At 39.7% G+C, this 144179-nt stretch overlaps 1 long non-coding RNA gene across 1 annotated transcript; it reads left to right on the forward strand.

Moving 5' to 3' along the window:
* Positions 1-5077: 5077 nt before the first annotated feature.
* Positions 5078-100053, forward strand: LOC124166036. Its single transcript, XR_006866385.1, has 6 exons — positions 5078-5373; positions 33502-33578; positions 68401-68498; positions 91494-91619; positions 96136-96286; positions 98983-100053. It is a non-coding gene; the product is annotated as an uncharacterized LOC124166036 (long non-coding RNA).
* Positions 100054-144179: the final 44126 nt, after the last annotated feature.

Raw genomic sequence — 144179 nt, forward strand, 5'->3', positions numbered from 1 at the left:
TGCTGTTCGCTTAAGCCTCTATCACACGATTATTCATGGGCATACCCAGCGGGGGTGGGGGAAAGGGTGGGAGGATAGGAGGGGGCAGCTGCAGCCTTGATGCGAAGGTAAATGTAGATAAAAATGAAGTAAAAAAAATTCTTTAAACCCAAGAAGAGTGATATTAGTATAAAACATGCAATTAATATATAAATATATTTTCCGAGCGAACAAATTTAAAAACTGATAAAGCGCTGTTATAATTTTCTTGAAATTTTAGATTCTTTAACCTTTTCTGTGTTGCAACTTGAACGACCATGGCTTTCCCCCCTTTAGTCTTGACACTGGGTTCGCCCTTGCGATTATTGCTGGAGCTGGTAATTGTATTTAGGGTAAAATGACTGCACGCAGCGTTCGACCTCATGGCAGTACGATGAAGTTGACGTTTAGTAGGTTGCTAACTCCTCCGCTCAATAAAGTTAACTATTTTCTCATACATGTATATATTTCAGAACTAAACGTAATATATCGATGGCCAAGTTCTAACAACCTGTATATCAAAAATAGCAAATTTTCAGGAGAGCAACACTTATTTTTTTTACTTGTGCACTGAAACTAAAAACCAAAAGTTCATAAAACTGAAAAAGAAGCATTCATTTGCAAACAAAGAGATGTTTTTTGCTTGTATTTTATTTTTTTATGTTATTACACTTTGCTTAAGATACCTGTCTCAAACCGGTCGAATTTGAGATACCTGTTGTTAGAACTTACCCATCGATATCCACCTTTGAGAAGCCAAAAACACTGATTAACCTTAACACCAATTGAACGAACTTTTTAATGGATAACTCTCCGAACGTTAGCACCATTGTGAATACAACCGTTTTTTTAAATAATAATAATAATATATAATTTATTCCATTTACAATCAAATATTACATTTTAGAACATACTTAAATATTTTGGAATATATAGGTACCCCTTTTAGTAGTTTTGGGGCTACCATCATAAACTTTTTACATAGGTCTGGTGCTAGCACACATGAGAAGTAAAATTTCTTTGTATTCAGTTATTTGTTCTATTGCCGATTGCATTCATTATTACAAAACGTATTTCAAATATTTGGACAAGGATAACTATTTTTCTTATTTTTCTTATATAAACGCATAATTACATACATAGAATATACAATATACCTTTTATTGTAAACTTTTTAACCCACCTTTCTTAGTAGAAACTCTACTTCCTCACACATCATAAGCCATTTTTTAACGGCGGATTTAAATCCCCATCTTTTTTCCGAGTTTGCTACATTACTCGGCAACATGCTAAACAATTTAGGCCCTAAGTAATTGTATGACTGTCGATAAATTTCGGTCGTCGGCCTAGGTATATGGAAGTTTCTCCAAGCTCTAATGTCATAGTTTTGTGGTCGGGCCTTTTCACCACTACGGTTATAGAATATTCTAAGGACTTTTACGTGATAAGGATTGCTATCTAGATATTATTCAGGTTAATTGGTATATACTATTATCTATTGTCGTCTATGCCGTTCATATTACGTGCTGAAAGTTAAATTCATCCTTGAAGTATCTATACATCATCATCAGTGGTCAAAAATCTTGAGATTGATTTGACGCAGCTCCCCACTCAGTTCTCCTGACAGCTTATCTTTTCAAACCTACATATTACTTCTCTTTCACATCCTCCTTTATCTGTTCCATATATTGCACCCGAGGTCTTCCTTTTCTATTTCTGCCGTTTATTTTTCCTCGGCCATTGTCGTCACCAGGCCATCGTGTCTCAAGACAGGCAGAGAAATATTTTTACATCCTCCGGTATTTGCGAATGCATTCTTAAATTTCGTCTTACGATAGCTCTCTTACGATTATGAAATTGAAAAATGTCCAGTTATAAAGAAATGATCATCATCTTGATCTCTTGATTTTGCTTTCCAAAGGGGAACATTTCTTTAATATCGCATGATACTTGAGAAGAAATTGAAATACAAAATAAATTCTTGTTAGCAAACAGATACCTACACGCAAATCGTAAGCATCTCTTAAAAATATCTATCTCATAAAACAAAAATGAGTACATTCACAACAATAATGTTACCAATACCGATACATGCGTCAGATATGTGGATACTAAAGCAGATAGAGGAGAAATCATTCATAGTTTCGAAAATAAGATTTTGCGTAAGATATATGGACCCACTTGTGAACAAAGGAGGTGGAGAAGAAAATTTAGTAAGGAGAAGAGACATCTCTACAAGGGTGGTGATATTACCTATTGGTGTAGTTGGGGGCAGAAGAATAAGATGGTTTGGCCATGTGCGGAGAAAAGAAGGCGGAAGTAAGATGAAGGAGGTTGTAAAAGCAAACCCTGACGGACGAACACCGCGAGGAAGACCAAGAAAGAGATGGTGGCACCAACTAAAGGCTGATTTGGAGAAGGTCGGAGCTTCAGAACAGAAAGCAACGGACAGAAAGAGATGGGGGTAAAGTTTTTGTACGGCTATATTTCAATTAGATAATTAGATTTTCTTTTTCCTCTTATCTTTACCCCATTAAATTAATGATAAAATAATTCCTGGAATTAGGAAGGTGAAACGATGACATTTGACCGACAAAGAATGAGACCAACGAAAGAAATCTCATTTGACGAATGAAAAAGTATACCATTTGCCGCATCGAGAAAGGAAAACATCGATGGATCTGAGTTCTTGGAGACCAGAAATGGAGGTTGGTTGCGAGGGCCGTTGGTTCGATCCCCCTTGGTCCATTGTTTACCAAAGTGATATCATTATATATGGAATTAATTGTTTCGCACTATGTAATTAAGTTACACTTTTGGAATTTTACAAAAGTGCGATGAATATTTTTCACTTTGGGAAAGGATTCCTGTTACCCACTCATTTGGGGTTTCAATCACAAGTGATACATACGTGTATCTTCGCAGAAATATTAGGGCTAACAACTTTTTTTCATTTTATGTATTACCTATACTCCAGGAATTATTTTAACATTATGTCAATTAGGATACAAGTGGCCCTGTGGGTGAGTGAGGAGTGTAAATGCAGATGAATGGCAAGTTAAAAGTCCAACCTCAATTCAGGGCCGGATATACCGTAAGGCAAAATAGTTACGTGCATAGGAGTGTCGCGTCTTCAAGGGCGGCAGTTCATTCAGTTACAGCAGGACGTAATGTTTTTATTTTTGAATTTACCATCCTTTTTTGTTGTATGAATTAAGGCTAGACATTATATATGGAAAGGGTATTCATAAAGTGTTTTAGTTGCGTAAAAGATAAACTGTTTCATGCAGTTTTACTCCAAGCTGTTTTCTTTAATTGAATTGATTATGTTTTCCCTGCGTACAAATTCAAGCATAAACTTATGCTGTCAGCCATATATCTGTTTGTTCCTTTTTACCGAACCTTACCTTATGCGAGTGGCTATGCCTTATCAGTAAAATTAAGGGGGGGTTCAAGTGAGGAGGGGCGCTCAATGGAGAGGTGCCTATAGCGTAACTTTGGGTAAATCCGGCCCTGCCTCCATTTCTCTTCTTCAACAACTCTGATCCACGGATATTTTTTCCATCCTAGATTTATACCCAAAAGTGATTATAGTAATAATTCGTCTTTATTGGGCGAGATTGGGACTATTAAGCCCCATCTTCCCGCTTAAAAAAAATTGGGACCACGGGGGATCGAACCAACGGCCCTCGTAACCAACCTCCATTTCTGGTCTCCAAGAACTCAGATCCATCGATGTTTTCCTTTCTCGATATATACCCAAATGTAAAAGTAACTATAATTTGTCTTCATTGGACGAGATTGGGACTAGAAGGACCCATCTACCATCTTGAAGCTAAAAACAATATGACTCATGGGGGGATCGAACCCACGACCTTCAGGTAATTAAGCAAGGCGTTCTAACCAACTGAGCTAATGGTTGCAATGGGCCTGCATAATATTCTTGTATGATACCCTGATACTTCTTTGGGCAGGGGCAACGTGAAAAGAGCAGAAGGGATTATCGGGTTTTCCACCAGCTAATTGGATCCATGTCGCCCGACGTTTCGAAGAACGACTCTTTGCTCATCATCCTCAGGGGCAGAAGATCCCCCGAGGATGAAGAGCAAGTCGTTCTACGAAACGTCTGGCAACATGGAGCCAATTACCCGGAGGAAAACCCGAGAATCCTTTCTGCACTTGAGAACCGGGAAAATTTAAGATATTACAGCGTTCCAGGAGGTTTTGCCTTGTTCAGATTATGATTGTTCCGGCAATCGTTCTAACTATCGAGCATTCACACAACGATGGTTAAAACCTGTGCTGCCCTCTAGTGCTGACATCTAAAGTGAACGAGGAATTGACTGTTAGCAAAGCTGTTGAGGTATGCAGGGTCAAGATATTACTCTTTTCAACGTGTATTTAAAGATTAATTTTTCTTCCACCCATATTATTCCTTGTTTGGACAAATCCGTGAAAAAAAGAGAGCGAAGAGAGTTTCACAAACTTTTCGTCTTTCTTGTCTCTTCCTCTTCCGGTCTCCCAGCGCCTAACCATCGCAAAGTGACAACGTTCGGAACTACGTGAACTATTGTCAGGACATGTATTCACACTGTTAGTTCGGCCAACTATCGTTTGGACGATCGCTCGGACAATCGTAATCTGAACGAGGCATTACAGAGGTTTCCATCATCGGTATCGCCGTTAGTATCGTCGCGCATATATCGCTGTTCGCTAGTATCGCTGTAACGGGGAAGTGTGCAACGCCAGACTCCTCTCATTCCCCCCCTCCACGCACACACAGAATGGGAATGGGGGGAGGCGTGAGGGGGGTTTGGCCCGTTAGTCGCCTTCCCCTACTTTCCCCTCCTCCTCCCGCCCTTCGGCGGCGGCAGCTCTCTCGGAGCGTGAGAAGAAGCGAGGATTGGAACGCGGTGGGGTGAGGTGCTGGCAGGAGCGGTTGAAGGGGGAAGGGGGGGTTTAAAAGGACTCTGGAATGGAGGGGAGGGATGGGGGTGGTGGGAGGGGTTTATTAGAACGTCCGCTCCGCATTCTGACGGCGCTGCCGTCGTCTAAGCGGCATTCGGTGAGTCGCACGGTCCCCGAGCAAACTTCTTTGTTAGTCAGTAGTCGACGACGCTGTTGCCGCATCCAGGCTGTCGGGTGCGGTCAGGGTCCACGCCGCATTAGGATAGTGTCTCTCGGTGCTCTTTTTTTATGGGTGCACCACGCGCGGTGCTCTGGTGCCTTCCTGATTCCTCAACATCATTGTGGTGACCGTGTTGGTGACTTCTGCCGTGGAGGATTCGATCCGCGTCGGAAGAAATGGACGCACCCATTCTGAAGTGTGCAGTATGTCTGGGACGTGCCGTGGAGGTGAGATTATTGGAGATGGCCGCGCACTTGTTGCGCAACAATGGCTTCCTTATTGTTGGACACCCCTCCCCCTTAACTCGGAGTGTCCCCCTCTGCAACCGGCGTGGTCTATAACCACATCTCCCCCTTCTTCTCCGCACTATTCCAGAGGGCCTATGCTAGTTCGTATCAGAGCTTGTGAAGATACGATGTTACCCACTACCAGAGAGCATCACACAGCTTTTACAGGGATCAGTATGGGAACCAACACATAATCTGATTCTACATACAAGGCTTAGAGTGTTTGAACAATTAAGAACAGATATTTCAGAGCGGCTAAGATAGCATCATATTAGAGCATCTCTATTCTTCTAGTTTGACGCTAACGATAAAATACGAGAGATTTTTCGAAATGGATGGGTGTAGTAGCAATTGCCCCGTACAAATAGCTTTTAGATGACTGATAAGTGGGACTCATGAGGTCAAGTTACCCCAAAGTGCAGATTCTTTTCATTTTACGTGAACTGCTGACATTCAAATACCACATATACCGTCACACCCCTATTGAAGCGGCTTGCGGAGTGGTTTGTAGAAAATCTGGGAAGCTTGAAGGCAAAGAACGTATGAAGGAAGGTTGAGGAAGATGAAATTGGTAGCTAACCCGTTTCGAAAGCAAGGCCTCCTTCGTCATGCTAAGAAGGCTGAGGTCCTGATTGTTTATTTGTGGCTGTTCTCATTAGAATGCTCACAAAGTTTCATTAGAAGTCGCTAGAAACTGATACTTCCTTTGGATACGACTTCAGCTTCAGCTCGAGGCAAATTAGGGTCTAGTATGGATCGTATTACAACCTCGGTAATCTCTACCGACTCGTTACTAAGGTTTCGTTTCGCGGTTACCGTCGTTACAATGTTAACAAAGATAAAGTATGGGTCCTAAGTAACTGGAGACTTTCCCCACATAACAAGCTAGTTTCAGAACCAGAGTCAACCAATACGAAGGTAGCTACTATATTTGGCTTAAACCGTGTTTTAAACATGCCACAACGTTGTTTGCGTTTAGATTGTATCCACAATTTGCAGACCTGAGAATCATTGAGTTTATTATTATTCTGAAAACGCGGCAGCACAAATTAGATTTGCTGCTGTGCTCTGATTGGCAGCAAGGATTGTTACCTACGAGCCAATGATGGAAAATACGAAGGTTTCACTTGTCCTTAAAGTGACAGAAATAAGCTAGGATGTCCACGTAAATGGTGCTTTTCCCATGGACTTCATCGTGATAAACGATCATGTGGTTTCGGCCCATTGGAAGTCTCTATAATCTTGTGACTTACGTCACTAAATGTGAACATTCAAACGAGAATATCAACGAAAAGAAACCTCAGTTACGTTGCTAGGGGAGATAGCTGGGGGATAGTATTTGAATTTGCGAGAAATTTCCAAATTCCAAGTATTTATTTGCAGTAGGTGTTATGTGGTTTACAAAGATCTTCATGAAAACGTCCAGATTTATTTTAGCTTAGGTAATTGTTTTTTAAAATTTAAAATTGTATTAGTTTCGCATCAATATCATTGCTGCGTGAACGCCCAACCATTGGTTCTTCGCATAGTGACGTCATCTTGCACACAAACGACAAGTGGAGATACTGCACTTACGTTGAAATGATCTTCACGGCAGCACCAATGCGATATGGAAATGGCTTCGTCTTATAACCCTTCGACAGGCAATCATCCACTTTCTTCTCAATGTAGATTTGATTGGCACGCTTTCGAAATCTTTTCCGAGTAAGAAATACTCGTACTATAACTGCGCGGAAGAAAATAGTACTCTTTCCTTGTATTCTGGCGTGGAATTTCCTTAAATGAAGTACTTTCCTCCAACATAAATAAATTTTTTCATATCGATGGCTAAATTCTAACATGTATCTCAAAATTTGGCTAATGGTGTTAATAAAAAATTAACTTCAAGCAAAAAACAACTCTTTGTTTGCATATGTATGCTTCTTCTTCAGTTTGATGTATTTTTGGTTTTTAATTTCAATTAAAATTATATACAATTTAAAAAATAAATCTTCATTTTTGCTCCCCTGAAAAGCTGCTATTTTTGATATATGTGTTGTTAGAACATAGCCTTTGATATATTCATTTACTCCCAGATGGTTTAAGCGAATAGTCTAAATGAGGAGTTATTTGAGAATTCCAGAAATAAGTTAGAATCTCCTGTTGCCATGCTTCAAAAATGAACAAACAAATGCCAAAGAGCACAACACCGTGTTGTGTGCAAGCTGACGTCACGTATCGAAAAAATGGAATTTGCAGCACATTTGCATTTCGTAGATTTAAATGGTTAATAATAAATTGATGATAGGTTTGGGATTCGGAAGTATTGGCTGGTACCAATATTTTAGGCAGATTCCCAAAAGTGAGTTAGTATACATCTTTTGACGCCCATTATTGCTTGTCTCCAACTAGCACTCGCAATGTGGACATGCATTGTTGAAGGCTAACCTTGTCTCCGACTCAGGGTTTGGAACTCGGATTGTCGTCGATGTTCAGGAAATCGTGTCGATCTCAATCGTCTGGGATTAACTGGGGTTAGTCCTGATGAAGGTGAACGACTAGTACTCCGAAGCGTCGGAGATATGGAAGTTACCACCGCGTGATTGACGTGAATGGCGTTCAACAGTGCAATACGCCTGAGGACCATGGGATTACCCAGAATCAAAACTATTGGGGGGCACAACTAGCCGTGGTCGTTCAGTTGCAACTTTTTTGCACAGAAAAGGCTAACGAAACCAAAATTTTAGGGAAATAGGGTAGTTTCCTTCATCAAAGAAAACGAAAGGCATTGATTGCGATTCGTTACCCACCATTAGTGTATTCATAATACACAAATTATTTGGTTTTTGAATAGACGAATGGCAAGGGTCAAATTTTATCCTCATTTGAAAAAGGCCAGATTGGCGCCCATGCGATTCCACTCCGCATGACGTCACAGGGACCTAGTTTCTACACGAGAGGATAGGAGTTATACATCGTCTGAGGTTACCAATGCATGCATGAGGCACAGAGCTCAGGGAAACATGTCTTAATAATCACCTATTAAAACTGGCTAAGTTCGGAAAGTTTTCTTCGTTTGATAAGGTATTAATAAACCTTTTTTAAGCCAAGCGCTACCATTCAGCAAGGTACTCAGCTATCCGCTAGCATCCTGCGACGTATCAGCGCTAAGCCTCGCCTCAAGGTCACCTCACCGGGCGGGAGGGGGAACCAGAAATACGACGTACGGAGATATTTCCCGGCATTCATACTTAAGCGTCGCGTTTTCGCGCGCTTGAAAGTTTTCACTTTTCATTTAATCGCGAAAAATAGATGTTGTCATTTAAAAATCTAAAAGCGTGAAATACGTACTCCAGGAGTAATAATCTTTCGATTAAAGCAATAAAAAAATAACAGGAAACCACCCTATTATGATAGCAATTTATTAGTTTTTATAATTATTTGCTTGAAAATATAATGATTTTGATTTTAGTTCCATGTCTTATGCTAATATCATTTTTCTTCAAAAGGAAAAATTGTTCATAACTTTTGTTTTGAACTAAATTTATTTTCGCTTGTAGGGGGGGGGGTCGTTACTCCACCCCTGCTCTCCGCTGGGTACGCCCATGCTGAGGACATGATGCTTCATGTACCGCAATGGCATTCACGCGAGGTATTGTGTTCGAATATTATCGCAGCGCGTAATGTCTTTTTTAATAGGAGCATTTTGAGCGTCTAGCCTCTCTTAGCCCACTCTCACCGTAAATCCAAGCCCCGAGAAGGATATTTTTCCCAGTCTTTATTCGAACCATCTACCTACGGTTAGCGTTGGAGATCAGGATACGTTCACACAAAATTAATTATTTCTGGATTGGTTATGCGTAACTTTTCCGAACGGTTAATTATAATATTTTGGTTTTCAGTACTTCAATTTTATTGATCACCCAGTTTTCAGAATTACCCAACAATGAATGATATTATAGTTACTCGGGTTGCCCCGAGTTAAAAAATTGAATTTTTTTTACTGGGCTAATACTGTTCGCTTAAACTACAATCACACGATCATTTTTTTCTCATCCCTTCCGAGGGACAACTCCAGCGATCGCTCCAATGATGGCGAAAAAATGACCGTTTCACGCGATCATTTTCAGCGATGGCTCCAGGGATCGAAATCCCATCCCTTTTTCCATCACTCGGGAGTTCCCTATTTCCATCGCTGGCACCGTCCCTCAGCCAATCAGAACGTACGGCCGCTAACAGCGATTGTCACGCCACGCTTGGCTTTTAACTGAACGACTGATGTAAATACGGAAAGCGACGGAATAAGCGATGGGAAGAGGGACGGTAGGAATGACCGTTTGTTAAAGAAAATGATGGATCGAGCGATCACTCTTATGATCCCTAAAAACCTACCGTTTGAGCTATCATTCTGAGGGACGGAAAAAATGATCTTGTGACTCAGGCTTCAGGGTTAGCCACGACAACTATGCTTAGAAAATTCTTTTCGAGTATTTATTTCACCAACATCTCTAGCCTTGGTATTGGAGGAGGCATACGTTACATCAAATACACATGGGAATGTGGTGGCCTCGTGCGTAGATCTATTGGCTGTTGATCGAGAGATCCCGGGTGTAGCCTACGGACCAGTGGCGTAACTAGGAACATGTTTTTTTTATAGATATTTATTCATGCCCTGGGTAAACCCTTGGAGCGAAAACAATAATTGGCTCATCAAAGCACAAAGTTCATGAAAATATCAAGTAATAACTATAAAGTTGTTTGATACACATATAACAAAGAAATTACACGTAAACAAGGATTGAAATTTGACAACACACGGAATGTGTAGGCTGTATTTTTCGGAGGAATTTATTTTCGCTCTCCATTGAGGCTAGGACCCCCTAGGCAGACGGGAAAATTTTTGAAAAATGACACGCCTAGAAATACATTTTACATGATTTTGGCACAAAATTTAACTTTAAACAGATGCAGTTATTTTATGTCAAAAACAGACAATGGTGTTAAATAATTTTTTTATTTCTCAGAAACTTTAGGGGGGTGTTGGATCTATCCCCCTTAGTTACGCCACTGCTACGGACAAACACTGACGGATCATTAGCGAGATCATATAGTTACAATCGGATAGCAAAAAGGTTCAGTTCAATAAGTCAAAAGGATATCACCGCGATTTCATTTATTTAATTTCAGGGAAATATACAATGTTACCATTTTTATCACATCGAAATATTCCTATAGTGTCACCAGGAGTTTAATCTGTAAGATATTCCTTGAAAACTCATAAATGCCGATTCATAAAACGTTTTTTCATGTTTGCTGCCCTGTATCTAGGCAACGACAATTTTTCATGAGAGTTGAAATCCATTTCGTTAATTGCCACCCACAAATGAATATTTTTGTAAAGTTTATGCTTCGTACCTCGAAAAACGTCATTTCATAATTTGGTTCACTTTTTTCAATTTCAGCCTACCGTGAGTCACGTGCTTCTCGAGCTATACCCTGAGGAAAATCGGAATTTAATATCGATAAAAACTATGGCGTCACAGACTCATGCCGAGCGGGTCACCGCTTCTCAGCTACTCCTTGGTCTATTTCATGGGCCTTCCGTTGCTAATTTTTATTCATATTCTTGTGGGAGATTCCTTACCTTAATTCCTTCCCTTAGTTTTTTTCTGAGCGAATTAATGAGCCGAAATACTGATGAAGGCCTGATTTCATGCAGGTGCTGTTCGCTTATTATTAAAGTATTGATTCGTAATAAAAAAGTAATCATTGCGATTCAATCAAAGTGCGTTTCCATTTAGTATTTGCAAAAAAATCTTACAGTATCCCTTCTCTTCAATTCACTGGACTTCCATCTCCAATTCACAAAGAGGCCTGCTCCCTTTCATTCTATCTAAATATTACACATTCCCTTTCTTCCTCTCCCTCGTATACCCAACATTTTTTCCTTTAAAACTATTTTTGCCATCCCTTCCCCGCTAAGTACAGACTCCAACGTTCAGTCTCCCCACTAACTCATCTAGAAGCTTCCTTTCCTCCCCCACCAAGTCCAGCACTTCGTCGTTTCTTCTCCTCTCCTTCTCTTCACTTTCTCCATTCTTCTCCAGACACAAATCTTGAATGCCTCCTATTTTCTCTCGTCTCTCTTAATAATTGTCCATGTTGCCGCCCCGTAAAGCGCTGAACTCCACTTCAGACCCTCGGGTAGCCTTTTCTTTAAACGCTTTTATAACGATCATCTCATGCGGTCTTTCCTGTTCTTTAACGCCTCCTTTCATAACGTAATTCTCTTACTGTTATACTTACTGCCGTAGCCGTTTTCCCCTGATGTGCTGCCCAAACAGTGAAATTACTTTACCTGCTCAGTGCTCACCTACTACGAGGAGTCGGCAATAGTCTCTCTCATTTGTTAATCAACGCCTGATCATCCGCGAACCTCCGAATCTCATCTCGAAGCCTCTTCTCCTCACCCACCATGTCCAGCACTTCGTCGTTCCTCTTCACCTTCTCATTGGTCGCTTAATCAGTTATTACGTTATTTCATGACTAGATAATACGAATAAATTCAAATGCTCCTCTCCTGTAAAAGGCGAAGAATATAATTGAAAACAAAAGTGGTTATGAATAGAAGAGTCGGATACCAACATGAAACTAGGAAACCAAAACTTGAGTAGGAATAGGTAGGGGTTAAAAAAGTTCCGATGCATGGGTAGCAGAGTGATCAGCTATGGATCATGGTAGAAGGAAATAGTAGAATTGCTCAATAGTAAGGGCGTTCCTCAAAAAGAGCAGTCTTCTTACAGCTGAAAATACAAGCGTTGGAGCTAGGAAACAATTCATTAGAACTCTCATTTGGATCATGCTTCTGTATGGAAGTGAGAATGGACGATGGAAGCAGAGGAAAAATCAAGGTAGGAACCTTTCGATCAGTGGCGTAGTCAGGGAGAGGGGGGGTTAGGGGGGTCCGGACCCTCCCTCCCCTCCTGAAATATAAAACACAATTATTTACCTCCGTAAAAAATATCAAAAAACATGAATTTACAAAACGTTTCTTTAACAAATTAAGTTTTTTCGATTATGAAAAGCGTTAAAATTAGTTTAAAACCCTCTACTTAGTACCTTATTTTTCAAAAAATTACCCCCCTGGTTTTGGACCTCCACCGAACAAAATTCCAGGCAACGCCACTGCTTTCGGTGCGTGGTAATGTAAACGAATGATATAGACCAAACTAATAGATCGTGTAGATAGTTAACTAATTGACAATGCTGAAGTTGTTAGAAAAGTAGGAGAGAAGTATTTTGACAAACTTTGGTAGGGGACGGGAAAATTTAATCGGAATCAATATGATAATACAATAGAATAATGAAAATTATCGTTGAAGGACAGGTGCAAGAGCGGAAAGGCAAGGGTGAACCGTGGATGAGATGCGTAGAGCTTGTGCTGAAGAATGTAAAGTAGAAGACCACACGTTTATAGGATGGTTTCCTATTATTTTTTTTTACTAATTCGAAAGATTATTACTCCTGGAGTACGCATTTCACGCTTTTAGATTTTTAAATGACGATATCTATTTTCCGCGATTGAATGAAAAGCAAAAATTTAAAACGCGCGAAAACCAGACCTATAAGTATGAATGCTGGGAAAAGCCCGTGTGACGTCATTCTGGTTCCCGCTGCCGCCATATGAGGCCACCTTGGGGCGAGGCTCTGAGCGCCGATACAATGCAGGCTGCTTCCAGGCAGCAGTACCCTGCTATCAGGTGGCGCTTGGCTTAAATAAGGACTATTAATACCCTATCAAACGAAGGAAACTTTCCGACCATAGGCAATTTTAATAGTTGATTATTAAGAAATATTTCCCTGAGCTCTGTGCCACATGCATGCATTGGTAATCTCAGACGATGTAAAACTCCTGACTACTCGTATAGCATCTAGGTCCCTGTGACGTCACGTGGAGTGGCATCGCATGGCCGCCAATCTGGCCCTTTGAAATGAGGTTAAAATTGACCATTAACATTCGTCTAAACTGGGATTTCTAAAACAAAATAATTTTTATATTATGAATACACTAATGGAGGTTAACGAATCGCAATCAATGCCTTTCGTTTTCTTTGATGAACGAGACTACCCTATTGCAGCGCCGCAGGCGCGATGAAGCTGTCCCGGTGAACCATGTTCACCCTAACCAGCCAGTTGACAATTGAATTTATATTGTGCGCGAGTGTTTGTGTAATGTGGGTAGCGTTATGTTTTTGTGAGCAGAAACTTAAAGCTAATAATTTAGTTGAACTTTGCAAAAGCAATTTTTTATCAACATATATATTTACCTTTTTATCTACTTTTTTTTATCATAATTTTTTTTGTTTTGTTGTTATTTTTTCCTATTAGCCTTTTTTTCTTTTCTTTTTCAAATGCGGATATTTTGGTGAAATTAAACAACAAACACCTTATGATTGTGCTTGCTTATTCTACAAGAAGGAGAGAGTCTTAGGCGAGTAACTTTTTAAGGCAGCTTGTGTGTAGTTGGAATTGCAGGGTATAGCCTGGACTTAACGAGGTGTATTTTTACTCAACTTGAAGGAGCAGTATGTGTTCGACCAGGAAAGTTTTTCTTTCCGCGGTGTTGTGAAGAGAGGAAAGGTGAGAGCTATTATCTGTGAACCACGTTAAGAGATCACTGATTTCAGATTTGGGATTTGCAGATGAATTGATTGATGTGAGCATTTAAATACTAGTCGATCGGAGAATTAATTTGAAGACTCCGTCAAACATATCCTAGGGCTGATGACCATCGATGATGATTATGATGAGCATGGAAAAGTTGTTAATTGTATGGCTTATATCTTGCCGAACATAAATCAGCTAAATTGCTAAAATACCGTTTATTTACCCGTGAAATTCGGATCGCTCTCCGGATATGACGAATCTGCAGATAGGAATCTCTGCGGAATTCGGATTTGCATCTCAATACACGCATCGCTGCGCCACGGACGTTTTTGAAGACCGATTAAAATGGCGACGATAATGAAGCCTTGTGTAACAAGGCACTGGAATTAAAATCGAAGAAGAGATTGGTGAAATGCTATATGTGGATTGTGTTTATGTATGGATGTGAGACTTGGACGATGGAGAAGAGAGACTGGGACAGGATTGGGGAATTTGAAATGTGGGTTTGGAAGAAGATGGAGGGAATACGGTGGACGGATCGAGTTAGGAATGAGCAAGTGTTAAATAGGATAGACGAGAAAAGAGCGTCGATGGACAAAATAAATGAAAGGAAGGGTAACAGACTGGTACATTTGATGAGTGGGAATGGAATTTTGAAGGTAGCCTTTGGAGGGAACGGTGGAAGGGATCGGAAGACGGGGTAGGAGAAGGCTGAAGTTTATCGTCAACGTAAAAATTGGAAGATATGGAGACTTCAAGGAGATGGTCGGAGACAGGAGGAATGGTGACAACTAGGGATGGACGGATCCAGGATTTTCATCGGATACGGATTCGGATCGGATCCTTGATTTTCGGAGCCGGATCTTTCGGATCGGATATTTTCGGATCCAAATGCATTTTCAAATTCCTGTCGCTGAGATTCCCCCGATGATTGTTCAATCTCTTGGGAAGAATCACACCATGTGCCAGTCGTGTTTTGCCTTTTTTATTTTCCACGGCTGAAATTCTCCTACGTAACCTCTGCGAGAGCTTTCAAACAAAACGATTCATGAGTAGGACAAGAATCGCATGCGACGTCGCATTCGAAGATAGAATCGGAACTCTTTCCGCACTGGGGCGTTGCGTTCACTGAAGCTATTATTCAAAATTTCGGATCCAGATCCGATGTCTTCCGCGACTTTGGATCCGATGTATCCGATGAAGGGCAATATCCGCGGATATTCGGATCCGAGGATTCGGATCCAACCATCCCTAGTGACAACATTGGCGCGGGGGACCTGCCGACGGGCAGAATACTACAAGATGACGCCTCATATATGTAGTGTCCCTGTGTTACCTTCTGTCTTCGAAGGCGGACATCCGAGGTGGCATCAGTCTTATTCCGTGGTGGCGGCATCGGTCTCATCGGTTCCCCCACATGATCCCGCAATGGTCTTCCCGCTTTCCTCCCCCTCTGCCCCTCAATATAATCCCCACCACTCCAGTCAGGATACAGGATGCGTAACGCCTCCCCCCAACCAATCGGAGGCACACTGAATTCCCCGCATCCGGCCATGCCGTATTAGTGCCTCACTTCTATGCGGCATTAGTGATGGGTCGGTCATGAACGATCGAATCATGTGACCAGGGTCATCTCCGAGATTGATCGGTGAACGGGATCATTCAGATGACCGAGAGGGTCATTTCCTCCCGTCGGTCGTTCGTGACCGTGGACGTTCTCCATCAGTCGCGATCGTCGGTCATTCATCATTGTTCTAGACGCAGGTCATTCGTGATCGTGGTCGTTCTCCGTCAATCGCCAGCCATTAGGTCATTCGTGATTGTTCATTGCATAGGTCATTCCCAAACACAGTCCAATCGCTATCATTCTTCGAAGATGTCGCGGTTGATGATCGTCACTCGCGACCTGAATTGACCGTTTTTGACTGCTCTTTCACTCGTGGTGATGAATGGCATGGTATTGCAATCACTTTTAGGGGCAATGTTCGTAATAATTGTAAAGTTTTCGATAATCGACATTTTAGGGTACCTATGGCCTTCGTATCTCAGGTGATGGGTATGCCGAAAATCTTGAGAGAGCCCAGTTTTCTCTCATGCCTTTCAATCAGTTCCATTATTTATATTGACTTTCCATAATAAAATATTGATCACTAACACTATGCCCCACGAATGATTGGAAATTATCGTTGATTCTGTATCTTGAAAAACAATAAAAGGAGTGTAATAAACAACATTTAAGGCACATTCTGTATTTGTAAATGTTTTGGAAGTAATTAAGATAAAAATTAACTAGTTTCTGGTTTTAATAAATGAAAAAACTGTATAGATTAATAATAATCACAACTCACCTCTCGTTTAACAAGCTACATAGATATTGTCCTTAAGAAGAAAGCGATAAGCGGGTCATGAGTGACCACAGGGTAGTGACTGCCCCCTCGGTCGTGATTGTCTACGCGGTCGTGATTGCCTACTCGGTCGTGATTGCCGTCCACTTTCCACAATCATGACCCATTCAATCATGACCTCCCGTTCATGACAGAGTCACTCAAATGAATGGTCACCGTGATTGGGATCACGAGAATGACCGACTAAGTCCATCACTATGCGGCATAGATGAATGCCCTGCCCTGAGCTATAGTAGTACTCATCTGCGTAGGTTAAAGTACATTCTTGTGTGGGCGTTTTCCTGCAGTGGGTTTTTTCGCTGAAGGATATTACACCCTTATCCTTATGTTTTTTCCCACAAACTTAAATCTTTTTTACACAAAAATTTCACGTATAGTTGTTTATATTTTTTGACATTTGACAAACAGTGTATATTGTATATTCTTGGTACTGTAAACGTTTGTCTAATATTTTATGATATACTTGCATTGACGTTATCGAGGGGTTAGGTGGAAGAGGGGACTTTCCAGTCTCAACCTCGCCCGAATAAAGGCATTTTATTATTATTATTATTATTATTTAAAATATTGTACTACCCTGCAAACCGCCTAAATATTATCGACGGATTCGGGCGCGATAGAGTGGAATGTGTCCACAATAGATACACTTTATCACTTTCCTACTTTTGTATTTAAAAGATGCTACATTGGTTTCAGCTCACAGAGCCATCTTAAAGTGTAAGACCAAGGTTTAAAAAAATAAAAAAGTGGTAAAGTACTAAAGTGCTTCTATAATAATGGTAATATTCATTGAAACATTACATTTACTTATCAAGTAGCCTGTATCTTTTTATAAATAGGTGTCAAGTCACATTTAGTAAAAAAAAGCATTCATGCAACAATCATTTACAGTTTAATAATGCTAACTAATTCAATTAAAGCATACATACAAGTGGCGTAGCGAAGGGGTCTTCGGGGGGTCCGAACTCCCCTGAAATATAAAAGCACACTTACTTTGCATCACAAAAGAATACAAAATATCGAAAAATAATGAATTTACTAAAGATGTCGCTGAAAAATGAAGTTTGTTCGATTATGAAAAGTGTTAAAATTAGAAAAATTAAATTAGAAAAAAATTAAAAAAACCCTCTACTTAGTACCCTGTTTTTTAAATCCCCCCCTGGTTTTGAACCCCCCTTACGAACAAAATTCCTGACTACGCCGCTGATACATTAAACAATTTTAATTTTAAAAATAAGCGTCTTCATAAAAATCATTTTTAGTATCCTACCACTTATGAATTAATATTTTCTTTCCTTGTCGAGATAGCTATTGTGTTGATTGCTTCTACTCTCTAACACTTCAACATCCCTTCCCCGTTCGGTACTCATCGCTCCAACCATACCTTCTGCCTCCTCCGTAACTCATCTAAATAGAACTCCATAATCAGGCACTGAATCCTATAGCTGGAAATACCAAGGTTGTTCAAGCAGTTCGCATTCGAAGAAGAATTCCATGCGCTAGCTTCCGTTTTTGAATGTAACTGACTGCTAACCATCTCTCGTCCATGAACGTACCACACTGACTTCGGTCACGAACGACGGGACCTGATATCGGTCGAGATACCCGTTCATCCCATCATCCCGTTCATTAAACGTTCACACCAAAGATTTCAATCGCTCACTTCGGTCGCTAACGACCGACTCATCAATACGCATCCAATTGGCCATCGTGTGTAACAGGTGCGGCCGAAAAAGTACGAGTAACGCATCTTTTTCACTGTTTCATCTCATAACCAATGCGTTGGAATATAATGATATAGTGCAGCGAAGACAAAGAGAAATAATGCTCTTTCACTAAATTGTTTGTATTGCCGATTGTTATAGAGATTGAAAAATAAAGGGAGACATATTTAGCCATTTTTAATCCGTTGTAACGTCAGTCGTTTGTTTTGCTCCGAATCCTTTTTATTTTCTTAGAGATACCTTCTTTATTCTTTTTTCCTCACTACTTCGAGCAACTTTTCGCTTTTTTCTCTTCAACAATCCCTCCTCCCCTCCCATCAATAACTCCCTAACAACATCAACAACTAAATATCGTAAGTTTCACCGTCTTCTACGTCTCGAGTTAAATTTCCCCGGAATTCTAGAATCGAACTATGGACTTCTCGCTTTCCAGACCTCCACGTAGAGCACTACGTTATCTTTGGCGAGGTTGAAGATGCTAGTTGGTTGCCGTGGTTTAATCCCGACTGAGGGGAATTTTTCGCAGGGGGGGGGTGAATTACGAATTTAACCCTAATACGGGCGACACATTTTTCTGACGTAATCGGGCAAGGTGAGTCCAATGGACTCTTTTAACTTATGCCTTTTAATGTAAACTATTAAACAGTGAAAAATATTACTTTTCACATCAATTGGTACATATTGTGCACTATAGAATCAATTAACATAAAATTGATTATTTTCTGTTTAACAAAGTTTTACATTACTTATTAATTTCATACATAGTCAAACAGCGAGAACAGTGGACTCTTTTGACTGGTTCTTTCTGTTTTCACTGCATAAAACACCAAATATTTATCGTTACATGTACATAGTGATAATTTTACATGATTTTGACAATTCAAACCAAATATTTGTAAAATGCACATTACTTTTTACATTTCGTGCAAACAGACTAACCTTGCCCGAATTTGTAGGAATTCAGGGAAAAAAAATATTTTTTAAGTTACTTTAATTCCGAAAGAAGTTTGAATTTATCTAATTTATAGGAAATATACAATTAGAAAGAGTAAAAAATTTACAACATGCTGACATTTCAATAACATAATAAAATTCTCAAAAATGTGATGCGATGAGTCCTAGAGACTCACCTTGCCCGTATTAGGGTTAAACGCTCTTCACGCGGTAAGATAAAAAGTGTGTCTCAGTGTCCACCGATTTTAGTTTAATGTCTTTAGTGAAAAAGTTCTATTATTATTAAAGTATTTTTCCATTTTTCAATCCGTCGCCTACTTATCGTGCTATTCATGGCGAAAAATCAACGGCGAGATACGTTGAAGATGTCATAAATTCATGCCGAGCAGTTCACCGCTTCTGAGCTACTCAATTTTGCCTGGCTCTCTCGTGGTTGATTGTTTACACACTTGTGACCGATTAATTCCTTCAGCGAAAACTTTTGACTATTACTTTTCGTCTGAAGACTTTCACAGCTTCTTTTATCTATGTTGCTGGTGGTTTTCGGGTATTGCTGTGTAGAAAACATTTTAACTCGACGTTTCACTCCTCCTACTGGGAGCGTTATCAAGAGAATGGAAGGAATTTATACTCGTCCCGAGCTTATATATGCTTTTCGCTACCCATTGTTGTGCCGGATTTGAATTTTAGCCGATAGCCGTGGGCCATTATAATGTGCTAGGAACCCTCTCCATATACGGCTGAGGTTATACCCATCCTCCCTATTAAAGTTATTAGGTCTTTTCGCAATCTCGATGGATTCACGTATAAGACGCGGATGGTATTCTTCCGTCTTCGCTAACACCCGTGTAGCGTCAAACATTATTCTATGCCCAGGGCTGGAGGCAAAATGTTCAGCAACAGCTGATGCGTCCCACTGATGTAATTTTAACGCCCTTTCGTGCTCCTTAAGCCTTTTGACTATTACATTAACCAGGACTCAAAAGACGTCACCAACTCACGAAAAGTGGGCGGTACTTTCGAAATTTTTATTTCGTAACTTACGAATGAGGAGGATTTTTTTTCTCGTCGTATCTTATCTTTTTTTCTATCTATCATATTCTTGTGAACGATTTGCTATTTCGGGTCGGATACCATTTAGAAATTGCTAGAAAAATCTAAAGTTACTTTTCTAGACGACCGCATTGTTCGAAAGATGTTCTGTTAATTTTTTGGTTCTGGGACAAAAGGGCAAATTTCTGTATTCATATTTTACAAATCACTTATTTTTATTTTGTTTAAAATTTTCTGATAATGTTAGCATCTATGTTTATACTTGTATATTTATATACAACAGCGAAACACGTCCTACTTTACAGTAATGTAGCGGAAACAATTTTAATGTCTGATTAAGCATTTGAAATTCCCTCCATACCGTGACGCAAACCATATGTGATGTTATACATTTTCAGTTTGAGAATTTTACTTCCCATAGTTTTTGTATTGATCTTACAACCTTGAGTCCTTTTAGCTCCGCGTATTTCATGGGACAAAGAAAAACATGGAAGTAGCCAAGACTTTGACTTCGGGCTCTGTAATGTCTTGCTAGTTTATTTTTCATTTTTTAAATTCAAAATATGGTTAGAAATAAAATTTGTTGTATAGCTCCTCCTTAGCGACAGGCACTCTATTGTTATAAATGTATGAATATGTAAGGATGATATAATATAATTTTACGTAATATATTATGATATGGCGTGATATCTCGCGGCTCAAGCGAGGCTTGGACGTTGACAGCAGCAGGGAAGTCAAGAGTGGAAGCATTCGAAATGTGGTGCTATCGAAGAATGATGAAGATAAAATGGATTGACCGTGTGAGTAACGATGAAGTGCTAAGAAGAGTGGGAGGAAAGAGAAGTCTTCTCAAAACCTTTAGCAGAAGACGGGATAGCTTAGTTGGGTACATTTTGAGGCATGATGGCCTGATGAAGACAGTCGTCGAAGGACAGGTGGAAGGGAAGAAGGGCAAGGGACAGCCCCGAATGAGTTACATAGGACAGGTTATTCATCATCATCATCATCATCATCATCATCATCATCATCACTGGTCAGCAATCCTAGGATTGGTTTGACGCAGCTCTCCACTCAGTTCTCTTATCAGCTAATCTTTTCACACCTACGTATTTCTTCTCTTTCACATCTCTCTTTACTTGTTCCATATATTTTGTTCAGGGTCTTCCTTTTCCATTCTTGCCTTCCACTTGTCCTTCGACGATTGTCTTCATCAGGCCATCATGTCTCAAGATGTGGCCTATAAGGTTGTTCCATCTTCTTGTTAAGGTTTTCATGAGGCTTCTCCTCTCTCCTACCCTTCTTAGCACTTCCTCGTTACTAACTCGGTCGATCCATTTGATTTTCATCATTCTTCTGTAGCACCACATTTCAAAGGCCTCTATCCTTGCTTTCTCCGCTGCGGTCATTGTCCATGCCTCACTACCGTATAGGAGCATACTCCAGATGTAGGTTCTTATAAATTGTTTCTTTAGACAGGTTATTAAGGATGTGAAAGAGAAGAAATGCGTAGCTATGAAAAGTTTAGCGGATAGGAGAGAGGAATGGAGAGCTGCGTCAAACCAATCTTAGGATTGTTGATTAATGATGATGATGGAGTAATATAATGTAATTTAAATGATATGATATTGTATGATACAATATGATATATTATAAAGCGCAGTATGGCTACATACTGCGGCTATGCTTCCACGTACAGTTTCTTATTTTCCTCATTTCCTCGGACCACCCCTTGCATGCGTCCCTGACTCCCTTGTGTGAAGGATCCCTATTTTAGGTAGATGAATGCTAATTCCCGAGTCCGCCCGCATATACGAAGTTCCATTCCTCTTAACCTTGTCTGCGGGCTTCCGTTTAGAAAACTTCTTCCCTTATTGACTCGAAAGGGACGAACGACAGCTAGCCCCAGAGTGGCAATGAATAGGCGCGTGCCAAGATGGCCACCGCCCGCATCATACCCGCATGGCTGACTCTCTCCCCCAGCCATTTGCACGGATATAGAAATATTGGCTATTCTGTGTATCTCCAGCGCCAGTCGAAGTTCTGCGAGTGACTGCGGCCAAAAATTCCGTCTCTTATAATACGATGGCACCTCAGTTGTACGAGGTTCCAGATCAGAAGGGAAAACGTCGTATTAGTGAGAAAATCGTGCAATCGTTATCTTGCTTTACCAAGCCTTCTTAACATGAATTCAAGATAAACTCATATGACAGACGATATTGTTCCATTTTAAGATGCCAAGGATTTAGAAATTAAACTGCAGAATAGGAGTTCATTGAAAAACATTTACTGAATTTAACAATACCACCTATTTTGCAGTTTTGAACGATCCTGTTGACATTTTTTTGTAAGAACACAAATATAACAAAAATGAGCATATTTTGCGATTTTTTTTTGCATACCTAAATGCAGTTAATAATTACGCCGGCCTCGGTGGCGGCGGGGTAACCTCCTCGCCTGCCAAACAAGAGGTCGCGGGTCCCAGTCCCGCCTGGGTAGGTTTCTCCTGTCCAGGGCATGGTTTTTCGTGTACGTTCACTTGTTAAATTTGTAGACAACCCCGATGTTAAATGGCCAATACGAGCTGTATTCGGTGGTTTAAGGATAAAATAAATATATAAAAAAGTAAATCTAATAATGCGCTTTTTGTAATTTCATCCTAAATATAAACCGTGATGTGGCGACATAAAATGGTGCCGTCATCTTTTATGTCGTTGCCAAGGAGGCCTTGCTGATTTGTTTATGTTTAAGTATCTAAGTCACAGTTACAGATTGTTGGGGACATTACATGAAAATCTCTAGTAAATTGATTTGATTAACATGTAGATCTTCTCACTACCAATCTCCAAAATGATTATATAGAATATTAATTTAATTAATTTTTATATCATGTTTATTCTTATTTTTTATTGTTAATGAACTTGATTAAAACGTAAGGGTGGGGCATAAGCCGCTTTAAATAATCATTGATTGCAAACTGTTGCATTGAAACCATACTTCATCTACATCTGCAGACTACCCCGCAAACCGCCTAGAAGGCGTGTGGCAGGGGGTGTTAGGAAACTTGTGACAGTTCACCGTAGTCCTACATTGGGTACACACGTCATTTTTGTCATGAGATTAGCGGCGTCGTACAGAACAACTCTAATTGATATATGTGGTAATAAATTAACGTGGTTAGGCTCTTTGAGTCGTACAAAAGGAAAAGTCGTGCTATTGAATGTGGTAGAGCTTAAGGTAACTTCCCATATAAATGCCTTTACGCTGGGCAAAGCAAGTTTCTTCGTACAACCGAGAGTCTTACACCTGAAGGTCGTTCAATAGAGGTTCTGCTGTTATATGCTCATCTCTCCAAGGTTTTTCCGGCCACTATAGGCTAATTCGCCAATTTTATTTTAATTTCGATTTTATTGGGTTTAGAAATGAAGATAACCATACTTAAAGATTTTCGAAGTAGGTAACCATCCATCGCTGGCTGTTTGTAACGGATAATCGAGGGCCTTGACCCTTTCAAAGTTAAGTTGATGTCGTCATGAGCTTGTTTCGTGCGGGTCACCGCTTCTCCTTTACTCCTTAGCCTTGTGCCTCGCGTTGTTCTTCATTGATTACTATCTTGTGAGCAATTCCTTCCTTTAATGAAAAGTATATCCACATCATGCGAATTCGCCAAAACTCATATGACGTCACTAACTCATGGAATTAGGCGGCGACTTTAGCGCTTCTTTTTTTATTAATTACTAGAGTATGGCTCATCATTTTCAGACAATCAAAGCATTTTGATTTCGGGGCTTGGTGAACGACCCCATTTGTGAAAGCTTGAAAAAAAAGAAACAAATTTTAAGTAATGCCTTTCATAGATTCAACACCTACATTGAATTCTATTGAAAAGTAACTTATTGAGGTAAAAATATTAAATTATACGTTTCACTCATTCATTAATGCATATTGTTTTAATCTTAGGATTTGTTAACTCTATCTATAATTTTCCCCCTCTTCCTTTACTAATATTAGTTTACTGATGTTTATCGTGGTTGTGTCCTTCCTTATCTGCCCCATGTTTTTATTTCCTCGTCTTTTCTCGAGGTCTTTTCCCTCGATTTTTCTCTTCATCATATTTCTCACGCTCTTACCGAGTGTTGTGACATTGCCTATTGACCGGGTCCTTCTCTGCCATACGGCTCCCTACCATACCATTTCTTCTCTCCTTATCCTCGTGTATCTCCGACTATGTTCAAAGGTTAAACTTTACATCTCATTATTAATAATTACTAAGTTATGGAGGTAACATATATTCGTAGTTGTCTCAATTTCTCAAGGAGGTTGGATCATTTAAAACAAGAGACTTTAACAGTTAAGGTAACGTTTCAGAATAATTACGAACAATTTCAGAGATATAAGGGATATCGGATAACTTCTGAGATAAAAGGGATATCAGATATCTTCTGAAATATAAGGGATATCGGATATCTTCTGAGATATCATATTTCTTTTCTCATTCTATCCCTCCATGCAACCTTCGGCAACCTTCTACTGCAGTATGTCTTCTATCCTTTTTGAAATATTTTTTTTACATTTATCCATGTTTCTTGTTCAAGTTGAATGCTAATACCACGCTACTTTTGATTTACATTGACGAACCGAACTCAAGCCGCCTTAATAGGGATATGGCAGGGAGTTTTAACACACCAACCATTTTCATAAAGTAACCCTAAATTGCTCGCTTTCTTAGATGATTTAAAAAAATAAAATAACGTCGTTAGAAATCAGAGTTTTTTATAGTCTTATTATTTCTTATAATTCTACCTGAGTAAAGTTGGATTTTCAAAGTATTGCTTAGTTTCGCTGCTACCGATGTTTTGACCCGTCGCGACCGTGGGCGTATCAGATTTTTTCTGTCTTTAACCCGATTCTTTATTCTGTTTTAGTCATATATATAAGTCGGTTTTATATATCAGTCTGATTTCTTCAAATGTTGTGAAGCTCAATATATTTCCCTTTTTTTTATAAAATTCATGTTTCTATGCATAAGTTCTCTGCATAAATATTGATACCGTTTTCTATTCAGCGGCTAGAGTTTATCTAATGTTTATTGTATATCTAACAGCAAGTTTAACAATAAAAATATATGAAACTTATTCGATAAACTTACTTAGGGAGTAGCAGTAAAATGACACCAATGTATTTACAAAAATATTTATACACTCAAATCGGATCACAAAGACCCAACGCGACCAGTTACGTAGGTTTTGAGGTGCGTCCATTTATGGGTTAAAATAAGTTCAGCGTGAATTATGTTTGACTACCGAATCGTTTTGCCTTCGCGACGGCACTATCTTCAGCATCGCGTCTAGATACGTGTTGAAGTTAATGAATTAATCGATTGATAAATTAAATTAATAGAAAAAAAGCAAAAGGGTTGTCAAGGGTTAACAGTTGTTTATAAGTTACGGATAAAAATCGTCAGTCAAACAGACAACAACAACGAGTATAATGAAGGAATAATAACATCATTATTTATGTTAATACTGTGTCTAATAGTTATTTATGGAGCAAGAGAAGAACTAAATCCTAAAGGTTATGGGCCCAGCACGCTTCCACCGATATCTTCGATTGAAGATATTGAGCTCTAAAATGGGTCTTTTCTAAATGAATGAATCCAAGAGTTGTATTGTTGATTAATTAAGAAAGGAAAGAGTCTGAGTAATTGTTTGATCGACATGTTTTTTTAATCAACAAAGGAAAGTGTTGAAGTTCATGAATTAATGGATTGCTAATTTAAATTAATAGCAATAAGCAAATGGGTTGCCACGGGTTAACAGTTGTTGATTAGTTACCGGATAAAAACCATAAGTCAAAGAGGCAACAACGACGTGCATCATTAAAGATTAATTAGATCATTATTTACGTTAATACTGCGTCTATTAGTTATTTATGGAGCAAGAGAAGAACTAAAACCCTATAACGCGTCGCTAGGAGGCGTCTAGCTTTTGGTTGTGGGCAGCATCCTCCAATGGTCTCCTTCCTATGATGGCACCCTGGGGGGTTCTCTCTCCCAATACTCCACCCCTCCCCTCTGCTTCCTCCGCAGCTATTCTTAGTTGGCGCGGTTATGTGAATGCCTCCCTCCAATCCTCGCACCCATCTGCTCCTCTGGCCCATTCCTCCTCTGCGAATGAGCTGTGCCGTTCGTGAGTGAGCCGTTAATTACGAACGATTCCCTGTCGTGGACCGAATGAGTGGAATCGCCGTTTTCGTTTCAAATGGCTCTTTGTGCATTAAATTGGTCACGTGAATCATTTCGGACCTGTGGCTCCAGTCCAGTGGCGTAACTACGGGGGGGGGGGGGGAATGAGGGGAATGAGGGGATTAATTCTCCCCCCCCAAAACCTCAGAGCCAATCAAAAAATAAAAAAATATTTAAAAATAGTGTCTGGTCTGGATTTGTTGTATAATAACTGCATCTGCGTAAAGTTAAATTATAAGTGCAAAAACGATGTAAAATGCATTTCCATGCATGTTATTTTTCAAAAATTTTCCTATACTCCCCGTTTCTTGGGGGGGGGGGTTGCCCCCACTAATCCCCCTCACCCCGCCCAAAGCCCCCTCATCACCCTATGTCATACTTCTAGTTATGCCACTGCCCTCCTAAAGCCTCAGAGAAATCATAAAATTATTTAAAAATCTTGTCTGGATTTGATAGATAATAACTGCTTAAAGTTAAATTATATGTGCCAAAACTGATGTAAAATGCATTTTCAGGTATGTTATTTTCCAAAATTTTTCCTGTACTCCCCAGTTTTCAGGGGGGTTAGCCCCTTCTAACCTCCCTCGTCCCCCCTCGTCCCCCCTTCATCCCCTCCCAAAGCAAATTACTAGTTACGCAACTGTTCCAGTCTATGAATTGGTTCATGTCTATCCCTTGCTACTTACCGATAATTTGATTCAAGTCGACCATTGGTTCCAACGGTATATTCACGAACATCTTCAGAGTAAAAACGGGAAAAGCGATGTGTAATTGCTAGAAAATTTATATTTCCTGAAACTGCATGGAATGCACTAAAAAGTAGAAAAATAAGGTTTTCATCTCTTGGAAAATATATATCTTGAGTGAGAATTACGTTTATAAGAAATGAGCGAAGAAGATCCCTGATAGGAGAGCAAAGATCGACATGCAATATTAATATCAAAACCAAAATAAGCATCCACGCCTTATTTTCCGAGTGCTTAAAAGCTTATTTAGTAATTTTTAGGCAATGTACACTACTTTTAGAAAAAGCGTGTTTTTTCTTTTCTTTTTTAAGCTTATGTTTATTCTCTACTTTTTGGTGATTAATCATGTAATCTATGGAACCAGAGATATTAAAGACATTTCTACCCAAAAACTTTATAGCTAAACCCAGCTATTGAGAGAATTTAAAACCATTTTACCATATGGATTACCATTAATTAAAGTACAATAGAAACAAATGTCTGATTGTTGGATATTGTATTGTCATCAGAAGAAAGCGACTGTGCATAATTTCAAGCATATGCGACAATGGGAAGATGGTCGAAAATCAATTACAACACTATATCAATAATAGAGACGAAATGAGTCGAGAAAAGGTCGGGAAAAAAGAATATCGAATACCAATATATCCTATGGTACCAAATTATCAACGCACTGACCGCTAGATGTCTCTTTCATCGGGGTTGGTTTGTCGATTGTCATTGGAGATCGTTGTCCCACGTCATCAAGTGAACTCGGAATCTAGTAAACTTAATTATGGGCGCTATAAAGCACGAATGTAGTGTGAATAATACATAAATGAATATGCTAAAGGTTCTTAGTGCTTGTGAATTGAGAAACTCGAGACAAGCTTCCATATCATCATTTCTAAATCTTTTTCTTATATATTTTGCGAAATATTCCCATTACTTTTATTAAATTCCATTTTTCTCCAGATCAACGCTATTTCTCGTTTAAAGTCTAGTTATGTTTCGAGTTGACGTTGTTGTTGTTAGTGATGGGCAAAGTCGATCATTTTAGTGATTCAATCATTTTGACTCGAGTCACATAAGTGATTCAATCAATTGATTCAATCTCTATGATCGAAAAGACTCAAATGAATCAAGATCGAAAAGACTCAAAGGAGTCATGATTGAAAAGACTCAAAAGGAATCATGATCGAAAAGACTCAAAAGGAATCAAGATCGAAAAGACTCAATCAATGGATGTAATAAATCACTTTGAATAATCGAATAAATACTGCCTCATCTGCGAAGGGCATTGGTAACGCTGATTGCTATCCATATTATCATTTCATATACTATTTTTATTGTGAATTCCTAGATGAGTAAATTAGATTTCAAAAATGAAGGAAGTAGTGTCATGAAAATATTTGGGAAGGCAAAACTGCCAGTTTCTTAACACTAATAAAATAATTTCTAACTACATATCTCAATATATAACACAAAATACACCACACACTATGCATGAATCTGATCTGCAGGATAGTTTTATGAACGGCACAATAAAATGTAACCAACTTTAACTTCTACTTCTTAACGTTCTCCTACAGGAGTCATCTTAATATTTTCCTTTTACGTGTATTGGTGTTATTCATACTGATAACTGCTGGAAAACGTTTAAGAAAAAGATTACACAAGTATTCAGTTCTTGATAACATAGTATTTAATTTTCTCACAACTATTTCTGCCCTGAGGAAAAGAGATCAAGCATCTATCGTTCCAAATTTTGAAACAAACCGGAAACCGAGATGATTGATATGAAACCGGAAGTCGGAGTGATTGATGATTGATGATCGACTTGTTTAACGAAATGAATCATGAGTCATTTGATTCACCTAGTGATTCAATCTTTTTGATCGAATCGTTCATGATCGACCCATCACTAGTTGTTGTTCTTCGAAATGCGCTATTATATCAGTATTCTAACTGTAAAATCAAGAAATTTTTTTATATCTGTTAAGATTTTAGGACCTTGTGGATCCACGACAATAAACGTTTATTATTATCATTATTATTCTATATAATTATTATTAATATTATTTATTTTCCCTCTTGCAATCTTGCAAGGTGTCTGCAGTGAACGGAACAAGTTAAGTTTCACTGTGTTTTTTCCAGTTTTCCACAGATAGGAACCGTCGGACAATATGACAGGTGTCCACTGTCCAGGATGACTGATTTTTTTATTTTTCCTAAAATGCCTTCCATGTTTAGTTTTTTAATTGATGAAGCACTTCACACGGTGTAATTCCAGTTGTTGTTATGGCAATTGGGCATACATCCACCGATTGCATTTTCCATATGGCTTTAATCTCTGCAGCAAGTTCGGTATATTTATTGATTTTGGAGGAATGTGCTTTCTGTACATTGTGGTTTAACGGGAATCTTACGTCTATGAGTTATTATAATCATTTCATTTTATATTCATTAATGTAGCTAATGATAAAAAAATGATAAATTTTTGCTCATTGATTTAATATAAAGATTAGCGACCAATCACGGCTATTTCTTTTCGAAATTCACTCTTTTCGCCGATATAGGGTGGTATCCTATAATTTTTTTATTGTCTAAATAGAAATTTTATTACTCCTGGAGTACGCAATTCACGCTTATAGATTTTTACTTGACGATATCTATTTTTCACTATTAAATGAAAAGGGAAAATTTACATGCGCACGAAAACGCGACGGCTAAGTATGAATGCTGGGAAAAGCCCGTGTGACGTCATTCTGGTTCCCGATGCCGCCGTTTGAGGTGACTTTGGGGCGAGGATATCACGCCGATGCGATGCAGGCTGCTAGCAGAAAGCAGAGTACCCTACCAGCAGGTAGCGCTTGCCTTAAATAAGGATTATTATTACCTTATCAAACGAAGGAAACTTTCCGACCTTAGGACAGTTTTAATAGGTGATTATTAAGAGATGTTTCCCTGAGCTCAGTGCCTCATGCGTGCATTGTTAATCTCAAACGATGTAAAACTCCTATCTACTCGTATAGAAACTAGGTCCCTGTGACGTCACGTGGAGTGGCATCGCATGGCCGCCAATCTGGCCTTTTTCAAATGAGGTTAAAATTGACCATTAACATTCGTCTGAACTGGGATTTCTAAAACCAAATAATTTGTACATTTTGAATGCACTAATGGTGGGTAACGAATCGCAATCAATGCCTTTCGTTTTCTTTGATGAAGAAAACTACCCTATTGTGAGCCCACCAGGAAGGTCGAATTAAGTTTGAGAACGATAAGGAAGCAATAACGTGTGCGGGAATGTGATGACGACGTCGCCATTCATACTCCCATAGACTTATTCGCTCGTAGGAGATGAATTGCGGACGCTTGTTCCAGTTTTGCAACACGAGTCAGCGATAGCGATTACGATTGGGCAGCGCAGTGACTCTCCCCTCTCCTATTCGGGGTCAGAGCCGCGCAGCCGAGCAACAATCCAAGATCGTCCGGAGGGCTCTGATTGGCCGATGAGACGGAGGCGAAAGTGCGTCACACAGTTGGAGAGATTAAAGAATGAACGCAAGGAAGATGTGCGTCGCCATTATTGGAGAAAAGGGAGAATGGAGTGGTTTTTGCGTCTCGTATGATGAAGAGGCGCTCTATCGCGACTGTATTCGACACTGAAATCACCGGTGGCAGCGCTGAAGGCGCAGACGTCAGTTTCCAACATGGCCGACGCATCGAGGATAGGGTTGTTATGAAAACAATGGTGTAATGGGATTAATCGTCGGGTTACTGAGAAAAATAAAGAAGAAATTGTCCAGAAAGATTTTTCTTGGTTTAGTTGAGGTATTTTGATAGCTAGGGACAATGGCAAATAGCACTAAAGACTCAGGGTGTAATAAATTTTAGCACAAATATTCGCTACATCTTCATGGAGATTACTCAAGGGGTTCCTAATGACCATAAATGCCAGACTCTGATAAAAAACTCTGTTTTAGCAGTAGAAAAGAAAAAGTGTGACTCGTTGGTTAGCTTAAAATCCGCAAACGTACAGAGCACCGTCACAGTAATGTAGCAATTGTAGCAATGAATGGCTACTAAAGGGCACTATAAATAAATATGATTACATAAAATTTATTACTTACGACGGTATGATAGCTCAATACCAAAAAGATAGCAATATAAAAAAATAAATTCCCAACAATGCCAATGATTTGTCAACGTGGTATGTTTCCTACAGTTGGTATTCTCGGTACTTTGTATCCTTGGACCTTCACCTCCGAATTCGGCCGATAGTTGGCGTCTCATCTATTTGGAATTTCGAATAGAGTTGGAAATATTGCTTCACGACATTGACGACTCCTTCGCCGTCTGCGGAAACGTCAGTAATGAAAATCACTTGATTTCAATTTTACTTGTTCACGAGGGAGAACGATCTCCTATGACAATTAACGAACTACCGTAACGGAAGAGACATCTAACGGCCATTGCCGCGTTAATGACCTCGGTTCTATTGGAAATTCGATGCTCATATTTTAAAACTCGGATGGTGATCTATCTACATCTATACACTACCCAGCAAGCCGCCTAAAAGGCGTGTGGCAGGGGGTTTTAGGACGCCAGCTTTTTACACATACAAGGAAATGCCCTTAGGAAATTACGAATAGCGTTTATAAAAGTCCTTTATTGTTCGGGAGAAAAACGAATTCCCATATTTTTATCCGTTCGGAAAAATATCTCTCTTAATTTATCGCTTCTGTCGCACATGGAAATATAAATAAATATGATAATGACGGTAGTAGAAAAATTGTCTGCCGAGTAGGCATACCTCTTAACATTCTCGATGAGAATGCGTATAAATACTACGTGATCATGAAATCCAAATTCCAAGTTTTTTACTTCTCTGTGTACTATCCTTCCCGCCGGTAGGTCTGCTAATATTCGTGATTGTTATATTCGTGCGTGGATGAATGAGCTGTTGAGGGAGTGACCGGGACGGGCGAGCCACGACGGATAGAGGGAGCAAAGAAAGAATGGAAACAAAGGAAGACGGCTGTGCGGCGTTTGTAGAAGCGAGATGGAAATAGACGATGGAGGAGGATCGGTTTGAGAATGGGCGCAGGTGTTAACTTTGGGGCCAGCCAGCCTGCGTCTATTTCGGGCCACTACCCGACACCCTCACATGTACACGCCACACCAATATACATACAGAGAGAGAGTTACAGTTGGGTGTAAGTGGCCATAGAAATTGATTGCAATGAGTAGCGTTAGTAACACTATGACATATTCATGGATGAGTAAACATCAGTGCACTGTCAGTTAACTATTAAGGCCGGTTCAGAGAAAATAAAATAAATAGATAAAAAAACACGTTTTTTCCAAAAACAGTGTAAAATGCCCCAAAAAGTAAAAAAATAAGCTTTTTGTCAATCGGAGAAATTTAGGGCGTATGCGGAAGTGCCAAAAATCAAGTTTACTAGATTTGTTTTTCTTGATGACGTAGGAATACCTATCACAAATTGTCATCTACCTTAAATGGAGGAGGTATCTAGTTCGCCGAGTTAAAATAAAATAAAAAAATGGTAAAAATGAAATGCTTTTTCCGAAATCGATTTTGAATTCACTAAAAAGTAAAAAAAGTAAGCTTTTCATCTCTTGAAGAATAAAGTGTTGATGTTAATTATGTTTATTAGAAATTAGTATTGAAGAATCTGGTATGTTATTAAGGATTGGCAATCAATATTAATATCTAAACTACAAAGAATGCTGCTTAATTAAGCAGCGTTTTTTAAAAAAGGTTTGTTTCAAGTTGAAGAATTTTATTTGTATTGAATGACTGTCGTAGGATAGGCCTAACGTTTTCTGAGTGTAGCGGCCGGCGGTAGGTTAGGTACGTCTGGTGAATGTGAGTAGAAAAATATAATGATTTTGGTTGAGAAATCCTGGGAGATCTAATTAAATCACTCAGAAAAGTGTACTTGAAATGGGTGCATTAATTATAGATTAACATTTTAAATTAGACTCGTGTGTGCTTGGCTTACTTACCTGTTCAATGTTTTTAATGTGCGATTCTTTGATGCTATCAATGCTATTAAGAGGAAGCGTATTTGGCGGTCTATCGACATTTGTGGTGAAGGATTAATCGCTCAAAACTTAAGATATCATCTTGAAATTTTCACTCTACATAAAGAAGACTCTGATCAACAATTGCTGGTATCTCAAATTTATTATTGGAGAGAGGGCATTGCATCCTATTAATAAAGCATTTTATGAGAATTAGAGTTCTTTGCTCATAAGATGTTTCTAAATGTTTTTTTTTTCTTTTAAACTAGGTGGTGTTCGAAGATTGCATGCCCTGGAAGGACCTAGTCGTCAGTGCCTTCTTTCTACTAGAAGCTAAATCAAAAAGGTTAGAAATATATTGCTTTTATTAGTTACTAAGCAGGTGCTATTAACACAAGTTATAAATGTAGAGTTAATTGGATAAAATGAAAAGCGTTGTTACGTGCGACTGCATATGGCTTTTCGCATTGATATTCCCAAGGGTTTACATGCATGTAGCCTTTTAGGGCATTTCAGTTTGTCGCCCTTCGGTGTTTGTATATAATACTATCGCGAACCCTGGGTGGTACTACTTTGCTATGATATGAAACGATGGGTCGATAATAGCATGGGAACTAATATAAATGCAAGGTTTGAAAACTCATTGAAAATAAGGATATCCCATCGTTATTAATTTGTTAACATATGAGGATATAAATGCATACGTTGGGTCGTTATTTTTTATCGCGTGTATCAGTATTTAGTTGCGCAAGGTGCCTAATGTTTCATTTAGAGAGAGCTGAGCAATGGCCGCTGTACGAGGCAGACGTTTATGGGTGAAGTCGTTCTTTACAAAAAAAAGTCTGTCTTGCCGTTCATTTATCACTCCTCTCAAAACAGAAGGTGAGAAGACAAGGGGTGCAACTGATATTTTTCTCAACAGAGTCAGGTAAAGTTAATTGTTAGAAGGAATGCACAAAAACTTGGTTGCCAAGGGATACGAGTGAGTCTCTGTTCTCTGCTGGCATCCAGTGGAAAATCAAATGCACTACTAAATATCTAGTTCAATTCGTTTGTTTTCTATACTCAATTTGTTTACCTAACACTGCATGGGAAAAAGAAATCACTTGTACCCCTTGGCTTCTCAGCCACTCATATATGACGGAGTATCACCCCATTTTATTTTGTATTTAAATATATTTGAACAATAAAATTTTAGATGACGAAGTGTCACTGTATTCCGCGGACGTGTCATCGCACAGGGTTTGTCGTAGTAATCAGGACTAAATCATTTTGTGTAAAGGAAAAAAAGAAATATTACGGGTTTCTTCGTTTTTTAAAGTAAATCACAATCGACGGTAACAAAAATTCGATGGATTAGCCCATCCATGTCGACCTCACCTCCGTGGATGACCCAACATCAATGTATTGCAATCTCAATATTGGTACTCGTTTACGCTCGATGGGTGGAGGGGGGCTCTGTCCCCAGATCTTTCGCGAAAGGCGGCCTTTTCTGGTCTCTCTGCCAGTTCTTAAAATTTTTGTTTGCCGTTCGTACCATAAGGATCGTTTTTTTGTGATATCTAACGTACTTAAATTGATTTATGAGAATAACAAAACATTTTTGGTTTCCAGAATTTCTGACTGTTGCAATACGTGGGCTAATGACTGCCACAACGATATTGGTACCATTTACAAGCTTCCCTGCGATTTTCAAATTCATCATTACCATGGATTTTTTTGACACCCAAATGCCCCCAAAAGTAGAGGAATAGGGGCAGTTGGCAACAATGTAGTAGATAGAAACTTTAGTGTTTAGAGTGTTTTTCCTAAGGTTTTAGACGACTAGGGGGTCGATTCTATGACTTTTTTTGCTCTATCTCGTCTCGTTCACCCCAAACATTTCTATGAATGACTCATTCAGTGGTCGGAAGTGTATTTTATAGTATAGTGATTTTGCTGCACTCAATGTTATCCCTATTCAATGCTAGTCCTTTTACCTCGCTTAGGCTTTTATTCTCCATATCCGTCTTGATTTTTCCAAGATAATTGTCCCTCGGTCTTCCTCTGGGGATTTTAAATCAGTTTTTCCTTCCATTATATATTTAATTTATTTTTCACACACAGCCGTGTCGCCAATTTACAGTGAATTTTTTTAAACAATAACGTCAATTAGACACAATACAATAACAATATAAAAACTAGCAATTAATTAACCAGTAGGGAAATTAAAACATTCAATTGGCTGATAGATGGGACATAGCTTGAGCGGTGAATTTCTTGCATGACAGATAATAAGAATCGGTGGAAGTAGGGAGCGAATTTAGAAGGGAGGAGAGGCGATATAAAGGTGAGAATTGTTATGTTATATTATGTTTCCTACGTAACTGCTGTCTTATTACGCGGTCAATACACATACGCGGTTTTTTGGTGTACAGTGACCCATAATGGCCTTTCTTCTCCTACCTCTTCTATATCCCTCCTCGTTTCCCACCCTATTTGTTCATTTTATCTTCATCAACCTCCTCCAGCAACATATCACGAAGGCCTCTACTCTTTTATGATCATTTTCTCAATGATCTACGTCTACATAATACCCTGCGAGCCACCTCTAGGGTGTATGGCAGGGGGTGACCAATCACCAACATGCAGCATGGAGGACCGCCTTATGCACACCGCACGGTCATAGAAATATTACGCATGCTAGCAAAATTTACATGCATATTCATAAAAAAAACTTGCAAATAGTTTGCAATTCCTAGAGCAAATACATGAAAGGTTAGAACTATGGATAAAAACATGTAATGAGTCATCCTAGCGAGTGACGCCATTAATCCTATTAATTGAGACACCATTCCTATCCTTAATAGTACGAGGGAATAATGACATTTTAAATCCCTCTGTTTTGCTGTATATTTCTTTTATTTTCTTCTCATGATCACGTCTACCATAGCACGACGGTAAACGAAGGATATGATTCACGTCGTCTGAGAAAATATCTTCTTCGAATTTACTAAGTAAATAAAGCCTATACTTCGATCTACGCTCCTGTAAAGATTCCCATCCTAACTCATGTAACTTACTGGAAACGCTGCACTTTTTGTCGTAGCAACTCATCACAAGTCTGGCCGCCTTTCGCTGTATTCGATTAATTTCAGCTATCAGTCCTACTTCATAAGGGTCCAACACGCTAGCAGCACATTCGAAGTGAAGCCTCACTGGAGGCAGGTAGCTTAAGCATGTTCCAAGCTTCTAAACTATGGAGTGTCACTTCCCTCACGAATGTTTTCACGTACTGTGACCTGTATCGTTCGTTATACCTCACCACCGGACAGTCAGATTCAATAAATCATTCATTGTTACTGCATGCCGCGAATGGAACAACATTGACCTACCACTACGTAAATCATCATCACTCGCCTCCTTCAAAAAGGCACTACACGTAAAACTTCTTCGAGAACAACAGCAAGACATGTAACATCACGGGAACAGTACGAAAGATTCATCAATTATCTCATCCGGCTTCATCTAATTTTCCTTTTCTTTACAGGTACTGGGTGAAATTTTCCATGTAATTCATTGTATTTGTATACTCAGGTTTACATTAGCTTTCTCAGTAGGTTTTCGCAGGTTTTTCACGCCCCCCTTCTTGTGTGGGCGTTTTCCTGCAGTGGGTTTTTTCCAATAAGGACGACAGTCAATATCCTTAGGTTTTTCCCACGTTCACTAACATCTTTTTACACTTGGTCAATAGTAACTTTGTTAAATTATAATGCTAATTGTTGATTGAAAATGGAACTTCTACTTATTTTTATGTAATTTCTCTGCATTTAATTTCATGAGCAACTAGACAATGTATTTAACTGCATATATTTAATGTTTGACGAGGGGTTAGATGGAAGATGGGACTTTCTAGTCCCAATCTCGCCCAATAAAGACGTATTATTATTATTATTATTATCCAGTATTATGATCTTCGAGCATATTAACAGCCTCTTTGCCACTTATTCCATCTAGCATGGACTATTCGACTGTCGATGTCTGCCGTGCTTCTTCCAGCCAGGAAGATGCAGCCTTGAGTCAACAGCGAAAGTTATTGTTCTCGCGTTCCGTATTGGTTTCCGATTGAAATGTGGTGTCGTGGACAGAGAATGCATGAATGGAAGTGGTTGTATGTAGTAGAGAGAGGGAGATAGCTGCTTATATCCCGACGATTCGATAAGGAAGGATCGAAGTCCGTAACGGTCCCATAGTCGTCGCCATGGCTCATCATCAGCGCGATCGTCCTTTGTTTGTTTACGCCGATGGTGTGATGCAAAGGTGGTGGAGGATTGGTCAACGTCCAGTGGGACAATGTAATCAAAGAAGTACGAAACAATATACAACGTTTAGAATTTAATTATTTTAGCCTTATCTAGCATCTGTTTTTTCATATTTCACCTCTAAAGATTTTTAGGGATTGAAATCTTTGGCCAAACCTTCGGTAGCTTCGCAAAAGATATGGTAATAATTTGTTTAAAAAATTCCAGTGAGCATCAGTTTATGTATGTCGTTTTGGTATTAGAATTTATCTTCCATATAAATTGCAATGTGAAATATTTGTAGGCGACGTTAGGAATATTTCGAGAATTTCTACGTACGTTGATCGGACGACGAAAGCAAAATCTGGGCAATAGATTAGAGAACGGAGAAATGCAAAAATTCATCCTTCCCAATAACGGTAAATACCGTGAAACAGTGCACCGCTGCATAAAAGAAATTGTTCTACCGATTATGGCGTGATATAGTGGGAGTTCGACACATTGAAATGAAAGGTAGTAGCTTTTTTCCACAATCATTTAATGCGCGCTATGCGTTTCGGCCCAGAGAGCCATCATTTGGTACAAGACATTGTACCAGAGAGCATGACATTTATACCTTTGAGGAAGGGGTGCGGTAGGCATGCTCTTCGCGATGATGACACTACCCAACATGGAAAGGTTTTCTGGATCCAAAACAGTTTTTCCGAAGTAGTTTGTCTTGCTAAGCATGTAAGTCTCTATCAAATGCTGGTGTTAGCTCATTTTGCAAGATACGGAACATAATATTCTACGGGTGTTCCAGGCCCGGCGCTGAAACAACGTGTGGGGAATTTATTTGGAGAATCGTTACGGAAGTATTGGCACAGAGGTTTTTATAACAGCTGCAATTCCCGTCGGCTCTACTCTCTTCTTAAGGTCGCTATATACGGTGAATGATCATGCGCATGATCATGCTGATTGATCATGCGAATGAAATCATGCGCCGTGTACAACGGAAAAATTCGCGAATGATCCGTCATGCGAACGATTATTCAGTGAAACCTAGAACATGTTCTATTTTGCTCGCATGATCCTGTATTTAATCACGTGATAATTGAGCATGATCACTCACCGTGTGTAGCGGCCTTTAGAATATTTGCGGCGTTTTTATTCCCCGATATTGTATTCTCTTACGTTAATAATTATGAATATTATCGCCCTTATATGGTATTATCTAAGTGAAGAGCGATTTATCACCCTGGAGAGACAGAGAGGCCCTGGTGGACGATGTTTCAGGGAAGGCAGACTCGCCCTGGGAGGAGGGGAAGGGGGCGGTGGTGTTCCCGAATGGGAAATGACGTCACCCGACCGGAAGTCCCCGATATTACCCCCCTCTTCCTTCCTCCCCTCCATCTCGTCCATTTAAACGGAGGGGGGCAGTGGCCCCTCGCGGCTGCCTGTCAGGGTGCCCGACTGCGTCGCCCATGGGAGGAACCGGGACTAATTCAGCCCTGCATGCACACGCGAGATCATCTCCCAGTTTCTACTGCTCCTGCCTAGATACGAGGTCTGTTCAGAAGATAGCGGGAATTTTAGTTTTTTGAATGATGTGAAAGCGGTTCGCTCAGAATAGGAGGGAGTTGAAGAAAGTGGCTGGCGGACCCCGACGCCTGATAGTAAAAGGGGATTAGAGAAAGAAGAAGAAGAAAAAAATATTTGTTCATCTACATTAATGCTGTCGTCTTCAATGTCTTCGATACTATGCACTGGTGTGAGCGATTCTTCCAATCGTCGAAACACTTCTAGGACTCGATCTTTGGGGTAGCCTTTAGCTCTGTCAGGGACATTGCTAAAATTATCGTCTGAAGATTTTCACAGCTTCTTTTATCTATGTTGGTGGTGGTTTTCGGGTATTGCTGTGTAGAAAACATTTTTACTCAAATGTTTTCTACACAGCAATACCCGAAAACCACCACCAACATTGCTAAAATTAGTCTATGCTTGTAAAACGACGGCCCTTTGAGGTTCACATTATTCTAAAAAAATTGGGAAAAGCCACAGGCAGGGACGGATCCAGTATTTCTTTCTGGGTGGGGGGGCACAAGCAAGGCCGTATCCAGGATTTTGTCCTGAGGGGGCACAAGGATACGTCGTAGTACAAAACGAACGCGATGATAATGGGACCGTATTATAAATCTTGCATATTTTTTAAGGGTCTGGGGGGGGGGGGGGCACGAGCTCTCGTGCCCCCCCTAGATCCGCCTTTGGTCACAGGTTGTCATGTCTGACCAATAAGTAGGCTGGGGCATCGTTATCACTTTTGACTACGTGTCTAGGTAAACGAGGTGTGTTGAGATAATAAAGGGATTTTTAGCTTTTTGATAAAAATATTTAATTCGTTTGCATTAATGTCGTCGCCTTCAAAATAGTCCTCATTAGGTATTATGTACTTGCGACATCGCTTCTTCCAATCGTCGGAACACTTCTAGGACTCGATATAAATAGGCTAGCCTTTAGTTCTGTCAGGGATATTTGATAAAACTAATCTATGCTTGTCAAACGACGGCCGTTTGAGGTTCACGTTATTCTAAAAAAAAGAGAGAAAACTCACTGGAAGTCATGTCTGATCAATAAGTAGGCTGGGACATCGTTATCGGTTTTGACTACGTATCTGGCTAAACAAGGTGTGATCAGAAAATAAAGGGATTTAGCTTTTTGATAAAATATTTAATTCGTCTAAATTAATGTTATCGCCTTCAAAATGTTTAGGTATCAGGCACTTGTCACAGAGCTTCTTCCAATCCTTGAAACACTCCTCAAATTCAATACTTGGAATAGCCTTTAGCACTGTCTACGATTTCTTTGATGCCATTCAGGCATTTTCTCAATTAAAATGGACATGACTTTCAGGGGATTTAAATCTCCCAATGTGCATACTTTTCCGTAATTATGGACATAAACCAAAACATTAGGCACGCAAAAAGTAGCCCCTGTTTTTGGCGAAGTAGTCATGACACCATAATTAAGGTTAAATGGCGCAAAATACTAATTTTCACAAACATGGAGAAAAAAATATCTGACTGCAAAGTCACAAGGAGTCATTATTGGCGAATATGGAGTTTGGGGCATCGTTATTGCATTGTTTTTGGCCAAAAATTAACGAAAAAGCAATGAAGTGTGAGCGCAAATCGCCGAGCTCGTAAAAAACCTCTATCCTTAGCGGCTGCTCAAGGCGAAGTAAACATTGAAGATAGCTGAAAACGGCATGTGTTACAACGTTGTATTAAAAAAATTGAGTATCGGACTCTTAAAATACGTAATTACGAAATTGCCGTTAATTTCTGAACTCTCTACGGCTCTAGCAGTATGACGAGGTGTTTTTCGCCGATGAGTGTACCCGATTACGTCTATCGGTAACATATGGTACCATCTGGTTGTGAATTCTCAGGTTTTTATCATCATCGTACATTTAGATGTTTCTCGCGGCTTCCGCGACTTTATGGTATTGGAATGCGTGCTATGGAAAAGTATTCCTTCTGAAAGCTTCGTTTAATGCGTGTGCAAGCCCTTTGAGAATTTTTCAATTTTTTTTAACGATTTTAATTCTATCTCGATTGTTACTCGGAATTTAAAATTAAATACCACAATAATACAACCAAAATACGATGGAGTTGATGCAATCATTTAAAGGAAGGAGAATGTTTGAAAACAATAACAATAAATTTGTTTGCATCAACGTTTATAAAAACTTGTCGCGCAAAAAACGTTGTGTTTTTATATATTTAAGCTCTCATCACAATTGACAGTTAATTACAATTTATGAAAGAACCCTTTCCTTACGTATGGTAGATATGCAATTGTTCTTCAGTTAGAATTGCCGGAGAAGCCGTCTGCGCAGTATAGCAGCGGTTGGAAGACATGTGTGACCGGGGCTAGGTGATGACCCATTTTTCTAGATTCTGAGGAATTAAAATAATCGAATCAAATAAAAAACTATTTTTGTGGTTCATAAAGGCTGTTTTGGACCAGACGAAATTCTTGGGAACGTGAATATTATCAGGTCGTTCGTAAAAGTGGTCAAAATTTGTCGGTGCCTTCACAGGTGCCGCTAGCTGTTAGCGGAAAATAAGCGCGTTATATCGTGACTGGTTCCCTTTTCCAGAGAAAAAAGGACGCAGAACAGACGGGAGTGGCCATACGTTGCATCTTGGTTCAGGGATACTTTCAGACAAAGTGGCGTGATAAAACAAAACTTAAATTATGTATTTTTCACTCTGTGGAATACCAAACTGTGCTAGTGTCGACACACTCGTTGCATTTTCAAGGGTTCTCTGACATTAACTCTCGTTAATATACATGAAAGCGTGGAAGGCATCATATTAACTTGTGCCATTGAGTTCAGTGAATCATGCCAACCAGCCAGTTGATAAAGGATTTGAAATTATTTTGCGCAATTACCTGTGTTGTAGTTGTTTTGAATTTTTTTTGTGAAATAGGAAAGTTAAATGTTAATATTTTCAAAGAAATTGCATTGGTAAGCAGATAATTTATTTTTTCTCTCTATTGTTGTTATTATTATGTATCGCTATTATTTTTATTAAGGAATACTTTTTTGGTTGAGTCTTTTTCTGTATCTGAATATCTCTTAACTTATTCTAATTTCTGAGTTCGTAACGTCATCAACTTAATCTGTGCAAGGGTTAAGGCCCTCAAACTATTCGTATTGAATGGCTCGAGATGTAGGTGACAGCTTAAAAATCAGATAAATACGGATCTCTCTATTCTTCACACTCGATCTCATGCGGTAAAATACAATCGTTTAAAATTTTAATTTATACTAATATAGGAGACTCCTCTCAATAAATTACGGACATCGGTGGCCAAGGATTCTTTACCATATGGTTGTTTGAGTGTGAAGTTTCATGGGGGAGAATAGTTCCACATCCCGCCATTAGAGGCTCTCCGAGGAAGAAGAAGAACGCATCCCGCGTTTCTGTTGTTGCATTGTCATGCAAAGCTCCTTCTCCTACGCTTTCGACGTGGAATGAATCCCGCTCTAGCGAACAATAGGCCGGATATGCAGATCTGGAATCTACTTCGTTTGCAGAACTTAAAGAGTGATGGGAAATTTTATCATTAGGAGATTTTTTAATGCATTCCAGGAATCGTCGTAAACTAACGGAAATTTCGATTGATCTAAAGAATTCTTAAGCACGATGTGTTTTTGCGTGTTGCGGAATTGGATTTTATTTATAGGATGTAACCCTACCTCTTGTCCTGTCGTATTTTGTCCTTTTTGGTGACGAATTACTCGTTAAATTAAAACGCTACCATTACGCTACCATTTTGACATTTTAAAACTACATGATGCTAATACTTCCCGAAATTTGCCTGTTTCTGCGTTAAGAAAATGCACCTTAGAAAATACTGAGTCAAACGCTTCGAATGGATTTAGGAAAATGTTGATGAGGCTGAAATTTGAAAAGCCTGAAAATATCCTGGCGATTTCATAAATGCTTAGCGAGTTATACATCACAGAAATAAACGGGGAAATAAGCTATTTTTTGGGTTTTTAATGGAAATTTAGAGTAATTCGCTATGCATGGAGTTACGCTCGTAGCGAAAACGCATCACTGTTATAAATTTCCTACTTACCTAAATTGAATCCCAGGAATACCAGAAAGTTCTTGGACTCCAGACTTTCTGACTGTTACAAGGTTTGGACTAATGGCTGCCACAATGTTTTCGGTGCCATTATCAAGCTTCTCCGCAACGTTCAAATTCCTCATTATCATCGATGTTTTGACTCCCAAATGCCTCCAAAAACTAGAGGCAGTTGGAAACACAGTCATGGATTATTTATTTATCATAGTATTCTACCGATTAAGATAGGTTTCCATGGAGTGTTCAAGAAGTGATCTGGGAGCCTCCCTTTCCTTCCAGCACTGCCTTCTTTAATTCACTGTAAGGCCTAATCCCTTTCAATCTATCTAAAAATCCTATTCTTTTCCTTCCCCTCCCTCGTTTCCCTAACATTCTACCCTCTAACACCCTTTTCAGCATCCCCTCCCCGCTAAGCACTAACTCCATCCATACCTTCTGTCTCCTCCGTATCTCATCTAAAAGCAGCCTCTCCTCACCCGCCATGTCCAGCACTTCGTCGTTCCTTTTCTCCTCCGTCCATTTCACCCTCTCCATTCTTCTCCATACCCACATCGCGAATGCCTCCAATCTTCTCTCGTCTTCGTCTCCAGTCTTCTTTCCTCAGTGTCCACGTTTCCGCACCGTAGAGAGCCACACTCCAAGGAGACAGTCATGGATGGACCACAGAAAATTTAGTTTTTCGACAGTTTTTCCCAGGGTTTCAGATTATTTTAGGGGGGTCGCTTCAATGACTCTTTGTCGTATCTCGTCTCGTTCACCCCAAACATTTTTATGGATAAGTCAGTCAGTCTGTGGTCGGAAGTGGGTTTTACAGTGTATAGATGCTTATAAAATCGTTTCAGGCTTAATTTTATGGAATAATGCTATATCCATGATTAAAACACAAATGGTAATTTCCACACTATTTTATTTAACACTTAACGACCGACCATGTTATCGACACTTAGTGTCATTTTCTAGTTGCCTTGAATATGACACTAAGTGTCGAAACCATGGTCGGTGGTTAAGTGTTCAATAAAATAGTGTGGAAATTACCATTTTTTTTAATCATGGATACAGATACTTGCCTTTTCACAGAATATTTCGATATTGAGATAAATGCAACGTGAAATTAATGAGCCGCCTCTCAGAGCACGAAGAAAACTTGAAAAACAACCGTTATGGCAAAGCAATTAAGCAAGCTAACGGCCAATTACATGGAATCAAGCGACTGCTTCTCCGCCGCGCCAGTTCGATAGTTGCACAGAACAAACGGCAGGTGTGTGAGCGAATGGAAGAAGGCCGGCATATTGCATGGGAGGGGGAGGTCAGTTCACCTCATTCGATCCCAGACGAGGGAAAGGAAGTTGGAACGAATATTGGGAGCAAGGGTTTGGCTCCCAGACAAAATTCCAGGGAAATACAAATTATATCCCCCTGCCAAACACCACAGTAGGTGGCTTGCAGGGTAATATGTAGATATGTTGATATCCATGGCAATTATACATAGGAGGCCGCAGTCTGATCCGCTGAAGCTTGATGTCTATCGTCAATAAAGGCGGTTTCACACTGTCAAATACCGTTCAAGACTCGTTGAACAAGTTCTCTCGAATGCAAATGACGTCATGTAAATCGTCATGACTGCGGGCATGCGGGCAAAATTATGATTATAATTGTCTCGCTCACGCTTTACTGCATTTCTATTTCGACCATATTGAAAATCGTTATTCAAGTCAATAGAAGCTTTCTACAACAATTTCAAAGACCGTACAACTCGATTTTAAGGTATGTTGAACATTTTTTTCTTGAAAGACCGTCTCGACATGGTGTTGAATCTCATCGAATCTCAATTTAGCGATTACGATGACTTCTTCCACGTTACTTGTTGAAGAATTCTCGAGTTTTGTGGAAGATTCTAAGGGATAATTTTGATCGGTTTTCAAAAATGTCCGTATTGTGACAATAAGGGGCGAGCGATTCATATAATCTCAATTTTGGCGACATAAATCTGCAGTCCCCTCGAAAATTGGCTTCAATATTGAGGACGCGGCGAAAGAGTGAACTGTTGGCAGACATTTGCTTTCACCCTGGAAGACAGCTAAAGGCTGGAAAAGAAATACGGTATGCCTATAGTTTTTGGAGGCATTTGGGGGTCAAAGCATCGATGATAATGAGGAATTTGGACTGCGCGGAGAAGCTTGTTGTTGGAACCGAAGTCATTGCGGCAGCCATTAGTCCACACCACGTAACAGAAAGCCTGGAAGCCAATAATTACATGCAACTATTTTCGTGATTTAAATGGAACGCAATTCTCGATGTCTTATTCAAGATGGCCGGATGCGCAATTTCTTGTCTGCACGTGGGTAGGCGTTATGAATATTCCATTGTTTAAAGAAAGATTATTACAACAGAAGATTATACAGTCATCCTCTGGTTTTGTTGTCACCAATCACGCATTTTAAATGGAATCACAAGAATCACAACCCGCGTTGCCGACGATGGAGCGATACGAATTTCAGTGGAAAATGTATTATTATTTCATCTGTTTACAGAAATTTGTGTTCGAGGTTTCTATCGAATCTATCGAATTTATAATACTCTAATGCTAATGCCATACCAGTGCTAACATCCTTTGCATACATTAGGAATAAATGAAGAGCTCTATTTCACGATGCAGAAAATGGAGAAGCGATTGAAAAGCGCTTTTAGGGGAAAAACTTGGGTCTTCTCAATGTCCCCTTGTCACAAAATCCCCTTGGAACAGAGATCGGTGCTTTTATGGACGCTATTTCTGGTTGCATCACTATGGATTCCTCTTTCTCCTCGGCACCTTTAAATTTTAATTGTCTTTCTTACTTCGCGTCGTCACCTTAAGGCCATTATAAATGCCTCTCTACTTCTGGTATGTCGGTACTTATGTAATGACTCCTAGGAAGTAGTGTACATCTATAGGTTTTTAAAATTGGGCTCGTTCAGCGGCGTTTTTAAAAATGCCGAATGTAATGAAATTAAAAAATTAATAGATCCTTATTTTCCCTTTTTTCGATTAGCTGATGGCTGTATTGTAATGCTCTCAGACCCCTTGCTCACACACCGATTTTGGACGGCCGCTATTTTACCGGTGAAGCGCTCCTTGCACACACGCCGGACTTTTATTTATTTATTTATTTAGTCCAAAAACAGCACGAGGCCAATTACAGAGGACTACAATAACAGGAGAAATAATTACATAACATTAAGCAACGTAACCAACAAAAACAAAAAAAAAATTCAACAGTAATTACAAATAATAACAAAGAATAGTCATCAGGTGGTGCGAGGAATAGGGGGAAAATTACGATAGTGATGGTGCAAGTTGGGTGTGGGATGAAAAAAAGGATCAAAATTTGGAACACATTTGGCATATGAGTTAATGGAAGAAGGAAGTCTGAATAGAAAAGAACGTTTAGAAACAGAAAGGCGGGGGGGGAAACAATGAAATAGGTCACTCGACCTCGTCGTGCGCGAAGGAACACGAAGCGGAAAAAAGGAAAGAAGGTCTGATGACCTGTATTTGCCATTAATGATATTTAAAAAGAGTCTCCGGTCATTGAGGATACGGCGATCAGCTAAAGTAGAAATGCCAAGAGAGGATCTAATCTCTTGGCATTTCTACTTTAGCTGATCGCCGTATCCTCAATGACCGGAGACTCTTTTTAAATATCATTAATGGCAAATACACCGGTCAAACGATCATCTGCTTGGTTGATGTGTCGGCGCAGGTGATCCACAGTGGCAATGGCTGGCAGCTAACTGGCATTTTGCCGGTTCCGGCGCGTGATCGGTGTATGTGCAAGCTCCCGAGCAGGCCGATATTTTACCGGCCATCCAAAACCTGTGTGTGTTGCCTTAAGGCAAGCGACCGTTAACTGAATCTACCCGTTATAGACGAGAAAATTTGATGCGAAAAATCCACAGAGGAAAAATCATTCGCCTTGACCGGGATTCGAACCCGGATCCCTCGATTTCCGGCCGAGTGCTTTAGCCAGTTAAGCTACCGAGGCGTCATTCTCCCCTGTGGAAATTTCCGGATCCGGGTTCGAATCCCGGTCAAGGCGAATGATTTTTCCTCTGTGGATTTTTCGCACTATTTGTTTATTGCGGGTGACTCCGTAAAAAGTTATCACCGTGGCTAGTCCCGGTATACTTTCATGAGAAAACTTGAATAAATACCGGAAATACTTTCGTAATGTTGGGAAAAGAATTGAAAATTAAATCGGGCTCAATTATTATTACGATGTTAATTTTTTTAATTGACTACAATTAGACAATACTCTATGAAAAACTAATCAGGAGGATTACAATTACTATTAATTTTGCTCCTAAACATGACAATGTCGTTATATTCTCAAACAGGGGGTAGTAAAATTCATGCCAAAATTTTAATTTTTTTGATCCACACTATTGAACAATGATAAGTAAAATATTTTATTCAGGCACTTTAGTGAACAATAAGTCCGTTCCACAATAATTTTATAACTGTGGAAAAGGTTAAATATGGCTAGAAATTCCAGCGTGTGTAATAAAATTTTCACTTATGCTGAAAAAAGTGTAACGATTACTCAAATGTAACGATTGCTCACACGAGCTTAAGTGTTGATTACAAGTAATTAATTGATATTTTAAAAATGTATCGCTTTTTAGTAAAAGTTGCCATAGATGTAATCTTTAATTGTAATTCGTATACGTTTATTTTGTTACGTCACATCACTAGTCTTTCATTATGCATTACCACTGTCGGTTGATTTCGTACTAAATATTAGCTAATATATTACTCAGCAGTACTGACAGCATTATATGTATTTTCCACCTTTTTATGCATGTACTTATTTGCGGGACATATGTAGCTCTGACTTATACTGCAGTTATATCGGAAGAAATGGTGCGTGTTTGGTGAGAGCTAATTCATAGATGTTCCGCCTACTGGCATTGCTGTTTGGTCCTTGCCCTCCTTCCTCTTCCCTCAATGCTAAGTTCTCCCTAAACGATTAAATGTACCGGAACTGCAATGACGTCAACAACTCATTTAGTGTAAACTCATCACAGCTTATCTTTCCCTTATCTTAGGAATTATATTAACAATTTGCGATGCCTTGTCTTGAGCAAGCGACTCCATTCCATCGGAGCGAAGTCTAGCTTTACGGGCCGTCCCATCCCTTGCTATTTATTTCTTCCAGGAGATATATGCAGCCACATTCCATATTCTTACCTTCTTATCTACTTGTTTGCTCCGTGTCTACGCCGTTGCACCTATCTGACGAGTCATTCCTAAGGGTGGGATGGACAACCTCGAAAGCTACCTACGTCAACGTCTCCTTGTGTAAAAAATATGGACTATTACTACACATGGACAACATAAAGGACTACCGCTGCTACATTTCAGTTTAAATGTCATCCCTGGTTATCCTTAGCGCTGCTTTAATTGTTAATATAAACCAGGAGTAGTTAAAATAATCGAAATACAGTATAATCGGCGTCAAACTTTATCCTTCCCATCCGAGAATATGCAGTCATGAAAATACATAACTTTGCATCGCCCTGTTCACTAACACTTCAAAAGTACAAAAACTAGTTACGAGGTTGGTGTGAAGACGTACGCGGTGAATGTGAATGGCTGCATCTTCTGGAGTTTTCAACCTTATTCGTTGTTTTTCATGACAATAGTTTCGCCAGCGTCTTCAGGTCTTCACTTCGACATTGTAAAAGCAGTTTTACAAGGTCGAAGTGAATTCCGGGGCACGGAATTGCGCAGGTTGGAACTGCATTAATTTCTAAAATGGCGTGGAATTGCGCGAATGCATGAACTGAATTAGAGCAGGGGCTATGTTGCCCACTCACGTCCACGCATTCTCGCATGTGTTCTAGCAATTCACCGCTTTACACGACGCAATTTTGACTGCGCCTGCGTCCATACGTCAGATTGTGCAAGTACGTGCCCCGTGTAAAACGGCCATAAGAAGTTACGAGATTTCTTTTAAAAATGTATTTATTGTTAGGTATAGTAATAATCCAGTGGTGATATATATTTTGAGCGGTATTAAACACATAGCACTGTTAATGAATACCGTAGCTATTTCAATCTATTGTGTAGTTACCATTTAGGGTCGTCCATCACTCCAAATTCTAATTTCCGTCTGACAAAAGGCTCCACCCGCACTCAGCCGCCGAGTTACGTCACGTTGACGTCACCCTTATTGGGGGGGGGGGGGGAGGGTTGTCGTTTCCTCTCTCCACCGCCTCATGGCGCCGCGTGGAGTTGCGTGCCATTGTTGGCGCCGTGCACTCATTGTTGCGTCACGCGAGCGGCAGTCGCCTCGCGAGCAATATGGCAACGGATGGCTTCATACGACTGTCGTCAAGGACATTTCGAGAGACCCTACGTACCACGATTGCTTGAACAATGATAGCAAAATGAAGAACATTGCTTCGAAAATCGGAGAGCAAGCATACAGGCTGTTTCAGGAGGAACCTGCAATAATTCAGGAGGTGGTAGGGGAGACAATTTTACGCATTTTTTGTCCATGGAAAAGGGGTCGCAACTCCTTAGTTACTGAGCTATAGAACGCAAACATTTTTTCGGATGCAGTTTTCAGTTACCATGAAAATGGTTTTTGTTGGGTATTCAGTCTTTTCGGCATTTTATTTAGTGCACTTTATTATTAAGGGTATTAAATAACTAAGGTTGAACGGAAATGTGCGATTATAATTGTCTGAAATAATTAATATCAAAATGGGTGGGATTGCGCAATAATGTTGTTTATATACTATCAAAGCGCTTGTTCAATTAAGCTCAAGAATTACAATTTTATCCATTAGAATCATTCTGTATGTTTCGACAACAGTTATATTAAATGAACGATGTGTGGAAAATTACTACTAAGAGTAAGTACTACCATTAACGTTCGCTTATGACGCTTTTAGCGAAAAAAATGAAGATTTTGGCATAATCAGAGTTTTTCAAAAATTTGCTAAAATTAAGGAGAGAACACCTACAAGTTGTGGAATTGAAAATTTGGGGTTGACTAAAATTAATAAATATTTGCTTTGTTATCCTGTTATCATAATATAATTGGCCAAAAGTACTTTAAGTCATACGTATACACAAAAACAACGTATTTTGGCCCAGGTACTTCATAAATTCCTTTTTTATGTCACTTGCTCATAACGGTCGGTCTTGGGAAACTAGCAAATACTCCCATAAACGTTCATTCCTGATGTCTCTAGCTAAAATATTATATGTATTGGCATATTTTCAGTTTTTCTGCTATGTTTATAGTTTTGTAAGCCAAAGTGAAGTTACCTACAACGTAAGGAATAACCAGATTGAAAACATGAGGTTGACATCAATTAACCATTTAATTTGCTATCCTGTTTTCATAATATTATTGACCTAAATACTTAAAATCGTACGCTTTGACAAAAACAACCCACTTAGGCTCATGTAATTAGAAAATACATACTCAGCTTCTGTTCAAACCGCGTATATAAATTATTATGCAAATTAAATTATTATTATTATATATTATAAATTATACATGAAAATCATTTTTACCCACAAGATACATATATCATATTCGATAGTGTCATGAAATCTCAGTAAAAATGGTTCATATTAATTCAGCTCTGTTCAAACCGTGTATATAAATTATTATAAAAATGACATTATTATATATTATAAATTATATCTGGAAATCATTTTTACCCACAAGATACGTACATCGTGCTCGATAGTGTCATGAAATATAAGTAAAAATATGGTTCATATTATTGCTTTTGTTTCTTGAATGTAACGAAGGCTTTCACATTTTCAGCATAGGTTTCTCTCTTGTAACGGTCGGTCTGGGGAAGCCACCGGCGACTGACGCTACACTATAGTAACAGAACGCGCTCGTGCGCAGTCATCTGTTTTCTCCTCCTCTCCCCGCTTGCAATTAGAGGCGAGACCCACTTTCATTCGTCTGAGTGGGAGGAGAGGAGTATTTTGGAGGGCGGAAGTAGGAGGTGTAATCTTTAATTAGCAAATAAAACTGAAAACTCCGCCATTAAGGAGGAAGAAGGTGGGGGGTGGGCCGCCACTTAGCGTTGCTTATCCCCGTCTGGATCTCACTCCGTCTGACCCTTCTTTCATTCATTCTTATATTGTGTGTGAGTGTGTACGTAGTTTCCTCCTACTCCTCCTTAATCTTTTCTTCCCATCCTCTCCTCTTTAGGCTCCCCAACCCCTCTTCCGCTTCGCCACGTCTAGTAGAATGGAGTCAATTCGGAGAGCAACCACCAGGAGCCTTCATATTCGAGTACTCGTTACCACGAATATTACAAAATAGGATCCTCAAGTCGGTCTCCAAAAGTGTTGTCGCCCACCGCGCATTTAAATGGGTTTACAAAAGTCGCCACTCGCGGCGCTGATGGGCAAAGTGATCCGAGTTTCACGGGAAAACACATTTTGATGTTGTCTATCAAATTCATTACTTTTCAATGCTATTCCTCGCAATTGTAAGCATTATAATGTATAATATTGAAAAAAAAAGTGGATCGCACTTCACTCATCACCGAACCGCGGACATTTTTGAAAACCGATTTCTATGACAACCGAAGTGGCAACAGAAATCAGCCTTGCGTACTCGCGTCGCTTATGTACAAAGTGATCCGAGTTTAACGGGGAAATAAGATATAGTTAGGGGTATTAACCGTAATTCAAACAAATTTTGACGTTATCTATCAAATTCATTGATTTTCAATGCTATTCCTTGCAATTACAAACATTATACTGCAGAATATTGGAAAAAAAGAGGATCGAGTTGCGCTCATCTCCGTGCCGCGGATATTTTTGAAAACTGATTGAAATGCGACCGAAGTCGCTACAGAAATCGGCCTTCCATGGGATGGAACTGGACCTCCTTCGTGCATTTCCCTGGGTATCTACCATTTATATTACTATGATGGAAAACTCTCCAGTCTGTTCCACCCTAAACTTGGAGTGGTTACATATTGAACTCCTTACGTCGAACTGAACGTCCCGTGTGTTCTCATAATTTTTGTTGCCTCTTTTGCGCACCACCCTTCTGTCTAGCATCGAGTTACAGAGTAGCACAGATAGGATCGTTTCTTTTTATGGTGTTTGCTGCATAAATAGACGAGAAGACTATATTTTCATCCTTTTAATTTCTGATAATAATTAAAAGCAGATCTGTATCCGGTTTGAAAGTAAAAGCTTCTGTTTAATTGAACCGTAAGTATGCAGAAAATGTTAGTCCTTTAAAATTTGTTTTTATAGGTAAGCCAGTGATATTTACATAGCTGCCAACCGAAATTTTTTGTATATTACCTTAATGAGAATTCGCGAAGTTCAACGGGGCACGAAATTAAAGTTTTTACGATTAAAGTGAAGTTTTTCACGCATTTAAGATAAACCCTAACATTATTTGTATCTTCCAGAAACAAATTTTGTGTTCGATAGTGTCATAAACGTTGCTTCGTCGGCTGTCTCGGAGCAGACGAAATTCTTGGAAGCGTCAATATTTTCAGGTCGTTCCTAATAGTGGCCAAAATGGTGCCTTCACCTGTGCCGCTAGCTGTTAGCGGAATATAAGCGCTTTATATCGCGACGAGTTCCCTTTTCCAGAGAAAAAAGGACGCAGAATTGACGGGAGTGGCCATGAATTACATCTTGGTTTGGCGATACTTTCAGACAGAGTGGCGTGATAAAATAATACTTAAATAATTAGGGGTGTGTGAGCAGTAATTTTTTGATCTCAAGTCTAGTATCGACTCGAGTTGAAAACTACTCGTGAGCATCGAGTCGAGTTTGCTGAATTCCTGGACCAGGCAATACAACGATGCATTATCAAAATTATTCTCATTTTTCCAATCCCCTTGTGAATTTTATGTTCTGAATTTTTATTTTAAGGTGATGTGAAAAGAAAAAGATAATGGGGAACGTTGATAGTAATTGTTGTTGAGTCGAAAATGCTTACATTTTATTTTCAGGTGTTCGTAAGGAAGTTCTCTGTCAGAAAATAATATTGTTTAATTTCTTGAACGCAACGAAGGCTTTCGTATTCACTAATTCAATAAAACTTAGAATTTTCAACTTTTTCTGCTCGAGTTTCTTTTGTGTTTCCCGTATCCTTGCCGTTGGCTTCTTTTTCCCGGTTTTTGTGTGTGTGGCCACCCTGCTTTATATATTCGGAAATGCGTCTGCGCCTGTTATAATGCGCTCATCCTCACCCCTCTCTCCCCTCCTCTATTTCCCCCTCATTCCGTCACGCGTCCTCGGCACCGCAGCGACCATGCAGCCACGACGGCCGTGGGAGAAACTAATGAGGCCCCTCGGATGCATTATTGCGATACCAACTAAAGTAACGGTGCTCTGTCGGTGCCTCAAGTGAGCGATGCGAGGCGCTGGGTTTTCTTCTCGAGACGAGATACAGAGAGGCAATGGAGTTAACGTGAAAGTTTCAAAATGTGCGCAACATAATCAATCGTCTTACCTGTTTAGCCTATGTATAAAAGAAGCAATACCTGGAATGAAAATAAAGAGATGAGGAATTGAAATTTATGATTAATAAATATTGCATATCACAGTAGGAACTAAGCCGAATATTCATAAATGATATTTTGTTAAAACAAAAAAATAAAATGAATACCAATAAGTCAAAAATCATGGTCGTAGAAGTAATGGGAAGAGGAAGAAAACGAATGTAGGTATAGGTGGAGTGAGACTAGAGGAGGTAACCAAGCTTGAGTGGGCGTATTAGAAAAACATAGCAACTGCTTCACTGAGGTTAAAACTGCTACGCAGTCCCACGCACCGGTTAAAAGTTGAAAAACGAAAAACAAACGCATTTTCTGGAGTTTGATTGCTCAACATCCGCTTTTCAGTAAACAGGGAGGGTTTATCGTTTTTGAGCTACGGCTACACCAATTAATTTCAACATGTGAACCAGGATTAAGCCACGAAAATGGATAGTGGCGTAATTTTCTCCAAAAACGCTATTCTAACTAGCGGACACTTGACTCGGCTATCGAAACTTCGTGAGTCAGAATAGCCTACATTAAAATAGATAACGATCAGTGACAGTTAGCTACGGTTACACCAGTCAGTTTCAACTTGTAAGCCAGGATTAAGCCACAAAAATGGATAGTGGCGTAATTTTTTCCAAAAACGCTATTCTAACTAGCGGACACTTGACTCGGCTATCGAAGCTCTGTGAGCCAGAATAGCTTACATCACAATAGGTAACGATCTGTGATGTGATGTAGGGAAAGTAATCGATTTACTGACTGGCTACGATTACATCTTTGGTAATTTTTATTTCTAATCGTAAAATAATAAAAATTGTTTTTCCTGGCAAATTACTCCCATTCTCACGCGGGTAGTCGACACATTTTAGTAATTAAAAGTGAAAACTTCAAATACACGCGCGCCATTCGGAAAGCAGTTCTAGCTAAATTAACATTATCCGCAGGAGTAAGTGTTTGCTAGAACATATATACGCCTAAAGTGCCTAAATAAAAAAACATGTTGATTATTAATTATGCAATGGCTTGAAATAGTAAAACAAATGTTGGTCTGGACGTTTTGAGGAAATATTTACAGCCTTTGTATAGTGCACAGGAGCAAAATTAAAAGTAATTGCAGTCGTTATTATAAAATTAAAAAAATTACTCCGTAATTGTTATTAATACCCGTTGTATTGTTTAAATATTTTCCCATCAATCGTAAAAAATTATATTAAAAAATTCAAAAATGTCTTCATGGAATTCTAGCATTTCTAGCTTCTGTTTTATCTCCATCCCAATCATTAGATAATACCTAATAATACTTAGCCAAAAAGATCCTGCGAATATCACCTCCCGTACATGATACTTCATATCGCAACCGTGGCGAGTATGGAATTTATCGATCTGCTCCTCTAAAGTTTATTTCCATGTCGTTCCCTCGTGAGATATTTTTAGCGCACTTTAAATAATGAAATAGTAATTAACTCGCTTTCCGTGTTCTTTGGGCGATTAAACTCTAGTGATGGAAGGAAAAAATTCAATTGGGTCATTTTTTAGGCGTGAAATGTCCGGTGAAAGCATTTTTGATATATTAATTATTTCTGGAGAATTTACACGATTCATATTTCTAATTTTTTGCATAGTTTATGCTCAAGGTAAGGAATGCGATAAGAATCGGTACAGTAATGCGGATATTCAAATGATATTCAGGACATTGAAGGGCGAAATCATTCTTTGAATGACTGAATCTGTCATCGGTCGTCCAGACGAAAGATCCGAACCTTTGAAGTCGTTCACAAATATTTTCAGGTTAAAATAAAATTAAGCATCAATAGTTATAATAGACGTAAAGATTACTTGTTTTACTTAAAAAAAAGACATTTTTCAAAGTCATGTCAATGAAAATAGATACTCTTAAAAATAATTGAGGCAAAAAGTGGTAAACCAGCTTCAAAAGAAAATTTAATTGCAATAAATATTGAAGTCAGATTTTGACTATTAATTGGTGTTTATTTCTTTCCTGGATCGGAAAAAATGTGACGTGGAAGTCCCCGTTTAAACGCTTTATTGCATGTGGTCTTCAGTATAGATTAGCGTATTTGTAGAACTTTATGGAAAGGACTCATGTGCTCCGTTTCTCAGAATACCCACATTAGCATAATTACAACAAGGAAGAAGATGACGACACAGCGACCCAACACGCCAACAATCCTCCTTATTATTCTCTCTAGACGACGATGAGTCACCACTGGTGGTGCGAGGGTGGGAAGGCAGGGCGTGGCGTCCGACTGAGCCACCTGTGGCGCCTCCAACGGCAACAGGTGTCCCCACGGGAAGTGGTTGGGAGGTACACAGGCGAAGGGGTGTAGTGGGTAGTAAGGGTGTAGTAGGGAAAGGGGTGGAGTACGATGGAGGGACGGTGTGCTCAGAAAATAGGGTAGTTTCCTTCATCAAAGAAAACGAAAGGCACTGATTGCGATTCGTTTCCAACCATTAGTGTATTCATAATATACAAAATATTTGGTTTTAGAAATCCCAGTTTATACGAATGGCAATGGTCAATTTTAACCGCAATTGAAAAAGGCCAGATTGGCGCCCATGCGATGCCGCTCCACGTGACTTCACAGGGACCTGGATGCTATACGAGTTGTCAGGAGTTTTACATCGTCTGAGATTACCAACGCATGTATGAGGCAAAGAGCTCAGGGAAACATGTCTTAATATTCACCTATTACAACTATCTAAGGTCGGAAAGTTTCCTTCGTTTGATAAGGTATTAATAATCCATATTTAAGCCAAGCTACGGATCTTTGAAGTCGTTCAGAAATATTTTCAGGTTAAATTTCAGGTGCCTGCTAGCAGGGAACCCTGCAACCTGAAAGCAGCCTGCATCGTATCGGCGCTCATAGCCTCGCACCAAGGTGACCTCACACGGCACGCCGCGGCGGCAGATGGAACCAGAATGACGTCACACGGGCATTTCCCAGCATTCATACTTAGCCGTCGCGTTTTCGCGCGCTTGAAAATTTTCACTTTTCATTTAATCGCGAAAAATAGATATCATCATTTAAAAATCTAATAGCATGAAATGTGTACTCCAGGAGTAATAATCTTTCGATTTAGGCAATAAAAAAATAATTGGAACCCACCCTATTCATTTTACCATGTACTGGTATGTCTTTTTTCCACGATCAATAAGAAGTTATAACGACAGCGTTAGAACTCACAAATGGATTAGAGGACTTTGTAGTGTAGCCTAATAACTTATGTATACTCTATTGCATGTTTCCGAATTTTATTATTATTTCTAACAGCATGTGGTAGTATAATTTTTAAGCATGCGTAACGTTTTTTGTAACGTGTGGTGTGCATGTGGGAGTCCTATTGCATGCTGCATGCTGGTAATTGATCACCCTTTGCCTAACACCCTAGAGGAGGCTCGCTGGGTATTATGTAGATGTAGGGAAAGTACATAATCAATGTATAAAATAGGATTTTTAATTGTGTAATTTTGTCTGTTTGTCTGTCCGCTACGCGTTTCCGCATGGATCAACATATTTATTTCCATACCACGGAAAACAGCTCCACACGGACTTTTACATCGGGGTGATTAACATGTTGACAATTTAACGTACACAAACAACCATGCCCTGGATTGGGGTAACTCACCCAGGCGGGACTCGAACCCGCTACCCAGGCGGCAAGAGTCACTGGACCAGCGCACTAGACCGATCCACCGGCTCATATGTTGACGGATCAAAACCGAAGATAGTATATAGGTGCATCTCATGCTCGCAAACCCCGTAGTGCTACTAGTATTTAAGATTTACTCTGGGATTTAATGATGGTACCCATAGGACAGCAGCTAGCGGCTAAGTCGCTTGGCGGGCCGCTAGACTGCGACGCTCCACACGGTTGCTGGGGTCGTATAATTTGAGCTATCGCGCTATAAATCCTGCTTTGTCGATACGATACGATATAGCTACATCCATGAAAAAAACCATCAGTGACTACTTACATCAAGGGTACTAAACGTAGAAATAACAAGAAACTAGTGTAGAAATGTATCCTGAAAGATATGTAAAGTTTACACACTTCTTTGCAAAGCGCATTGCATAGCGCTCCAGGGTAATATTTTTTGCCTTTTTTTTTTTTTGAAAGATACTATTCTAGTTATGCATTTGTCAACAAATAATTTATGGATAGAGATATAGGATAATTTTGGCTAATCAATTCGGTCTGTCCTCATTAACACATTGAATTTGCTTCTTCAACTGCGCCTTAGACTTGTTATTCTTCATTTAACTCATGCACTCTTTTCCTCCCTTATTCAACAAAAGGATAGGTACTATGTAAGGGCGAAGGTTTCTGCGGTGGTTTTATACCTTGCTTTTTTCTCGGGTTTTCTTCCGTGTCAATTGGCTTGTGGACTACAGTTTCGTTGGCTATCCTACCAGCGACTTCAGGCCGAAGAAGGTGGCTATTGTGTCGGCGTTAGGTTTCTGCCTCGCTTATGTGTGATAGGCATATTCCCTGATTTGCCTACGGAAGTATCGGCACTCCTTTGTTTAAAGTTTCGTCTCCTCAAATTTATTATTAATAAAAAAGACAAATTAATCCGGACATGGCATTGAACCTTTTGCTGTCGTAGAAGATATTCATTCAGGTTAAACATGAAAATAATATGCAGAAAATATGGCATATTGAATCCGTAGATTTTTAAGTTAACACCTTTTCCAGCTATTAGTGCCAAACGAAACGCCATGGTAAAACTTAAAATGAAAGAACTTATTAGCTCATCATCATCATCATCACTTGTCAACACCCCTGAGATTGGATCTACGCAGCTCTCCATTTAATTCTCCTACCAGCTAATCATCTCACACCTACGCATTTCTTTTCCTTCAAATCCTTCTTTACTTGTTCCATTTATTTTATTCGAAGTCTTTCTTTTCCATTCTTACCATTCACTTGACCACCGGCGATTTTATTCATCACTTATTTGCTAATAAGTATAAATGTACTTCTGTTATAGCGAACACCATTACAGTTTGTTGTCGAACCGATGAAAGTTTCGTCGGCATACCGGTAGTACTTTATTCTCATTCATATTATTCGCCAGGAGATTGTAATAGTATATGTAATCCAAGTTTAATTTGCTAATAAGTAAAAATATTGATGTTAAAGCAGAAATCAAATCGTTTTTTATCGTACTAGTAAAATTATCGTTGTCAACCGGTAGTTTTATATCCTCATACGTATCATTTTGTAAGATTTTGTATTATTATAAGCTAGCAAAGTTTAATTATCTAATGCGTAAAAAAGTATTTCTGTTAAAAAGAACTTCATACTGAACGAACTTCAACTGTTTTTTGTCGGGACACCAGTGGTATTTTATCCTTATATATGTTATTCGCCAGGAGTTTGAGCAAAGTCTGATTAGCAACTAAGCAAAAAAAGTATTTATATTAAAACGAACTCCATATTGAACGAACTTCACCTGTTTACTTGCCGTACCGGTGTAATTTTCGTCGTCTAAACAGTTGTTTATCCTCATGCATATTAATCGCTAGGATTGGGTGAAATTACATTTAAGCCAAGCTTTTCTGGCAGTCAAGAGATGGAGAGAGTAGTGCGTGCGTGCGTGATGATCTTCAGAATTTGCACAAGCCTGCTTGATGCTTAAAGAGGATGGAATGGGACGCAGAAGATGGGAGGATGGCGGAGAGAGGCAGGCATAGACGTCTGTTTCTCCTCTGGTGATGATGATGATGTCTTCCGCGTCCAGTGGGGTGGCCAGTGGCCCCCAGGGGGGTTGGTGGGGGGCATCGGCCACCCACATACTACAGGGCCCACGCCGCCTCCCCCGAACACCACGTGACCATTTCCCCTCCGTCGCCTCTCACGAGGGAGAGAGCGCCAATATTCCTCTCCCTCACCCCCAATTTCCCCTCTTCTGCTATTCGCGGATGCCGCCACATGGAGTGATCTCCGATGATTTCTTCTCGGACCAACTTCTCCTCATAGTCCAGTCAGCGAACATTTTCTAGAGGAAAAAAACGAGTATAGGTAGGTACAGTAGAGCCTCGTTTATCCGTTTAAGACCGGACATGATTCGGATGGACCGGAAGCAATAAAAATATCAATGTATATAATAAGTATTGTGCTATAATAGGAAAACATACCATTAGGTAGCATGATATCTACCATGAGAACAACTCACTGCACAAAAAAACAACATACAAATGTGATATGTATATAGTTTTAGTTTAAAAGTAAATCGTCTAACTTCCTTTGTTTTAATTTTTTGCGAGGTTTAATCGCTGCTCGATCGTGTAATCGCTTGGTTACCAAATTATTCCAACTACGATTGTTGTTTATTTTTACAGTGAAAAGTGATACCTTCAGTTACCTTACCTACAGTTCTTTTCATGTAACATTGACTTTGACCTGGATAAACCGGAGAGCCGGATCATTGAGATCCGGGTAAACGAGGTTCTACTGTACTCTGCGACCTATGGATATCTACGTTCCGGAGTCTAGGTCACATTTGTATTTGTATTAAGTTGGAAATAACATGAAAAATCGTATCGAAAAATAGCTCTCATTTTCATGGACGCAAACGTTTTACAAAAATCATATAAATTAAATCGATTGAATAAGTCAAATCAAATTCTTTGAAAAAACCCTAATGAGGGTGTAAATATATACCGAGATATTGGCAAAAAAATTAGCATTCTATTCTGAAAGAATTATTCTCCACGACTCTAATCAACGTTAAATATTGAGGTCAAGAGAAAGAAAAAAGAACTACACTCTTCAATTAAATTAACGACATCCATGGCGAAAGAACGAACTTTTTTTCTAATGAAATTAAGCGGAAAGTATGAGTTTTGAATCGGGCAACCGAGACCTTACCGTCTCTGATGAATACGAAGTCAATGGACCAGAATGTGCGTGGGTCGTGGGATAGTGCCTGTGTGACTGTGTTTGTGTCCGAGGGGAAAAAAAAGAAGACCGTCGCCCGACGTGAGAACCTCAGTCTGAACCCTTTCCCTCCCCCTCCCCTTTCCGGCCATACTCTAACTTCCCCTTCTCATCTTATCAGTTTCCCCCCCTCTCGCGCCGGCAAACAGCGCAACACAAGGTGGCCACCGTTATCACCATATATATATACTCGACTGTACACAACACTTTCGGGATGCATGGAGGACATGAGAGCCGGCACATGTGGTGGAAAAGAGGTGGGAAAGACGAGTGTGGAACCGGAAGTTGCGCAGGGATAGATGCGCAGAGTGGGGGAACCACTGAAGAAGTACGGCGATACCTCGTCATACCAGTTTAATTCGTTCCGTAACCTTGCCATTATGTCAAAGCGATTTTCCCCATTGAAATCAATTGAAATGCCGTTAATCCGTTCCGGCCCCAAAATTGTTACCCCAATGGTTCTATTACGTTAATTTTTAGTATGAAAAATATATTTATAAATGACAAATGTTTTCTTTAAACATCATAAATAGAATGTAAAACAAAAGAAAACTGGTTTCGTAAAGTGTATATGTATTTCGGTCACCTAAAGGCAAATTAAACACAACTTAAATGCTAAAGTAAATGTGTTAATATAATACCTCGAGATACGAGTTTAATTCGTTCGGTAACCTTGTTCGTATCTCAAAGAAATTTCCCCATAGAAATCAATTGAAATTCCATTAATCCGTTCCTGCCCCAAAATTGTTACCGCAATTGTTTTGTTAGGTTTTTTTTAATAAGAAAATTTTATTTGTAAATGGAAAATATTGTATATAAACATAATAAAAGAGATTATAATGAAAAAAGAAAACTGGTTTCATAAAGAGTATATCGATGGCTAAGTTCTTACAACACGTATCTCAAAATTTGGCCGCTTTGAGACAGGTGTCTAAAAGTGTAATGACATTAAAAAAATTAAATTCAAGCAAAATTAACTCTTGGTTTGCAAATGTATGTTTCTTTTCCAGTTTTAAGAATTTTTGGTTTTTAATTTCAGTGTACAATTAAAAATATAAATCTTTTCTTTCGTTCTCCTGAAAATGTGCTATTTTTGAGATACGTGTTGTAAGAACATAGCCATCGATATGTATTTTGGTCACTCAAAGGAAAATTACACACAACTTAAACGCTACTGTATTCTTAATTTTAGTCACTGCTACTCAAATTTTGCTCGTATTTCAAAGCGAAACTTCGCTTGCTCGACGGCTCGCATCTCTAATATCTCGTATGTTAGGGCACTCGTATCTTGAAGTACCACTGCATATAAACAGTAGCACACACAGGCTTCTGCGCAGTGGACCAAATTAAAACGGCAGAAAACATATCACGGGATTGAAATTGATAATAATAGTTCAAAGATATAATTAATGATAGCTTCCCATTATGGAAACATATTACACTTTTTTAGGTTTTGTCGTTCTATCAAAACCTAAAAAAGGTGTAATATGTTTCCGTTATGGAAAGCTATCACAAATTATCTTTTTTGAAAAAAATTGTTTTTTCGCCGTAGACAAAGTATGTCTTTAAGTTATAATTCTCTAACCTGAAAAAAGAGTAGTATACTTGTTATAGTTTTAACGTGTATAAAAGTATAATTAGTTACCATAATGGAGAGCTAATACAAATTATATCTTTAAGTTGTTATTATCTTATCTAAAAATGTAATATACAATTTTTTTAGGTTGAAAGTGCATAAAAGTGTAATATGTTTCCTAAGTTCTTCGTAAATGTAAATACAACGTCCAATCGAAGTAAAGAAATATGATAACAGACGATATTTTCGTAGTCAGTCAATCGGACTCATCACCTGTGGATGTAACGATGTCGCCAAACTCGGGTTATGTCTATTAAACATATTTGTCATGAACCTAAATTTAATACCGTGTATGAAAGCGCCAATTATGAAGTTAATCGATTTCAAGTTCACTTTCTTACGTAGATCAACGCTCTTTTCTGACGATTTACGAACAACTTTAAACGGAGGAGACATTTAGCGGTTGTCGCCGAGAAAAAATGAGGATCGAGGTTCAAATAATACCCGTCAAGATAAAAAACAAGTCCACTGGATGACGCAAGGACATCGTATTTAAATGAACGAATTACCTCGATCGGAATAGATATTTATCGGTCATCGCAGCGTGCAGGATTTCGGTTTTACGGTACTCGGTACTTCGCCCTGGATAGGAATAACTTACCCAGGAGAGGCTCGAATCCGCGGCCTTCGGTTTAGGAGGCAGGAACTCTACCCCGCCGCCACCGAAGCTGAAATTATAGTACTATTCGTACCATTCGTTTTCCCAGCCATACTCATTGGACAAAATTGAAGCGCTGCTCTGTTTATGGTTACACGCTATGACCTCAAGTTTGCATTTGTATTCGCGGAGGAATTTGACGCGTCGCGGATTTGTTTTCGCGAGGCAGTGCCATTGTGAATTCTCTAGTACCCTCCGCGCCCAGGAGATAGCGACTCTGTCGTCGCCTTGTGGCGCGAAATTCAAGATTCTTTGTACCTTCTTTTCTTCACGAATGTCCAACAAGGAGACTACATGGACTAGGCTCCAGTCTGTGCCGTTGAATCTTTGTTTAGGTTTCCTATTTGATCGAACTGTTAGCGGCTTCCGAAAATGTTTGTAGCGTAGCGATGAACGTAAAGAAATATTACTATTAACACTACATTTTTATTAATTTTAACTACCTACAACTTCCTATCTCAAAATCCGATATTTTGGCCTGCAGCACTTAGAGGATTAAATAACTCGCGTAATAAATACGTGATTATTAGTTCTTAATTACTGTACGTCATTTGAATTTATTTTTAATATTCTAAACTTTAATTTACTATCGATTATTAACAATTTCTTTTGCTTTATATATATCACAGAAAAGAAAATCATAAACATACAATATCAGTTCATAGAAGAGGAAAATAAGGAATGGGAACAAATAAAAAACGGAGGAAGACTGAACTGCCCCATTCACTGTGATGGGAGCCTAGCGAAGGGGATTTCTGTTCCATAAACCCCCGCCGAAATCTGGATGAATCCAAGCATCCTGGTAGGACAACTGATAGTGAATTCGCCCGGCTAGCGAAAGGCTCTGGATTGGCGTCCCAGTCAGGCCACATTTTTATGATCTTCCATCCTCCACAGCACCGTTTTCTTTGTCCGTTTAACGTTATGTGTGAATTTATATCGTACTAGCAGGCCACCCGGCGTTGCTCGGCAAGGATAGTAGCCATAGAAGTGGTAAACTTGGAACTTTGTCACATTGCAGGATTTTTATGCTTCCTGTTTGAGCTTGTCAAGTGGTGTGCATACCCGTCAGGATGTCAAACGCAGAAGTTGTTTGACATGGCGTAACAAACGGTAAAAGAAAGAAGGGAAAAGGACTCGTCGGACTCAACCAAAAGTAGCACTACGGGGTTTGACAGCATGAGATGCACTTATTTAATAATTTTGGTCGACATCCGTGCAGCCGTATGTAAACGCATAGCGGACATACAAACAGACATCCTCTTTTATATATAGATGAATGATGATGACGCTTATGGCGTTGTGTGAATGGATGAAATAGAACATATACGCATATACTATGCGCGAGCCAATCCCCAGTGTCCCAGAACACATATCTCAACTCAGTCCATAGAGAACTATTTCTCTTGAATGAAGCGTTATCTCGTTCGACCCAGGAAGCCCTTATCTGCGAGTCGGGGGCACTAACAGTCCACTTGTGGACCTTTTAACCCTCCTTTTCCCCCTACTACTGTGACGTCACGCCCATGACTCGCCGTAGTCACGAATAAACAGTCGACAGTCGACGCGACGAAGACAACCAAAGGGACTGCATGGAGGAGGCCCAATTCTATCCCATAGAAGGCTGATTTCTGTTGCCTCTTAGATCGCATTTTAATCAACTTTCAAAAATGTCCGCGGCGCGGTGATGAGTGCAATGCGATCCACTTTTTTTCCAATACTTTGCCTTATAATGCTTGCAATTGCGAGGTATCGAATTGAAAAGTTATGAATTTCATAGATTACACATGTGCATAAATTTCGGTCAACTTCCCTAATTATACCTTATTTTTCCGTGAAACTCGGATCACTATATCCGTCGGCGCCGCGAGTGGCGACTTTTGTAAATCCATTTAAATGTGCGGTGGGTGACAACACATTTAGAGGCCGACTTGAGGATGCCATTTCATAACATTCGCGAAGACAACCCACGGGCATCACCTCATATCGATGCCGATATGCAAAACGAGTTCCTTACTCAAAGTACGTTCAAAATAGCTATCCAAGAGAACTATATAGGAGGGGATCCAGTCTGTGCCGTTGAAGCTTAATCAATGTAGTCACATACGACAAATTTTAATCGATTTTCAAATGTATTCGAATAGTCTATTTATTATCAATATTTGAAATAGAGAACTTGAATTTGCGAGAAATAACAATGTATTTTAAACGGGAGGAAGGAATGATAATTCGACACCGATGAGTATAATGTAGGAGATATTTCATTTTGCCAGCAAAAACTAGTGCGAATACTTGAAAAATGTTCTCAGTGACCCCAACAAAATTAGCTCTATCTTCAGGCTGGGGCGCATTATGCGAGGGGGTGAGGAAGGAGTTTGTTTCAGGAAGTTCACCCCGAAAATTTTGGCAGAATCAGTTTTTTGTGTGTACCCTCGGTAACAGTAACCCTCCGGAATTTTTTTTCTAGCCACAGCGTTGCCTTCAGGGGTTCCCCAGAGATATCACCAGCGACGAGAGAAAGACGGCGTAAACTTACACAGACTTCGACGAAAACCTCAATCACCCATTTATTTAATCACTGATTCCATATTTATGTATATAATGAAATGTGTTTGTATTACATGTTTATATACTCGCGTTGTTGTTTGTCATCTTGTCAGGGTAAATCCTTGAAATTCAATTTTAACCCACTTTGCGGTTATCTATCAAGCTGAGATGTTCAGGAAAATTCAGAACCAGATGGCAATGCGATATTCTAACACTTTTATTGTGATTTTGCCTTTATTTCGATTTTATTCATACTTTAAAATTAAATATGGAGACATTTCCAGTAAAACCTGGTGCCAGCGATAATTTAAAGGAACGTGAATGATAGAGAGTGGTAACGATAAATTTGCTAACGTCAACGATCATTGAAAAAGGGATTGAGCAAAAAATTAATTGGAACGCGTGCTCAGCGTTATTCGTTGCATACGAAGCAATAGGGTAGTTTCCTTCATCAAAGAAAACGAAAGGCATTGATTGCGATTCGTTACCCACCATTGGTGTATTCATGATATACAAATTATTTGGTTTTATAAATACCGGTTTTGACAAATGGCAAGGGTCAAATTTTATCCTCATTTGAAAAAGGCCAGATTAGCGCCCATGTGATTCCACTCCACGTGACGTCACAGGGACCTAGTTTCTACACGAGAGGATAGGAGTTATACATCGTCTGAGGTTACCAATGCATGCATGAGGCACATAGCTCAGGGAAACATGTCTTAATAATCACCTATTAAAACTGGCTTAGGTCGGAAAGTTTTCTTCGTTTGATAAGGTATTAATAAACCTTTTTTAAGCCAAGCGCTACCAGCCAGCAAGGTACTCAGCTACCCGCAAGCATCCTGCGTCCTATCAGCGCTCAGAGCCTCGATCAAGGTCACCTCACAAGGCGGGAGGGGAAACCATAAATGCGTCGCTCGGACTTTTTCCCATCATTCCTACTTACGCGTCGCGTTTTCGCGCGCTTGAAAATGTTCACTTTTTATTTAATCGCGGAAAATAGATATCGTCATTTAAAAATCTAAAAGCGTGAAATACGTACTCCAGGAGTAATAATCTTTCAATTTAGGCAATAAAAAAATAATAGGAAACCACCCTATTTAATTAGAGACTCTCCCAGGCTCATAGAAAAATTTAGTTTTCTTTTTGGTTCCCGATAAAAAAAGTTTTTTTAAATAAAATACTATTGTTATTTTTATCAATTCTATCGTAAATCTTTTCTCACTTTTCGTGTTAATGTTTCAATAAATGTGTTACTATTGTTTACTTATTTTGAAAATTCTTCAGATTATATGCACATTACTCCGGACCTGTAGCCTCCATTACTTTGAAAATGTTTTGGTCGGAACGTAGAGTGGAAAAATATCAATATTCCTCATGAAAATGGGATAAAAATTTGGTCGGAGAAAGGAGTGTCTTAACACTTTGAAACGAGGCAAATGAACTGAGCAAAAAGTGTAAGGAACTGAAATGTGGTGAAGACAACGTAACGCGCAAATCAAATAAATTACATGGAAAAAAGCAGCACACATTTAAAGAGTGTTAAGTCATTCCGTCGCTTTCTGCGAGAAATGATGCTTCCTTGAGCTTGTATGGAATACCAGGCCAAAGTTAATGTCGAAACTTTATAGAAAGTGTATTTTTAACTTTAGCCCGTTACAAGTAAATTCTGTTTATCACCCCCCCAGACAAAACAAATTCACCACAAATACAAAATTCTCAAGGACTTTGGCACGTAAAGAACTTTTGCTTTTCGCCAGCAGTGACACAGCATTAATAATAGCTGTACGCTTCTGAACGTTGTCACTGAAAATGGGGATCTTTAATTTGTTTTGGATCAAGCAGTTAAGAGATAACTCCTATAAGTGTGATAAATAAAACGCCAGGGGTCAAAGTAAATCGAGGAAATAAACGGAGGAGAATGATCATAAAATAAAGCAAGTCTTCAAAACAAGATATTATTTAAGACGTACTAAGAATGTTATTAACGACCGATAAGATGAATTCTCAGAAGGCCTAGATAAGCGTGTGTTGAAGGAGGAAGATTTTAAGAGTGGGGATACGGAAACGTGGGAATGAGACAGAAATCAATGAATACTGATTGATGAAATGAATGAAAATTGATGATGGGGGGATGGATCCATTTGCTAATACGGGGTTGTAACAGGATTGCCAAAAAAAAATTGCCTGACTTTTCCCTGACTTATTCCTCATAGAAATCTTCACACTCCCTGACTTTTTTTGCATTCTCCTTTCAATCTTAAGGTAAGGTTATAGTAGTATAACGGTCAACAAACCATGAACCATAATATTCTTCTTAATATATTCTTGAAAATGTACTCGTTTACAGTGAATTATTCTTCGGTTGGCCTATCGGCCCGCTGTGTACTCCGTAACTTTGCCTAGGTCGACATTCCCCAGGAATTTACTAATAAAAGTCTCTAAAGCTAATTATGATCCGTGATTTAATAATTTTAAAATTAAATGTTGTCGCTTATGGATCAAAGATGAAATATAATCGGTTGAATACATCTTAAAAGACTTAAAAGAAATCACTGTTTTTAGTGGTAAATCGTAGGAGTGATTGAAGCATAAAGATATTTCCTTGTTGATAGTATCCTTTGTATACTAAAATTAAACAACTTGCACGTTAGTTAATTGCGCGTTCACCCTCTCCATTTCTTATTAAGAAGATCTGCGATTACAAGTGGGGAAGCTTCACCGTTGGGGTTATTTTATGTTTCGTGTTTGAAAGTATCTACTATTATTTTTTAGATCAGATGAATTGTATTATTAGTAATATTTTCATCGTTAATTTTTTGAATTGCCAAATCTAAGTATGAAGTGTTTGCGTGTTGCTAATAGTGCTTCGATTTCTTTCTTTGGTTCTTCGCAGGTCGAGAGATCGAGTCGTGTTCTTCTTATTCCCTTCCTACTGATCATCCCTCACAGCTTCTTGGATCACCTCACTCGGACCAGCTACGTCAGTCACCGGTAAGCATGTTTTTCAGTTAGTCTCTCAAACCTCCTACATCATTTACGATGAACACCAAGGTCTGACTGGCGCTTATGTCGTTGGATGAGACTTTTAAAATTTCAAGGTGAAATATTTGCAGACGAAGTCAAGGGCATTTTGAGAGAACATGAGTAACATCACATCGGAAGTCCCTCAAGGAAGCGTCTTAGGCCAACCATTGTTTTGTATACGGGTCATTCCATCACATTTCAGCCAAAAAATTGGCAAAATTGACCCGTGAGGTAACCGATATCTGTCAAATTAGGCTGATCGTCTACGAAGTCTTTTTGTAAATTATGCAACGGTTAACAAGATATTGGAATGTTTAAATCTGAAAATTTTCGAAAGAGTCTTCGCATTAGGCGACATATCTCCAGATAAAAAGAAGGCAGAAAAGCAAGCTAAGGCTCATTTCTAAGGTTTTGACTCGAAAAAGACAATGAATTGATTATTTTATGAAATTTAAACAACTTGGTTAATTTTGTTGGAGATTCAAAGTTTCAAATTGATTTTGACGATGTCGACACCAAAATTCACTATTTTGTCTTTTACTTGGCGGTATTTCATTGTACTGTTTGTAGATACAAAAAAAACTTTTATGAAAAGAAAAGTGGCTGTAGTAATTTTTTTAAATGTGCAAAGTGATGTTCGAATTGCCTTATTTTTTTTAGCGGCGATTGGCTCTCGGTTACCGGCTATCCAGATCTCATCAGCGTACTTCCTGTCTCTACATTTCAGTGAAGACCTGCATACTTATCCTATGATTCCATTTACCCGTGCATTTCGTCATTTGCGTCATACATATGTGTGGGGCGTGAGAAATGAAAGTCAAGGACTATGAAGTGAAACATCGTTTTGTAAAGAACGCCTTAGCCCTCACACGTCTGCCTCGTATAGCGGCCATTTTTAAACACCTTCCTCCGTGAAACTACGAGGCACCTTTCGCAACTAAACAAATGAAAAACAGAATGTGAAATCCTGATCCCACATCCCACACCCACGAGGGGAGTTTAAAAATGGCTGCTCTACGAGACAGACACGTGAGATTTGTTGTTCTTTATTAAATGGCGTTTCTCTTCATGGTCCCGCATGTATATAAATGATATGAGCGAACTAGTCGATGGTACACTTCGCTTGTTTGTAGACGTCGCGACACAGTGGTTGTCTGAAGTGACAGCTGAACATAAGGGGGCTAAAACACGTGCCTTGCCGTAAACCTCACATTCTCTCCCACCAGCTCGTCGTGCAGCGCAGTCGTGCTAGTTCGTGGCAGCAGCACCTTGTTGATACCTTTACGTACGCTTAGAGCGGCCCTTATCTTGACGTCCCGCCACCTTTCGCGCACGGCGCTGCAATCGCTTTCCTCCGCTGTCGCTGTCCACGCTGCTTATTCATCGAGTGCTCTTATCTCTGCTAACCTCTATGCATATATGCATGTTGTATCTATACACCCATCCAGAGGCCTGAGGCACTACTGCTTCCTTTTTAGCGCTAAGGTTGGCAGCCCTGATGACGACGGGCCACGTTAGGCGTGTTTAGGGTTTTCATAGTGTACGCTCTAAAAGTGCGACACCCTCCCCTGATAAATTTAGTCTCTTTCATGCATGAGTGCTAAGCAAGTGTGTTAATAAAATTTAAATAAGTTTACGACAAATTTTCGTTATTTCTATGAAATTTACCTTGTCATAAAGAAGACAAGAAAATGAATTCCGTTGTAAACCTTGAGTGTTATATTACTTGAATGTAATAGATTTGGCCAAGTTCTTATCATGGTTTTTTAGGATGACAGTTCACAGTTTCAAGTAGATATTTTTTGCGTTTCCAAATCTAATTTTGCACACATTGGAGGTAGACCTCAGGTGACATGGCACTGTAGCCTCGCCTTTGCAGGCCACTCGATGTAAAGATGAGAAATACACAAAAATTAATTCAGTCGTTGAAGTTACTCGCGGAATTAACTGAACTAAATTTCCCGCACCGAAGGCGATATTGTCATTCGAACTTATGGAATGAAGAACAAATAGCTCTGTGCATAGGCGGATTTTGAGGATAGGGCTGGGGCACGTGGCACTACTGCACCCCCCCCCCCAGAAGCTTAGAAAATAGACTAGAATTTCAATACAGTTATCATTACGTTCGTTTTATTTAGGAGCTCCAATCATTTATTTTTATTTTAATAACCTTCATGTCAAAATAAAGAGAATATTTTCTACTGTAATGGATGTATTTTGTTTTAAATCTCAAATATGAGAAGACCTGTCAGACCCATGTGACCCCCCCCCCCTCAAGAAAAAATCCTGGATCCGCCCCTGGCCGTATGTTATATTGATACTAGTATACTTTGTATAAGCTATTTTGCTACTTTTGATTTTTTCCTCTTGGCTAAAAATTCCATCCAGGATATAAATACTATCGTGGATATCTTTTATCATGTTTGGGGTACGTTACACCAAAGCAGTTAATTTTCAGCTTACTTGTTCTTTTACCTTGTTTTATTTTCTTTAAAAAAATTACCTTCAGTGCCAAAGCTAGTCTTTTGGAAAATTTCAAGTACAACCTTTTTCGTTATCATCCCTTGGCGTTACAATCGAGTCTAATTTTTATGGAAAAAACTCGAAAGCGCTCTTTTACACTGTAAGGACAAATACCTCGTGAATTTAAAAATTCAGGAAGTATAATTTGTGGCATATTGTAGCAGAGTATAGAGTTTTTGCTAAAATACTTATGCTCATAAAGGAAGTGAGAAAATTCCATTGATATTAACTCCATTGATATTATGCAAACTGGAAATTTTAAACCTTTGTGTGTAAAACAACGCCATATTTATTCTCATAATACGGTAGAATGGGATGGCATATTTTTTAAATCGCTACCACGGAGGGAACTACAGTGATATCCGCCTAAATACGAAGGTATTAATAAAGATTGCATTAGAAAATGTAGGTGAAGAGAAATTCCAAACATTCTAATGTCAAAGGGGCTTTAACTTGGAAGAAACCACAATAAGTAATAACTCCGATTGATCATGGAATGAAGGTAGTATGAAATACCGCGTTTGTGGATATAATCTTTCGCATTTAATATGTATGAACTTTCTTAGCGTATTTTTCCCTTGGAATTGCGGGTGAATAATCTCGAAAGCTGTATTGACCGGACACAATAGTAAATGCGTTGTCAGGGCTAAATATTGCTGCCAACATCAAAAATGTATAGTGAGGAGTTAGCTTTAGACCACTACCGTCACATGACTCTCGTGCCGCTGTCCGCATGCGCAATTCGAAACAACCATAGCTAAAAACCATGGGCGTCTTTAAAAGCTCCAATAATAAATTTGAATGAATTCATCTCGGATCACCTACCGGGTGAGGGTCCTCATGTTATCGGCCGACGTTTTGGTGGGACACTTTCCCAGCATCTTCAGGACTGATGAATGATGATGCCTATGTCAGTAGTGTTCCGGTATATATACACCCTTATGATCGTGTTCCCAGTGCTGCTTAGTTGGAGCCAGTCCGTCTTAGTTAATCAACTAACGAACTATTTCTACCAGTCAGCTAACCTATTTCTAAGTGTTACCGCTGCCGTTACAGTCTCTTATAGATCGCGGAAAAATATCATTTCTTGGGCCTTAATATTTTTGTTTTATTTATAACTTTTTTTGTGCCACTTGATAAAATACTTTTTTTTTAATCAGAAAATTAGCGTCTACTGGAATGTTGTCCTCTCCGCAGACTAAAACATCGTGGGCGAAAAGCGCTAACTGAGTTTCGCAAGATCTACCTATCCCGAACCCGTGTCGAGTTCTCATTAACAAGTTTTGCGTTTCTATGTTTATATCATAACCTACGTAGCTGAACGAAGAATATTTTTCACGTCATCCGAGAAGAACTTCTCTCCGAATTTGCGTGGTGGGGTTCGGCCTATATTTGGCCCTACGCAAGTATATCACGGACGCTATCGGGCCGTGATGCAACCTCGAAGAGGACAATCACTGAAGGAAGAGAGAAAGAAGGGAAGGCAGCGTGGCTTTGAATGTAAATGGCGGTCGGGGCACGCACACACTCTGATTGAGAGTGGGAGGTGCAGGGCGAATGCAACGCCGCCCCGATGCACATTGCCGACGCCGCATTCCATTCGGCACACTTGGCAACACTGTGAATTCCAATCCCCCTATAACCCTCCCCTCCCTTCTCCTCCATTCCCCTTCCCCTCAGTCCAGCCGCCACTACACACACCACGGCCAAAGGCATGGCGAGCACGGTCGCCATTTAAATGCCTCCTCTTCGATTCGGCCACATCCAAATTGATTTCGATTCGTCTCCGCCATTGTCGGGTCGTCCTGCCGAGGTGCGGCGAAGCGGGCTCGTCTTTCTCTCGGCGGTGCGGCTAACTATCGCAACGGACGTTTACATGTCTAAAAATCAAATAAAAGAGACGCTAGAACTGGTGGATTTAGAATGTCGTTTTTTTCTGCGATCGATAATGGACTATAACGACTGCGTTAGGACTTAGAAATTGGTTAGTTGACTGGTAGTGTAACTTACTAATTCACGCATTTCTTAAATGCGGCTTTACGCGGAACACGTAATTGCACCATGTGGCATGTGTATGAAGGCGATCTCAAAATTGTGCCGTGTAAAGCGGTGAATTACTAGAACGCATGCGTGATATGGCGAAATATCCCTTTTCTGCATTCGTGCATTTTCATGCCACTATGTTAATTTAATGCAGTTCTAACATGCACAATTACGTGCCCCGTGTAAACCGGCTTTAATGAATGTTTATGAATTTTCCTAGTGTTTCTAAAGGCATGTTTTTACATGTTCTTGCTTAATAGGCAGATAGCCATCAAAAGCAAGGTATAGATTAATCCCATAGCTTATGCATATGAAGCGTACATATTGCATAGCTTATGATCTTGGAAGTAAATTTTAATCCTCTGGTGTATGTTGGTGATTGTTCACCCTATGCCAAGCACTTTCGTTGGTTGCCAGGAGGCAATAAGTACATGCAGATGCCAACACAATGTGGCGTTCTATATATCAGATGGAACGACAGAGTGGTAATGAGGGTTTTTAAGAAGAGTTTGAGAGAAAAGATGTCATCTAAAATCGCTAATGAGGAGACGGGACAACTTAATTGGCCTCATCTTATGGAATGATAGCGTAATGAAAAAAAGTGTAGAAGGAGAGGTGGAAGGGAAGAAGAGCAAGGGACGGCCGCGAATGAGTTACATAGGACAGGTAATAAAGGATGTAAAAGAGAAGATATACGTAGCTATGAAAAGAGGAATGGAGAGCCGCGTCTAACTAATATTAGAATTGCTGACTTATGACGATGATGATAGATGTATTTTATGGAAACAATGTTTAATGTCTAGTATTGATCTACTTATATTTTTCCTATGCTAACGCAAGTACAGAGATTAGAATTCGTGTAAGAATCCAAAATTTTCAATTCAATCTCAATTAAATCCAGTGTTTTTGAGCTTATTTTTTAAAAGAAATTTTTACTTCCATAACCTATTTTTTCAGCATCGATCGGTCATACTCAATTAGAAAAGTGCGATGTGAAATTTGGCATTAATTTCGCTCGTTGGATCGAACTCCTTTGGCTATGCATAAATCCCGCTCAACCGCTGGTACTATTTGTCTTCTTTTCTACATTCATGTTGGAGAATTGAGATGGTGAAGTGGAAATAGGCAATAACTTGAGCTATTGGAACATATTTTTCGTGAAACGCATGGGAGGAGAACGGAACTGCAGTGCGATGGAAGGAATTTCATTAGCAAAGGAGGCGTTTTGAATTGGAAAGAACTGATCAGGAAGGATCATTGCAAAAGTCGGTGAGGAAAAGGCAAGTGAAGAATCAGATCTTGAGTGAAGACCTTCGCGGTGCGGAAACCTGGACATAATGGTAAGATAGCGAGAAAAGACTGTTGAAGAGCAGGCTTTTAAGACGTGTCATTGGACAAGAATGCAATGAAGTGGACGAAGGAAGAGGATAGGATTTATTTATGGATGGAAAGAGAATAGAACTACTTGTAAATTAACAAGAGAAGCACTAAATGCGTACGAAGACGGCCAGAACACTTAAATCACTCATGCAATCCTACCTAAATAGGTAGAATACTTTAATGATAGTGTGGTTATGCCTCAATTATGATATGTATAAATACATTATTTCCTCGTGTTCTCCGTGTATGCGTTTAGGAAATTATATGTAGCATGAGAGCGTATATGCCATCCTGTAGATTTGTGTACTCAACCTCGACATTGCACCACGTTAACTTGCAAAAATTGATACCGATATTTCGTCTTTTTGTTACGAAAAACTTAATAACAGCATATTTATCACAAAAATGGTAATTTTAAGTCTGTATTCCCTCAAAATCGGCACTAATATGAATATTCTCTCGGATTGAATTTTTGGGAATTTCCATGAAGTTTTTTGGAACATTAGTGTGCTATATCACCAGTGTAATCTGCTAAACAGTATATTGTAGTTATTTGCAGACACGTTTTCCGTCGTGGTAGTGAGACCCTAAACGACCGGTGTTCTGGTTAAAAGGTCCCAGTGGCGATTTCATAAGGGGGGCGCCCCCATTGCGGGGCCGCCCGCATTGCCGGACATGGCATAACATTTTTTTACATCTTAAGATGGTATTTTCTTGTATACGTGAATAATTAGTTTGAATGAAACTCTCTAAAAATTTGCATTTGACGATTAATTTTGTTATTACGATAAAAGTAATGGTAGCCCTACATATCTTTTGCGCCCCCCTTGAGTTTTTTCAACATACGCCACTGACTATTCCAATACTGAAAAACGATTTCTCTTTATTGTTATTGACGATTTATTGTCGCAAGAATTTCAATACGCTTTGCGACAGCAGAGATAGAAAAAAAGAGAAAATTGTTACGAAAGAGGAAGAGTTTCATATCTTCTTCTTTTTGCCAAAGTGAAATTAATTTTTGGGTTACCATTGATCCCTGAGGATTAATATATTACAAAAAAGTAACAGTAACAGTAAAGTAATATTGGTTGCCTGCATTCTTAAGATATATTTATCGTTGACAATTGTGTTAAATTTCGCAAATTTTTCTTATCAAGATCGACCACGTTCTGAATCAATTCGTTCTCTCTTCGCAGAGCATCGCAGTAACCTTAATGAACTGTTAACCGGAATTTTGTTGCTCCCCAATAGAGGCTAAGAAATTGCACATCTGGCCATCTTGAAATGTACCTCCAACGCTGCTCAACTAAAAATATATAGATTTCCTCCTCTAAATGAAATTTTGTTTCAATCGAATTTTTATCATTTTATCATTTAAAGTAATTGGGAGTCAGCTATTTTTGGAATGTTTCCTGTCTTTAACTGTTTAGTTTCAACTAAATTCAACTGCCTACTCTTTGGAGGGTTACTTGGCTTAGCGACCGGAATTCCATCGTTTTCAGCGAATTGATTAACTCACTGACCTCACCATTGCATTTATATGAAAATTTCAACTTTTTTTCTCAAATTAAAATTTAGGTTGGAAATATTTTATATTGATAAGTCATCAGTAAATGATTGAATTTTATGAAATCAGTATTTGATTTGTTCAAACAGCTTAGTTACTCATTTGATGATCGTTGAATTCAAGATGGCGGCCAGAGATATGTTATGAAATTTTCCGTCGTAGTTTACAGAGTAATATTAATAAACAAACAAGGTAAGCAGTGTTCTATCGCATTATGTGTTTTATGTAGTATAACTTTGGCAACGTTTTGAAACAAATATAAACTTTAATGTGCAATGTATAAAGATTTTAAAATACATATGCAAGTGCACATGCAAAAACGGTAACTCCGTCACAAAACTCAAGTCCACCAGTTGTGTGCAACAATCGACTGATATAGCAGTCAACTTAGGCCAATAAAGGAAGGTTTACTGCACCCCGCCATATGAATCAATGATGCAGATGAATGGGTACCGAGTCCTCTCTTGCTGCGGCCGGGTGGCTGGGCAGATTTGAGAAGATGGCGTCGGGCGTGAGGGGGAGGGCGAGGAGGGGAGGGGCCATTTCCCCTCCGCGGCCCGCATTCGCATCCTCGCGAAATCCGATCCGACCCTCCTCCCATCTATCGGTCGATTGAGCAACCTCCGGCCCCCCTCAAAGGGCCTCCCTTGATACCTATCCATAATTCAGTGTCTTGATGCGATAATTTTAATGTATCGCGGTATGGCGATATCTCGAGCGCGCAATTAAACCATTAAACTGCAAACAGCAATGCCGATCACTCTGCAATGCGAGAGCAGGTGAAGCCCGTCCGGGCTCTTTAATGTGCATAATACTACGCCACCATAATTATAATTGAAGCCCGTCCAGGCCCTGTAAATATGGCTGACTCCCATTTACCAACTATGAATGAAAAAAATGCGCATAATGATGCGCATTAAAGGATAGTGCATTTCGAGGAGCAAATTGTCGTTTTGGATCAAACTATTTTATCTTCCGAGTGCCAATCTCATCCAAAATGTATGAGTTGAGGAAAAAAAAACAAAGTTGCGTAGTTTCCCATGTATTTAAATGAAGTGCCTGATGCGCAATTTCCTTGCTATACTTATTTTTTGGGGACGATCGCTTTGGATTCAGGAAGGCTAGTCAACCCGAGATGCGATAGTGTTAATGATAGTGGAGCAGAGTATTTTATATAACATATGAAATAGTCTTTTTCATCCTCATTTGCTAACGCAATATTCTACCTGTCGTCCTTAATTGTTGTACTCGCGAATTTTAACGAAATATTGAAATAAAAGGTGGTAGGTGGTGGTTTTTCCCGTCCTCTAATAAATCTGGTGACTATAATATAACTAGGATGTGGATGCTTGATTTGTGGATTTTGGGAAAGTATTTGATTGAGTGAACTAGGTGAAGTTAATGGGCATTCTTTAGAAAATAGATGTAGACTGGAGGGATGGGCATCTCGTTAGTAATCAGTCTACACATCAGACTGTTCAAGTGAGGGTGGCGAACGTCGAGTAGAGGAGGGCAAACATCGGTCATGGTGGAAGACAGGGCTGTCCAGTGTCCACTGCGGCATTGGTGCTCAACGTGTAATTAGATGGAATGGTGTAGGATGAATTAGATACCGGAGTTACAGATGTTTAAATCACTGGGGCTCGCGGATGACCAGGCATTGATTAGTCTGTTGAAAAAAAGGTTTCATACTCTGGTGGATGCATTAGACTAGTGAAGCGAGGAATATGACTTTTAAGATTAACAGGTAAAAGAAAAAATTCATCCAGTTTTGCGAAGAACGTCGAGCTATGAATGTGAGACTCGAGGTAAAAGACAGTGTTCATGAACTTGAGCAGGTGGATCAATTCAGCTGTTTGGCAGCACATTAGAGGTAAACGGATCTACATCTACATGCTACCCCGCAAGCCACCTCAGTAGGCCTGTGGCTGGGGATGTTAGAATACCAATCGCTGAATAATAAAAAAGAAATGCTGTAAAGAAGTTCCGCATAGTATTTATTAAAGTCCTTTATTGTTCTGGGGGAAAACCAATTCCTATATCATAGTCGTCATACTTACGGCAAAATATCTCTCTCTATGTATCGTTTCTGTCGGGCCTGGAATCATGGTGGGGTTCTAATAAGATGTTCTCCATGTCGCTTTGAATGATATTTACTCTTATTTGCGCAATCAATCAAAGCCTAGCGCGCAGCTCCGAGTCTCTGGCAGCTTGCAGACTAATTCGTTTAAGTTCAACTAATTCGGGCGTTATACTTATGGTGGAAGTTTGACATATCGATGCCTCCAATGCACAAGCACTCAATAATCCCTCATCAAATCAAATCCACTCATCCAGTAGCCTAACAGTATGAATGCGCTCAGGTGGCAGTAGACACAGCATAAAAGTACACCTCCAATTCTCCAAGCTGCGGAGGTGAGCGCTTGTGCTCCGGCTACTGCCAGCTGAGCGCATTCGTATTGTTGGGCTACTAGATGAGGGGATTTGATTCGGTGGGCGTTAGTTGAGAGTTTGTGCAGTGGAGGTATTGATATTGAAATTGAAGGTATTAGCACTTTTCCGCAATAACATCTAAATGCGGAAAAGTGCTACCACCTGCCGCCTTTCTTTTCAATATTTCGTTTAAATTCGCGAGTACAGCGGTAAGGAGGACAGGTAGAATTTTGCGTTAGCAAATGAGGTTTTCACTGAATAGTAAGGAGCTGATGAAATGATCGTTGTGTAAGTACTTTTAAGAAGAGGCCGGTGAAGAGATTGATCTGGAGTAAAACGCGCTGCTGTGCGGTAACCAGGACTCTTAGGAAGGAGGACTAGAAGGTACTGGAAGCGGTCAAATGTGGGTGTGCAGAGGAGAATGAAGAAGGTGTAGTCGCCGGAAAAGAATAACAAAGTATCAGACATTTTTTGCGAGGAGAAAAGCTCCTACCAGATAATATACTTGATAAACTGCTCGTTTTGATGGAGTGAGTACTGACTGGGGAGGGGATTCTAAATAGCAATATAACGGAGAAGAATGTTTTGTGAGAGTAGGAGGCGAAGGAAGAGGATAGGATTTTTGGATAGAATGAATGGTAGTAGGCTATATCATGAATTGAAGAGTATATTTCAGAATGCTTTCTAAATACTCCATGGAAATCTACCTTAAGGTAGTTGGAGCGGCATCGGCTGAAGTCAAGTGATGCTCTCGAGCTACCTATCATTTACACAAAAGACTTGCCACAATAAATTTAAACTACAGAATACATAATTAGGAATGAAATGTGAGAGGAATTTTGCACCTCAACACAATACAAACGTCAAAAATGATTTTTTAAAAGGTATTTTCAGTAGTCAACTTGACTAGTTTCAACACTGCTTCGAACCTTAGCACATTGAACTGTTGACGACACACCATGACGAAATATTCACATTCTAATCGGCAAATCCTACATTTATTTATTTATAAAATATAAACGCAAGACGTATGTAAAAGTCGGAGAACTAAATATGTTTGCGTAATTAAGGCGAAGTCGGTGTATTGGTTTTCGTTTTGCGATGTTGGTACCAGAGATGCCGGCGGCCATTTTGCCAGTTTCAGGCAGTTTTTCGCAAATATCTTTCTTATTTCTTCTTTAACTTATACTTTCCCGTACGTATTTAGATTCATCACAAAATTTTGCTTCTACTGAATACCGTCTCAACAACATATTGTTACAAATATCTTCGCTAGCTCGAAAAAACCGTATTTATCCATCTCCAGAGACCACCTTACATTATCCTAATTATACCGCCAAAAATCTAAAAAACGGCACATGCGAATTCCTTTTTCTTTGGATCATTGAAAGTGCGCCTCTCAAAGAATACGTGACCTAAGTTTCATGAAATTCTTGTTATTGTTACCGAGGCGCTCTAATTACCTTTATCGGTAGAACAATTAAATAATAATTTGCACATATATACCTAAGAACTAAACGGAATGTATCCACCGTGGAGAAATCGAAATAACTGATTAGCTATCACACCAACTGAACGGCCTTTCAAATGGACAAGTCACCGAACCTTAGCACAATTGTTTAGACAACCGGTTTCACGTGATAAGAATTGCGAACGAGAGATCGATCCGGTTAATAGATATAAAATTATCTTTACAAAAATTTAATTTAAGATTAAAGTTTAAATAAAATTATAGGAATAGGAGGCAGGATGAGTTTACTCGCAGAATGACCCATGAATACGCATCTTCACAACTAGAATCCTCGTTAAATAATAATCGTTAATAATGCACGTGACGACTTTGACGCAAAGGTATAGGAAAAATTTTCTGGCGCTGGCCAGGAGCCATTGCCTCTGGATACAGTCGGAAACTTCAATGCCAAAATTAAAGGAACTTTCCAAACTTACTGTAGTGCCATATTGCCATAATACAAAGTGCGTTTTATTTTAGTTTGCATAACTTCCACAAAGTTAGTTCAACCACCATCAATTTCGGAGACTTCAATGCTCGAATGAGTCTATCGCAGCAGGTTTGGAATTCTTACTTATCAACTAATTTCTTATGGAACAGTGCATAAGGAAAAAGGAATGTATAACATCTTCGTTTGTTATCAACTTTAATAAGACGCAGAAGACCATAGTTACACTTGGATACATAGTACATAACATAAACGACCAACAAAACACGACGATAATCCAAGTAAGACGACTTACGTGATATCAATATCAATCAAATGAATGCAGTAACGAAGGACACTGATAGAAAGCTGATCTCTGTTGCCACTTCGGTCGCATTATAATCGGTTTTCAAAAATGTCCGTGGCGCGGTGATGAGTGCAATACGATCCACTTTTTGCCAATACTTGGCATAATAATGTTTGTAATTGCAAGGAATAGCAATGAAAATTTATGAATTTGATATATCATATCAATAAAATTCGGATAAAAACTTAATTATCGGCGACTCTTGATAAGCCATTTAAATTCATTGTCTGTGACAGCATATTTAGAGGCCAACTTGAGGATCCTCTTTTGCAATACTCGTGGCAGTAACAACAAAAACGCACACTCATCTTCGCACTTAAAAAAACCTGAAGACGCCTGCTGCAATGCCGGCGAAACTGTCGTCACGAAGATTAATCGACGAAGAAGACAACCCGGAAAACTAGCTGCGCCCAGTTTGAAAAACGGTTTCACGTGATATAAGTTACAATATAGGTTTGATATATTGCATTTTTTCGTTAGTTCGTTTCGTAAAGGTGCGTTTACCCTGCGTTACATGTTATATAAAACAAGTTGCATTAACGAAAAAGTTACAAATCCCTGTAACGTATTTCGCGTAACATGGTGTTATAATAAACATAATAAAGATACACTGTTGTATGCTCCACAGAAGTTTCAATAACCGATCCAGGTTTCGACAGTACACTATGTCATTATAAATAATGTCATAGTGTAGAGTACCAAGGACCATGATAATGACATAGTGTACTGTCGAAACCTGGGTCTGTTATTAAAACTTCTGTGGAACATACAAAAGTGCATCTCTTATTATGTTTCCTGCCACCAAGTTCAACGAAATATCGCCATCCAGCCTTAAGTTGATGGTGTTCTAAAACAAATATTCGTGTTATACAGTGAGTTTTTGGTTTCCCGCTTCGTGTGGGAAGTGGGAACACAATGTTAAATGAAATATGTTACAGGAATTTGTAACTTTTTCGTAAAACGTATTACACGTAACTTGTTTTACATAACATGTTACGCAGTGTAAAGGCACCTTAAGGCATCCTCCATTTAGGGTGGAATCCGTTGGCACGTTGCATGGCGGGAGTGGAGGGGGGCCCCACCCCCCCCATCCGTCGGCATCTCGTATACCGTAAAGAGTCCTTCCTCCTTTCTTCGTCCTTGGCTCCCTCCGCGGTATGCGCCCAGACCTCGCCGCCGCATGCCATCGCCACGGGAGAGGGGGTGGAATTGGCCAAGGGCGGGGGTCGCTGACCATTGCTCGCCGCAGATTGAGAGCGGCTGGACTACGTAGAGGAAGCCCCATTCCTTTCCAGTAGGAGGTTGATTTATTCGGTCGCTTTTTAATCTGTTTTAAAAAATGTCAGCAATGAGACGAGTGCAATGCGATCCACAATTTCCCCCCCCAGTATTTTGAATAACTGTATTTGCAATATGGTAGTTTCCTTCATCAAATAAAACGAAAGGCATTGATTGCGGTTCGTTACCCAATATTATTGTATTCATAATATACAAATTATATGGTTTTAGAGATCCCAGTTTAGACGAAAGTTAATGGTCAATTTTATCCTCATTTGAAAAAGGCCAGATTTGCACCCATGCGATGCCACTCCACGTGACGTCACAGGGGCCTAGTTACTATACGAGTAGTCAGGAGGTTTACATTGTCTGAGATTACCAATGCATGCATGTGGCACAGGGCTCTGGGAAACATTTCTTACTAATCACCTATTAATATTGCCTATGGTCGGAGAGTTTCCTACGTTTGATAGGGTATTAATGATCCTTATTTAAGCCAAGCGCTACCTGCTAGCAGCCTCTATCGTAGCGGCGCACATAGCCTCGCACCAAGGTGGCAGCTGGAACCAGAACGACGCCACACGGGCTTTTACCAGCATTCATAGTTAGCCGTCGCTTTTTCGCGCGCTTGAAAATGTTCACTTTTCATTTAATCGAGAAAAATAGAACCATCATTTAAAAATCTGAAAGCGTGAAATACGTACTCCAGGAGTAGGAGTATAAAAAATAATAGGAAACCACTGTATTGCGAAGGTTACGACTGAAAAGTTATTAATAGATTAAACCACATTCATCATCATCAGTACTGGTCAACAATCCCAAGATTGGCTTGGCGTAGCTCTCCACTCAAATCTCTTACTAAGCTTATCTTTTCACTCATATGTATTTATTCTTTTTCACAACCTTCTTTACCTATTCCCAGTGGCGATTCCAGGAATTTCGTTTGAAGGGGTGATGGGGGGGGGGGGGGGTGGGGGGGGGGGGTGACTCGTCCACGACCGGGGGAAAATGTTTTGAAAAACAAGGTTCTAAATAATGGGTTTTAAACTAATTTTAACACTTTTCACTATCGAAAAAACTTAATTATTTAAAAAAATATTTTGTGAATTCATGATTTTTTAGTATTTTGTTTTCTCTTGTGAAGGGAAATAATTAGGTTTTTATATTTCGCGGGGGAGGGGGAAGGTTCGGACACCTCCACCAGGCTACGCCACTACCTACTCTATGTATATTATTTGAGGTCTTCCTTTTCCGTTCTTGCCATATACTTTTTCCTCGACGATTTTCTTCATCAGGCCATCTTCACCTTAAATATTTGTCTAAACTGGGATTTTTTAAACGAAATAACTTGTATATTATGAATACACTAATGGTGGGTAACGAATCGCAATCGATGCCTTTCGTTTTATTTGATGAAGGAAAATACCCTATTAGGGGTGTTAACCGAAATTTATGTGCATGATGATAGGATGTATCAAATTCATAGCTTTTCAATGCTATTCCTTGCAATTATGAACATTATATTGCAATTGGAAAGAAATTGGATCGCATTGCACTCATCGCCGCGCCGCGGACTTTTTGGAAACTGATTAAAAGGCAACCGAGGTGGCAACAGAAATCAGCCCTCCATTGGATGGAATTTGGCCTCCTCTATGTCGCCCTCTTGGAATGAAGAATCCGCTGTAATAATATCCGTGGTTATTTTTATGTACTCGCGCTCTGTCTCTTCCGCGAAAGCATGAGTCACTTGCTCCGCTGTAGAGATTACGCGTCCACCCCAAGGACGCCATCCCGCTGACATCACACGCATTCCTGTACGCTGGTTCACTCAGTTCACATTCCTCCATGCAAATCGCACCCACTTACTTTCGTACAAGACCACCTGCCTCAAATCTGTAATGCAAATCCAAAAATCTCTATGTTGATGAGGAAAATTATATCTAATCTTCATTATCATCATCATAGGTCATCAATCTCAAGATTGATTTGACACAAATCACCGATCTGCTCTCCTATCAGCTATCCTTCTCATATTTTCTTATTTATTCTCTGTTTCATCCTAACCTCATCTACATATACATAATACCCTGCGAGCCACTTCTAGGGTGTTTGGCAGGGGGTGATCAATCACCACCATACAGCATGCAATTGGTTTCCCACATGCACATCACACGGACATGAAAAGTTGCGCATACTAACAAATTGTACTACCACATGCTGTTAGAAATAATAATAAAATTGAGAAACGTGCATTAGAGTATACATAAGTTAGTAAGCTACACTACAAAGTCATCTAATCTATTTGTCAGCTCTAACGCTGCCGTTGTAATCTCTTATTGATGATGGAAAAAAATACATTCTGAATCTGTCTGTTCTACAGTCTATCTCTCTTATTTTATTTATATGATCTGATATTCCGTAGTCTATTGGCGTTCGTAAGATGTGGTTAACTTCGTCAGGAAAGTCACTGCTCTTGAATTTATCTATAAGGTTTAGTCTATTTTTCAATCTACGGTCTGAAAGAGATTTCCATCCGAGTTTATCTAAGAGGTCAGTTACACTAACAAGACTATCGTAACGACTTTTCACGTACCTGGAAGCTCTTCTTTGCACGCGTTTTAACTCTTTTATTAAGCCTTTTTCATGAGGGTCCCAAACACTGGCAGCTTATTCTAAATGGGGTCTAACGAGGGAGAAGTAGCTAATTTCTCTCACTTTACGCTTACCTTGGCGGGTATTCCAACTCCCCCCCCCCGATATTAGTTGCACCTAAATCCCCCCTAGCCTTAATTCCTAGCTGCGCCCCTGAATAAAACTACTAGTTAGTTATAGCGAACGAAATATATATATATATAAAACGAAAAGTTAGCTTAGTAATTCACTCATGCATGACTTTTAACATGCCAAGAAATTCATGAAGATTTGTGAAATCATAAAAAATAGTAAATTATTTACTATACATGCGGAGCCTATTTCGCCTTGCTCGAATAAACTATCATAGAGCTAAACTATCGCAGGTATTACGGTCTCTAATTGTACCTGGAAAAATCTATCGGTTCTGCAGTCTGTTTCCCTAATTATATCTTCGGGATCGTTTCTACCATAATAATAACTAGGCTCTCTCAAAATATCTTGAACATCAGGCAAAAAATATTCTGTTTGAAATTTCCACAAAATTCCGTAAATTTTGCTTTTCGATCGGTTAGACCTCCCCATTCTCAATTTCTAATTAATTCAGTTACACTACTACGTTTATCAAATCTCGCTGCTCGCCTTTGTATTCTACGCAGTGGCGTAGCCACGGGGGCGAGTTTCCGGGTTGCAACTCCCACTTTAGCCTGTAAAGCTTTTACTTCATTCAATTCATATGCTTTATTATAATAAATACTCGTACATGGGCGTACCCAGGATCAAAACTAGATAGGGGCAAGCCATGGTCGTTCAAGTTGTAACATTTAAGCGTGGAAAAGGTGAATGAAATAGACATTTCAAGAAAATTATAACAGCACTTTATCATTTTTTTAATGATTTGCTGGAAAAAATATTTTTATATTCGCTGCATGTCTTATGCTAATATCACTTTACGTGGGTTTAAAGAAAAGTTTTTGAAAAAGTCTCGTTTCTATACAGTCCTTATTTTGCTTCTAGGGAGAGGGGGACAGCTGCCCCCTCCTGCCCCTCGCTTGGTATGTCCATGTACTCGTCCAAAATTACTGCTTTTGAGTTCTAAAAAATCACGTTTTCGACTCCAAAAAATCGAAAAATTTTCGGGGGAGGACCCCCGGACTCCCATTTGCCCTGGGGTGTTTTCCATACACCCCGGAAGAGCTCTGGAATCTCCGTTAAACCTTCCTCCCATTTCAAAATACTGGCAACGCCACTGATTCTATCCATATCCGAAACCATTCCTTATTCGTACGGTTTGTATGCACTAGCAACGCACTCCAAATGGGGTCTCACGAGAAGATAATATAACATCGCTCTTTTTTTCATCGCATCTTCCAAATATTCTTTTAATGAATCCTAAAATCCAGCCAATACGTATTCTACTTTAAATTTCGGCAAATAATTTTGGGTATAGGTGCTCGACCCCATTCCTCCTCCTGTGTTCAGCTCCTCCGTCTTTATTGCTCACCCCTCCCTCCTCCCCCTTCGGAGTATCTCGGATATCTGGATACCGTAACCCGTTTATCACGAGCAATCTGCCTGGAATGCAGAAGGGAAGCTCAGCCGATAGTGGTAGCGATTTCACCCGTCATCCCCGCTTTGCTGGCCACTGCGATTCTTATGGGGCCTATCCTTCACACGCGAGAGCGACCGGCCGGCTAACATGTACCGGGTTCGCATCTCCGTCCAGAGCGGCCAGTGAGTCACTTGCCCAGGCAGTGGTGTAACTAGGAATATGCTTTGTGGGGCGACCCCCCCAAGTATCGGTGAATCCTGGAAATATTTTTGAAAAAATGACCCGCCTGAAAATATATTTTACATCATTAATGAATAATCTTTGACTTTAAGCAGGTCGTGTATTTGAAATACCAAGTACAAATCACAAATGTATTTTAAGTACGTATTTTAAAATGCTTATATTTGAAATACTGTCCAGTCCTGGTTGTAACCATGGCAACTCCGTTGAAACCCCCCTCCCCCGATCCCCTCATCGGTCACGCTCCTCGTAACTTGTTTGGCGTGTCACTTTATTCCATGGAACGCGTGACTCTCGTGAATACGGGGAACCCTGGACCCTGTGCGTGGATTTTTTGAATTCCGATCGATCATCGTGGCTTCCTCGTGCCTATTTTATTATTCACACCATCCTTGTCATTGCTGGTGGAGTACTGGGCTCAGTCGCTGCTAATATACTGGGTGTTTCAGGAGGAATCTGCTATGCCTCAGGAGGTGGTCTACATCTACATAATACCCCGCGAGCCACCTCTAGGGTATTTGGCAAGGGGTGACCAATTACCAACGTACAGCATGCACAGGACCGCCACATGTACAATGAGATAATCTTAAGTATTTTTGTACATAAATATGGGGTCGCACTTCCTTAGTTACCGATATATGGCAACGCAAACCTTTTTGGATGCACTTAACAAGTGCTTCGAAAACGGTTTTACTTTGGTATCTAGCCTTTTTCGACATTTTATTTAATAATCTTGATTTTTAAGGACATTAGATAATTAAGGTTGGACGAATATGTTCGATAATAAATGCCTAAAACAATCTTAATATAGGTGAAATTGCGCAATAGCATTGTTGATACTCGCTCAAACCTCTCGTTTAATTGAGCCAAAAGATTGCTTGAAATTAAGGACTAAGAATGGTTGCAATTATCTCCCCTTACACCTCCTGAAGTATTACAGTTTCCCGTGACGAATTCCAGTCTGATACAAATACTGGCAAGAGTTATGTAAAAGAGCTTGTACTATTTTCATATGTATGGTTGTTACTTTTCATGAAATAATTTTTTATTGCTTACTTCGCCGGTGGTATATTATGTGGCATTCTCCTTAGTTCCAATGTAACTCTGTGTTAATGGAGTGTTTGGACAAATTTTGGAAAAACTGACATGAAAATATTTGCTGTTCAGGAACTCCACATTAAATTTTGTTCCCTGATGCAGTTCGTAATCGCTCTGCAATTACAGCTATCAAGTCGTTTAATAAAAAAAATGTACCCAAAACGTTTCCTCGACATCCCATTCAAGCAGAGCGTGTTACGTCAGGGCACGTTTTTATGTCCTCCCATATCGATTCGAAAGGGGCGTGGTAGCCAACTGGGTAGAGCGCTTGGATATTGAGCTACATCTACATATTACCCTGCAAGCCACTTACTGAGGTGTTTGGCAGGGGGTGAACTATCCTTAACATGATACAGATAAGTAAAATTTACTTCCACGAACATACACTTCGGATCATGTATGCTACAAATGACATAGTCCACTATATCCTACATATGTAGTATTCTGCCAATGAAGCTTGCAAATCATGCTGTTAGAAATCCTAGGAAAATTCACAAACATGCATAAAGGAATACACAAGCTAGTAAGGTGCCCTGCAGTCAACTAACCTATTTCTAAGTCCTAAATTCACTGCCAATACTATCGATCGCGGTAAAAACAACATTCTAAATCTATGCGTTTTACAGTCTTTCTCAAAACCTAGTTAGCAAAACCTTTTCACATCATAAGACTATAGTTTGTGTTTGTCTTTAGAATTTGTTCCATGCCTTACTTCCGTATAGGAGCATACACCAAATGTAGGTTCTTATAAATAATTTCTTTATTAATTGTTTCTCTATAAGGTTACGGCCTCAAAAATGGAGTGTATGCAAAATTTATACTATTTTAAAGGCTACTTTTTAACGGAACTAGTCGACGATTAAAATTTAAACCGTAGAAAGCAACGTTTGTTATTTTTCCTTACTTAATATGGAATTCTACTAGGCCTCAACGATTCAGTGTATTTAAATTTTATACTATTTTTATCGTTGCGTTTTCGCTCCATCGCGTGCAAGGGCGTACCCAGGATCATAACTAGGGGGGGGGGGGCAAGCCATGGGATTTATGAGATTATTTCCTTGAAAAAATAGTTTTTAGTTACATATTTTATACTAATATCATCATCTATATTTTATACTTTGATCATTTTTCGTGAGTTTGAAGAATTTTTTGAATAATTTCGTTTCAATTCAGGACTGATTTTGCTTAAAGACTTTTGCGATTTTTGCTTCTTGTGTGTGTGGGGGGGGGGGGCAGCTGCCCCCTCTGCCCCTCGCTGGGTACGCCCATGATCGCGGGTTTGGTACCACGGCACCCACTGCAGACGTGCCCGTGCGGCACAATGCGTGCTAAAATTAGTTAACGGTTGGCACGCAGTCACGGCTCCACGAGTGCACTCGCCGGCTCCTCGTGAATGGATTCGTGCTGGAAGTCTGGAGTCACGAGGTAGGGAGGGATAGGCGGCGCTTGGCTTGCGCAACTTCCGGTGTCGGATCATTGCATTGGAACGCGCAGCAAGGGGCCTCTTCCTCGGCCATTCTTGCGTCTCTCCTCCATTGTTGCGTCACTGGGGCGGCTGCGGCCCCCGTGCGAGTCACTCGCGGCGGCCGTGGAAGGAATGCGATCACGTGCGTGACTCACTCACGACCGTCCCCTCTCGAGTCACGCCGAATTCGTGGGCTTTTAAGGAGTTCCGTCGCTATCCCCAAGTGGCGGAGCTGTTGTCTTGACATTGAAGCTGAATATTCGCCGTCTATCCGATGTCTTTGAAACTGCATCGAGTTACATGAAAATTTGACAAAAGGCTCATCCCACCCTCAACATCAAAAGATATATACATACCCGACTGATTCTTGTTGATTTTTAGGGGTAAAGCATTACCCCACAGCGAAAACTTTCAAAAATTAAGGTTCGAGCATGTTATTAACAAAAATATTTGTTTAAACATAAATCATCATCGAGTTTCTATGCGCTCGAGCATGATTTTATGAAATGCTTGACCATTTAAATTCTTAATAACCACCCCTACGCTTAAAATATTATTTTAAATGCTAAGTAACTAGCTGGTTGTGAGAAATATGGGTTACCGGTACAGCGGAAACGCGCTTGCCGTGCGTCAAATAATGTGAGCATCATTGAGAAATTGCAAATTTTATGCGTGCATTTACTTGTTTTAGATGAAAGTTCATTCACTGTTTATGTTATAAATGTTCATTGACGTGTACTCAAACTGAGTACGAAATTTCAAGTCAGTTGGTTTAGTTTCAAGAAGGTGAAATACTTCAACACTAAAGGACTTTGAGTTGGTTTTTAAGGTCATCAGCTCGTTAAAAATTATCCTTGCAGTTGATGAGGAAGCGTGTAAAGTATTAATCTTTTAATTTATTGCATTTATATGCTATTTTTAAACCCTAATTATATATTATACCCTGCACATCGCCTCAATAGGATTTTGGCGGTGGGTATTAGAATACCAGGCGTTAATAAAAAAATAGGTGCGTCTTGGAGATAGGTGGCAAAGATGATATTCTCCGTGTCGCTCTGATGGATATCTGTTCTTAATTGCTCAAGAAATCTAAGCCTAGCACGTAGCCTCAGAGTCCCTGCCAAACACCCCAGAGGTGGCTCGCAGGGTATTATGTAGATGTCCTCAGCGACTCTAGTCGAACTCTGGTAAAGGCTCTGTAACACCGTTCGCTCGTAGCAGTATGTGACGAATCGCGCAGCAGAAGGGGCTACAATGAGAAGGCCTCATTCCATCCCTTAGGAGGTTGATATCTGTTGCCATTTCGATCGCTTTTTTATCGGTTTTCAAAAATGTCCGCAGGGCGGCGATGAGGATATAGCTATCCACTTTTTCCAATATTTTGCAATATAGTATTTGAAAATGCGAGGAATATATTAATGAAAAGTTCTTACTTTGGTAGATCACATCATCAGGAATCAAGTTTTGGTCAGCAGACCTAATTATATAGCGTATTTCTCCGTGAAATCAGGATCATTTGCTCGTCAACGACGCGAGTGGCGACTTTAGTAATCACATCGAAATGCGCGTCTGGTGACAACACATCCAGAGGCCATCTTGAGAATCCTCAATTGTAATATTCGTGCGCGCCGCTTTTCCCAGTATTTTATGAATTTCACGTATTCATTCTTCCTGCGAAGGATCTCATAAGCTCGCCACGTAATCTCGGTGAGCCCTGAAGAGTGCGAATCATCAGCTCTGTTTCTTTTGGTCATCCGAATACCTTCCCGCACTACCTTTGACGAATCTTCGCTTCCTCAAGGCTCTTCCACAACTTGTTTTGTATGCTTTCCTCTCGTTAGCTTTGAACTGATCGTAACTCCCAGGCACTGACTTTTATTCTTTAATCTGCTATTCACCAGCGTATATTTTTCATAAATCTTCGATTAGTGCCCTTTTATTTCCACGTCTTCTCTTGCCATCTCAAGACCATTCGATGAGACTACAAGGCGTTCAAGAGACTAGGTAATTTTTAGGCGAAATTGAGGTAAAATCTCGTTTTTCCCAGGTTTCTGGGGGAATTAAATGGCTTATTGAACTTGTATACACAGTGATTTTATTTTACTGAAATAATTTTTGGTATTTATTTTCCTCCATGAAATAAATAAACTGGAAGACACCTCCAGTACGCCTTCGGCTAAAGGAACTTTCGTTATTGCACATGATATAGTAAAATTTGTGAAATGTATTGGGAATATTAAAATTGTTGGTTTTATCTCTTGTTAACTTTCGAAGATAAAATTAACAGTGCTTTTGTTGCATAATGCACGATGTATTAGTGTTATAAGAAGAGCATATTAATAACGTATAAATTATAATACATTTTGATACAATTTTAGGAAATGTGTCTCACGAACCGAGGCACGCAGATGATTTTGTGCTAATTATGAAATGTTTCTATATTTCTAGATGTCTGCTGAGGATAGCACCAGGGCAAGAAGGACCGAATCGAGGAGTAAAGCTTTGGGCGAGGCCAGCGGAATTTTGGCGATTGATCGGAGTCCTGAGCTTCGCGGATGATGTTTTACTCATCAGGTGAGGGTGATCCATTTTTGTAAGCTTTTCCTTAACTTGCTTTGTCTGCTTCCTTGATGGAATCTTTTAATTGATTTTTAACCTACTTCCCATCCTTGGGTCGGCGTTATGTCAGCGGTCCGGGGTGATATTGGCACCTAGGCCAAGGATTAGTAGATGGTGGGTAGCTTGCGCCAGTGGGATAGCCAAGAATTTCGTTCGGGGGAAAAAACCAGGGGGAAATTTTTTGTAAATCAGGGTACTAAGTAGAGGGTTTGAAACTAATTTTAACACGTTTCATAATCGAAAAAAACTTCATTGTCGAATAAATCCTTTGCAAATTCATGATTTTTCAATATTTTGTTTTCTCTTATGAAGGAAAGTAATTGTATTTTTATATTTAGGGGGAGGTCCGGACACCCCGGACTTGTAAACTTGCTGGCTTGCGCCGTCTTCAGCAAAGATATTTACCAATCGTATGCATCACGTGACTTGTGAAATTTAAACATCATGAGAACGGGAGGAAAAATTAGTCACACATCAAAATGAAATGCAATATATTAAAATATTTTTGACGTTACTCACCAATGTAAGGTCTCTTAGCTTCCCTTGAATACGTAAATGCACAGCAATAGTGGTCCATTTGCTTGTCGTATGCAAGTCACGTGACAATATATCACGTTACCAATGAGACTGCCGAGGTAAGTTGGGTCCGCAGTAGTGAAGTCACTCACCCTATAATTATCCCTACTCAGGGCAGTTTGGCAGCCTTAATTGTAAAGTGAATAAAATAAAGGGCATTACTGTTTATGAAGGTATATGATCGAAGGGGTATAGCCAATGAAGAAAACGAGATAAGGACCCGAGAAAAGGTCTTAAGTGTAGAAAAAAGTTTTGAATGGAATACAACTCATTAAATGTCACTCAGAGTAATACGTGATTGCTTAAAAAGTACCAATAAATGCAAATAAATATGTTTAAATCATTGGTGCACGAGGAAATTAATTTTGGGTACAGGTGGCTACTTGAAAATGCGGTAGGAATCATGGACGTACCCAGCGGGGGGCAGCTGCCCCCCTAGAAGCAAAAGTAAATTTAAATTCAAAACGAAAGTTTCGAAAAAATGTTCTTTAAATCCAAGAAAAGTGACATTAGTATAAAGCATGTAATTAAAATAAAAATATTTTATTTTTGAGCTAACAATTTTAAAATCTAATAAAGCGCTGTTATAATTTTCTTGAAATTTAGGTTTCCTTAACCTTTTTGATTCACAACTTGAACGACCACGGCTTGCCCCACTCTAGTTTTGATCCTGGGTACGCTCTTGGTAGAGATGGCAACCCTGTCAGTTTATTTGTTCATGTGGATGGAGCATCCGAAAAATATTCCGGTGATATGTATGCTCACTCGTTTTGATAAGGGGATGTTCTGTTTATTAGATATGTTTTTCTGCATACTGTGATTCAAAAGCCCCAGCATCAGGTAAACATCTGTCAGATCTGTGCCTCGAGAAGTGTAATGTACCGCGGGCAAGTTCCTTATAACTTTGGTCAGGGAGAAATGCAGTGTGTAACCGTGGTGTTGTGTCAACTACAAGTAATTAGTTCAAGCTAACTAGGAAGTTTATGATATCAGTAATTACAATAGCTTGGTTTTAGTCCACGAAAATTTAATACAAACGTCGACCCGAGTTTCAGTAACTTGATGGACCCGCTAGATGCCACTCTGTGTTGAAACTTGAAACACATGTCGGTGATTATATTAAGATTTTATGGACTGAAACCGTGCAATTTTAATTACTTACGAATGAACAACTCCGTAACTCCATGAACGTTGCTCCTGAATCTATCGTAGGGTTGCAGTACAATGAATGAATCGATACATACATATTAGGCTCGCAGACCCGTTTGCTGCTTACGCGATGCATTACGCTTACGAATTAATGTCAGTGTAAAGGCCGTGTTGCACAACACACGTAATTGCACAATCTGACGTGTCTACGAAGGCGCAGTCAAAATTGCGTCGTGTAATGCATGCAAGATTGCAGTGATTTAAGATAGCAAAATAGTCCCTGTTCCAATTTCATTCTAGCATTCGTGCAATTGCACGCCAGTTTGAGAACGAAATTTAGTTCTAACCGGTGAAATTACTTGCCCCGAGCAAAACGAACTTATGAACGATATTGGTGGACCTGAACGGAACATGTGTGAATGCTTGAACCAAATCGGAACAGGTTCTACTTTCTGTTCATGCAGTCGTAGAACAAGTTTAGTTGTTACACGGCGCATTTTCGCATCCATGCATCCTTAAATTAGCTTTTACATGTTAAATTAGCGTGTGACGAGGCCCTTAGTATAAAATAATGGTACAGACGCGGTATGCATGACGTAGATCTACAGGCGCCTTTTTCTGTTCAGGAAGTACGGTCGTATATGTGTATACGGCGCGCTGATGGGTGGGCAGTTATGTGGGAAGAGAGGGGTTCTTGGTTTGCCGTCTCCCCCACCCTTCCTCCTCGACTAACCAGTGCTGCGCGCACGCTTTTTGTGTTCAGGAATTTTCTGAATGAACCTTGCCCGCCGCTGCGACCCCGTTCCCTCCCTCCACGCCATACTCTACTCGCTCCTTCCCCTCCCTTTTTACCCTTTCCACCGCCCCGATCCGCTTCCTGCTTTCCCTCACACTCCCTCAAGAGGGGAGGGAGAACCTCATTCCGGAGCAGGATGTCAGTGGCGACATCTGTACGTGGAATCCATAGTGTGTGTTACGTGTTTCCCGCTAGTTGGCGGGACGTGCTTACCTAATGGTCGTCGCGGCTGCTGGGAGTTTCAAACGAGAACGTGGTGCAGTGAACGGGCCGTAATTGTGGGCGAAACTGTTGGATCGCACGGTTGCCTGTTTTAATGCGTCGGAGACGATTGGGTCTTTCAACTCCGATTCTCGTGGATTTCATTCGGGCTTCGTGTTCCTTCCTGTGTGCACGCTTTAGAATTTTCTATCCATCGCCTATTGGATGTGTGTGTTGCATATACCGTACACGTGGTGTGCTAATCACGTTATTTTCATTAGTGTTCGTGAACTTGCAGCCGACTACGAGCAGTGGTGCGATTCACGTTGCCTCGATTCTTTTAATATCTCCGTTCGGGGCCAATGCGGTTTACTTCAAGTGTGTTCAGTGCTTCCGACAATCGCTGTGCCGCCTACTCAGCGTACTCGTACCTGTAAAATGTCTATGAATGTTAAAACTTAGGAGCTAGTGCGGTGATGACGGTGTTTTTGTGATTTTCGCTAAGTCTTTTTTATCGTTGAATGTGTCTCGGTTTTTGCTAACCTTATCGTCCTCGATTCTATCCGCTGGAATGCTTAACGGCGTACTGTTGCGTTTTACGTGCTAGATAATACTTAAATCGTGGCGATCAGGGTACGGCCTACTTGTAGGCGAACTCTTACGTAAAAGGAATGGAAATCATTTTCTCATTTTAAACTGTTACGCAATGTGTAAAGCATTCGTCTACTTTAACTTCCTCATGTTGTCTCGAGCCATTGTAATGGAAGCCACATGGTCAGGAGGTGAGTGCATGACGAGGTTAGGATTTGGGTGGACACACTTTTTCTGTAAGCATGTAATATATCCCTAGCTCCTTCCTATTTTGTTCTAGCAACGCTGATATAGTTTTGAATTTTATTTTATCCTTCATGAAGTAGTCGAAAGAAACGCTCAGTCAGTGCCACTCCCACCAGCGAATCCGTCGTTCTTTATACTTGGGCCGAAATTGGAATGCGCCTACGTGATTTGGTTACAGTCTTTTGCTGCAGATGGTCACGAGGAACTTCAAAGTCAGAGTTCTTGTTTAAGGAGACAAGTTTTGTACTGCGTTCATTCTTAGTTCGTGGTGAGTTATTACACTTTGCTTTCGTGCCACAGACGATGCAGTGAATGCTAGGAAAATCTTGTGTGGTCCTTGTTATAATTAACTATTCTATTTATTCGCGATAATCTTGTCTTCTGCGGGTTGTTTACCTCTGTGATATGGAGTGAATGAATAGAAATCGCATGAGTTAGCCATACGAGACAGGAAATTGACTTGTGACTGAAGCTATCTGGGTCACTATTCTCGGCTACGAGATATGCTTTTTCCAGTCGTCAAGTCCCTGGAGGCCGTCACAATGCCGTTGTTCGCTTACTGCTTCGAAACTTCCTTTGCTGTTGGAGTGAGTGCAATTTGAGCTATAGCTTAGCAATTTGCTTTAGCATTACATCCATTCATTTCATGGCATCGACGGCTTTAGAGCTTTGGATCCATGCTGGCAGTTTTTCGTGTGGCCTTTTTTTTTTGCATACTATGTTTCTGTCGATTCTTTCCCAGTTAATATATGTTGACAATGTGACAAAAGAATACAATTATAGTAACGTATTTTTTCTGGCTATTAGTTATGCACATCCTCTCAATCTTGGTATTTTTTTATTTGCATGATATCGTAGTGTGATTGATCTCTGGAATTTCTAATTTTGATTTTGTAATTGTATTTTCAACAGAAAGAGTTATCGTGCGGACCTTGATGTGAAGTAACCAGAGTGGGATTTGTATCCAGGTGCTGACTCTGTGATGAGATGGCTCTTGGAGATGGCCACACCTTCCCAAGGATAACTCGTATTAAATACTGTTGCCGGAAGAGGTTTTTTAGAAGTAAGTTTTTAGTTTAGGAGTCCCAATTTTGTGTGTTTGTGATCAAGGCCTCAGTGTTCCTTTCATGTGTCATTATTTAAGCACCAGGATTAACTCTGTGAAACTTTTTCACTTTGGAAATAAAAGAACTGCACTTCTTAAGTTTGTGATCATTAGGAGGTAGTGCAATACTTATATTTTCATTCTTTTGAATTGAACTTGCTGAATGCTGAAGACAAATATTATATTTTTTATTTGAATTACAGTTTTTCTAAGAGCTGCTTTTCTGTCTTAGATTTAAAGTAACTCGTGTCACCCATGTAAGTGTGTGAAAACTCGTTTTTTGAGTCTTTATCTTGCATTTTTGGTGGAGTACCTTGTTCTATTTGCATTGAAAGTCATAATGCAATGTTGAAGGGTATGCTCTCATGATCAGGATCATTCAAATAGTTACATTCAAATGATAAATTGATGCTGAAATGCTTTGTTGAAGTTGCATTCAGCTCTCATTGATGTATGAACATAGGCAAAAAAAGTTGGGGACAATTGCTGGGAGCTACTCATCATGTACTTTGTGGAATGACTACTCATGGAGTTATTAAGTTTGGTACTAAGTGGCTTGAATGAATATTCTAGAAGACGGAAAATCCAATGTGAATTGAGTTGGAAGGAAAAAATATCTCCAGGTTTTTAGAATGCCTTTGCATCAAAAAGGAAGATGTTAATCCTCTGAGGACTAGGTTAAAAGAACTGAAGGTTAAACTCAGCGCTCTCAGCCTAGCTGTTAATCGGTGGCGGTGCGTGCAGATACGCATGTTAGCAACCACACACCTGAAGATGAATGAATTATAAAAGAAAATACTGTATTCCTTTGCAAAGAGAAAGATAAAAATCCTGTCCACTCAGAGGTGGGATATAAAGCTCCAAACGCTACTTCTATCTCCTTTGCGAATTCACCGCTCTACAAGCATGCGATCCCATGGCATCGCGCTGGCTGCATATTCGGTCTACACCATGGGTTCCCAAACTTTTTTGTACCACGCCCCCCTCCCCCCCCCCGCTACACATATCAGCTTTCCATTTTGCAATACCCTATTTCCACGGTGCCGTACATACCAACCCCTACTTGTACTCGTACAAGTATGTTCCTACTTGATACGGTGAGTAGGTAGATTTTTTGTTCACTGTTGAATGCGGTAACGCAGAATGGAAAGATTCAATAATTGTACGTGTGATGAAAATTAAAACAAGCATTACATGAAAAACTGACTGACCGTTGCGTCTGACTGTAACTGCTATGGAGGGGGACGGTTTTGAGAACCTTGAACTCTTGTGTGTTTTGTAGTTTTAAAAACTGTAACCTTCTTTGATAAAGTTTACAACTTTATTGAAACTTTACAAAAACAATTATGAAAACTTGGAAAGACTTTATTTCAAAGATCTGAGGAAATTATTTTTGTAATTTTATAATTTATTTCATTTGGGTGACACGCCCCCCCCTGGACTTTCTCCACGCCCCCCAGTTTGGGAACCCCTGGTCTACACAATCACTTGTGGGTGCTTGGGCGGGATGAGGTAAGGGGATGGGGGCATGTTCAAATAGGTGCTGGGAGCAGACTTAACATGATGCAAGTGCTCACATGCATATTTGGTGAGTAACTCGCAGGTAGTGTAGTGGTGTAGCTGCCACCTACACTACCTGCGCTCAGGATCCTAGTCCGTCAATGCATTCAGCACCATTTAGCAGCATTCATTAGAACTTCATGCCCTTTTTCATCATCGTATATCTTCTCTAATGCACACCCTGGATATATTACCACCAGCCGCCACTGCTTTTATGGTTTTAAATTATGGTTGCAATGGTTTTACACCTGTTCTTTGTGTTGATGATTGCCTATCTCCAAGGTAAAATTTTCCATCCAACATTGATAGGCACTTTGAATTGCTGTCTTCAAGCATATGCGCTGAAGCCACTTAGTAGTTTTACTTAACAATTCCATGGGAACTCATTCCTCAAGGCACTTGACGAGTACCATTCGTCAACAGTTTCTAAACTTCCTTGTCCTGATGAATGAGTACCCATGTTGACGCTTGCATATGAATAGCTACAGGAGTAAAAGTACTAGTCTAGGGTGTTCTCATGTTTAAATATCATTTTTGAGGTCATTCTCTATATTAGTGATGGTGAAGTTTAACGAAATTCATGGTTGACATTAAACTATGTAACGGATTGTGTTGCACTGATTTGGATTGACTCATCAAGTTGATTGAAGTTTTGTTCTCTACATTATGTGAATGTGAAGGGATGTATTAGTGGAATGCTGCAAGGGCGTACCCAGTATCATGGTCTAGGGGAGGGCATACGAAGTTGTGACATTAGTTCGAGATTATTTCCTTGAAAAAATAGTTTTGTTTTAGTTATATATCTTGTACTATTACTTATCAATTTTCATGGGTTTATAGAAAATTTGTAGAATGCTTTCGTTTCAATTCAGTACTGATTTTGCATAATGACTTTTGCGATTTTTGTTTTAGGGGTGTGAGGGGCAGCTGCCCCATCTACCCCTTGCTAGGTACGCCCATGGAATGCTGGCATGCATTAGGGAAATGAAAATTTTTTAGAAATTATTTTCAATGGGTTCTTCTAAAACATTTTTGTGTAGGTGTGAAATATGTTAGTTTGCAACAGAAATGACTTTTGTCTTCTTTCATTGTAGGCTCAAGCCATCCTCTCAGTAGATGTCCTGTTAACCAGCAGTGCCGGTGCCCTGGAACAATCAATATGGTAGTTTGGGTAATGTTTTGGATTTGTGTTACTGGTAATTATCATCATATGCAAAAAAGGCTTTGCTTAATTTGATTACTCTGTGTAAGTATTGAATTTTTGTTTTAGTGAGAATCAACTAAAGTAGCATAGCTGTATATAGGCAGTTTTACTCAGGGCATGTACTTGCACAATCTGACATGCGTACAAAGGCGCGGTCAAAATTGCATTGTATAAAGGGGTGAATTGCTAGAACACATGTGAGAGTGCATGGACATGAGATGGCAAAAGAGCCCCTGTTCTAATTTTGTTCGTGCATTTGTGCAATTGCATGCCATAATGAGTTCTTAATGTTGTTCAAACCCGCGCAATTGTGTGTCCCATGTAAAACAGCCTTTTGAGATTTTGAAATTAGTATTTCATGAAAGCATACATTGCATTAACTGAACCATTTCAAATTATTGGCATTTTTGCATCATTCAGATGATAGTGAAGCAATGCAATTTCACATTTTAATATAACTCGATAAAATTATGTGGAATTGTTTTATGTTTTTGTCTAGTTAGAAGTGATTTATGCATCCTTTCATGGACTTAATGCTCATGCTTTTATCATCAAGATAAAGTAATTTGTTTTCAGTAGAAATCAGTGGGATCAATTCTATGGCATGCAAAAAATGTCTGAAATGGTATTAATATTTAGAAGTATGCACTTGTAAATTAAATACAACCATTGAACTTAATCTACTGTAAAGCTGGATATAATGGCTGTGATCCATTTCTTCGGCAGAAATACCCACATGGGTATGGTGGTCTGCTGCCATCCGGATGTAATCCCTTGTTGGATTGAGCCCTACAATTTCCATTTATTTGGGAGTTCATTTTTTAAATTTCAAATTCAACATGAACTTACTTGTACTGGTTTGCATATTTATTAGTTGGAGGTAGAATTAGCTAGATTTTTATTATTCCATTGCCAAACATTATGATTGTTTCCTTTATCAATAAAATGAAAGTCTATTGAGTGTGGCCTTTACCTATTGTTAAAGAGATAAGTCAGCTCATGTAACTGAAATTAGCAGTCCAGATTTCCTTGGAAATCAAATTTCAAACTTCACCTCATTTCATGCTTGAAAGTGTGAGGCATATTTAATTTAGTCTATCTATACTATCACAGCATTGGTAAGACTCTCCATGATGCTTATTAGGATTCTACTGTTGAAAGGACATCCATTGCATTACAGTAAGCACTATATTAATAGTTTTCCACTGAAAATGTTTCTTGCTAAGCCTACTTTGACAAGATTCCATTCCTGATCATCCGCAGGCACTTGCTACAACATTTATGGAGGGGCGTGGTGAACAGTGTCATCTATGTCGTACATAAAATCTCCCATGCTGTAAATCTCCCGAGCGTATGCTAAGAAGACTGATGCATCTTTCATAGGAAAGAAATCGTCATTTTTGTTATTAATTATAAAAAATATAAATGTTGATTTCAAATGGAATGGTGACAGATTACATAATCCTATTATGAACTTCCAATAGAGACTAGAAAAAAATGTGAAATAACCCTCTTGACTATTGTGAATTATGATTTCATGAAGAAAAAACATGGCTAACATAAGGTTTAGATTTCTATTGTAATGCATCTTTCCTTAAGCCTGAATCACACATCATTTTTTTTTGTCGCGAAAGTAATCACGATCACTTTTCCCGTTGCGAAAAGCGATCGCTCTAGTGATCATTTTTCTGAATCACACGGTCACTCCCGCCGTCGCTTTTCGCATCATTTCCGATATCACAGCTCGTTGTCATAGGACCTGCATCACGAAAATATATAGCGTGTTTGTTTATCTTTGTCGTTCCCACAATTGTCAAACGTTGCGCTGCAATCGCTCCATACGGGCATGCGTTCTGATTGGCTGATATGGGGTTATAGTGATGGTTTTAGCAACGGAAAAAGCCACCGGACGAGTGATGAAAAATAGCGATGGGAATCCTCATCGTGATCGCGAACGTGAAAAACAATTGCCGGCTACGATCATTTCGTCTAGTGGTCGCGATAGTGATCACTTTCACGACGAAAAAAATGATCGTGTGATTCAGGCTTTACCTATCATCTCTATCATTTCCTTAGCTTTCTCTGTTTTACTAGTTATTTACATGTCCTTTGTTAATTGCCATCATTGGATCATCATACTTAATGGTGTGATTAAGTGCACTTCCTGTAAAGGTGTTTTATAGAAATCTATTTAGACTTGCTCTTTCAATGATATTCAGCAATACTGATTTGTTGCTGTTCTCAATTCTTCTATCATCTATCTTACAACACGGAATATATAAATCTTTTTCATTGAACCCTTTCATCACATGTTCAATACATCTCAACAGAATCATTCCTTTTGTCATTTCTCTCCTCCTTTCTTGTCCTCTAACTGTTGTGTACTTGTTCAGCTGATTTTAAACTGACGTCTCGCCGACTATTCTGAAGATTACCTATTCGTTCTCATCGTTGATTTAATTTGGTTTTTGTAATGCTTCTGTAGCACCACATTTAAAATGGCCCTTCACTTCTTTCTTGCTGTCATCATTTACACCTCAGTTATTTGTTAAGAGAGAATTGCTTGCTGAGGGAAAGAAAATCACCCATGAGAGTGCAAACAACATTAGTTCATGCACGACTGATTTGTGACGCTGAGGAGTGACTAAGATGCTTGGTGACTCACTTGGCAGGAGTCTGTGACATCATCAACTATTCTGCAGAAAGGTCAAGGCCTTCTATTTCTCACATAACTCTTAATGAAGCATAGCTATACAGGTCATTTTGTGCTACTTCTGGAGTTGAAGTTTTAAAACTTATGTTAAATAGAGAGTCGGTGACATCATCAACTACTCTGCAGAAAGGTCAAGGCCTTCTATTTCTCACATAACTCTTTATGAAGCATAGCTATACAGGTCATTTTGTGCTACTTCTGGAGTTAAAGCTTATGTTAAATAGAGAAGATGTAGAAGTAAGGGGAAGGATTAGTTCTTCATGGAGAAATTACTCTGTCATTATAAACAATTGGTGGATGCCATCATTATCATTTCTCTATTTATCAGACTTTAATTCTAAACTTTCTTTGTTTTCTCTATGACTGCTGTCACAAATTAAGTGCTACGCTTATTTTTTCCTAGTGCATATAGAATCATCCTGCCTTATCTATGATTTTATTGATGGCTGGCTTGATGCAAGCATTGAAAATTAATGCACTACTCTATTTCATTCCACTATTTAGCTTTGCCTTCATCACCTGCATTGTGTGGAAGAAATTGCAGTGTTATGGATTTTGCATTACCTACCATTATTTGCCAGTTCTTTTACTAGGTGTCATCAAACCATAGATCCCTATGATTCTTTTAGTGAGACTGGATAAATGTGGGAATTTCATTTTTATATTCAATGGGGAATCAATTACTTTTTATACCCATTTCTTCATAATTTGCCTTTTTTCTCTCTCTTGGAATTTAGATTTAAGCATTGCAATCAGAGTGCTATGTCAGTATTTGTTTCAGTGATGAAATAGAATTATTTGAAACTGGGCACTTTTATTCAAAGACTTCCAATAATTAATTCAGCGATAGGATCCCCAGTACTCCCTAACATATGAGGAGGTACAAAAAAATAATGGGAATTTGGCAATAACTTTTTTATTAATAAAAAATTTTCCATCAAATTTTTATCGCCTTCAAAGTAATCCCCTTTGACATTTAACACATTTATCTGATAGTTTCTTCCACTTTTCAAAACTAATTTTAAATTCACTTGGGTCAATGTTCTTTAGGCCTTCCAGTGATTTTTGTTTAACCTCTTCTACAGTCCGAAAATGTTTTTATCTCATATCCCTTTTTAGTCTAGGAAATAAAAGTCACAGGGGGCAAGGTGCTGTGAATAAGGGAATGAACAATTGACGTCCTGCCATTTTTTGTCAAAAACATCTTCACAGTGCTGCGTGAGTGGGTGCGTTGTCCTGGTGGAAGAACCAATCGCATATGTGCCAAAGATCCGCCCTTTTCTTCTTGCTATTTTCCCTTGCATTAACATCCGCAAAACCTCTTTAGTAGAACTGCTGGTTTACCATCTGTCCCAGAACAGATTTCACGTGCACAACACCTCTGCTATTAAAGAAGCAAATGAGCATCGTCTTGATGTTCAACTTCACTTGGCATGCTTTTTATTGGTGGGAGAGTCGGCTATCTTCCATTCACTTGATTGCTGCTTGGTTTCTGGGTCGTATCCGCAGAACCAAGTTTTATCGCTTCATAAAAAAATCTGGGTCCTCTTTCAGCTGATCTTGCAGCTACAAACAGGCCTGCAAGTCGATGCTCCTTTTGGTCATCGATGAGAAGGTGAGGGACAAGTTTGGCTGCAACCCTTCTCATTTGTAATTTGTGAGATAAAATTGTTTGAATTGAACTCCATGACACTCCAGACAGCTCACAAAGTCGTCAATGGCTCGGCGACGGTCTTCATGAGCAAGGGAGTTGATTTTCACAACATTGTTGACTGTTCTTGATGTTGACAGGCACCCTGAACAAGGATGGTCATCAATCGACATCTCACCATTCTTGAAACGCAGAAACCAGTCGTACACATGTGTTTTACTCAGGGTACTATCCCCATAAGCAGGTTTAAGCATCACTTGAATTTCTGCGAAGTTTTTCCCAACAAAACACAAAACTTCACAGCTATGAGTTTTCTTCACTCCTAGCAGTCAGCCATCACACATTTTCGCTAAAACAGGAAAAGTTGGTTAACTCAACAAAATCCCTCGGACAAAGGATGCTCTCCTCTTAGTTTTCCTATTTGCTAATGTTTTAGTCCATATAGACCTCTGCTTCTTGTCCTTCATTACCTACTCTTACGTATCTCATCTGTGGCATACATCAGCTGCTCTTTCCTTCCACCTGTCCTTCAATGATAATTTTTATTAGACCATTGTGTGTCATATTGTAACAAGTCTAATTGTCCCATCTGCTTATCTAACGATTTGATCGTTGGATTATTCTTCCTCGTAGAATAATCCCCCAAGGTCGTTAGAATATTAATTGCATATTGCTTGGTTTCGCTTATAGTAGGACCTGCCCGCCTTGTGACGGTGCAGGACTCCTCGTCCCGTCCTTCCTTCCCCGTCCTTTCCCTGAGGCGTCGTCGGGCTCTAATCGCGGCGATGCCTCTATCCTTTGTTCCTATCTGTCCTCCCCCTCTCGAGAGGCTCGGGCGTATAAGTCTCAGACTTGGTTCCCGGTCCTCGAGAGCGTATCCTTGCGGGGATCCGCCCTGGACCCCCGAACACATTGTCCCATCTGCTACCCAAAGTTTTCAGAAGACATCTCTTCTCTACTGCTTTTCTTATAACTTTCACATTGCTCAGATGATATTTCCATTTGACCTTCATCATTCTTCTGTAACACCTCATTTTGAAAGCATCCAACCTTGATTTCTTGGATGCTGTCATCATAACGACTCACCACTGTAGAGACGTTTGCTCTAAATGTAAGCCCTGGTAAATTACTTCCTAACTTCAACACTTAAATTTTCAACTGTAGGAATACTCCTCTTTATAAGGTATGCACTCTTTGCTTGGGCTATTCTACTGACTATTTCCATCTTCCTTCATTCCATGATGGGCACTTGGGTACCCATGTAGCAGAACTTCTTCACCTCCTTAAGTTTATCCTATTTTCAGGTCAGTCTTCTCTTCATCTCTTCTAATGCAGACCAATGCTTTTGTTTTGTGGGCATTGATTTACATCATATATCCAGTCATAATGTTTTCCAAGTCTACAGAATTTTGATCCGGTATGGCTTTGCTGCACCTGCTATGTTGTCAGCAAATCGCAGCTTGCTAATTTCTTCCTGTGTGGATTTTAACTCCTGGTGTTTCCTCTTTCTTTCCATTGATAGCTTTCTCAATGAACACATTGAAAATTTCTGAAAAGAGAGCATATTTATATCTCACTCCTTTCCTTATTCTTTCGTCTATGCAGTTGGATCCACATTTAGTTACAGATACTTGTTTTCATGTAAATTGTAGATAATTCTCTGGTCATTATAAACATACACTTATGATGATTTACAATCAATGTTATCAAGAGCCTTTTGTAAATCTACAAACTGGTTGAATGTAGGCTTTTTCTTCTCCATTCTCTATGTGCATATGAAGGGCCAATATGACTACCCTTGTGTACTTATTCTTCCAAAATCTGAATCAGTCTGCATAATGGAACTCTCCTCCTTTCTGTTCAATTTTCCTGTAGATGATTTGCTTTGATCCATGAATTGTTAGGCCCTAAAATATTCAGATTTCTACAAACTCATCTTTACACATATGTACAACTAAATATTTCTCCTATTTTATCATTTGTGAGACATGGAAACATATGTAGGTTCCACGTGATGCTCTGTATTGCTCTGGAAAATATAATTTCTAAATTTCTTGAGCAATTTAAGAATAGCACATAGCCTCAAGAGTTTCTAGCAAGTAGTTTATTATTGCCTAGCTTCTATCTGTATTTTACTTAGCTAATGGAGTAAATATTTCTCTGCTGTATCCCAAATGCTTGCGACATATTAGATGTATATCTTAGTTTCTATTTGGCTATTTTTAACAGTCCTCATGCATTTGGTCCTTGGTCACCATAGAACCCATCTTCTTTTTCTATGTGTTGGCAAGTAAAAGTGAATTACAAACCTTGATGATTCAACGCAAGTTCCCACATCAATGATTGTGTTTGCCCCGCACACTTATCAATATCTTGTAGAGACCGCTGTTGAAGTAATTTAAAGACAATATGGTTCTACTTTTGGCTCGATATGAGAGTATTTGTAGCGATAATTAATGTACCGGCACGACCTGGCAAATGACACCGATTGCTTATTTATTTACCTTGAGCCGTTGCCGTAACAGTAGGCTTGAAATTTACCGGATGTCTTTTCATAGTTTCGTAGTTAGGTCCCATTACGCAACCTGAGGGGAAAATTGGCACTGTGCCATCATCTACGTCATGACCTATGTCAACTCGGAGAACTATCTATCCTGACTGGGTTTCGAACCGAATTTGGGTAATCTGACTTTGTATCCAGGTCAAGGCAAATAATTTTTCTTCTGTGGAATTTTCATACTTTTGTTGTGTATTTTCGAGTGGCTCTTTAAGGGTATATTGCTGGCTAGTCCATGGTTATTTCCTTGATTAGTTTTTTGATATGTGGCATTTATGGCATGAGACTTGTTCTGTTGTCTCTCTCTTCTTCTCGGATCAAGTGTTTTCTCTAGGCAGGGAGGTGGCATTTTAAATGGAGTCGTGCAGGCTTCAAACCAGTCTGGGAAATAAAAATAGGGACTGAAAGTAATGGAAATGCCAGAGAGAGCAAATCTTCTGGTCAGAGAGAGCATTTTGTTGCCCACCTGGCAGGGTGGAAAGGGGTTGGCATGACTTGGGCCCATTTCTGCTGTTACCACGTCAAGCAGTATATCCGACTACATTTTTACATAAAATACCAATATGTGACTGCTTCACAATGATAGAAGGTATGGGAAATTGAAAGTATTCAGACTAGAAAATGGGGTGAATTTGGAAAAATGGGAAATGGAAATTTGGTATGGCCGTTGGCCTATGTAGGGTGGTGGGATTCAGTTTGGTGCTCTGATGAGATGTTATGTTCCCTGTATTGGCAATGTTACAAGAGATGTGTTGAGAGAGGACGCCTTTAGGTATGTGATTGTTGGTTTTGAGGTTGCTTGTTTAAAGTTTTTTTTAGGAATGATTTTCTGTGAAATGCAGTAATCAGTATTGAAATGTACACACAAGGCAATTAATTCTCCTCTCACCTTATTAAAATCCAGTGTAATGTCTGGTCATCATATTCAAGTGGTGTGAACTGAAGTTTTCACTGTATATACTGAAGTGAACACTTAAGGGCTGTTTTGTCAGGAGTAGAGGGAAAGAAGCAGAAATGGAATTGAAATGAACAAGGTCATTGACCACACTCTTTAAAAATTACACGAATCAAGACATAAAATGCATTAATAGGTATAAAGCTTTTTCTAGTTTTACTTTGTTGAAATAGAAATTTTTAATTACAATCTAAGTTTGTTCTTGCTTTATGATTGAAGAAAGTGTCCCTATTTTTCAATCCATAGGTGGATTCTTAGTTAACATGCAGCATTGTATTATTCAATGGCGAATTTAGACTACTTATTTTGTTAATTTATTAAAGAAAAAGCAGAACTTCTTATCTCTGGAACATACGTCTGATTAGTCGGCAAGACTACTGCCACGGAACTGCACCATTAGCGCGAGTATTAAATCTGAGACTGAACTGACCGTCATTATGTCGAAGGATGAAGACCTACAGTGCCGGCTGGGAAGGCCTCTGGTATGCAAATCGCTGACTTAGGAGGTAACACATAGTTCATAGGTTTAAGAAACTCCATATTGATCACCCTGGGTATGGTGAATATCTTTACATAATATTGCTTCCTTTTTAAGTCTTGCTGTTGGATTTTTTTCTCATAGCCATAGTTTTAGTTGTTTCTGTGATAAATTTGCTAATGGGTCAATAATCATCAAAGTATTAAAAATATTTTTAAAACTTTTTTGTCATATTATCAAACAGTTCTTTGAAAAAGACGTTGAATTATTATGGGTGATACTTAACTTTAAGTCCACAAAGTAGTACCTTGAGCTGTAGACTGAGTGTAAGGGGCTCTCTTTTAATCTTAATTGAAAACTCTTATTAAAGACTGTGGTACAAATATTTGGCTGCAATTATCAAATAAAAAATAAATTGGGCTTTATGTTGATTAATTATATGAACTTGTGCAACCATTTTTTTTTTACTGAGATGCAAGCTTTCAATATTAATTTGCGTTCATTTGTAAATGGACTGTTATAGTGCCTGCGTTATACATTTGGCTGCTGAGATGGTATTTTATACTCCTCTTCCACTCTCTTCACTCCTTTGTGGGCATTTTTGTATTGTGTGAGGTGATAGTGCCAATTTTTGACTGTCCTTCCCCTCCCTGGAGAGATGTGGGAATTAGCTCAATCTCCTCCCCTCCTAATCCCATATGAACTTTTTTCAAAATACATTGATAGATTTTTTGACTTGTAATGCTTATGTCACATTAAAAATTATATGCATCTATACAAAATATGCATTAATATAAAGCTTTTTATGTTTTTAATTTGTTTAAATCCAAAATTTTTTATATGATCTCAGTTTGTTAATTTGTTTCTTCAATTGCTTAACATCAGGCCATTGTCTGTATGAGTTGGTTTCCACACGTCTTCAGGTTTTTATGAGACTTCTATGTATCCAGATTATCTAAGCACTTCATCATAACTCTCTTAAGGCCGTTTTACACGGGGCACGGAATTTCGGAGGTTAGAGCTGCATTAATTTCTAAAATAGCGTGGAATTGCGCGAATCTATGAACGAAATTAGAACAGGGGCTATTTTGCCGTCTCACATTCATGCATTCTCGCATGTGTTCTAGCAATTCACTACTATACGCGACGCAATTTTGATTGTGCCTTCGCACGTACGTCAGATTGCGCAATTCAGTGTACCGTGTAAAACGGCCTTTAGTCAGTCCATTTCATCTTCACCTTTATTTTGTGGTACCACATTTTTTATGCTTCCAACCATGCCTTCTTTCTTCAATCATGCAGATTGATTCTATTCTTGTCAGTGGTATTAGTGTATATTTGCTACCTCTGATGGAATTTGTTAATATTTCTGCACCATGACTTTTGCTGGGAGACCACTGTGCAACCTCTAATTACCACTGCTCTATTTTCAGATTTTCTTCAATTATTATTGGTCCTGGCAAATATTTACTGTGAACAATTTTCCTCTATTTTAAATTTACCTGCAATTTTGTATTTCCTTTTTAGCAGACACTTCAAAAGTGTAGAATGTAAGTTTAACTGAATTTATTCCTTGTTGATTTGGAGTTCACGTTGTATCTTATGAGGTTGTGTCCAAAATTTTTGTCCTGGAATTCAATCAAATTCTAAGATTGCAATCCATTAGATCCAGCTCGAAAATCATCCCTATATGGGGTTATATATCCAATAGTTGTTAGAGAGAAGGCATTGAAACAATTGATGATTAAATTAAATCACTTTCCTTAAGCCTTCTTTTCCCAGCTCTCAGTGCAGAGTTGAAAGAGTGAAGCCCTGATATTTGAATCTTGGTGGAGGAAATCTTTTATTCATCTCTGTGCCATTTTACTCTCTGGAAAACTTGCTATGTTCCATTTAATTTTTTCTTAAAGCCCTTGTTTTTTGCATGGGAAATTTTACCTTTGCTCTGAAGAGATCTATGATGAATGATGATTTTATTTTATTTTTTGTTAAAATTTGATTAATCAACTAAATTACAACCATAGAATATTTTATGATCTTAGGTTTTCCCGGCATATCAGGTGCAGAAAAATTTCTCGGGTTTCCCTCCAGTTGATGTTTACCATGTTTCCAAGATTCGGGAACGTCGGGAGACATGGAAAACATCAACCAGTGGAAAACCCAAGAAACTTTTCTGCGTAGAATATTTAAATTTACGCCTAAAATTATTAAGCATGATGTAATTCAAAGCTGCCATTTTAAGATAATGAGACAGTCTTGAATATTGTAATTTCTAAATTTTTCCTCTCCAAAATCAATGTTTTGAGGAAAAAACGGAAAGACATGTGAATCACAGGCTTCAATGGGAGAAAATTGGCAAAGAGATGAATAAAAAGTGTCCTTTAGCAGAGAGCAACTGTGGGTCGTCTGCTTGAAAGTCAAGTACAGTGAACCAACTACTGCTGACTTTGCAAGGTAATCTTTCGGAAGGGAATTTATTCCAGCTGTAATCACTTTGCCTCTTTTTGTACAAACTAATGGTTATGTCATACCTGTAGGATGGTGATTGGTGGACAGCACGTGAATGACTGTAATGAACGTCCCTGCTGACATACCTAACCAAAGCTTTTCCGTTGTGGATCTTTCGTTACACTATGGGTTCTTGCCCTTGCTATTGGGGAGTGAATAATCACACACGAATATGCCAGGTGTGCCTTCAATGTCTTTACCCAAAGTTTCTATACATTAAAAATCCTAAGTGCAAATCAATTCACGGAACAAATATCAAGTAATTCATTTTTTTGTCAAGAACAGCCAAAGTTGTGGATATTATCAATGTCTTGGGAAGGAGAGGAGCTGATGGTGATGGCATGGGTGGATGACGAGGCACTTCTGTAGCATGGGCTATATGGTTCCCATTGACTGCTTCATTGCAACTGACTACTGAAGAGAGACAAGTGACCAGTGATGATTTAGTCTGAGTGAGTAAGTTACTGAGTGCCAATAGCATCTCCACCATGCCATTGTATATGGAAGTGGAACCAGGATGTTTTCGACAAAGAGAAATGGGAAGAGGAAGGTTAGGCCGTTCTTGAAAGTGAAAGGTGCAAATCCCGAGGCATAGTTTGACATAGCTGGCTATTCTGAGACAACACACAACATATTTGTGCATATTTTGGGTTGAAATCAGACACTCCTCTCGTTCGCTATTGTCTAAGCAACTGAGGGAAGTTAATTCAATCATTGTGCTCGTATTTGCATGTACTCCAACTTTGTCTTCTTTTCTCTCCTGACATTCAAAGTTTTCTTAGCAGATATAAGGTGGTATGTATGTCGCTTAAAAATTGTTATACTTTTGATTTGCATTTACAATTATTTTTACATTCTTGTGTGTTCAAGGCTGTGTGCTTAAAATGTCATATTCTGCTCAAAATGTTTTGTGGCTTAGGCTCATTCTGGTTTAGTCTTTTAAAATACCAGCGTCTAACTTCCTTCCATTACAATGCAATTTATGTGGCTTAATATTCTTCCTCATATTTTTTTAGAGGCTTATAATTATGTCAAGTTCCGTGTTCAAATGTAATGAGCTTTATTGGGAAAATCTATAATATTATCAGAACTTCAAACATCCCATGTGTTCACGTGAAACTATGTTGGTATAATAAGGAAATTTGTGAAACTTGCCTTAAAATCGTGGAATTAACCTTGTGTGTCATGCTTTGACTTGTGTGTTAGCTCTGCAGTGTTTTCACAGTCTCTCTATTTCCCTATGATCTTTTCATGATCATGAACTTTTCCATGTGCATTTGGGTACGTAATGTTTGTCTTTTGGTTTGAATCTTGCCTCTGAAAGGTTCTTCTTGCTCAAGTCTGTTGTGCGTTTTGTCAGCTGCTGGCTTTCTTGCATTCATTGTTGTTGTCCTGAGACTGTTTGGCAGCTGGTGCATTATTCTCATTTCATTATCAAGGCAATGCTCGTTGCTACAGTGAAGACTTCCATCACTCTTTTCATTCTTCCTCATAATTTCAATGCAAAACGTGCATCCTATCTCCTGCACTTAGAGGTACAAAAACTTGGTCTTACTCTCTGCATAGCATTTTTCCTACCATTGTATTTTGTACGAAGTTGCCGTGCCTAATCGCCTGTGTTTTCCTTATTTTTTTTTTACACAGTTTTCTTTCTGTCAGACTGAATGGCTATTTTTGCACATTAGTTTTGATGTCAGTCCACCTAGATATTTAAACTATTACAAAACCACATTTCCACAACTTTCAGATTTCAAAATCCTTATTGTCCTTGTCCATTTGATAATTTGATCTCAGAGGAGCAGTTGTATGATTCTCTAATACACTTCCCAACTGGCAAAACTCCTATCACTACCTCCAACTTAATTGTTTTATCCACTCTTATATTGCTTATCTCCTCTTCAGTCCCCTTTCGAACGATCCCCTGCTGTACTTTAATTTCTAAACTCCTTCTCCACCTCACAGCTAGTAAATGGAATAGATTCCTAATGCATCAAGCCCTAAAGGTGCTGAGAAAGCATGACTCAAAGTTAACTGCTAACAATGGAAAACACATTAAATTTACCTCATGAAATTAGTTTCACAATGAGGAATACTTCTTAACCTAAGGCTGGATCACACGATCACTTTTCCATCCCTGAGAATGATAGTTCAAGCGATAGGTTTTCAGGAATCTAAAGAGTGATCTCGATCTATCATTATCTGATTCATGCGGTCATTTCCACCACCTTTTTTCCCAACACTCTCGTGACTTTCCGTATTTACAACCGTCATCGAACAGCCAAGCGTGGCGTTACAATCGCTGTTAACGGCCGGATTCCGATTGGCTGAAGGACGGCTTCAGCGACGGAAAAAGAGACGAGCCGAGTGATGGAAAAAGGGATTCCTCTGGCCATCGCGGAAAATGATCGCGTGAAACGGTCATTTTTTTCCGCCTTCATTGGAGCGAACGCTATGGCTGTCCCTCATAAGGGATGGGAAAAAGTGTTCGTCTGATTCAGGCTTAATCCTCAAGCATTAATTTGCAAAGAGGATGTAAGTGAATGTTTTGGCAGTTTATTTTTCGATTTCCTTTTTTTAGTCTGTTAACCGCGTCGAGTCTACTCCGCCAGCCTTCTCATGTGTGCCGCTGATGAAGGTCTGTCTTCGTTCATTCATCTCCGCAAGGTTCACAAGTTAACACTCGCCTCCTCCATGGCGACTTGGCCTGTGGTGTCCGTCGTATCGTGTTTCCCGTCAAAAGCCTGCCCCTCCCACTTTTCTCGCTTCCAGGGAGGGTCCAGGGTCCATCCCCACAGAACTGAGGAGCCTGACCGCTCCCCTTACCCCCCTTGTCTCCGGTTTGAGGGACGGGGGGAGGGTTAACCCCCCCTCTCTTCCGTCTCTGTCTGGAACCCGAGCCGAGAATAGGGAGAAACCAAGTCTGACTGTTTTTACGTCGGCAAAGAAAATAGAATGAGGTCACTGGAGATCTTTTAAGATGAGGTATCTATCTTGCTTGACTCCGGTCTCGTTTTCTCTAAAGGCCGTTTTACACCGGGCACGGAATTGCGCAGGTTAGAGGTGCATTAATTTCTAAAATGGCGCGGAATTGCGCGAATGCATGAACGAAATTAGAACGGGCTATTTTGACGTCTCGAATCCACGCATTCTCGCATTTGTTCTAGCAATTCACCGCTTTACACGACGCAATTTTGATTGCGCCTTCGCACGTACGTCAGATTGCGCAATTCCGTTTACCGTGTAAAACGGCCTTATTGTATTGCTCGGTTAATGCGTAACCTATCGTCGGAAAATTTCACGTTACATCGATTTTTCTAATATTGTCGATTGTGATGCAGTTTGTAAAATAATGAGACCCGTGTTTTTTTGGTTTCAGATCGTGGCATAATTCTCGGGGTATGCTATTCATTTATGCTTTGTTTTAAGCCTAGTTTTACGTTTACTATCGGATTCTTTCATTAATGGCTGTAAGGGAAAAAGTTAAGTTTTTAGAGTGGAACTACTAATTTCGTTACCCACAACTTTGAAAATTTTTATTGAATTGCAGCCAAATTTATGTTCTGGTGCGTACGTCTTTGCTGTAATTATTTGGTCAATGATGTGTCTTTTGCAGATTAGTAGCTGATATCGGAGAAAAAATACGTAAAGCAGAGCTAGGGCTTTTTAGGGTTCCGTTCTGTGTTTAGTTGTAATTCGCGTGTCCTAGCGTGCTTGCATCGTCTCCAGAGAGCTGCATGATGTTTTCAGTAGAAATAGATACCTAGTAAATATGCATTGATAGCTTTGGAATCGCAATCTTGTGAAAGAAAGGCAATTATTTATTGCATGATGTCAAGTTGTAGTTAATCAAAAAGAAGCTAGACTCTTTGCGTAAATAGCAACCGTACGTAAGTGGTAACCGAAAACCCCTCCGAACTGCGATTTAGGTAATTTACTTAACATGCATCAATATGGGTATCAACAAAAACGGTAGATCAATATGGCGGTCTTCGGGCATCACGTTAATACTCTAAAACCATCTGCATTAACCCCTTGTTTTCTTTGCGGTGCTTTTCCATAGCGATTTGATTGTTGGCTTTGCCAATTGATTAATCTACCGATTCGATCGATGGATTTTTCTTCCTCATAGGAAAATCCACTAATAGCTCACGCTTGTTTTCGCTAAATAGTAGGGCCCCCTTCGCTTCTATAGCGTTGGGGTGTTTTTCCCTTGTCCCCTCCCTTCCGCTCCTATCTCTTCCCATAGGCGTCGGCGGGCTCCCATCGCGGCGGCGCGTCGATCCTTTTTCCTTCCCTTCCTTCCCCTCCCCGGGTGTCTGGGCGTATAAGCCACTGGCTTGGTTCCCGGCCCCGGTGCGTTGTATCCTTCGAAGGGTTCACCTAGAACCCTCATACTCTCTGTTGGCTTTGCCTCCGCATGCGACTTTGCTTGCTTGCATGTAATCCAGAGCGTTACTCGCATGCCCAAACGCCTTTACGGTGTAACCTCTGCTCTGGAGGTATCCATCCAAGATGCAGGTGAGTGGATGGACGTGACGTCGACTCCTCATCTTGAGTGGAGGCTGCGTCGTCCGCGTTCCTGAGGATACGCATAGGAGTCGCCGCTGTTCTTTCGTCGCCTGTTCCTGCTCTTCTCTGACGAAACTGGTTTTCTCAATGATCTTCCAGATGCGTTTGATTCTGAGATCATTGTGAAAGCTGATTTTGTTGTCCACGCACCGGGTCTGCCGCTCGTCTCCTCTGCATCTCCGCCGCTCTTCTGCACCTGGCCTGCTGCTCACCACTCATGACGATCTCCAAAGGGCGCAAAAGTAGCGTTGAAAATCCAAGCATTCTAGATAAAATGTGTGAACATCGGAGAGCATTAAATTCTATAAATAATATTTGGAACTAATGTAATTCGTTATGTTTTTAAAATTTTTTTATTATTTCTTATGGAAAGTATGATTGTTAAAAAATAAATATATTTTGTTATAATTTTATGTTAATTAGGACATATTCTTTAAAATCTTTCATATCAGATACAAGATGTATAGTGGTAGCGCTGATAAACACTCATGGCAGCCATATGAAAAAGTGCTATCACGCCAATGCAAACGGGGTTGTTGGCACGATTTCCTGCGGCTGTGGTACTGGAATGATGCTATTCCATTTTCCTTAATGCATTGTCGTGTCATTGGGTTGAGTCATCGAAACACGTAAGCAACGCAAAAACTGTCTACTATCATGCAAGCGTTATTCTATTTCGTAGTTGGCCATTCTGCTTGCCATGAGCTCACTTTTACCACCTATCAGCTCCTTTGTCTCTCGCACCCATTCCTTCTACCTCCCATATTCCGCGCATCCATAGAACGTGAGTGTTCGTGAGGACTGCAAAATTGAGCAACAACATGCGTAATATTTTGGTCAAAATGAGCAGACTACGAGAGTCTCCCCCTTTCTAGCAACCAAGGGGACTGCATGGAAGATGTGAAGGAGCCCATCTCTTTGAAGCTTGATTTACGCTGTCACTTCGTTCGCTTTTTACTCTTTTTTCCATTATTGACAGTAGCGCAGCTGTGAGCGTAGAGTAATCGAATTAATCGGAATGATTGCAATAGCGCATTTACTCTCGCGAGGTTCAGCACTGGAAAGTTTTGAATTTGATTGTTCATGTCATCTCGAATGTGAATTTCGGTTAGTTATTGGTTAATTCCCCGTGAAATTCGTATTGTTCCGCCGTTAGAGACGGGAGTGGCGACTTTAGCCGTTCTATTTGAATGCGCGGTGGATAACAACACATTGATATGGCGTCCGACTGGAGAGACATCTATCGTGATGGCCATACATTACACGCTCGAGTCATATTCACACTACCCATCCCACTGTGGCCTCCACTATTCTCATTTCGTCTATGTCCATGCTCCTGGTACGAGTACTACGATGGAGGATTATTCAGTAGGCTTATAGTATTAGTAGTAGTAGCAGTAGTATTATTTATAGATGTGCTGATTTTACTCACCGCGTATTTTAATGGGTTTACAGAAGTCGCTAATTGCGACGCTTACGGTAAAGCGATCCGAAATTCTCGAGGAAATAAGCCGAAACTTATGCTCGAGATGCCATTATATATCGCATTCATCTCTTCAATGTTGTTTCTCGCGGGTTCAAATGCTCCATTACAAAAATTTGGAATCTGGATCGCTCAGCATAAAGCTACAGATAGAGGTTAATATCAAGAGCAGGGGTATTCAGCCTTTTTTAATGCAAGGGCAAAAAATCGATGTCACATCGTCCGGAGGGCCGTAATGCTCCACGTCACTTTACTACCACATCAATAAATTAAAATTAAACAATTTCAAAGTGCAATAATCTTTATTGGTTTAAAAGATCAATCAGTCAATGCGATTTTAGACATTGTTTATTTTGACGAGTTTGTCAATATTTATTTTATTGCGTGGCGCGATACAATATTTTCTTTGGCCTCTAGGGGCAGCAAGAAATTAACCAGCCGGCCGTATAGGGCCCAGTGACCACTGGTTGAAGACCCTATATTTATAGCTTCAGCTGGGCTGCGAACATTTTTCACGACCGATTAGACAGCACGATTTGGCGGCCGAATACAATTTTCTGCGAGACGGACTGTGGTCTCCTCTATGCAGTCTTATTGCTGGCAGGTATGAGTAAGTGTGAGTGCCTGCTGTCGCTCATAATGCGTTCGGTTGCTTACCTCTCCCGTTGCCTCTCGTCCTCCACGCTTCTCTTCGAATCTCGTCAGTTGCTTAAGTCGATGTGGATGGTCCCGAGTTATTTCCTCTGGTTTCCTTGCCCTGGTTTCTGCCGTCCTAACTCCCTTCTGTCGTTTAACAGACGACTCTCATCCGACCGCTTCTTGTGTCCAACATTTCCCCTACTACGTCATCCGCGGGTGGTTTTCCACAAGGAACATGAAGATCCACATCTTAAAACGGAGCTGCTTCTTGGATCTTCTTGTACCTGTTGTCTTCAAAGGTGAGTTCTGTAGATTATTTTGTCCTAAGTTAGAATGATAACCGCGATAACGAATGTAAATCCGGGAAATCTTGTACATTGAAATGGTAACCTGTAAGCTACCTACAGGATGCTTGACAGGGTCACCATTGCATGCATAGAATGGTATGATATTTGTTGGAGGTGACCGACAGTGTAGGTTATTCTCTGCATAGGGAAGGGTAATAGATGGAAGGGTCGGCATTACCCTGCCGTCAATGAAAAGCGTCTTGGGGACCGTAGTTTCACGTCCTATCCAACGGATGGACTGTTGTACTCGATGTGGCCTCCACAAAGCAGGGGTCTTGTAGTCTCTGAATGCCGTCGCCGGGGTTTGAACCTGGACCAACTGACAATGAGTGGAAAGGTGACAGTGCAGACATCACACCAACCCGGTCACCATGTACGCGCGTTCGGCACTGAGCTAGATGTGAAGGTGCTACTAGATAATAGGTGCCCTTAAATGGGATGGGTCGTTCCCATCTAACACCGTTCCTACCTCTGCAACGGTACTTAGTTTCAGACGTACTGGCATCGTAAAAGATGGGCGCAATTAAATAGAAAATCAACTCAGTCAGTGGCGGATTCAGAATAGGGAAAAGGGGGGTTAATCTACCCAGGGGCGCAGCTAGGAATCAAGGTTGGGTGGAGTTTAGGTACAACTAATGCCGGGATGCGTGGTGGTGTGGAATACCCAACAGGATAAGCGGTAGGTGCAAGATTATTAAATTGCTGCGGAATTTTAATATAAATGATTCAAAATGCTGAGTTTTACGGCTTTCTGAGGGATATTTTCTTATTCCTTACCCTATTCTATTGGTAACATCATTCCAATTAAGTAAAATGGATTCAACTACAAATTTCCCTGTGCTCTGGGGGGGGTGATTTATCCCCCAAACTCCCCCCATTGCTGCGCCACTTAATCTTCCAGCAGTAGTGAAGAAAATCACAATTCTATCTAGTGTAAATTGGATACCCAAAGGGGGGTGGGCATAGCCCCCCCTCATACATCCGCCACTGAACTCGGTATTACTTCTATGGTCATTATTCGTTTATGTTGAATAAGAATAATTAATTAACAGTTCTAGGTGACGCAACGCCAGGCTGTCAAATGCAGTGAAAACTTATACGGTCTTTTAACATTCTCGAGAAGAATCAATTTCTGAGCCTCCTTATTCTATTCTAATTTCCTTGATTTTGTGCTACTCGTGTTGGCTACGGTAGTGCACACATAGGATCTCTCAATACATTCTTCATCTGCTGGCTGGAATTCAAAAATGTTCAGAGCTATTATAAGAAAAAACATTCAGAATAAAATTCTACCTGAAACCGAACTAAAATATTTATTCTAATGCCGATACGACGTTCAGTCAATGGTTCTCATACGTTGCTGATCTTCGCTGCCCACCCTCTGAATCATTTTTTAGCTTATCATTGGAGGATAGCATGTACTGGCAGCCAATGGCATTTATAGATTCTATTTTTTGAGGTAGAAAGGGGAGGTTGGTGGTGGCACCCTGCCTTAAAATCGTTCCTTAGGGGATAGCCACTATAAAGCAGCAATCGAGTATTGGTTTATTCCAGCTGTGGGGAACGACTAGGTGAGGATATACGATTTCGGCCCCTCTAGTTTTCCGCCCTCATAATCTTACTTGTACCCTGCTTTGTAATAACTTAATATGAAGCATTGATAATGGTAAGAGGGGGGGGGGGAGGAAGATCAATGTAAAGCTGGGTAAACTCATGTTACGTAGGGGCATCTCATGGTATTTTATTTATGCAAACTTGCTAATAATAATGTCTGTCGGCAACGGTATTTATATGACGAAGATCATTTTATGCCGAGGCCGTGTCCTCGCGCATTATTAATTGAACTAATTCAAAAAACGGTGCTTAATTTTTATTTTTACCTTTTCCCAGATTTAGATCGCCTGTCTTGCTTATTAAAAATATCAGAGTATCCTCAGGTTCTTTGGGTAAATCAACCCTTCCTGCTTGTTTGAGTTCTGTAACTTGTAGCGTGTGAACGCTTCATACTACTGAAGTAAAATGGCAGCTTTCCCGTGCTGTAATAAGTACGCTGGGGGTGTTAGGGAATATTTACGAGAAGATCGTGTGAAGCCTGCCATTTCACTGCGATGCGTGACCTTCGCATACAAATGCATGTCAGAAAAATTTTCTCGCAACTCGTTTGTAAAATTATTTGTTTTGAGTAATTCAGTGGGGATGAAATGGAGTGGAACGCGCTTTCCTTAAAACAGACGCGGAATTTCAATTACTACGCTCTGGCGCGAGTCTTCTTTCCTCGACGGTGCAAACTGCGGCCACCGCGCTTCATTTGTCGGCGGCGATTCATTCATTTGCCGCTGCACGTGCGCGCTCCTGATCTTCCGCCCCCTCTACGAGCAGCGGGTGGGGTTGTTGTGGGTTAGTTACTCTTCCTTATCTCCCATCGTTCATTCCTTTTCCTTTTTCGCCGCCCTTTTCCTTCCAGCACAATTCTCAATTTCACTCCGTCATAGCTTCTGTACGCAAGGGCGGATCCAGGATTTTTTTTATGGAGGAGGGGGGGACACAAGGGTCCGGCAGGCAAACGGTCTTCTCGTATTTGAGGTTAAACAACATTTATTTCTCTCGTTCATTTATCTACACCTACATCTATATAATACCCCGAAAGCCGCCTAAAAGGCGTGTGGCAGGGGTGTTAGGACACCAGCCGTTTACAGCTTAAAAAAAAAAAGAAGTACTCTAACGAGGTTGGTTCTAGCGTTTATTAAAGTCCTTTATGGTTCGGGGGAAAAACGAATTCCCATATCTATCCGTTCGGGTAAATTCGGTAAAACATCTCTCTTAAAATATCGCTTCTATCGGACCTGGAAATATAGTGTGGCTCTAATATTATGTTCTCTGTGTCGCTCTTAAAGATATCCATTCTCAATTGTTCAAGCAATCTAAGCCTAGCGCGTAGCCTCCGAGTATCCAATGGCTCCCAGCCTAATTCGCTTAACATCTGGGTAACGCTGTCTGTACGCCCGTAGCAGTTTTTGACGAAACGCGCAGCCTTCCTTTGTATTTTATTCAGTTAATCTCGTATTTAAACAAGATACAACAATTACTGTGCGAAATATTCTCTCTATTTTAATATGAAAGTTAATTATATGAAATAAAATGCTTGAGGCTCCGTATTACAAAAACAAAACTAACGTAATGATAACCATATTAAAAATCTTATCTAATTTTTAAGCGTCTGGGGCAAGGATACGAACATAAAATTTAAGTATATAAATATAAAATACATAGTTTGCCCTTACGTACATAAATATAAAATTTTAGTAGTCTGGCAGGCAAACGGTCTTCTCGCATTTGAGATTAAAAACAACATGCAACAATTACTGCACGTAATATTCTCTTTATTTTAATATGAAAGTTATTAATGTGAAATGGGGATCGGGTTGGTGTGGTGGCTAGAGTGTTGGCTTCCCACCCGGCGGGCTCGGGTTCAAATCCCGGCAGTGGCAGAGAATTTTCAGAGACTGCCCGATCCCTGCTTGAATGTTGTGTGGAGGACATTTCAAGCGCAACACTCCGTCCGTCGGATGGGACGTTAAGCCGTGGTCCCCGTGGCGCCTTTCGTTAAGAGCAGGCTAACGCCGACGCCGGGTTTCTCTCCACCCTTCCTTCCACACCCTTACCTCATGGCGCAAATGACCTCAGCTGTCGGTCGCCTCCTCCAAATACCATACCATACCTATTAATGTGAAATGAAATGATTGAGGCTTCGTAATAAACAAAAAAAAAAAACTAACGTGATGATAACCGTATGAAAAAATTTATTTAATTTATAAGCGTCTGGGTGGGTGATATAAATATGAAATTTTAGTGTTTAATTATAAAATATCATGGTTTGCCCTTTCGTATAACGAGTTTACCTAGACTTACATTAACCTTGCTCCCTTCCCCTTTGCTATTCTCAATACAGCATCCGAAGTTATTCCAAAGCAGGGTACAGGTAAGGTTATGAGAGAGGAAAACTCAAAGGTCATTTCTTCTAAAAATCATTATCCTCAGTGGGAATATTCCGAGTCGCTATTGGTTGTCTTATAAATGCAAGGACCTCCGTCCTTGCACTTATAGGACAACCAATATGTCCCCCCACCCCCGACTTGAGATTAGAGGCGGTAGATTGAAGGCGTTCTCGACTAGTTGAGGAAAAATTTCGGTCGAAATCGATTTTTATTCGAAATAAAAAGCTCGACTTTTTTATTTTATCATACAAAATCAGTCAATATGACCTTTACATTGAATATAAAACGTTTAATATAAAGCTTTAACAAATATTTACTACAAAAAGGATAAAAAAATATTCATGAGACGATGATTTTTTGAAACTTACTCTTCAACGGCGCATAGTGGGCTAGAACCGAAAAAAGCTGGCCAAAACCTCAAAAACGTTTTTTTTTGAGCTAGAAAGTTGAAATTTCGCATACATATTTTCAAATAAACTGTGCATAACTTGACAGATCATTTATTTCCTGTGCCTCCACGTTAACAACATATTTGAGTCAAAATTGAACAAATTTAGCGAAAAACGACTACCCTTGATTTTTTCCGAAAATAGCCAAATTCATCCTCGCGCAGTGTTTTCAGGAATAGTTTCATTGACAAAAATGTTATTCAATCTTAATTAGCACTTCTTTTACTTCCATGTGGAGGGTTTTCAAAGAATTTATTCCATCATTAGCCATAGATATATATTGGAAATTGGCGGAGCCTGTTTTCAGCCAATTTTTTTCACATAAACGTAGAGGAAAAGTAGGTACTTCTACAAAGCCACGTCGTTTTATGAAGCTTCTATATTGTGAATCTAAAGTAAAGTCCTGCACAAACTTGCAACTCCGAATTTTACTTCGTTTTTTCGAGCGTGCGGTCGACTCTGGTTCTGGCCGGCGGCGGCCGAGAGTACGGCGACGCGCAAGCGTATGGATGCGATATGGCTACATTCAGTTTCATATCTGGATAATAGATATAATAGTGATATAAAATAATCACCAGAAAGTAAAATTAATAAATATTGCTACGAATGACTCTTATTACGCAATTGCTGGGCACTGCAAGAGTTCGAGGGTAGACTAAATGGTGTTGAGTACTTTTGGGGCGTGTATACCAATATGCAGTAACTAGGCGTAACTAGGAATATGCTTTGGGGGGGATGAGGGGCCTGGGGGACCCTCCGCCCCGGGTAACAGGGGGTCCGAAACAAATGACATTCCTGGAAATACATTTCTGATCATTTTGCCGCTTAAAATTTAACTTTAAGCAGATGCAGTCATGTATATAAAAACTAGAAAATAGTTTTCGATAATTTTTTTATTACTCTGAGGCCTTGTGGGGAATCTATCTCGTCATTCACCCCGCACAGTTACACCACTGCCAATATGCATTATTCCTATTACCGGGAGGTTGGACTACGGGAAAATCTCAGGTAATATTCTTTTTGCTAGAGGCATCGGAGAAATATCTGGGAAACGTCGAATTGGTAGAGGAATTTTTTTGTAGAGAAAATACATTAAACAGTTACGGAACCAATATAATTTCTAAGGCCTATCGCATGTAAACAAAAAAATGACAATAGCACTCTCCAATCTCGCGAGAAATTCAAAATTTTAATTAACGTTATTTTTGTGCACATCTCGTACTGATTTCAGTTCAATAAGTACTAACATAAGGCTCGTGAAGAACGTGAGCAATCGTCACCTCCGACTTTACCAACCAACAAAATCAGTCGCGGAGCATACCATCAACTGCGACTACGCCATACAATGGGAAGAAACAAAAATGCTCTGCCACTCTAAAGGCTACTGTGATCGTCTAACCAAGGAGGCAATTGAAATACGTCTATCCGGGAAAAACTTCAATAGAGACGAGGGATTCAGCCTAAGTTGGGAATGGGACCTGATCTTGAAAATGGCGGGAAAACGAACTCGGTCTCCGCCAATCAGAATCGACCCAATACGACATGGGCGTACCCAGCTAGGGGCAGGAGGGGGCAGCTGCCCCCTAGAAGCAAACATCGCAAATGTCTTTAAGGAAAATAATATTTTTTCAAGCAAATAATTTTAAAAACTAATGAAGAGATGTTACCGTTTCCTTAAAATGTTGGTTTAATTCACCTTTTCCATATTCGAATCTTACCTACAACTTGAGCAACCATGGCTTGCCCCCCCCCCTAATTTTGATCCTAGGTACGCCCTTGCAACACGATCACCACGGATATATAAAGCTGGCACCTAAGACTGGCATCTTCGACCCTGATGATGATGGGAAAGAATCCCATCGAAACGTCGGCAGCAATGGAGATCGAGGAGCTTACGCGGATGAAATCCCGAGTAGAATTTACTGCATGCGTCTGGCGCGAGGGTCCTCGTGTTTGGGTTAGGGCCTTTTTAGGACCCCGCCCCTTCATCCCTACTCAACTCATCCAGAACGTCCAAGGAGTTCTTGCGCCGAAGATGGGGTGGATTATGAGGGGGGTCAGGAAATTAGTTGTACAAGCACCAACTGCCAGACTTAATTTATTACTATCGCTACAATTAAAAACACTAACAACCGTGAAGGGCCCGTAATTGATGTTTCCTCGGTTGTACCCAATCCGGAGAGTTAAGATTACTTTTTTTTGGAAAAAAATTAAGAAAAACAAATGAAGCCTTGAGAGAGAGATAAAGCATAAGCCACGCTCGGCCGAGTCTAAACCTCGGAAATCGTGCGGAGGAGCGACAGTCGAGATTCAAGCGGTCACATTTCATTAGCCAACGGAATGGATGGACGTGCCTTGGACGTGGGCCTAGACGAATATATACACATGTTTTACTGCACGCATACGTATCAGGCACCCAGCCTAGAAATTTACTCCGAATGTGGGGGAAGGGGTTCCTAAGTTTGTTAACAGTTAACAGTTAAAATACTGGCTTTAGCAAGCTAAAATTGAAAAAAATTGTATAGCATCCAGATTTATTTGAACGTAGTGCAGAGGTCCTCCCCAAAATGACCGGATGATCATATTTTTCAGCTTCACTGGGTTATCTTTCATGCTAATAGATATGTCTACATATTTTCCCAGCGTAGTTCAAATATACGAAGCGTGTTCAGAAAATATCGGGAATATTATTTTATACATATTAAAAATATCCCGGGTTGGGTAGAAGCTCATGACACAAAAAGATTAAAAATACACTCACTGAACTAAATTTTCCGCGATATACATCCACCTTCCTCAGAGTTAGGTAGGGGACTGAAGTCGAATCTCCTACCTAACTCTGAGGAAGGTGGATGTATACCGCCGACAATAGGGTGGTTTCCTATTATTTTTTTATTGCCTAAATCGAAAGATTATTGCTCCTGGAGTACGTATTTCACGCTTTTAGATTTTTAAATGACGATATCTTTTTTTCGCGATTAAATGAAAAGTGAAAAATTTCAAGCGCGCGAAAACGCGACGCTCAAGTATGAATACCGGGAAATCTCTCCGTACGACGTATTTCTGGTTCCCGCTGCCGCCCTGTGAGGTGACCTTGAGGCGAGGCTTAGCGCTGATACGACGCAGGCTGCTAGGGGGTAGCTGAGTACCCTACTGGCTGGTAGCGCTTGGCTTAAATAAGGATTATTAATACCTTATCAAACGAAGAAAACTTTCCGACCTTAGCCAGTTTTAATAAGTGATTATTGAGACATGTTTCCCTGAGCTCTGCGCCTCATGCATGCATTGGTAACCTCGGACGATGTATAAATCCTATCTTCTCCTATAGAAACTAGGTCCCTGTGACGGCACGTGAAGTGGCATCGCATGGGCGCCAATCTGGCCTTTTTCAAATGAGGATAAAAATGGACCATTGCCATTCGTCTAAACCGGTATTTCTAAAACGAAATAATTTGTATATTATGAATACACTAATGGTGGGTAACGAATCGCAATCAATGCCTTTCGTTTTCTTTGATGAAGGAAACTACCCTATTTAGTTCAGCGAGTGTTTTTAAAAATCTTTTTGTGTCCTGTGCTCCTACCCAACCTGGGGTATTTTTATGTTATTTACCTCGTCGAGGAACATTTCGAAGTATCTATTTTATAATAAAATATTTATTTATTCGTCTACACCAACCTCCTTGGTACTACCACTATCAGTCACGTAACCAGAAATTTGCTTCAGGAGGTGCTTTGAAAAAGATAGATACAGGCCGTACAAATTGTCTGTAAGACTTATTGTCAACATTCACTCATGAGAAAATTATCAATTTAATTAAAAAAGCTATGAATTGCGTTTGCATAATGCAGATATTTTCAGTAATCACTGTTTTTTTTACCCAAACAGCCGTAATTATTAATGCTTGCTCCACGTGGTGTTGACAAATGATTCTTTAGTCATTTACGTCCAAGCAGTTTAGCATTGAAAACCTCGTATTTTTCTTTTAAATTGTATACTTTGGAGGCACTAAGATTTGAAGTATTCTTCTGGCTTAGCAAGCGAACCGCTACACCATAATAAGTACAAGCGAAATTGTATTTCAGAAATCCGTCTGATTAAAAAAAATAACTTTAGGGCACTGGCGGTAGCTGTTAACATTTCTCGATTATGAGATAATTTTGGATCTGAGAGCCTGATTATCATCCACAAATAATAGTTAAGAGAGAATCTAAAAGTGATCGTTATTGAGGTGGTTGTCTCCTAAGTGGATGTATGGCGGGTAGTCGCTGAAAGGTAAAATAATTTCGGAAATCCTGGCTGATGGATGCGTGAATGGCCGTACTCATACCACCTCAGGATTCCGGGTGAATTCGGACGTCTGTATGCACCCCAAGCTTACATGATGTAAAATATAATAAAAATAAAAAGGACAAAAACACGCTTTTTCCAAAAACAGCATAAAATGCACTAAACAGTAAAAATATAAGTTTTTCCTCACTCGAAGAACAAGGCTGGTCGTACCTACACTGGAAGCGTTTTCAGGCGGCTTCGCGCTCAAGTTACACCGGCGTAAACATGCGGCTTTTCGCGGCAAATTCCATGACCCAGAGTCAAACATTCCCGCGACTCCTGTAGGCGCCAACCTGCGCGGAACTTCAGGCGTATTCACGCTCGCGCTACACATCGTGTTTCGGTTGGCTCTGTCGCTCGTAAGGCCGTTTTACACGGTGATTGATCATTCGAATTAAATTCATTCTCCCTGACCGCTTTACACGGTGAATGATTTCGGCGAATTTTCTGCGCAGAAATGATGCGCGCTGGTGTAACTATGGATAATGTATGTCGATTCTAACATATCGATTCGATATTTCCGACCGTCTTGACCACATGATTTGTTTTGGAAGTCGCAGACGACAAAATGTTTCGTTTACATATGCGCTCGAATACATTTTTGTATTGCTTTGACTTTCGGTGTGGTATGAAGTACTAAGTAATGATAGGGATTGAAACGGCACGTAATAGATAGCGGAAAACCACTTTTGTAAATCTGCGTTTTGTGATCCAGTAACGAAGTAATAAGTTGTTTTCGCTGCAGTGCAACTATGATTATGCTTCAAGATAGAGTTCTCTATACTTAATATGATCCGATGGTAACTTACTCTTCAAATGGTTAGCCGAAGTCTTTTCCCTTCCGATTTAGTAAATTAGAAAGTAAAAGCTAATTGGGGGAAAAACTGCACGTTGTTTCTCGCGCAGAAAATTCCTACCTTATGGAGACAAGTCCCGTATTGACGCCCCAGTGTCCAGCTCCAATAAATAAAACACAATAAGCTTACAATTAGAGCAAAGGCTCCGCAGGGGTGAGGGCCGGTCGACAATGAGTTTTTATGTTTGGGGAAGAGAAAAAAGGCAAGGGCCTGCTCTATTTTCGAAGGAGTGCGCTTCAGCATCCTCATACTACCGGTAAGTTGGCTCATATTCCATTGTTTGCTACTTCGCAATAGGGTAGTTTCCTTCATCAAAGAAAACGAAAGGCATTGATTGCGATTCGTTACCCACCATTAGTGTATTCATAATATAAAAATTATTTGGTTTTAGAAATACCGGTTTAGACGAACGACAATGGTCAATTTTTATCCTCATTTGAAAAAGGCCTGATTGGCTCCCATGCGATGCCACTCCACGTGACGGCACAGGGACCTAGTTTCTATACGAGTAGATAGGAGTTACACATCGTCTGAGGTTACCAATGCATGTATGAGGCACAGAGCTCAAGGAAACATGTCTTAATAATCACTTATTAAAACTGGCAAAGGTTGGAAAGTTTTCCTCGTTTGATAAGGTATTAATAATCCTTATTTAAGCCAAGCGCTACTAGCTAGCATGGTACTCTGCTACCTGCTAGCATCCTGCGTCGTATCAGCGCTCAAGCCTCGCCTCAATGTCACCTCACACGCCGACAGCTGGAACCAGAAATACGTCACACGGACTTTTCCCATCATTCCTACTTAGCCGTCGCGTTTTCGCGCGCTTGAAATTTTTCACTTTTCATTTAATCGCGAAAAACAGATATCGTCATTTAAAAATCTAAATGCGTGAAATACGTACTCCAGGAGTAATAATATTTTGATTTAGGCAATAAAAAATAATAGGAAACCGCCCTATTACCGCAAGGCTACGAATACCCTCAAGATATCTTGTGGGACATTTCGCATAATTACAGTAAAAAGTTTTATAAGTACCTCAATTAGTCACCACAGAGAATTAACTGTTCTTTAAGTATCGATCCAGGGGAAGAAAGTGGACTGACATTCATGGGGTACTTTATGGGGTTTGCCTTTTGACTTATAGGCAACTTTGTGAGATTGTGACTAGGTGGGCCAATATGATATAAGGGCTCGTTGTCGTTGGAAAGTGTTCACCGAAGAGATTTTGTCATTAATTGGGACTCACCCCAAAATATAGCGTTAAAATCGTTGAATATAGTTTAATAATTGTATATTAAACAAAATATCGAAAATCATTTAATATAGTTTAATAATAGGGTGGTATCCTATTATTTTTTTATTGCCTAAGTCGAAAGATTATTACTCCTGGAGTACTTATTTCTCGCATTTAGATTTTAAAATGACGATATCTATTTTTCGCGATCGAATGAATAGTGAAAATTTACAAGCTCGCGAAAACGCGACGGCTAAGTATGAATGCTGGGAAAACTCCGTGTGACGTCGTTCTGGTTCCCGCTGCCACAAGTGAGGTGACCTTGGGGCGAGGCTTTGAGCGCTGATACGACGCAGGATGCTAGCAGGTAGCAGAGTACCCTGCTAGCTGGTTGCGCTTGGCTTAAATAAGGATTATTAACACCTCATCAAACGAGGAAAACTTTCCGACCTTAGCCAGTTTTAATAGGTGATTATTAAGACATGTTTCCCTGAGCTCTGTGCCTCATGCATGCATTGGTAGTCTCAGACGATGTAAAATTCCTATCTACTCGTATAGAAACTAGGTCCCTGTGACGTCACGTTGAGTGGCATCGCATGGGCGCCAATCTGGCCTTTTTCAAATGTAGTTAAAAATTGACCCTTGCCATTCGTCTAAACCGGTATTTCTAAAACCAAATAATTTGTATATTATGAATACACTAATGGTGGCTAACGAATTGCAATCAATGATTTTCGTTTTCTTTGATGAAGGAAATTACCCTATTGTATATTAAACAAAATATCGGCGCAATGTAGGAGAAAAATGACGTTTTTATTCATTAAATATCCCGAATGTTATTTCCGAATTATCAGCCTTGGAGAATTGATGTTTATGAATTTACGTTCTCTCAAAGTATATATTAATTATTTGAGCTATCATATGGATTACTGTGTTTCCAAAGTTTTTTTTACATGATATTAAAATTCCGAGGTGGTACTAGCGGCAAGATTGACGCCGTGAGCTCTTATCATTCACGGAAGTCATTCAACCAAATTAGAACATTTTTGAAATTTCATTCGAATGATTATTCGAATACAGGAAATTTCCGTTTTACACGGTGAATGGTGTAAAACGGCCTGTATACACTTAACCTGGGACGGGATTTTGCCGCTACTTTTCCCTATACATTAAACGATCGATCGGTCGCTAAATCCAGAAAAATCGATCCATCGATCGTCACGAGTACTTCACTCTGCTTTTAAAACTATCTTCTAATACTTATTTATTTATGATAATCAGCTTCCTCCCTCGCTCATATTACTTACTTGCGCAGCGCCATGAATTGTCGTTCATTTGTTTCTGCTTGAATGACCCCATTGCTTTGCGAGTGGGCGGAAGGTCAGGGCGTGTAGGGCACAGGAAATGCGACCTTCGACGCCCTTTGACCTCGGAGTCTCCATTTCGACACCCACCTCCCCCCACTTCCTTCCCCAACGAAGAGACAATTCCTTCCTCTCCTCAATCCCTCCACTACACTCAAAGATTCGCTCATAAGTATAAACACTTCAAGCTATACACATCACGTATATAAACATACCTGAATATTCGCTTACCTGAGGATGACACTGAAGATCTCTGCGCCAAGGAAGAAATTCGCCGCGTAAAATATTTTGATCAGCCAGGATTCGAAACTGCATCTCCCGATTGCCATTCAGGCGTCTTGGTCAGTTACACCGCCGAGCCATCTTTTTAAAGCGAATTTCGGGATGAATTATACCAATGGCTTGGTGGTGTAATTGGCTTCAATACTACAATGCTTAATAGGTCAAATCTTCATATTCATGATAAATACTAAAATTGGTAATTTCCACACTCTTATGCAAAACTCAACTACCGACCATGGTGAAATCTTCTCGGGAAATCAGCCGGGTGATGATGGCTATTGCTGCCAACGTTTCGATGGCCTTCTCTGCCATCGTCTTCAGGGCGAAATGCCATAACATTTCAACATATTATCTCATTTTCAAGTTAATGAAAATGACTTAAAAGTTTGAAACCATGGATGATAGTTGGGCTTTGGTTTCAACATATTATCTGGTTTCAACATATTATCTGGTTTCAGCATATTTATAATTTTCAAGGTTATGAAAATGACATAATATTTTGAAACCATGGTTGGTGGCTGAGTTTTGGTTTCCACATATAATTCTGGTTTTAACGTATTACCAACAGTGGTTTCAACGTATTTATCATTTTCAAGGTAATAAAATTTACATAGTAATTTGAAACCATAGCGGGTAGTTGAGTTTTATAGAAAAGTGTGGATATTACAATTGTCAGTTTTTATCATGGATATATCGAACTTCTCAGTGGCGTAACTAGGAATATGCCTTGGGGGGGAGGGGGGATGGTATGACGACCCCTCTCCCCCAGGGAAAAATCTGGTAAAAGTTTTGAATGATGACATGTCTGGGGATACATTTTACATCATTCTGGCACTAAAAATTTCACTTTAAGCAGATGTAGTCATTGGCGTCGTCAGAATCAACACTTTGGGGGGGAAAAATGGGGGATCCGAGGGCACCCCCCGGGGTCAGTCCGGGGACCTCCCCCGGAAAATTTTGAATATTGGGGGGGACGCGTCCCCCATGTTCCCTGGACAATAGTTTTTAATTATTTTTTATTTCTCTGAGGCTTTGGGGGGATGTATCCCCTAATCCCCCCCTCATAGTTACGCCACTGGAACTTCCAACAAATGAAGCCTGAAACGATTCGATCGTATACGATGTCAGTAGCTTCAACCGGTGGAATACATATAGTGAAAAAATTGATAATATGCCTCTTGGGATAAGCTTAGCACTTATAAAAACCGTGCGTTCCTGTCTTGCAGGTAGGGAATCGCCCACCGTTGGACAGCGTTCGACGCCAGGTGACACCATGGGAGACGCAGCCGGAGCAAAGGTATGGAGGCGACTAATGCCTCGTTCAGATTACGATCGTCCGGGCGATCGTCCCAACGATAGTTGGCCGAACTAGCAGTGTGAATGCAGGTCCGGGCAATAGTTCACGTAGTTCCAAACGTTGCCACTTTACGATGGTTAGGCGCTGGGAGACCGGAAGAGGAAGCGACAAGAGAAACACGAAAAGCTCGTGAAGCTTTATGAACTTCGCTCTATTTTTTTCATGGATTTACTCAAGCAAGGAAGAATATGGGCGGAAGAAAAATTATTCGTTAAATACACGTTGAACACAGTAAAATCTTGACCCTGCAAACCTCAACAGCTTTGCTAACCATCATCTTCTCGTTCCATTCAGATGTCAGCACTAGAGGGCAGCACATGTTTAAACCATCGCTGTATTAATGCGCGATAGTTCCAACGATTCCTGGAACAATCGTAATCTGAACGAGGCATAACCCTACGGATTGGTTACCACGAAACCGTTTCTTATAAACTATCTGTCTTTTTGGGCGATTTTGAACGCCCAACTTTTTTTCAGCTTTTCTTTTGGAGTCGGCCTATTTTGACCTCAGATGTTTAACCAGTACTGTTTGATATAAATAGCACCGCAGTTTTCTGAAATTTATCGTTGGATAGCTCAGACCAACTATTTTTTACCCTAGGGACGCTATTCATATATCTCGCGGGTGAAGGCAATGACTAGTAGATAGGGAGCCGCTTGAGATTCGGAGGCTGCGCGCTAGGCTTAGATTACTTGAGTAGTTAAGAATAGATATCTTTCAAAGCGACACGGAGGACATCATATTAAAACTCCAATAATTTTTCAGGTCCGACAGAAACGATAAACTGAGTGTGATATTTTGCCGAACAAATTAGTATAGGTATCCGTTTTTCCCCTCGCACAATAAGGAACCTAAATAAAAGGTAGGCGGTAGCAGGGCCGGCCTTAGGGCGGGGGGCGACCGCCCCGGACCCCGCGCTTTGGGGGGCCCCACGTTCGTGAAAAATTTTTTTTAAATATACGATAGTTTTGAAAACGCAATTTCAACTATTACTGTATGGTCAAGTCCGTGCTAGACAAAAAATAATATTATGAAAAAGGAATAACAATGCAGTAATTTTTATTGTGCAATTGCGTTTGTCAGTACAGTTCTGTGTCGTGTGAGTGATAACTAGAGCGCGGAAAAAAGTCTCTAATTTTTCAAAAAAAGTCGCCTAAAAAGTCGTCAATATTTTTGAAAAAAGTCTCCTTAAAAGTCTGAGTTATTTCCATGAGAAAGTGGCTGAATTTAACTGAATTGATTGAGAAAAGAGGGTACAGATGCGGATTCGTGGGTTAACGAGTTATTTTATGGACTTTTAAGACAGTAGATCACCATAATTTAAAAATATTTTTTTTAAATTCTGAATAACTGTTTCTTTGATGATCAGCGAGAATATAGTTGACCCCTGTATTTTTTTTAGCTGATCAATATCTATCTTTATTTAGAAATAGGGAAATTAAAGTCAAATTACAGGTTATGGATAACTGATTTTATTTATTAATTTCATGATATTAAATAAAGAAAAAAACGTATTTTCATTCACTTTGAGTTGCATTGCCAAAAAATTATTTAATGAAGTAGTGACAGATAAGGTATTTTTCTATATTTTCCATGGTAAATGTTGTGTGACGTTCGGTCATAAGTTTATACGTCGAAAACGATCGCTCAACTTCACATGTTGTAATAGGAGCATATCGCAGTGTAGCCACTTAACTTAAGGTGAGTTTTTGTAAAAAATTAAATGCCTGGCCCTTGGCCTCTCCGTAATTACTGTTTATTCACCCTTTACACATTCAAGTATCTTCTTCACATCCATTATTGTCACACCGAATCACTGAGGCTCAGGATAGAAGATTCAAGATATTTGATTTTTTCTGCCAAAAACCCAAAGGATGCTGAAATACATATCATTTCCAGTGGGAGTTGGAGTGGGAATCTTCTAAGAGTTCTCGAGCAATTTCTATACATTCTACATCGTCTTCAGGGTCAATAGTCTCTATAACCTGAAGTAAAAAATTAAAATGCAGTTTACCTCTTTAATTTAGAACGTGCAGTTGTAGTTATTTTAACTGAGCCCAATTGCAGGAATTCTATTTCATATAATGAAATTGATTCATCAGTCACAATCATAACTACAAATCATTACTTACATTCTTAATTTTCTCAAAGTGTAGTGCATTGAACACGCAAGCTTCCAGCCATGTTCCAAATTTCGTGAGGACTGGATCCGGAGGCAATGGCAGATCACAGAAAAATATATTGTATATTTCCACGCACGATGGTGCTTTCAAAAATACCTACAAAAATATTAAATATTAGTTCTGCAGTAATATATTTTTTTAGAAAATTTATTTTTAGTTTTATTAACGGCAAGTACCTACCTTCTTAATGATAGAGCCCCACTTATTTGCAGTGGGAAATCTTATGCGAATTTCTTCGCATACTCTGTGAAGAGCATGCACTGTCCTTCTTAAATATTTTTTCATAAACGATGTGAATAGAGGGTGTTTTGATTTGTGAGTGGGAATGTTCAATGCCACAAATGTCTCGCACAAGTCCAAAGAAAACTCATCGCCGGTGGCTGCAAACGATAGTTGGCTCTGTCGTAAACTCTGCAAGCTCACGGTCTCCTTTAATCTCACTTGAGATAGATGCGATGTCAATGTGCTGTTTCACATGTGACTTTTTGTCCGATGATATATTGACAAATAATGGGAAAGATAACTTATTATGAGAATTACTTTTAAAGTTAATTATTCAGCATAGCTCTTAGGCCTTAAAATAGGTCCTCGTATTTTCATAAATAATTATTATTAAAAACACAAAAAATTTACAGTTAAAGATTTATCTCACAATTTTGACTTATTCGGGAATGCCAAAAAATTCTTAATATAATAATTATAATTATTAAAGTCGTCAGATTCAAAAGTTTAATTGATACTCACGGTTTTTCACAAGCATTAGAGTAAATACTGTTGCTCAGTACTTGCAGGTACTTGGATAGTGAAGCATACGCAGTCAGCTTGGCTTCTGAAGACGCCTGTCCTTTCACCTTGTACATTTTCTTAGGCTGGGCTGCACAAACGAGCGGACGATGGTCTTGCGACGCTTGGGGACTTCAGAAAATGACTGAAACTTTACGTGGCTTACTTGAATATATATAATTGTGTTCATACAATGTGTAATCATTCACCAGTCCTTGTTGAGCCTTCATTTTTCCTCTTCGACCGAGTGCCAAGAGCGCATTGTTTGCCTGTCTACAATGTAGGCTCATTTCTTAACCATCTACACTCAACGTGAGACATTCACTTCGTCGGAAATAGGGTAGTTTCCTTCATCAAAGAAAATGAAATGCATTGATTGCGATTCCTTACCCACCATTAGTGTATTCATAATATACAAATTATTTGGTTTTCGAAATCCCAGTTTAGACGAATGGCAATGGTCAATTTTTATCCTCATTTGAAAAAGGCCAGATTGGCGCCCATGTGATTCCACTCCATGTGACGTCACAGGGACCTAGTTTCTATACGAGTAGATAGGAGTTTTACATCGTCTGAGATTACCGATGCATGCATGAGGCACAGAGCTCAGGGAATCATGTCTTAATAATCACCTATTAAAACTGCCTAAGGTCGGAAATTTTCCTTCGTTTGATAGGAAAATAATAATAATCCTTATTTAAGCCAAGCGCTACCTACTAGCAGGGTACTCAGCTACCTGCTATCAGCCTGCGTCGTATCAGCGCTCAAGCCTCGCCCCAAAGTCACCTCACAAGCCGGCAGGGGGAACCAGAAATAGGTCACATGGCATTCGATTGAGGCATTAAAAAATAATAGGAAACCACCCTATTCTAGATAACCTTTCATATATTTGTATCATTTTTCCACTAATCTCCTGCAAAAAAGCAGAGTGTAGCATACAGTGTAGCGCTGCCCCCTTGTCAGCAGACCACCCGGGTTCAAATAAGTTGATTCATAATGTCCCTTTGTGAAGTCTTCGGACACCCTTAGCAAAAAAAGGGTGACGTGGCCCAAGGAAAGAAACAATACGTGAATTTAACATGCAATTGGATAAGTACGTGGTGAGCTCTACCCTCACATATCCAAACCACCTTCGAGTTGAAGCACTGCATGGGTTTACTTCATGAACGGTGGAGTAATCGAAAGAATTCATGGCAGTTTCGAGCTATTAATAAAATTCCGCATTAGCAATAGTTAATAGCTTACATTTTACGGTAAATATCTGCTGCGTGTAGTATTCACCGCATAAAAAACAAGATTTGTCCGACACAAAGTTGAACAAGTGTGGTCACAACAGCCAAACATTAACTTAGGCAGGTATTTTCAATAAAAAGTCCCAGAAAAGTCGCTTTTAATCGAAAAAGTCCCGCCACAGCAAAAAAGTCCCAAAAAGTCTCTAAGAAAGTCATTAAAAACTGTTTTATTTGATGAGATTGGTGAAGATTTTTATTGAAAACCACAATAGTCCCACTTTTACAAAAAGTCGAAAGACTTTTTTTCCGCGCTCTAGACTGATAACAACGAGTGAGAGAACTTGACATGAGTGAGAGCGGGCGCGGCTAGGTAGTCGAAGGCGTAGTGTGGCGAGGGGAGGAGTGATGATTAATATTTTAAGTGAAGGGCCCCGCACTGAAGGTTCGCCCCTAGCCCCGCATCTGCTAGGGCCGGCCCTGGGCGGTAGTGAGAATGCGCATATCATTTTCATTTTATAATCATTTCAACGTTTTATTATGAGTCTCGGCTTTCGGGCGTTCCTCCGCGTTGAGTTGTCCATAGGTGACGACGGTATATCCAGCCAACCTGTTGGCGTCTTCAGGTCAGAAGTAAATTTTATGTGCAGGAACGCGGAGAAACGTCCGGAAGCATAGACTCAACATGAAGAAACCTTAGATCAAACTCGTTTTGTTATACTCGCCCCCTTGTTTGTCCTCCCGGGAAAAATTTTGCGACTCAAATTTCGACCTCGATTTTCGGTTAATTAGAGCGCTGAAATGTTCAGGATAGCTCAGAAAGGGATGACAATGCAACACTCTTGCACTTTTACCACGATTGAGAGAGTACCTCGAGTAATATTCAGAAATAAAAATTAAATATGGAGTTCTAAGAATGGCCACTTAAATCCAATGGAGGCGCTGTAATAAAAATAGGTGCAATAAAGTATCTGTTTGTAAAGCGTAAAGTACCTGTATATTTTTTTGTAGATACATAGTTATATACATACCTGATATATTATACATTCATAACTGATAGTTCATTCAAGGACATGTTTATATTGTTCCTCTTACTTAAAATATACCAAAAAGATGAGAATCACCACGCGACAATGCACCCTAACAAAACATGGATTTTTGTCTATTTGGTTTATTTTAAGTAGGAGGTGGAGGAACAATATAAACATGTGCAGAAAAGTTTGTCAGGTTTTCCACCGGTTGATGTCGTCCATGTCTCCCGGCGTTTCGATCCGCGACTTGCTGATCATCCTCAGGGGATCTTCGGAATGGCTAAATATAAACATGTCCTTGCATGAAAAGTTTATAAATATTTTTTACATATAGTATACATAAATTCAACATGCCTTTTCTTTTCTACCGCTCGCAAATTGAAATCTACCATTCTGTCATTTGAAAAATCGAAGACTGGGTAAAATTTAATTTTAAGAAGCTATTTTTAATGCGAAGATATCGTTCTCTCTATTAAAAATACAATTAAATGCACCAATCAACTATTTTTCCCGAGCCTGGATAAAGAAGACGGCTGTTTCCCCGTTCTCATACTTTTCCGCGTGTTCTTCTTCACTATTTCTACCGTATTAGCTAAACGTTTGCGTTTAAACAATATTTGATGATTTATTTTTGTAGTCGAATAAACCATGAGTAAAACGATATATGTCACGTCTCATTGGAGCCTCGTAGGGTTAAAAAAAAACTTATAATTCAGCGTTTTACCTTGTTTGTGCCGATAGTGGTACTACTAGGGCTACAAGATGAGCGCATTTGATTCGGTGGGCGATTGTTGAGCGTTTTTTCAGTGGAGGCATCGAATTAGTAAATTACAATACCGTGTGGCGGCGAAGATAGCACTGAAGCCTGAATCACACGTTCATTTTTTCCGTCCCTCAGAATGATAGCTCCAGCGATAGGTTTTGAGGGATTGAAAGAGTGATCGCTCAACCCATCATAAGCGGTGGAAAAAGGAACGGTGAGAATGACAGCATGATAAAAAATGATAGTTCGTGCTATCATTTCATTGTTCCATAAAAACTTATCCCTGGAGCTATCATTCTGAGGGACGGACTACATTTATTTATTTTTATTTATGTCCCACTTCCCTGTAACACAGCACATTGCGGCCTTTATAACGGGTTTTCAACATTAACAAAGCGCAACACAAAGATCCATGCCCTGGTTAGGGATCACCTGCCCAGACGGGATTCGAACCCACGACCTACGGATTTGCAGGCAAGGACTTAACCCCACCGCCACCGAGGCCGGCCGTGTGACCGTGTGATTCAGGTATTAGGGTTAGCTACAACCGAAGGCGGATTGAAATCGTCGTTTTAACAGCAAGGGATACATTATTTCAATGGTTTTCGGCTCAACTTTGTGGAAGTTGAAGTTCACAAATGACGAAACGACTTCGTTTTCTTTCACGAATGTATTTTTTTGGTACTAAGTGTTTCAACCTCAAAAGGTCATTTAGCAGTACCTTGTACCTACTTGATAAAATCTTGTACTTGAAAATGACGTCTTGAGGTGAAAGATGTAATACCAAAGAAAAAATAAATGTGTGGAAGAAAATGAAGTCGTTTTGTCGTTTGAGATTAATCAATTCTCTCCGCGGCGCCTTGCTGGTATGCAATACCCTTCAACGGAAATATGCATGAGGTCGGATGTGCGTAGACATGAGACTTCTATGATATTCATAACGTATGATCTCTGCTTTTTCTCGGGTTTTCTTCCGCGTCAATTAGGTTTTGGACAGAAGTTTCGCTAGATATCCTACCAGATTCTTCAGGTCGAAAGTGTTGTCCACAAGCTAATAGGCGCGGAAGAAAACCCGAGAAAATGCAGAGATCAAACCATAACCGCGGAAAGTTTCGTTCTAACATTCATAATATATTTTAGATATTTTAAGAAATTATTGTTAAGCTTTTGATAAAAAATTTTTCGTTGAAATTTAAATTACTGTCTCTTCAATATTTCCGGAAATTACGCGGTGAGACGCTCCATCACCCCTCGTCGTAATCTTCCCTTAATGAGCTAGCTAGCCATAGGAAGATAGTGCAACAGTGGTATCGAAGGTCGATAATTTCTTCGACAACTTGAGTCAGTACAGATTCGGAGGCTGCGCGCTAGGCTTAGATTGCTTGAGCAATTGAGAATGGATATCTTTAAGAGCGATACAGAGAACATAATATTAGAGCCAAACTATATTTCCAGGCCCGATAGAAGCGATAAATTAAGAGAGATGTTTTGCCAAATGGATAGATATGGGAAGTCGTTTTTCCCCCGAACCATAAAGGGCTTTAATAAACGCTAGTCCCAACTTCGTTAGAGCACTTCATTTTTATCTGTAAACGGCTGGTGTCCTAACACCCCCTGCCACACGCCTTTTAGACGGCTTGCGACGTATTGTCCGCTAATTATCACCGAGAATTTTGCCGGCCTTGGTGGCGGCGGGGTAAAGTCCTCGCCTACCAAACCGAAGGTCGCGGGTTCGAGTCCCGCCTGGGTAGGATGCTCTTATTCAGGGCATGGGCGTGTGTGAACGTCCTTCATTGTTAATTGTTAATTACCCATTATAAAGGCCGTAAATGTGCTGTTTATGGGGTAATGGGAATAAATAAATATAAACTCTCTGTTACCTTGTGGTTGGCTGTAATGTATTTTTCTAATCCTTTTAGGAGCTAACTAAGACATTTAATCTAATTCTTATAAAAATAGCTGCAGAGAGAACTCCTGGCACCAAAATACCAAGTAAGTCCTCTGCATTAAAAAAATCCCGAAATATATCGATGGAGTTGACCTTGGGCCACATGTGTCTGAAAGTTGTCGACGGCAGAGGGCAGAGCAGATGTGTGACCTCGCGGGAAAAACGCCGAATCGGGAGCGGAACCGACGGATAAAACGATCGGAAGAAATAAATATCGCTCCATTCGCATTTACGAGAAGGCTGATCGGACGTGGAAACCACAGCGACGCAACTGCATGTTTCGTTTTAATCAATGGTAGATCCAATCTCGGCGATATATTTATTTTCTAGTTATCGAGTTGTAACATTTTCTAGGCGCGTTTCATTTATTGAGGATTAAATGATTGAGGCTACGTAATACACAAAATGAAACGAAATTAATGACAACTGTATTGATAATCTTTTGTATTTTTTAAGCGCCTGGCTGGGCCACTTTCATGAGTATTATATTTTTTACCTCGTTTTTATTATACTCACAGTTCCACCTTTTCTGGGTTAGATATAGCCAGGGAGAATCCAGGAATTTTTTGGGGGCTAAAGGGTCTCATAGATATTTTCATATTTGAGATTAAAATATAACAATTATTGTAGAAAATATTCTCTTTATGTTGACATGGAAGTTATTAATAGGTATTAAATTATATGATTGAGGCTCCGTAATACACAAAATAAAAAGAACTTATGTTCTTTTATTTTGTGTATTACGAATCTTGTCTTTATATTGAATCTTGTCTATTTTTTAAACATCTGGGGAGGGTGTTTACACATCTGTTTTTTTTTTTACCTGCCCCCGTGCCCCTAAATCCGCCTATGGCTATGGCGCTGAAATTTGCAGGATGGCTCAGAACTGGATTATTGAAGTGTTATTACACTTCTAACATGATCGGGACAGTATCTCGAGTAATATTCTGAAATAAAAATTAAATATTGATATTATCGTGTGTATAACGTAAGTTGGCGCGCACGGGCCCGCGAAGTACCTGAGCCGCGAGCAAAGGAGGGGAGGAAAGGACCGACAAAAAAACTGTATGGGACCGACACTAGTAGCTGGCGGGTCCGTTCGCCCATCCCTTTCTTCCCCCCGACGAAGGCAACTAGCACCTCTAATAGAATTATTACCTTTTTTACTTTCTCACAATATCTCAATCTAAATAGCATATCTGTAAAATAATAAAAAATGCTAAGAAGAATGGTATAAAACACGAAGAGCTCCGATCATAAATAACGAAATGGTGGAAAGTTAAAACAAAACACAGTATAACGACTGTAAAATAACTCATATCAGCAATATTCAAAGGAGGTACTGCAATCATTCAATTTTGTTCAAATAAATTTTGAGTCATCTTACTTCCTCCGTGTTTTGTCCAATTTTCCCACTTCTCTGTGTACTTTCCTTCCCGATCAACGCATGGTGGCCTGCTGGTAGTGAATAAAATAAAAATCTCCATTTTTATTTGCGCGAATGGCTTGGGAGTCGGCGTGCATGGTCGGTATCACCTTCTCGTTCCTTGGGAGCGTGGTGTATGCTCGATTCCCGCCAGATGAGAGGCGAAGATATTCGTCTCTCTGATCTTCGCTCCCGAGCGGCGGAGGAGCAATTAAATACGGACGCGCGATCAAGATGAGCATCGCGGCGCGAATACACGACGCGAAGCTTATCTCTCCCCCTCCCTTTCAAAGGGATTTCTCATACTCGCGCCAATACTAGCTACTCTGCGCGGGGAAAAATGTTTAAATATTTATTTAAAATACATTCATGAGTTTCCGCAATATTATATTTTGCAATAGCAAGGAAGATATATGTAGATCATAAAATATTAGTTTCGGCCAATTCTAAGATAAAGTGTAGTAGAAAATTGCATTAATATTTTTAAAGGATTAAATATTTAAATGATAAAAAATGACAAGATTTATAATTGTTGTGATCATTTCAGACAACACATTAGTGTACTGTAAAGCTATCTCGTGAAATGACAATCAGGCCTTGGCTGAAGTCCTCAAGGAAATTATGAATGGCTGCGAAACGCGGCAGCTCGAGTTAAATCCAGATTGATGAGTAGGGATGATTATTTTGGAAAAAGAGAGATTACGCCCGGTACAACGATATCACCATGCATCAATGTCAAATGTCTTGAATTTAATTAATATATTTTTATAGTTGAATTAACAATTGAGTATTGTATTGTCATCAGGTGTAAGCAAGTGTGCTCAGTGAGCACTGAGCACTGCTCACTTTCAAGCCGATCCTACTATGTAAAATGGATTACAAGATTCGAAAGGTGAGACAGACAAAAGAGACGAAGAAAGCTAAGAAAAAGCGTGCGAAAATTAAGTATGTACCATTATCTGAATTGCCTTGTGAAGTAATTCATGCAAGAGAGCATGGCTAATGGCATTAATTGATGCAAAAGCTTGTTGAATTGGGGAAGAATAAGTACGAGGTGATATCAACCATGATCGCAGACTCCTAAGAGATTCGCACAAATAAATATGGATACAGAGACCACATTTCGGAAAAAGTATTGGTGTGATTTTTCCGTCGCTGAAACCGTCACTGAAACACCATATCAGTCAATCAGAACGCATGCTCGTATGGAGCGATTGCAGGGCAACGTTTGGCAATCGTGGGGAGGACATAGTTAAACATAAACACGCTATATATTTTCGTGGAGCGGGTCCTATGACAACAAGCTGTGATATCGAAATGATGCGAAAAGCGAAGGCGGGAGGGACCGTGTGATTCAGAAAAATGATCACTCGAGCGATCAATTTTCTGGTCGCGAAAAGCGATCGCACGAGTGATTACTAAGAGGGACGAAACAAATGATCGTGTAATTCAGGCTTTAATTTATAACACTGATAAAATTGTCGTATTCAGTGGCGCAGCGAGGGGGGAGGTTTTGGGGGATAAACCCCCCTCCCTCCATAGCTCAGAGAAATTTTTAAGTTTAATCCATTTTTCTTATTTGGATCAGTATTACTTATAGCATAGTGCTAGGATTAATCAAATATCCCTCAGAAAGCCGTAAAACTCGCCATTTTGAACCATTATTCATAAAATTTTTCTGGAGGAGGGCCCCCGCCACTCCTGCTTACCCTGGTAGGTATGCAATACCCCCCACATCCGTAAGTATTAGTTGCGCCTAAAATCCCCCCCTAGCCTGAATTCCTGGCTGCGCCCCTGGTCGTATTGACCTTAATACCCTGCTGATCTTCGTCGCTCTCACTCCAGCTTACAGAGGAAACCTATTTATGATTTTAATTTTATGTATACCGGGACTACGGTGGTAACTATTACGGGTGGTAACTATTACGGGAGTCACCCGCAATGAACAACTTGTGCGAAAAATCCACGGAGAAAAAAATATCATTCGCCTTGACCCGGATTTGAACCCGGATCCCCCGATTTCCGGTCGAGTGCTTTAGCTAGTGATAGGCTAAAGCACTCGACCGGAAATCGGAGATTCGGGATCGAGTCCTAGTGAAGGCGAATGACTTTTTCTCTGAGGATTTTTCGCACAATTTATGGTGGTCCCATATACTGGAAGTGTACTCCAAATGAGGTCTTACGAGGGAAAAGTAGCCGATTTCTCTGACTTCGTCATCGCAATGCACGATAATTCTTGTCACAAAGCTTGCTTTGCGATTACTTAGATCCGTTTTCTCTCTGATATGTTTTCTCTTAGTCGGTTCAATAGTTATTTTAACTCCAACGTATGTTAGGTATTGATTCTACTCTTTCAAATACCCTTTCCAGTGATATCGGTGTAGCGGAGGAAGGCTCTCTTTTTCCAAAATAATAATCCCTACGCATTTATCTGGATTTAACTCGAGATGCAACCTTATACACCTCTTCGCATTTTTCGCAGATTTTTTTCTCGCCCCCTTCTAGGGTGGGCGTTTGCTTAGGGTGGTTTTTTTCCAATTAGTACGAAAGTCAATATCCTCAGGTTTTTCATAAGTTTGTCCACATTTTTTTTTACATTTGGTAAGTGTAACATTGTTCACTTTTGCATTTTTTCTTTTATAAAGCATCATGCCATGTCTTTTGTTCCAATTTGACTTCATTTAATTTCAAGAATAATTTGACAATGCATTCCTCTTTAAGTATTTAATGTATGACGAAGGGTTGGATGGAAGATGAAGCTTTCTAGTCCAATTTATTTCCAATAAAGACGAATTATAATTATCCAAAATTTTCTCGAGGACTTAGCCAGGGTCTGGTAGTCACTTCACGAGAGAACGTTACATTACATTTCTGGGTTGTCGAAAAGTACACCAACTGCACGGTGGAATTCTCAATGGTATTTTAAATGGAAAATGTGAGCGGGTGCATACCCATGGTAGCCTGCTATGGAACATCACCGCTAGGAAACCTAATAAGGTTAAATATCGACTTGACCTCACTGTCTGCTCGATTCCATTATCTCATCTACATCTATAACTAGGAACATGTAATTACGCTGGGGTTAGTTTTGGACACTATTTTTGTAACAAATGATGACGAAGGTGTTGTGGAGGTTTAGTCAATTAGAGAATCACTTGTCAACTTTTTTTCTCCTTTATTTGGGTGTATTCAGAGCCTTCAAATGAAACAATATTGATTGAATCACAGTGATAATTATCTAGTAAAATAATGTTCGGAAAATTATTTGTTACCTAAAGTTTCATTTTTGAGTGTTGAATATACAAATACGAGGACAAACTTTGAAAAATTTGAAATTACAATCGTAGAAAATTTTGGTTCACGCATGATGAAAATTATGTAAATAATGGTTGTAGAAATTTTTGTGTTAAGCACATTTCAAGCTGCTCTGAAAAAATTCCTATCTTCATTTCAGTGTTTAGCAGCAGCTTCATTTCGCTTCCAACGATATGCGTCCGATTGCGCCTGCCCCGTGACGTCACTTCCTGCGGGGAGTAAACGTTCCATCATGGCGCCGCGCCGCCCTTCCCGCTAGATGAGATGATGCGCCCGATAATGAGGGAGAGGGAAAAGGGATAGGGCAGGGGGTGGGGTTGATTGATAAGGAGAGGGGGGAAGGCCTCCCACCCCTTCCACCACTTCTTATTTTTCTTCTCAGTGGTCCAGCCGAGAGTGACAAGCGGATGTAACGCGCCCCCCCCCCCTCTTCCCTCCCTTGATGAACATTTTTAATTTCCAACTCTCGGACTTGCTGCTGAAAAAAAATGGCGGAGACCGTGGTTGAGCGGGAGGCCTTGGGAGTTTTGCACGAGTCTGGGAGGAAGTTCGGCTGTGGTTGCGAGATCCACGAAATAAAAAATGATTAATATTCCCATAAAATTTAGGGAATCGCAAAAATGTAAAAATTTTAGAA

Source organism: Ischnura elegans, chromosome 9 (genome assembly GCF_921293095.1).
Source record: "Ischnura elegans chromosome 9, ioIscEleg1.1, whole genome shotgun sequence".
In the NCBI taxonomy this organism is placed as follows: Eukaryota; Metazoa; Arthropoda; class Insecta; order Odonata; family Coenagrionidae; genus Ischnura; species Ischnura elegans.